This window comes from Mastacembelus armatus, chromosome 21 (assembly GCF_900324485.2).
Source record: "Mastacembelus armatus chromosome 21, fMasArm1.2, whole genome shotgun sequence".
NCBI classification, from domain to species: Eukaryota; Metazoa; Chordata; class Actinopteri; order Synbranchiformes; family Mastacembelidae; genus Mastacembelus; species Mastacembelus armatus.
This window is the reverse complement of record NC_046653.1, coordinates 27529540-27673255: the sequence shown is the minus strand read 5'-3', so window position 1 is coordinate 27673255 and position 143716 is coordinate 27529540. Positions and strand designations below refer to the sequence as shown.

Genomic DNA, 143716 nt, shown 5'->3' with positions numbered 1-143716 from the left:
CACCTCCCAGTCCTTCGAAGCTCTCACAGTTCGTATTCACGGTCACACACAACCCTTTTTGGTTACCATCTATCGCCCACTAAAACCCAACCCGAAATTCCTGGACGAACTGTCAGACCTCCTAGCTAACGTAATTCTTCTAGGCGATTTCAATATCCACTTTGACAATCCCAACAACTCCACAACAAAGAACTTCATTTCCTGTCTGGACAGCTTTGGGCTCCAACAATACGTCACCTCCTCCACACATTCTTATGGTCACATCCTTGACTTAGTTTGCTGTTCTGGCGTCTCAGCTCGGTCATGTTCTACCCTCGACACCTTCTTTTCTGATCACAAACTAGTCTGTTTTAACTCCACACTACTTCTCTTTAAAACCCACCTCTCCTGTACCATCACTTTCCGCAACATAAAGAACATCGACTTCTCCTCCTTCACAGCTGCACTTAATAATCTTCCATGTATTAATCATTCTCCCTCCCTCCCCGACATGTTATGCAATTTTAACAGTGAGTTACATAATCTTCTAGACACCTTCGCCCCACTCAAAACTAGATCTGTCTCCATTACGCACTCTGCTCTATGGTACACACCCGAACTCCCCCACCTCAAAACCCAAGCCCGCTGCCTTGAACGTCTCTCCAAAAAAAACGGTTTATCCGTCCACAAGGACTCATATCTAAACCACATGCTGAAATATAAGCAAACCATTATTCAAAGAAAAACTGCCTACTACACCTCACTCATTGTATCTGCCTCCAGTTCCATGCGTTCTCTTTTTTCCACTGTCAAAAATCTATTGCTTCCTCCCGATACTCTCCTCTCCTGCACACCCTCCACCACCTTGTACAATAACGTCATGGATTTCTTCTCATTGAAAATTGAAAACATACATCAGCAACATCCCCCCATCTGCGATACTGCGAGTCTGCCATCACTGTTCCCTACCCTGTCCACCCATATCTTCACTGCTTTCTAGTTTTATCACCCCACCCAGTACTGTTATCTCTTCGTTGATCATCAATTCTAAACCTTCTACTTGTAAACTCGACCCCCAGAATTCTGCTGCCCGGATCATTACCAGAACTCCATCTTCACACCATATCACCCCTGTTCTCAAACAACTTCACTGGCTCCCCGTGTCCTTCCGTATAAATTATAAAATCCTCCTTCTCACCTAGAAAGCCCTTCACCATACATCACTGATCACCTACATATCTATTCTCCGCCTTTTATACTCCGCTCCTCCAGTTCCATTCTCCTCTGCACCCCCACGACTCGCCTGTCCACCATGGGTTCTAGATCCTTCAGCCACACTGCACCTTGCCTTTGGAACGTTCTCCCTTATGGCATCCGGTTGTCTCCAGATTTATCAACTTAAAACCTACCTGTTCCACCTAGCATTCCCCACCTAACTTTCTCAACCTCTGATCCGTTGACCATTAGCCTGCAATGTTCTTTACCCTCTGCTTGTTATTTTATTGTCGCTCTGTCTTTGTCATTTCTGTTTTTAGTCTATTTTACACAGTATATCGACCACTTCTGAAAGTGAAAGTGAAAGTGACTTAACTGGCCAATTATGGTGACCCATACTTGGAATTTGTGCTCTGCATTTAACCCATTCCCAAGTGCACACACACAGCAAGTGAACACACACACACACACACACCGTACACACACACCTGGGGCAGTGGGGGTCCGGTGCCTTGCTCAAGGGTCTCACCTCAGTCGTGGTATTGAAGGTGGACAGGGCGCTGGCTGTTTGCTCCGTGCCACCGACAATTTTCTGCCGGACCTGAGACTCTTCTTCTTCTACTTCTTCTTCTCCTTTCGGCTGCTCCCTTCAGGGGTCGCCACAGCCAATCATCTGCCTCCATTTAACCCTATCCTCTGTATCCTCCTCACCAACACCAACTACCCTCATGTCCTCCTTCACTACATCCAAGACCCTCCTCTTTGGTCTTCCTCTAGGCCTCCTTCCTGGCAGCTCTAACCTCAGCATCCTTTTACCAATGTATTCACTGTCCCTCCTCTGAACATGTCCAAACCATCTCAATCTGGCTTCCCTGGCTTTTTCTCCAAAACATCTAACATGAGCTGTCCCTCTGATGTCCTCATTCCTGATCCTATCCATCCTCGTCACTCCCAGAGAGAACCTCAACATCTTCAGCTCTGCTACCTGCAGCTCTGCCTCCTGTCTTTGTCTCAGTGCCACTGTCTCTAAACCAGACAACATTGCTGGTCTCACCACCGTCTTGTCCACCTTTCCTTTCATTCTCGCTGACACTCTTTTGTCACACATCACACCTGACACTTTCCTCCACCTGTTCCAACCTGCTTGCACACGTCTCTTCACTTCTTTTCCACACTCTCTGTTGCTCTGGACTGTTGACACCTAGGTCCTTAAAATTCTCCACCTTCTTCACCTCTACTCCCTGTAACCTCACTGTTCTACGTGAGTCCCTCTCATTTACACACATGTACTCTGTTTTACTGTGGCTAACCTTCATTTCTCTCCTTTCCAGAGCAAACCTCCACCTCTCTAGATTTTCCTCCACCTTCCTCCACCTCTCACTACAGATGACAATGTCATCTGCAAACATCATGGTCCACGGAGATTCCTGTCTAACCTCCTCTGTCAGCCTGTCCATCACCACAGCAAACAAAGCCGATCCTTGGTGCAGTCCTACCTCCACCTTGAGCTCCTCTGTCACCCCTACAGCAAACCTTGACTTGAACCTGCAATTTTCAGGTTACACGTCCGACTCCCTATCCATTAGGCCACGACTGCCCGGACCTTTACACCGATTGCTTTTATGCTTTTGTCGCTCTGCTAATTGTTGTTTTTATTGTTTTTTAATGCATTTTAATGTATTTCATGCAGTATGTTTTGTGTTGTTTTTACTTCCCTGTAAGGTGACCTTGAGACTTTTTAAGGCACCATGAAATAAAATGTATTATTATTATTATTATAATTATTAATAGTCTGTTGCTAATCCTTAAAGGAGCTATACAGAGCACACAACACAACTAACCTTGTGCTCTCTCTCTCTCCCCTAGTTTGTGCTCTCTCCCTCTCTCTCTGTTCTCTCTCTCTGTACCTTCTGCAGGTGTCCCTGGTCCTGGAGCTGTATATCACTGATGTGCAGTTACTGGTCCCACCAACCTGCAGTGTCTATTTGTTGTTTATTGTTGCTGTTCTTTTCTTTGGCACTATACAAATAAAACTGAATTGAATTGAATTGAATAGATAACTTCACATGGATAACTGAGAATTTTCAGACAGTTGATTGACAGTTTATTTGAATTAAATACAAAGGACAGTGTGTGTGAGTGAAGACATTATTACCATTTGTTGTGTTGTACCAGAGGTGATCAGATATGATGAGGTTTCCATAACATCAATAACTCGAGTGTTTCCATGAAGGAAACAAACTAAATCAGGAAAATGAGTAAAAGCCAGTAGAAATAAAAATATTCCAGGTGGTGACATTGGCAGGAAAGTGACACATTTTATTCCAACACATTTTAACTGAGACACTGAGCTACATGATCCATAGATTTATTCTAATGAGGAATATGGTGAACATGGAAACAAGCACTGATCTGGTTACACTTTATTCTCAACCTGTTGAAGACACAGCTCCTGTCTCTCACAGCTCTGACTAACTAACTCACTGAAACTGAACTAACTAGTCAGAGGAAAGACCACCTACCACCTAGCTCTGAATAATTGACTAACTTTACAAGACAACCAAGATTCCCTCTCTGTCTGTCTGCTTCTGTCTTTCAGGACTTCCTGTAGTTGACGGACAGCCTCCTTGTTGTGTGCACACTGCAGTAATCCTGGCACAGTCTCATGGTAGAGAACATGAACAGCTGAGATGATGTTTGGAAACCTGTCAGTCCGTATCATCCCACAGGTGGAGTAGTCTGGGTCTCTGGTGTGATGCATCAGCACCAGAATGACTTTATCATCAGCTGTTGACAACAGGACAAAGCAGAGGAAGGTGAGTCAGAGCAAAGTGAGGAACACAGAGAACGACGACACTGTTCCTTAGAAAAGTCTTTAAAGAGACAGAGTCAGTTTGTGTTTCCCAGTGAACGACTGGTTCTGTCTGTACTGGAGGAAACGACTGCACATTATCATCTAAGGTTGTGTCTGATGAGACCCAGCTCTGAGGCTGCTCAGGGTCAGAGTCTCACAGCTGGGACCCTGAGCCAGCAGCTTCCAGCATCGCTCAGTAACACACACTGACACAGGTACAGTGTGGACACACCTGTGCTCCTTCATACGTCCTCACTCAGACCTACACAGAGATGGGACGTCACTGTCCCTGAAGGTCAAAGGCCAAGAAAATGTAACAGTGAACAATGTGAGTGTGTCTGTGTGTTACCTGGAACCTCAGTCATGGCTGCTTCCACATCTGAACCAGAACGAGAGACGATTGGACAGAAAAGAATAATGACGTCACATCCAGGCTGGTTTGTCTCCTCCACCTGAAGCTTCTTACTCTGTTTCACTTGGTCCATCAGAACTTTATGAGAACTAAAGGTTTCCCCTGTACAGACTGTGTGGACCTTAACTGGACATTATTCATCCAATAAAACAGAAAACAGGTCAAACAGGAAGATGGAATCACTGTGGCAGATTTACATCAGAAGACACTCACCCACATTAGGGAAATAAGGCCTCTTGTGCCCTGATATTAACCCTCTGGGGTCGACGAACGCGCCGGCGCGTTTTGACGCATCTTTTTCTGATAAAGCAGAAACAAACTTAAATTACTCAATTCTGATCGTACAGATAAAAGAAGTATATCATTCAAATCTGTAAAGGGTCTAGTTTTAGTGGTATACCATCATAATAACAACAAAACGTTGTGCTTTTTTTAAATAAAGAAAGCCGACAGGGTGCGCTCTCGGACTTTTCTGTCTCTGCCATTTCTCTTCACAGACGCGTAAATAAAACAACCAGAATCTCAGCGAATACTTGGCTCATAAAAATAAGAATCATATGGCTAGAAAGCTTGAAATGTTTTCTTTTAAATGAAACAATTCAAGTCAAAAACAAACCATCACTTTTTATTTAATCCGTATGAACGTAAGGAGAAGTCCGTTTTTTCCTGTCTCACCTCATTACAGGTAATGCGGTCCCGCCTTGTACACTGTTCACTGTTCACATGTAAATAATCTCAGGTGAACCAGGTAAATATGTGCACGCCCCCGAGAAATGACACAAAATATCAAACTTCATCATAGAATTTACTCACTTTTTCTGCGCGTTTGGATGATGGTGCGTTACACACGTGAAGCGGCGCTCCTTACATTCCACACAGAGACAAATAGTTTAGCTTGTCCTCAGAGTAAAAACACTGATTTTAACTCAAATGAGGATCGTTTGGCTCCTCATTGTGTTGTATTGTGCTGCACTAATCCGTCCCATCTACATTGACTGAAAGGCTCATTATGCGCAAGATGACATTCACAGCACTCTGAAGTAAACACTTTAGCCTACAACATGCTGGTCTCCAAAGTCTTGTGAACCAATGTTCTGTTTGTGTTTTATGGTCTTATTTCAGTGAGTAAAAATTGTAGTTTTTCACTAACCATGCATAAACACTTTTTTCTCAAAAACACAATCATGTATAAACTTGAAGCTCACATATTATTGTAGCCAATTTTGTGCTGATTACAGTGTTATCAGACTTTAGACATTAATATGTTTAAAAGACACTGAAAAAAGCACAAATGTCAGGACATGTCAAAATTTGTCCAGGCCCCCAAAACCCCCTCAGACCCCAGAGAGTTAAACAGAGAACAGTGTTAGATATCTAATGCAATAACCTACATCCATACACGTATTTATTATTTTCCACTGGAGCACATTGAGATGGAAGAATGAAACACAGCAGCCTGAACAGTCTGACCAAAAACCTTTAAAGTGACTCAGTAGAGATGAAGAGTCGTGTGTTTCGTCAGCAGTGAACTTACCTGCACCAGACGTTGTCACGACTTTTGTCAAATAGTCATAGAATTCCTTGATGTTCTTCTCACTGGAGCAGCGATGATGGTTCTCCAGCAAAGTTTCAGCAGCTACAGAGAAAGAACCAAACCATGTGACCTTCTGGTGAAAACAGTTCAAAGTTCTCTGACATGTTCTCTTTAGAACCAAATGTGGATTAAAATTCAAAAAGGGGAATAATCACTGGAGTATTTGTATTTACCTTTGTAAAGCTCAGGATCAACATTAAAGGCCTTCAGTCTCTGCAGGTGTTTGTCCATTTCTGACGTCTGAAACATAAAACACACACACACATTCGTGTTCTGTCACAGTTGATGGATTTAGTTGTGTCTCCTCACTTTGCAGCATTTCCCTTTAAATGAGTCCCCACAGTCCACAGGGCTTCTCATTGTGCTGTTCATCTAAAAACCACATGCTGGGACTTGGGACCTCAGTCCTATGAGGTCAGGGGCAGCTCTGACACACGTTACAGCAGGTTAACTCACCTGTGGGCCTGGTTCACTGTGGACACCCATGGTCTGATCCTGGTCTGCACCAGAGGAGGAGGAGGGTCCACCTGGGAGACAGAGGTGGTGTCAGACAATCACATGTGACCAATCATCACATTTATCACACAGACAGTTTGTGCTGCAGCAAATTTATATATTCAGGATTTTAATATGTGACATATTTGGGACATGGGGGTCATGTGGAAGGTTTAAACCCAAAATCCACTTCCTGGTTTTTCTCTCTACTTTAGCTCAGGCTTCACATCTACACTGTAAAAGTGTCCATGTAGTCCAGGAAACTATATCCATACACGTATTTATTATTTTCCACTGGAGCACATTGAGCTGGAAGAATGAAACACAGCAGCCTGAACAGTCTGACCAAAAACCCTTTAAAGTGACTCAGTAGAGTCATACGACTGTTTCTCCACTTCTGCATTTTGAATCAAACTAGACTTGACACTTCATAGAAATACAGTAGCTGATAACAGTTTGTACATACTTGAAGGTTCAGGTGGACCAACAGAAGACTCCTGATGGTTCTGGTCCAGCTCTGACGTCTGAAAGTAGAAACATAAAGACGTGTTAATGTTGCAGTGACAGCTCAAAGAGGCAGCAGTGGTGAAACAGCAGTGAACATGTAGTGAATATAAACATGTACTGAAGGTAAATGTGCTTATCATGTCTGGTATGAATGATCAATATCATAAACCAGCTGCATAATTTCAGGGCATACATACACATACATATGATTTACACAGGGGACACAGAGGGAGAACTGAGCAGAGAGACTAGATGAATTAACCAGTTAAACCAGTATAAGGGTATAAAAACAGGTGGTTTGCAGTGGTGGAGAAAACATTTTAAAATCAATTTATGTTCTGGGTTTGTTGTCAGACAAGGAACCCGTGACTGTGCTGGTTGTCTCACATTGATCTCAGTTGGTCTCCATAGTTACCCAGAGCCTCCTCCTAAACTGTGTTTAGACCTCAGACTCAAACCCAGAACACAAATTGATATCAAAACTTCTTTTTCACCCCTGCAAACCACACACTGTTATAGTGTTGTAATGTTTGAAACAGTAATTGCATGTGTGTACCATGGAAACAGTTGAACAACTCTTTAACAGACATCAGGGACTGGCATCATTGATGTTATTTCACACAGTGAACTCGTCACTGAATCTGGAAACTCTCACTCAGATTAGAGACTGATTTCCTGCATTGCCCATTAATTGACTGGTTGATCCACAATCAAAGGATCTGGTGCCCTGAAATTATGCAGATGTTTTATGATATTCATCATTCATAAACCAGACATGATAAGCACATTCACCTTCAATACATGTTTATATTCGCTACTAACATGATAGCAGGTTAGCCTCTCTGAGCTAACGGGGCAACTGCAGGTGGTCATGTGACCCTGCAGGTCATCGTGGTCACATGATTACAACAAGTCACGATTATTGCAGATATCTGATAACCTTTGTCTGATGACTAGTCACCAAGTCCAGTAATGGTCCACAGTGTTACAGTGTCCATGAAGTGAATGTTGGAGCTGGTCTCCTTTGTGTTCTGTCACAGTTGATGGATTTAGTTGTGTCTCCTCATGTTGCAGCATTTCCCTTTAAATGAGTCCCCACAGTCCACAGGGCTTCTCATTGTGCTGTTCATCTAAAAACCACATGCTGGGACTTGGGACCTCAGTCCTATGAGGTCAGGGGCAGCTCTGACACATGTTACAGCAGGTAACTCACCTGTGGGCCTGGTTCGCTGTGGGCACCCATGGTCTGACTTTGGTCTGCACCAGAGGAGGAGGAGGGTCCACCTGGGAGACAGAGGTGGTGTTAGACAATCACATGTGACCAATCATCACATTTATCACACAGACAGTTTGTGCTGCAGGAAGCTCATGTGTGAAATATTTGGGGGATGGACTTTGACCCAAACTGTCTCTGTTCTCTGAGGTCAGGCCTGAGGATTCACACTGTGATGACATCATGTTTAGCAGTGAAATAGAAATGGATGTTTTTTTAGACATACTAAAACATAAACCTTTTAATTATCGAATGTTATTAATGACACAGACACATTATATTACAGCAGTGAAGCCTGTGAGCTAACTCAGGCAGACAGACGTTCTCTATTGGCTGCAACATAAAGACAACCCAGGGACTGACAGGACAGTGTGTTCCTTCACTGAGCTGGATCCTGCAGCCTCTGCTGAAACTCTAAACCTGATCAACCTCAGGAGGTCTGAGCAGAGAAATGTGTGATTTCTGAGCAGACTGATGGATGTTTATTTGCAGTGGACAGAAGAAATGATCTTCTGCTCTACAGTGGATCCCACTGGATCCAAACATGTTTCATGTCTGAGTTATGACCCAAATTTCTCTGTTTCACTCTGTCACTACCACATGTGGAACATAGAAGACAGGAACAATGATCAGGATCTTACCAGGTTTAGATTCTTCTCCTCCCATATCTGTAAGATAGAACACACAGAGAACATGTGGACACACGTGACACCTTCATTTATGTGAGAGAACCAGAAAAACAAAGACTTACTTTGCCAGGGCAGGTGGTTCACAGGTCCATGTGCTGCACCATGTGATCAGGACAGACAGAACAGACAGTGTTTGTAGGAATCAGCCATGAATCAGCATGAAAACCAACAGAGACATATACACAAACAGCAGGACACACTGCACAAGTGTGGAGATCAAATCCATTTTCTGTGGCTTTTCTTCTGAAACAGTGGAAATGAAACCAGCTTTAACTTCTGTCTGAATGTTAACGCCATCAAAGCTCATCTCTACAGGAAACAGGACATTTGTCCATCAGCCACTTCCTGTAGTGAAGACTGATGTGTCATTCAGTTCCATCTGCAGTCTCTTTATTACATTATCGTGGAACAAGCCTGTAGTTTGGATCGTGGAGCCTTTTTCCAGAGAAAAGTCAACTGTCCTGTTACAGCAGCTACAATGACTGAGCCTCAACACAAACCAATCACATCTAATCAATATGATGATCAATATGATCACAGTGGTTATTGACCTGTAGCCATCTACACACACAGCATCATGTTCCATCTGAGGATAAAGCTGAGAGCAGACAGGACACAGAGTTCCTACCTTTAGTGTAGAGACGCTGCAGCAGAGACCAGCTTCAGCTTCTGGGGCTGGAACAGACCAAGTGGCTCCTTTATAGAGACACTTTAGTTTTTCTTTCACTTTTATCAAAGGTGGGATTTGTAAGGGAACAGGTTTAACAGGTGACATTCCAGTGTCATGTATTTCTCACACACACACACACACACACACACACACACACACACACACACACACACACACACTCAAATAGATATATGTTTTTAAATTATCTTTACTGTTATGCACTGCTCACAATATGTCCTGTTGCTTTACACATACAAAAGCCAGCAGAACCAGTATTTTAATTCTTGCTCCTTGAAAAACATTCAAGTGATAGCAGTTGTGTGGTATTAATAAACTAATACTGTGAATAATTTCTTGGAATTTTACATTTTTTGTTTTTAAATAGCCAATAGACCACTTCACTCTCAGAGTGCAGGTCTACTTGTGGTTCCCAATGTTTCCAAAAGCAGAATGGGAGGCAGAGCCTTTAGCTATCAAGCTCCTCTCCTGTGGAACCAGCTCCCAGTCTGGGTTCAGGAGGCAGACACTCTCTGTACTTTTAAGGCTGGACTTAAAGGCAAGGCAAGGTAAGTTTATTTATGTAGCACAATTCATACACAGAGTAATTCAAAGTGCTTTACAGAAATAAAAGACAGGTTAAAATACATAAGCAAGAATAAAAATAAAAGCCATGCCACCACTTTGTCACCATATTTGCCCCTTATGATATCGACTATCGGACCACGCTGACCCATATTTGTGGGTCCCCTACTTTCAGTTTGTCCCATCCCTGATGGACTAAAAGTACCTCAACACAGACTATTTGCGGAGACGATCCCGTGTCCCGGACTCTTACGTCTACGATCATGTAGACAACAGCCTGAGGTTCCACAGCCCTTATTTAAGTCTATATGTGTTTAGACCCATATTCTAAGGATAACACTAAAGCGCCTGGGTTCCTAACCCCTGAGTCCCTGACCCCTTTGTCTTTAGATTGAAGGTTCCCAACCTAATCAACTTAGAGTACTGGCTGTGAGTCCGATTGTCTCCCTGAACTGGACAAAAATAGTGACAAAACAGTTTTTAACAATAAATAAAAAAATTATAATAAAAAGTTATCAATTAAAAATTAATATTAGAGGAAACTGAGTGCAGATAGATCGGTTTGGATAAAACACTGTCAGGGCTAGTCTGGTCATATGTTATAGGCCACACTAAAAAGAAAGGTTTTTAGCTTGGACTTAAACATTGCCAGAGATGAGGCCTGTCTAACATCATCAGGAAGACTATTCCAGGTTTTAGCTGCATAGAACTGAAACGCTGCTTCTCCCTGTTTAGTCCTGACTCTGGGCACGAGCAAAAGGCCTGTCCCTGATGTTCTCAGAGTTCAAGATGGTTCATATGGCATCAACATGTCAGAGATGTAATGTGGTGCTGAGCCATGAAGAGACTTATACACAAGCAGGGCTGTTTTGAAATCTATTCTCTGAGAGACAGGAAGCCAGTGCAGAGACCTGAGAACAGGAGTGATGTGGTTGTACTTCATGGTTCTAGCCAGGACCCGAGCAGCAGCGTTCTGAATGTACTGTAGCTGCCTTACAGCTCTTTTTGAGAGCCCCGTGAACAGGCTGTTACAGTAATCTAACCTGCTAGAGATAAATGTATGGATGAGTCTTTCCAAGTCTGGTTTAGACATGATCCCTTTGATTCTGGCAATGTTTTTGAGATGGTAAAATGCTGACGATGTTATCGATTTAATGTGGCTGTTTAAACCTTCCTCTTTGACAAAGCGTATAGTTAGGGCTGGCTTCAGTTAACCCTGAACCATCCCTTAGTTATGCTGCTATAGGCCTAGACTATATAGCCAGCACTCTCTCCACCCTCAGTACTATGACTGAGGTGAGACCCTTGAGCAAAGCACTGAACCCCCCTGAACTGCTCTGGGTGTGTGTTCACTGTTGTGTGTGCACTTTGGATGGGTTAAATGCAGAGCACAAATTCTGAATATGGGTCACCCTACATGGCCACAAGTCAGTTCACATTAAAAAGAATGAATCTATGATGTGATAAGAAAATATTCTGCCTAAAAACATACTTCAATTCAATTCAGTTTTATTTGTATAGCACCAAATCACAATACAAATCATCTCAAGGCACTTTACAAAAACTAAAACTAAAAACCCAACAAATCCCTTATGAGCAGCACTTGGAGACAGTGGAGAGGAAAAACTCCCTTTAATGGAAGAAAAAACCTCCAGCAGAACCGGGCTCAGTTTGGGCGGCCATCTGCCTCGACCGGTTGGGGTGAGTGGATAGAGCAGAGAGAAAAGAACAGCAACAATAAACAACAAATAGACACTGCAGGTTGGTGGGGCCAGTAACTGCACATCAGCGATATACAGCTCCAGGACCAGGGACACCTGCAGAAGGTACAGAGAGAGAGAGAGAGAGAGGGAGGGAGAGAGCACAAACTAGGGGAGAGAGAGAGCACAAGGTTAGTAACATTCAATGGTGGAATATACATGAGGTGGGAGGAGAGAAGAGAGGGGAGGGGAAGGGAAAGGGGGGGGTTAGGGTAGGGGAGCTCAGTGCACCGATGGTCCTCGGGCAGTCTAGGCCTATAGCAGCATAACTAAGGGATGGTTCAGGGTTGCCTGAAGCCAGCCCTAACTATATGCTTTGTCAAAGAGGAAGGTTTTAAGTCTAGCCTTAAAAGTACAGAGAGTGTCTGCCTCCTGAACCCAGGCTGAGAGCTGGTTCCACAGGAGAGGAGCTTGATAACTAAAGGCTCTGCCTCCCATTCTGCTTTTGAGAACTCTGGGAACCACAAGTAGACCTACACTCTGAGAGTGAAGTGGTCTATTGGGTTAATACAGTACTATGAGGTCTTTAAGGTATGAAGGAGCTTGATCATGAAGGGATTTGTATGTGAGGAGAAGGATTTTAAATTCTATTCTGTATTTTACAGGGAGCCAATGAAGAGAAGCTAATATAGGAGAAATATGATCTCTCTTGCTAGTTCCTGTCAGGACTCTGGCTGCAGCATTCTGGATTAACTGGAATTTTTATGGAGATATTGGGACATCCAGATAGTAATGAGATACAGTAATCTAGCCTTGAGGTAACAAATGCATGGACTAATTTTTCTGCATCATTTTGAGACAGGATGTTCCTAATTTTGGAAATGTCTGAGTTTAAAAGTAGAAAGTTACTGGTCATCCAAGGCCTTTATGTCAGTTAGACAGGCTTGAAGTCTGGTTAACTGGTTTGTGTTAACAGGTTTCATAGATAGATACAACTGAGTGTCATCTGCATAGCAGTGGTAATTAATAGAGTGCTTCCTAATGACATAGCCTAAAGGAAGCATGTACAGGGTGAACAGAATCGGTCCTAGCACAGAGCCTTGTGGAACTACATAACTAACTTTTGTTCGTGTGGAAGGTTCATCATGGACATGAACAAACTGGAATCTGTCCGATAAATAAGACTGGAACCATTTTAATGCTGTTCCTCTGATACCAGTCACATGCTCCAGTCTCTGTAATAAGATGTTGTGGTCAATGGTGTCGAATGCAGCACTAAGGTCTAGGACAGGGGTATTCAACTAAAATTTAACGAGGTCCAGTTAGAGAAAATTTCTTGAATCAAAGGTCCGGAAGATCATAATGTCAAACTAGTTAGTGTGATATGTATTTAAGTAGCCTAGTAGTTTTATCAACATCTGCATGTAATCAATACCTGACTGTCAAATCAAATGAATTCAGTACAATTCAGTAGTACAATATTTATTGTCATGTAACATACAACTGAACATATATGTATGGCTGTAGATATGTATAATGTTCTCTCATTAACTAAGTACTCTCTCTTTCTCTGTCCCACTTTACAGTTTCTCTCCCTGTTTTCTACATGTATCTCTCTCTTTCTTTTTCTTTGTACTGTCTCTTCATGTGTAACTTGCCTCTAGCTCTGTTTACACTGTAGAGTCGTAATGTTTACCGCCTGGGATGCACAGACTTGATTGGCTGAGTGGTATCACGTGGGATGGCTCAACTCGCATGCAATTGGTTTGTGCATTTCCACTACCGTAAAGTCTAAAAAAGCTGTACCAGTGGAAATAAATGCGCCCCGTTAGGTTTTAAATCACAATCTTCTGTTTTGGCTGTATTTCCGGGTCCGTACGGGGCGACTTCTGGGTCCGCACCCGGACCGTGGTCCACCTGTTAGTGACCTATGGTCTAGGAGGACAAGTATAGAAACAAGTCCATTATCTGTGGCTAAGAGAAGATCATTGGTGACTTTTAACAGTGCTGTTTCTGTACTATGATGTGCTCTAAATCCTGATTGAAAATCTTCAAATAGTTCATTCCTGTGTAAGTGGTCTGATAGCTGCTTAGCAACAGCTTTTTCTAGGATTTTAGAAATAAAAGGCAGGTTGGATATTGGTCTATAATTAGCCAAGACTCCTGGATCAAGACTAGGCTTTTTGAGTAAAGGTTTGATTACTGCAGTCTTAAAGGCCTGTGGTACGTAGCCTGATACTAGAGATAAATTTACCAAGTCCAATAAAGATGAGTTCATTAATGGCAGGGTGTCTTTAAGCAGTCTAGTCGGGATGGGGTCTAAGAGAGACATTGATGATTTCGATGAAGCAACTACTGATGTATAGAAATTCTGAGAGATCTATGGGAGAGAAGCAGTCTAAACATAACTGAGGCCTTATAGATGATTCAAGAGCTACTGTAGTAGAAGATTCATTTATTGCAGGTATAGGAAGCATCTGCTGAATTTTATCTCAAATAGTTGTGATTTTATTTGTAAACAAACTCATAAATTCATCACTGCTGAGAGCTAAGGGAACACTGGGCTCAACAGAGCTGTGACTTTTTGTCAGCCCAGCAGTTTCCTGACAGGCAGAAACCATGAAAAAAGTCTAGGTCAAGTCTTGGATGTTTTTAGACTTTTTATGTTTATTCCAGCTCGTTCTTTTTTCCTGTGATTGAGCTAATAATGGACCATCTAATGTTGTTATTGAACTCTCTGCACTAACATGGAGGCCAAATTCTTCCCATAGAGGTTTGTCTGTTTTGTGTCCAAAAACCCATAAAAGACAAAGTCCCAGTAACAGTCGATGACCATGAGAAGGACTATGCCTCCATCAGCTGATTGTAATGGCAGTGTGTGTTGGAAGTGTGTTCACTAACATTGTGATGGAAACAGGTTCAGTGGAATGGGGGACATGCCCCAGCAGGAAGGATTATGGCTGAATAAGGGTTAATGAGGCTCCAGCTCCACCTGCCTCATAACAGGACCAGAGCCAGGAGCTCATTGAGACTGTGCTCAGACTGCCAGTGTCAACACAGTGATGTTTAGCAGGTACGATGTTACCATGCCGGTTAGGACTAACCACAGAGGACAGCTGCTCATGATGACGTCACCAGTCACTAGTTTTACAGGCCCTCTGGGCAGCTCACACCAGACGGTCTTTGGACTCAGCTAGACCAGCTGCCTCTGGATTCAGTCTCCATGCTCAACACACAAACACCACACTGCTCTCAGCTCCTCCTGTCGTCTTCAGAAAGAAAGGGACTAAACCCCTTCTCCTCTAAGGTTTGGTTCTCCTGTCTCATGCTTCAGGAGGCTGTGGACTCACACAACAGAGCCAAGAAGAAATCAGGTCAAACAGCAGGAATCAGACAGTGCAGCTGAGACCAGAGCAGGAAAACCTGATCTGGGCAGTGGAGACGATGCTGAGAATGTCCCATTTAGACAGTCAGTCCTGCAGGTACAGTGTAGTCAGAGGAAGTATCAGAGCCCTCAGTATAATAGAAGGTGTAGTAGTAGTAGTAATGATACTAGTGTTAGTAGTAGTAACACTAGAAGTAGTAGTAGTAGTAGTAGTAGTAGTGGTAATGTAGTAGTGATACTAGTAGTAACAGTAGTAGTAGTGGTAGTACCTGTAGTAGTAGCATCTGAATCACATTTGTCTCACGGCGCTGGTTGGATTTAGCTCCTGTTTGATTTCCTGACGTCTGTGTGTTAATGAGAAGATCACAGTCCTGTTTTATTTTGGACACACTGTGTCTGAAGGTCACTGTGATAAGGACTGTGGTCCAACATCCTGTGAAAATGCAGTTCTAATTATTTTCTTGAGCTCCACCCAAACAGCCAGTGGGGACAAGTCACCAAGGAGAGTCACCAACCAACGGGCTGAGAGCCTCCTGGGTTTACATCTGACCTGTGGCTGAACAGGGGAGGGGACAATGGTGGATTTATGGTTTGTCTGACAGAGTCTGAGTCAGAAGCTGCCAGGGCTGCAGCTCCTCCTCCTCCTCTCTGATGATGGAGACCCAGGACGCAGCAGAGCTCTGCTTTCCACAGCTCCTCAACTCCTCCTGCAGGAAGCCGAAGCTCGGCCAGTCTGGATCTGTCCTCGTGCATTCCCTGTTCTTCATCTCTGTGCTGACCGTGGCTCTGAACCTGCTCGTCATCATCTCAGTCTCCCACTTCAGGCACAGACAAACTTCAGTCTCATGTTTAGAGTCTGATCAATGTTCGTCTTTGCAATTACAATAAAACTCAATAGTTCTCTGTATTTTAATGTTTCTTCTACTGGGCTGAGAAGGAGAAAATATTCCAGGTGGTGACTTTGGCAGGAAAGTGACACATTTTATTCCAACACATTTTAACTGAGACACTGAGCTACATGATCCATAGATTTATTCTAATGAAGAATATGGTGAACATGGAAACAAGCAATAACTCACTGATCTGGTTACACTTTATTCTGAACCTGTGGAAGACACAGCTCCTGTCTCTCACAGCTCTGACTAACTCACTGAACTAACTAGTCCAGAAGAAAGACCACATTGACCCAGATTTACTCTCTAACTGTTTCTGTCTTTCAGGACTTCCTGTAGTTGACGGACAGCCTCCTTGTTGTGTGCACACTGCAGTAATCCTGGCACAGTCTCATGGTAGAGAACATGAACAGCTGAGATGATGTTTGGAAACCTGTCAGTCCATATCATCCCACAGGTGGAGTAGTCTGGGTCTCTGGTGTGATGCATCAGCACCAGAATGACTTTTCCATCAGCTGTTGACAACAGGACAAAGCAGAGGAAGGTGAGTCAGAGCAAAGTGAGGAACACAGAGAACGACGACACTGTTCCTTAGAAAAGTCTTTAAAGAGACAGAGTCAGTTTGTGTTTCCCAGTGAACGACTGGTTCTGTCTGTACTGGAGGAAACGACTGCACATTATCATCTAAGGTTGTGTCTGATGAGACCCAGCTCTGAGGCTGCTCAGGGTCAGAGTCTCACAGCTGGGACCCTGAGCCAGCAGCTTCCAGCATCGCTCAGTAACACACACTGACACAGGTACAGTGTGGACACACCTGTGCTCCTTCATACGTCCTCACTCAGACCTACACAGAGATGGGACGTCACTGTCCCTGAAGGTCAAAGGCCAAGAAAATGTAACAGTGAACAATGTGAGTGTGTCTGTGTGTTACCTGGAACCTCAGTCATGGCTGCTTCCACATCTGAACCAGCACAAGAGACGATTGGACAGAAAAGAATAATGACGTCACATCCAGGCTGGTTTGTCTCCTTCATCTGAAGCTTCTTATTCTGTTTCACTTGGTCCATCAGAACTTTATGAGAACCAAAGGTTTCCCCTGTACAGACTGTGTGGACCTTAACTGGACCTTATTCATCCAATAAAACAGAAAACAGGTCAAACAGGAAGATGGAATCACTGTGGCAGATTTACATCAGAAGACACTCACTCACCCACATTAGGGAAATAAGGCCTCTTGTGCCCTGATATAAAACAGAGAACAGTGTTAGATATCTAATGCAATAACCTACATCCATACACGTATTTATTATTTTCCACTGGAGCACATTGAGATGGAAGAATGAAACACAGCAGCCTGAACAGTCTGACCAAAAACCCTTTAAAGTGACTCAGTAGAGTCATACGACTGTTTCTCCACTTCTGCATTTTGAATCAAACTAGACTTGACACTTCATAGAAATACAGTAGCTGATAACAGTTTGTACATACTTGAAGGTTCAGGTGGACCAACAGAAGACTCCTGATGGTTCTGGTCCAGCTCTGACGTCTGAAAGTAGAAACATAAAGACGTGTTAATGTTGCAGTGACAGCTCAAAGAGGCAGCAGTGGTGAAACAGCAGTGAACATGTAGTGAATATAAACATGTACTGAAGGTAAATGTGCTTATCATGTCTGGTATGAATGATCAATATCATAAACCAGCTGCATAATTTCAGGGCATACATACACATACATATGATTTACACAGGGGACACAGAGGGAGAACTGAGCAGAGAGACTAGATGAATTAACCAGTTAAACCAGTATAAGGGTATAAAAACAGGTGGTTTGCAGTGGTGGAGAAAACATTTTAAAATCAATTTATGTTCTGGGTTTGTTGTCAGACAAGGAACCCGTGACTGTGCTGGTTGTCTCACATTGATCTCAGTTGGTCTCCATAGTTACCCAGAGCCTCCTCCTAAACTGTGTTTAGACCTCAGACTCAAACCCAGAACACAAATTGATATCAAAACTTCTTTTTCACCCCTGCAAACCACACACTGTTATAGTGTTGTAATGTTTGAAACAGTAATTGCATGTGTGTACCATGGAAACAGTTGAACAACTCTTTAACAGACATCAGGGACTGGCATCATTGATGTTATTTCACACAGTGAACTCGTCACTGAATCTGGAAACTCTCACTCAGATTAGAGACTGATTTCCTGCATTGCCCATTAATTGACTGGTTGATCCACAATCAAAGGATCTGGTGCCCTGAAATTATGCAGATGTTTTATGATATTCATCATTCATAAACCAGACATGATAAGCACATTCACCTTCAATACATGTTTATATTCGCTACTAACATGATAGCAGGTTAGCCTCTCTGAGCTAACGGGGCAACTGCAGGTGGTCATGTGACCCTGCAGGTCATCGTGGTCACATGATTACAACAAGTCACGATTATTGCAGATATCTGATAACCTTTGTCTGATGACTAGTCACCAAGTCCAGTAATGGTCCACAGTGTTACAGTGTCCATGAAGTGAATGTTGGAGCTGGTCTCCTTTGTGTTCTGTCACAGTTGATGGATTTAGTTGTGTCTCCTCATGTTGCAGCATTTCCCTTTAAATGAGTCCCCACAGTCCACAGGGCTTCTCATTGTGCTGTTCATCTAAAAACCACATGCTGGGAGTTGGGACCTCAGTCCTATGAGGTCAGGGGCAGCTCTGACACACGTTACAGCAGGTAACTCACCTGTGGGCCTGGTTCGCTGTGGGCACCCATGGTCTGACTTTGGTCTGCACCAGAGGTGGAGGAGGGTCCACCTGGGAGACAGAGGTGGTGTCAGACAATCACATGTGACCAATCATCACATTTATCACACAGACAGTTTGTGCTGAAGGAAGCTCATGTGTGAAATATTTGGGGGATGGACTTTGACCCAAACTGTCTCTGTTCTCTGAGGTCAGGCCTGAGGATTCACACTGTGATGACATGTTTAGCAGTGTTCTGACAGAAATACAGTTTGAACATACATGTGGATGAAACTAAGTCTTTATGAGGATGTTTGGGATGGGCAATGTTCATAACCATATTTTTATGTGTCCATGAGAAGAAAGTTCCCTTCAGAGGAGGTCTGGTTACATGATGAACATGTGGTTGATTTTAATTTGTACTGACCCACTGGCTACGCCAAGGGAGACATGGATAAGACACATATAGTATAGATGTTAGTGTCCAAAAATAGCCAGATGGATGTGTGGGTTTTCTCCAGGTTCTCCGGTTTCCTCCCACAGTCCAAACACATGTATGTCAGGTTGATTGGTGACTCTAAATTGCCCATAGGAGTGAGTGTGAGTGTGTGAGGTTGTTTGTCTCTATGTGGCCCTGTGATGGACTGGTGACCTGTCCAGGGTGGACCCCTGCCTTTCACACAAAGAGAGCTGGGATAGGCTCCAGAAGATCCCTGGGACCCTGGTTAGGACTAAGGGGGTATAGATGATATGTGGATGGATCTTGTTAATTCTAGACCTGCATCAATTAGCAACTGACCCTATTTCAACACATAGAGGATGCAGCAGATGTAGTGTTTCCTGTTAGAAATCAGTGACTGATAACTAGAGCCTGATATAAACAACTGTGATTTTACATAAATAACCTGGTTATTCAAAGGTTATTCAGCAACAGTTCAAATAACTGAAAACATTTTGCATCACAAAGCTACAGTCAGTTGTTCATCAGGAGCAAAACTGAAACAACTGAACTTATCCCTTAATGTATCTGCAGCATGTTTCTAAGTTCAAAATGAAGCATGTGATTTCTAATGTAAGAATAAAATACTCACACGCCACATCAGGGTCATCAGGCTTGGAGTAATCGTCAGTAACCAGGGAAGAGTTTCTGTAGTGGTAGATGCTCCCTCCTTTGTGTTGGTCATTTGCAATGGCTGCAACAAGGAAACACATTCTCTTGTTGCTCTTCTGAGCTTTAACAAGCTCATTGAAAACTTTGGCTTTTTCCCTTATCTTGGTCGTCACTTCATCTGAGAAGTACCACTGGTCATGGTTTGTTGTCTTGACCCCCTTAGGACTTGGTACTTTAAGTTGATCCATGTAGTCATCCAGTTCCTGAAGGAAGGGGTCAGCAGTTTCCAGGGAGGTGAAGACAAAGCAGAAAACTTCCTCTACACTTGGATCAAGAATCTTTTTGTCCAGTTCAGACTGATTTGGGACGATCTTCACTCCCTCCATCATCTTTACACAGGAGCTGATGATGTTGATCTCTCTCTCTACAGAATCCATCCACCTGCTGAGGTTTTCCTGACTGAAAGGTGAACTCTCTCTGTCGTCAAAGACTCTTCTTAGCAGTGCTCTCATCTTCATCACCTGCTCTGATCTTGGGAAGTTTCTTTGCTATCTTCTCTTGGACTATTGCTGTGTAGTACTTACACAGGTTTTGGAACCGCTTTACCTTTTTTTGAGTCTGTGGGAAACTGTTGACGACTGTGTCCTCCAGACAATCATTGCATCTTATTTCTAGCTCCTTAACATCTTCCAGAACATCTTGAGCCTTCCTCACCAGTCCAACACTGATCCCACTCATCACCTTGGCAGCATTTGGATCCAGGTTCTTCAGTGGCAGCATCCAGACCTTCAGTGGAACAGTACACTCACGTGATTGTCCCAGGAGCTGTGGGAGTTGCTGGTAGGTCTTCACTGCTTCTACAAATGTTGTGGGGTTGCTGTCCAGAATGAAATCTCCATAGAATTTGCAGGAAAATGTATCAGTCAGAGCTTTTTCTTCATCAGTCAGCTTCACGCTGGCTTTCCCCTCAATGCTAAATGATGGGATCTTCTTTATCACAGCTTCCATGCTGCCCTGGACATCCTGAATACTACTGTTGTCCAACTTCTCACTGTCAAATACAAAGAAAGCATTTGCCCCATACAGGATACCGGTGACCACATGTGTGGCTACGCCCTTAATGTTATTTATTGGATTAGTGTTTCTCTCTACATGAGGAACCATGGACAGCTCTTTAAAGGAGGTGGTGGCATTGTACTGAGATGTCACCCTGCTCTGGTTGTGAAATTTCTTCTTATCATTCAGATACTTGGCAGATCCTCCAACTTCAATCAGTCCAGCAAAAAAACTGAGTTTCAGGGAAGCATCAACATCCAGCAGGAAGGACTTTTCTTCCATGGAGTCAGATGCAGAGACTTTAAACTCACTGCCATGATGATTCTGCTCCACTGTGTTCTTCTGTATAGTTTTATCATCCCACAGAGAGACACCTTTAAACATGACATGCACACATTGGTTAAAAAGAAAAACACTTCCATCAAACCATCGCTAGTGTAAATATTCAAGTTAAGGTTATGACAGAAGAAAACAGGGTACAATAATTTCAGTGGGATTTATTGAACAAGAAATCTGGGGAAGGTTTTCTGCCATTCACTTCACACTTTGGCACACAACTACACATCCCTGTACAAGAATGTGTCACTACCTGCCGGCTCTTCCTGTTTCTGGACTCTTATTGTGTTGGGTTTCTGTACTTTGGTTTGTCTTGTTGCTTATGTTCCTGTCATTGGATTGTCTTCCTTACCTGGAACTTTCTGGACTCTATGCTTTGACTTTCAGCAGCCTTGAAGAAGACTGTTGGAGCTATTCTTTGTTCTTTCTGGACCCCCTCATGAGAGTAGTGAACATCTTACAGCTCACTGTGATTCTCATGTTGTGCAAATAAACTTCTAAAGACAATCGGTGATCAGTTCTGTTTATTTTGCCCAAACACAGTTATTATTATCATTAATATTATTATTATTACGGGTTATTGTGACAGTCTCATATTTTAACCAGGTGATTAAAGTTGAAGTGTGTCCTCTCTTACCTACCCTCCTTTTGCACACCCAAATTAAACCAGCTGTTGTACTGAGATTTTAAGGGTTATATTGATGAGCTTGGTGTCATTGGAAAGGAAACACTTTCATGTTTATTGTGACTTTTATATATTCTGGATCACTGCTACACCACAATAAAGGATGCATACCACGCCGTCCTCAGAGCAGCTTTAGGACTCTCTGACCACTGTCTGGTCCACCTCATATCAACATACAGGCAAAAGCTCAAATCTGCTAAGCCTGTAGTGAGAACTGTTAAGAGATGGACCAGGGAAACAGAGCAGGGGCTACAAGCCTGCTTTGAATGCACTGACTGGAGTGTTTTTGAAGCTGCTGCCACAAACCTGGACGAACTCACAGACTCTGTTACATCTTACATCAGTTTCTGTGAGGATATGTGCATTGCCACCCGAACTTTTTTAACATATAACGACGACAAACCGTGGTTCTCTGGAAAACCCGGACAGTTTGTCAAGCCAAAGGAGATGCCTACAGAAGTGGAGATCATGTCTTGTACAATCAGGCCAGGAACACACCTAATAAGGAAATTAGAGCAGCTAAGAGGAGCTACGCCAAAAACCTGGAAAACCAGTTTTCAGCTAACGACTCTGCTTCAGTGTGGAGAGGCTTGAGGACAATTACCAACTATCATGCATCATCCCCCTCCTCAATGGGCAATCAAACGCTGGTGAACGATCTGAATGAGTTTTATTGCAGATTTGAATCACCCCCCACCCTCTCTGATTGTCCTCCAGAGCAACCATTAACACCTCCAACCATCAACCCCCTCTCCCCCGCTCCGATACTTCAGACCAGTGTGGATGATGTGTGTCGGCTCTTCAGGAAGCAGAAGAGAAGGAAAGCACCAGGACCAGATGGGGTTTCACCAGCATGCCTCAGAACCTGTGCTGACCAGCCGGCTCTCATCTTCTCTTGATCTTCAACAGATCATTGGAGCTGTGTGAAGTCCCTGCATGCTTCAAATGCTCCACCATTATCCCCATCCCCAAGAAGCCAAAAATCACAGGACTCAATGACTACAGACTGGAGGCTCTGACTTCTGTGGTCATGAAGTCCTTTGAGAGACTGGTGTTGGCCCACCTGAAGAACATCACTGGACCCTTCCTGGACCCCCTGCAGTTTGCCTACCGATCCAATCGGTCCGTGGATGATGCAGTCAATATGGGGCTGCACTACATCCTGCAACATCTGGACAAACCAGGGACTTATGTGAGGATTGTGTTTGTGGACTTCAGCTTGGCATTCAACACCATCATCCCATCACTCCTCCAGAATAAACTCTCCCAGCTCTCCGTTCCTGACTCTACCTGTCAGTGGATTACAGGCTTCCTGACGGATAGGCAACAGCTAGTGAGGATGGGGAAATTTACTTCTGGCTCTTGCGTCACCAGCACCGGCTGTGTGTTCTCTCCCCACTGCTCTTCTCCGTCTACACAAACGACTGCACCTCCCATGACTCCTCTGTGAAACTCCTGAAGTTTGCTGATGCCACCACCATTGTGTCACCCCCCCCCCCCCCCCCCCCCCCCCGTACCAAAACAAATTCAAAACACCAAAACACACACACACACACACACGGCAATAAAGCTCATCTTTCTATAGGTTGGGCCCACAGGTGGGCCTGGGTAGGCATGTTAAATTTGTAAAGTCAAATCTGTATTTTGGTTGTTCGATTGATTAATAACTTCCTATAAACAGACTTTGAGTGGCCACTTTATCTGAATTGTAATGTAATAATCAGTCACATTTTACCTGGAACGATTTCATCTCTCCTTGCATCATAGAGCATCCCCAGGGTGAAAGGTCGCCCCAGAGCTGCCACCACTTTCATGTTATCTGAAGCCATGTCTCCTCTCTGAATGACAACAGGTTCAACAGGTTCAACAGGTACTAGGAAGGTCTATATATATATATAGACATAATGCAGGAACATAACACAGCAGAATAAAGAGAAAACTGAATATCATGAAGTATTGTTACAGTTTATTATTATTATCATTAGTAGTAGCATTAACCTTTATCTTTACTGAATTTATTGCTTTAGTTTAAAGTGTATCTGTGAGTTCATGTCATGCAGTGAAAAACATGCTGAGCTGTCTGTTGTTAATGCCATTTATAAAAATATCAATTATGAGTATTACTCTTATCAATGGAAGCAGCAATACATGAAGTACCATGAGTAGAAAACATGTTTGTTCGTTGAACTGGACCTCTGTTAGTTCACAGCTGGTCTTTGTTGAACCAAACACCTGGACTGACTGAAGGAAATCAGGTACTTTTAACAAATACTTAAAGACTATAAACATCAGAGCCTGACTGTTTTTGACAATGTGGTTCAGAACATCTTGTCAAACCAGCAGAATCAATCTGATTCCTATACTCCAAACATGGCCCTTCCCCCCAGTCTGGAAACTATCACTGGACTAGACTCACTATTGGGGACAGTCATAAATTGCATTGTAAGGTTCATTATTGTTGAGATTCTCTTTGACTGAAAATGATAAAACCTTTTCTTATCATTGTCCAAATATTATCTTTATCAAAGTCAACACAGCTACCAAACTTTTATTTCTGTGGAAATTCTGTGAGAGACGACTGTCACATCATGATCTGAACACCAGAGTGTTGACTGTACCCAAAGGTGACACTTTGTCAGTTCAGTCCGTTTTCTCTCTGTTCGAGTCTCAGGGCGTCTGGTCCCCTCTCCTCTTCTTGCTTTCACTTTTATTTTAACTTTCTTGTTTTTGTCTCTTCTTTTGAAATTGGAGCCAAACATTTTTATTTTATTTTATTATAAGACACTAAAGTCCATTTTTGATGTTTTTGACAATTAGGACTTTACACTGTATCAGTGCTGCACATCACCCTCAGCTGCTAAAACCACCTGCTGCTGTACCAGCCTGTCAAGCTCAGAGACGTTCATGTTAGCTGGATTTATTTTGGTTAAAAATTCATCACAATATCAACATAAACTTTTCTCCCAAAGACAGCTTTAATTAGTGAGTTAGTTTTGATATGAATGAATGTCATTTCTGCAGTTATTAAATGAGCCTCCATTCACCTGCTGGATCATATTTTATGACATTTCATGTTGCAGGAACTTAATGTTGTTGCTCTGACTTTCCCATTTCTGTTTTTTCTCCACACAAATACTGAACTGGGTTTGGTCAGAGACTAGTAGAGTCTCACTACTTGAGTTTTGGTTCAGTGAAGTTGATTCTGTTTGTCTTTATGGTAAGGAAGACAAGCATCTTTACCTCTTTTATTTCCAGCACTGGCACCAGTTCTCTGTGTCCTCGTTTGTCTTTGCCCAGTTTGTCCTCTCCTGGTAACGTCGTGTCGGCGAATGTGCAGGAAAGTCTCCTGGTAGTCAAACTGAAACTTCCAGTCTGACGCTAAGTGAAGTTTCAGGTTGATTTATATCTAATTTAAGATCCGCCCTTCTGATGCCTTCACTGACATCACTCTCAAAACTGGTTTAACCAGGGGCCTAAACAGCTCCAGGGTACTCCAGGACTGGAGACCAGCTTAGTCCTGACAGTCTGGTGGTATAAATGAAAAGGATTCATCCAGCCAATCATCTTTCATCCTAAAACCACACCAGCACCTGGCCTGAACATACCAGTAAGAACAGCAGCCTCCACCTGAACATAAGAGACGGAAAATCGAGTGATTAAAGATTCGTCATCTGTTCTGAGTCAGTGGTGGTTTGTAAAATGTGGAAATGTTAAATGCCATTATGAAATAAAACACTGACAAGTTGAAGAAAGTTACCCTCCACTGTCCGAGGCAAGGACACACAAAATAAATAAGTTCAGATATAAGTATGATGGATCCACTAGAATCCACTCCCAGTCCCTCACAGCTCAACAACAAATGTTCACTGGATTTTCAGGAAAACATAAAAAGCCTTTTACAAAAGCAGAACGCATGAATGCACTGAAACCCTGTGGACACTTGTTCTCATTAGAACCAACATCTGCAAACACCAACAGCTATAACAACTGGAGATTGAAGACATACAACATAAATGCTATGGCAAGGGGGGGCCAGGACAAGAGGTCAGGGGTCAAACAATACCATCCCCACCTGAGATTGGGTTCCAAGCTCCAATAAAAACAAGCTCCCACACACTCAACACAAGAGCAGCTGACCTGAGATTGAAGATCATGAGTAAACTGGACTCCTGGATTACCAAGACCAAGTGAAGTACCCTCTAAAAGTCTACTAGAAGATGTGAATGTAGCATTAAAAACAATCCCCAAGATAAACATCACCATCATCAGGACTGATCCGAAAAGGGGATCCCAAAAGGGATCAGTCCCATCCAACTACTGCACAACATGGAAGCTCCTGTCAGGCATCATAGCGGCTGGGTAAGGAATGAACACCAGCAACGACAGCACACAAGCACAGGGAGAACATGCAAGCTCCACACAGAAAGGCCCCTGCTGGGTTTCAAACCAGGAACCTGTTGCTGTGAGGCAACAGTGCTAACCACTAAACAAGTCAGGAAGTTGGGGCTGAGCTGATTCTGAGTTTCCATCAGAGACTAGAGCCTAGATGTTAGGTTTGGTACGGTGCTTGGTGAGAAGCTCTGAGAACCTAAAGTCTGTGGGCCTGCTGCTGAAACCGCTGGCCAAACCACACTCTGTAATTTAATAATGGACCTAACGTGACACACTGTGCTCATTACTGCTGACAGCAGCCTGAGAACCACAGCTCTGCAGAGGGAACATGTGTTTGCTGCTTCTAATCAGTGCCACAAGGTTCAACTGGAGAAATGAGGAAATTCTCTGTGTTAATGTTTGGAAATTGATGCGTCAACGTCCTGAAAGTGATGGCAGGAGCAATTAGAGTCACATGATGAGGTCATCTCGTCTCAGATTAACATCATCATCGTCATCATCATCATCATCACTGGGGCGAAGAAACAAAGACTTAAATATATGAAGCACTGGATGAGCTGAGTCCTTTATGATCAGTCATCTGGGATTATTTGATAATGGACTGGACTGCTCCTGTCAGACCACGACAAACAACCACCACAGGTTCTGTTCGGTTCCTTCTGTTTCTTACTCAGACACGTGAGTTTTTTCCTGAACTGATTTTTGTTCATTTTCAGTTATTGATGGTGTTTATTGACTTTTTCTTTGGAAAGCTGCTACAACCGTGACACGATGAGGCAAAGGAAGAATCATCTTTGGTTTAAGTCCAGGACTTTATCTGCATTAGGAGCAAATTCAAATAGCAGGGCAGCCGAACCACCATGGGGCCTGGTTAGGGTCCAGTGACACACTGACCAGAACCAGCAGGAACCTACATGTGCTCCTCAGACACTCAGACACACACACACACACAGACACACACAGACATACACACACACACAGACAGTTAAGGTGGACCTGTGACATTTGACTAACACCTTTATTTAAGTAGGAAATAACAAAAACTGGTCCAACGTTAAAGAAGAACGATACAAAATCACATCATCATGAGTTCAGCTTTAACTTTGAAAACCAGGCTGATGGTTAAGAACATCCTGCAGTCGTGTCCGTCAGCATCATCAAATACATTAAGCAGAGTCAAAGACTTTTCTCCTGTTGCTCATATCATCCTTTATAAATCACGTCTACTCTCCTTATTCCTTCAGTGTTCAGGACTCAGTCCTTCCTCCACCTGCAGTCGGTCGGATTATTCCAGACCTGCAGTGCAGTTTCTGTCCAAACATGTCTGGCAGTAAGAAAGAAACACGAGCTCGTCTTCAGTCTGTTGTGTTTCCACACCAGTTCTGAATCTGAGGACCAACTTAAGTGAAGTGACCTCAGCCGGAGAAAGGAACCAGAGGCTGTTCACATGTGGACTCTCAGTGTGGGCTGTGGCTATGAGCTGGGGAAGGGCGACCAAGGTGGTGTCCTGTGATATGGTTTTGAATTTATCATGTCATCTATAGAATAATAAACTGAACCAATGAACTGTGTGTTTGTGCATGAAGACAGATGTCAAACCTTCAGAGTTTGTGTCCAAACCTCATCACTCGGGTTTGTTCAGCCACTGAGACTATTCTGTGTCATGTGGTCCCACCCTGCCCCAGGAGTAAACAAGACCTAATCAAGTAAACAAGATGTAAACACGATATAAACCCCTGTCCAGGTGATGTCCACAGTGTCCGGCTGTTGGCCTTTCTGTGTGGAGTCTGCACATTTTTGGTTTTTCTCCTCCCACAGTCCAAACACATGCAGGTCAGGATGGTTGTTGGGCTCCTGTACGTCACAGACGTGGCTGCTGAGAAACTGACACTGTGGACGTTGATAATAAAAGAAGGATGAGATTTAGTTTCATGTCACGGAGCATCAGCTTTGGTACTTTTCCTTTGTGCTGACTGTTCTGCTGCTTCAGGCTGCAGTCCACCAGTGTCTGTGCAGCGAAGACCACGAGAAACCAGCCAGTACTTCAGTTCTCCATTACTTCACCTGGACCCATGTCAGGAAGTGACCCGTGGGTCAGGACTTCCTCCTTCCTGAGGTCTGAACAGTGAGAAACTCACACATACAAGGAGAATTTCCACCACACGACTTTTCTAGTTTCCAGTGCCTGAACTGGGATGGAAGAACACACACACACACACACACACACACACACACACCACAAGTCTGCCTCTGTTCTCGCTGCTGTGTTTTCTCAGCATGTGTGTGTGTTCTCCCAGTGTCACGCTGAACCCAGACTGTCAAACCCGCAGAACTTCCAGCGTTTCTCCAGCGTTGCACCAACGCCGCTCAGCTCCTGCCTGAACATGCTGGGCAGACGCACCATGAGGCGCTCCAGGTCCGCCGCCGACACCTGCCAGAGAACAGCCAATCAGAGTGAGGACACGCAGAAGGAGAACAGCCAATCAGAGTATTTTGTTTCGAGCAACAAACAAACAATAACTAATAATCAATAAACAATTCCCCTTCATCAAAGCTCTGTCTAACACAGCTAAAGTTCCATTATCATTAAATATCATTCAACATGCCTGTTAAACATTAGCCTGTTAGCATTAGCTCAAAGGACCACAGGTGTCCAGATCAACGGGTCAACACAGGCCTGGAGTCTTTACCTTGGAGTCCAACCTCTGTATGTACGACCACAGATACTCCAGGTTGGCTCCGAATGGGTGGACGTGCAGGAAGGTGGATATGATGCCTGCAGAGAAGAAGAGAGGTCATCAGGTCATGGTGAGACATTTTAGTTTGGGCAGCAGCAGAGAGACAGGTTTGCAAGGAGAACAGGCCAAATCAGAGTAAAACAGGGGAAGTCACTAAGACACACACACACACTGATCAGTGTGTGTCTGTATTTTTAATCTGAGAGGAAAAGCCTGAAAACCTTGTACTAAATAGGTAACAACGTAAAATATTCCTGAATGTAAAATTATTGATGGGCAGGGCAGGAAAAGTTGTGATAAAACAGCAGCATCAGAAACAGACCTGGGTTGGTGTGTCGAGGTCATTCAGCGCCCCCTTGTGGACAAAAGTGGAAACAGCCTGTGCTTGTTTTTCCCTGCTTGGGATTAAATCTGTCTGTGGAGGCGCTGCAGGGCCTCAGTTTGTCTGCAGCACATCTGCACATTTATTATGTTTAAGTGTTTGCATAACGACCTTCTTCACATCGACACAGGAAACTAACATGAAACTAAGAGAATTTTCAGAATTTTCATCAGCTCCTCTTCTGCTGTGGATTCATGGCTCACATTTTGTTTCTGAACTTAGTAAATGATTGAATTGTCTTCACACAGTTTTGATTTAACACACAAAGTGAACCTCAGTGCTTTAACACACCAACAGACAGAGAGAGAGCTGAGCTCCAGTGGGCAGCCAGTCTGCTTCCTCATGAGCTGCTGCACAATCACCAAATGGACGGGCGGCCTCATAAAAACGCTGGCCAGAGCAGAAACGCTCCTGAGTTGATTAGTTCTGAGGGGTCCTGCAGTGGCAGGCACTCATGCAGATGGAGGGGTGGGGGTGGGAAACAGAGTGGCGTCCCCTGGAGGACCCGGCACAGCCAATATTTATTTCCCTGATTTATGTGGCGAAACGCTGGCAATTCCAGACAGACCTAATTCAATTCCTTCCACCAGGCCTGCTCACGTGGAACTGTGCCACCAGAGGACTGTGGACTGTAGTGTGTGTGTGTGTGTGTGTGTGTTCGTGTGCACGCTCTTAAAAAGGAAGTTTAATTTCCAGCTTGCAGTAAGGAGACTCCAGCTGCATCAAAGCGATCAGATGAAATAAAGTCAGCACACACGATGTGTACAGGAGGCCTGGTGCTGGTTCAGATCCTTTACTGAAGTCAAACAGCAGCAGGAGAAAGATCCTGCACTGATGTTCCAGACTCATATAACCATAGTTAGACGTTAATGAAGTGCTGATTGACCTGATGCTGAGACGTTCACCTGGAGTCTCATCTCACTGTCTGTAAGTTCAGCTTCAGGTCTTTGTGTTGACTCTTTGCTGCTGTGGTAAAGTTTCTATAAAGACAAATTCGATACAAAGAGAGTTTCATTTATGAATCTTATTGTGACAGTGCAGCTTGTATCAGTGTTGACCCATCACTGTCTCCTCTGCAGCAGCAGCAGCAGCAGCAGCAGCAGCAGCAGCAGCAGAGGAGGAGGAGGAGGAGGAGGAGGAGGAGGAGGACAGAGCGCTGAGCCTCCTCTCTCCTTCATATCTGGATTTTCTTGGTGCCACTAATGGAGACAAATGAGCTGCTGTTTCTCCTGCTGCAGACAAAACAGCAGCCTCAGAACAAAACAGATCGCTCTGTGCTGTTCTCACAGAAGCTGCTGAGATAACGTCAGCCCAGCTGCTGCTGGTCCTGGGCTGTTTGGGGGTTCGGTCTGCTCCTCTAGTTCTGGGTCAGAGTCGGACCAGCAGACGTCAGAAAGAGGTTTAGACCTGTGTGGACATGTCGGCAGTAACATGGGCCGAACAGGTTATGTGTTGTTCTGCACCTCGTTCTGTGTGGGGGTGTTCTCCAGCTATAATGATCTGCTAGTGAACAGTGAGAACCTGCTATGCAGGAAGCACAGAGGCATCAATCCAGACCAGGGACCACAGTCTGTTTTAGTCTGAGCTGTCCCTGGTTTGTTCTGTCCTCAGATGACGTGTGGTCCTGACTGACTCGTTAGCTGCTGCCAAACGTTTCTGTCCTTACAGACTAAAAACTTTTCACTGCTGAGACTCTTCTGTTCCTCCTGAGCCAGAGCTCATATTTACCCAGCAGCACAGCCTCTTTCTCTGACGCCACCCCTCCTCTCATGATGGCCTCACTCCGCCGCTCCCTGCTGACGTACAGGGAAGGAACACACCCGTTCATCCCCTGTCCACACACACACACACACACACACACACACACACACACACACACACACACGGTTGAGTTGTACGTTCTGTCTACTTAAGAATTTACAGTAACAATGATCCATGTTCACATGTTCTGAGTCCTGCTGCTCACACAGAAATACTGCAGTACTCAAACCTAAATACATACACTGTACATACTGTATGTGAGTGTAAACCACCTTGACACCTTTACTACTACCACAGTACTACAGTACTACAGTACTACACGTATGGACTCAGAGCTGAAGGACAGACGCAGGAACTGACTCCTTGAATTTAGTTTCATACACAACAGACTTGGAGAGAACATCAGGGATAAATGTTCTTCATGATCTACAAATCAAAGACCTGAACAGATGCTCCAAGAAAGAGCAGCATTAGATGTAGAAACCTCTTCTTCTTCTTTATCCTACAGGAAGAGCAGACTCTGGACGTCTCTGCCTGGAGCTTTTTAAAACCTGCAGCAGCTACAGTTGAACCTTGTCAGTTCTGTTACAGTCAGCAGTTCTGTGTGAAAGTCAGAGAAGAATAATTTGTTTCAGTCTCACCTTTTCATGCAGCTCCCCGTTGGTTCCCTCCACAGCCTCCCCCTTACTGCTCAGCAGCTGAACACAGAGACGACACGTGGTCAACACGGCAGCATCACCGTCTGCAGCACATTATTCCTGTCCCACGTGGACCCTGGCACTCACCTTGTCTCGAAGGCTGAGCACCTCCCCCTCCAGGTAGCGATGCTCCTCTCGGGCCTGCTCCAGCTCAGCTTCTTTACTCGTCAGCTTCTCCTGCAGGCTCAGGAGTTGCTGCAGCACCAACACAGACGAGCAGGATCTTATTAAACCAGCAGTCAGAGGTGTTTCACTTTGTTCACATGAAATAAACATCGACTCCATCTTTGGATGCAACAGCGCACGTCTGGTGTTGACTCAGTTTAAAATGAAATCAGAGAAAATGGGGGAAAGAATGAACGTAATGTGTGTTTGTGTTTACTTTGTGTTCGTATCTGTGAGCTGAGCTGACAGCGAGCCATGGTCTATCATGACGCTGAGTCGTTTATCGTGTGTGTTCCCGGTTTTCATCGTTTTACTGTGATGAACAGAGGAAACATGGAGTTTCAGTAAAGCGGCTCGGCTGCACCGAGGGAACAAAAACAGCAGCAGCTGACGAACGAGAAGCGACATGAGTCCAAGTAAGTAACACATCAACAACAAGCCAGCAGCACAACCACTGTGTGTGTGTGTGTGTGTGTGTGTGTGTGTGTGTGGGCGATGTGTCTCGTTCTATCAGTGTCGTCACTGTGATGGAGAAAGACAGGAAGTCCAGTCAAATCAGGCCGCATGCTCTAACAAAGTTTCTGGGCCGCTGTATGAAATAAGTGGAGCTAGGGATTGTGGGTAAGGAGCGACAAACTCTGCTGCTGTTTTTGTTTGAGAAAAGTAAAGTTTCTGTCTGATGGGATCAGTGTGTGTGTTGTCAGGTGTGTGTGTGTGTGGCTGGAAACATGAGTCCACACACTGACAGGAAGGTGAAAACGCTCCACACGTGTCTCCATGTGGACACAGGAAACGTGTTGCGGTAACCACAGAAATTGCGTTCCTGTTTTCAGCACACCTGCACACACCTGTCCCTGCCTCTGCACCCTGACGGCTGGAAACCAGAGCCGTGATCGTGACGGGCCCTGGACCTACGGTACCTGCTGCATGCTGTGCATGCTCTGCTGCAGCAGCTGGATCTGAGCCTCGGGGCCGTGTGTGTGCGTCTGTGAGTGCGTGTGGTCGTCGTCCGCACGGCCGACTTTGCTCTGCTCCTTCCTCAGAAGATCCACCTCGTTCCTGTAGGCGTCCAGCTGCCAACGCAGGGAGTCGTTCTCCTCCTTCAGGGAGGCCTGAGTCTGGTCACACACTCCTGCAGGAGAGGGAGGAAACAAGGAAAAGTTTAGTTTTCTTCTGATTATTTTCTGCACTAAGTCCAAAAACTGTGAGCTCGGCTTCATTTCCTTTGAATCAGGCCTGAAAACCTTTGGCCTTGTATGAAATTAGAGTTTGTGTCTCAGCAGCTGCACTGAGACGTTTGTGTTAAATCATCACATCTGTTGTAGATGATTTTTATCTCCTGTTCATCTAAATGATCTTGTATCTTGCTGCCTGTCGTTAGAGCTGCGGTGCCTCGACCACACGATCCCAAAGAACAGAGTGCATTCTGGGTGCTGCACCCAGTGCATTCTGGGTGCTGCAGAAACCAGCAGAGCAGCAGCTGCACAGGCAGAAAACATCCTGTTCTGAATGTGACGTGTAAAAGCCAACAGGTTCAAGTCAAAGTCAGGAAACCAGTTTCCAACTGTTTGCTGAACATGTGCTTTGATACCGATGCTGGACTTTCATACCGTTTTCCTCAGTGCAAATCTTCTTACAGGGATTTTCATCGGACTCGTCATCGGACATCTCCATCTCCTCCTCTCGTCGGATGCCCATGATCTCCTCGCTGTGAGCGTTTCTCAGCTCCTGAAACATCAGAACCAGCAGTGACAGCCGATCTCAGCACCAGCACAGCCGCCCTAACATCTGCCCACCTGACTCCACTGCCCAGTCAGCTCACTCTGTTAGTTTCACATTAGAACAAATCTGCCCTGTTTAACGCACAGCAGCTGGAGAACTTTTGTGTCTAACTGGAACCAGTTTATTCCCTACATTAGTGCAGCTGTCAGGAAGACTGGGAGCTGTGGTGTCACTCAACAGGTGAGCAGCCACTGATGCTCAGTGTTAATGTCTCTGGACTGTGGTCACGGTTTAAATGTCTGTCGCTGGGAAACAGGAACCCACCAGCCTCCTCCTCCCTCCGTCTGTGGACCGGAACCACCCGGATCCAACCTTGGCTCCTGTCATAACCAGTGCAACCACCAGAGGGCGCTGCCTCCTGACGGTACACTGGTTTTACAGGACATAAAATGAGAACTGGTTAATTTAGCAGGTTTCAACTAAAGATTCAGTTTGTTCCTGATTATTTAGAGGATTCATCCATTAATCATTTGTGTCTGACCCAAAGATAAAAACTTCAGATAAACAGCAAATTAAGAAAATTTGGCACTTTGGGATAAAAACTGATGTAATAATTATTTAATTAGAAAAACAGCTGCCAGTTAATTTGCTAATTGATTGTTTCATTGAAGCTGTAGGTTTTTGGAAGAGTCAGGACGTCTGTGTGCTCTGACGAACTGAAGAGCATCACTGGTCCTGATTCCACAGAGATCCTGACATGACACTTACCACAGACACTAACCATTAGAGCTGGGCCCCACAGGCTCTCTGCTAATTACTGTCTCTTACCTGCTGTGACCAAACACCTACAACTCTGAGAAGATTCAGGTGAAGCTTCACTGACACGTTGATAGAAAATACAAATCAAACAAATAAGTCAAATACTGTAATAACATATTTCCTCTTGATGTAAACAGACCAACACTCAGTACATTTAACAGTGTGACCTGTATATGAACATTATTCATATTCATTATTATTCATTATTCTGTATTTAGCAGGTAGAAGCAGCATTTAACCATTTAAAGACTGATTTCTATAAAAGACTATGATGTAGCTGCCAACACATCGAAGGATCTAGTCACATGTAACATGTAGGAAGAATCTAAGTACATTTACAAGTACAAGTCTTCAAATTAGAAGTATATCAGGTAGTTAACGTCACCTACCCAGCGGTATATAAAGTACTTCAAATTAGAAGTATATAAGGTAGTTAACGTCAGCTAACCAGCAGTATATAAAGTACTTCAAATTAGAAGTATATAAGGTAGTTAACATCAGCTACCCAGCAGTATATAAAGTACTTCAAATTAGAAGTATATAAGGTAGTTGACGTCATCTACCCAGCAGTATATAAAGTACTTCAAATTAGAAGTATATAAGGTAGTTGACGTCAGCTACCCAGCAGTATATAAAGTACTTCAAATTAGAAGTATATAAGGTAGTTAACGTCACCTACCCAGCGGTATGTAAAGTACTTCAAATTAGAAGTATAAGGTAGTTAACGTCAGCTACCCGCGGTATATAAAGTACTTCAAATTAGAAGTATATAAGGTAGTGAACGTCAGCTACCCGCGGTATATAAAGTACTTCAATTAGAAGTATATAAGGTAGTTAACGTCAGCTACCCAGCGGTATATAAAGTACCTTCAAATTAGAAGTATATAAGGTAGTTAACGTCAGCTACCCAGCGGTATGTAAAGTACTTCAAATTAGAAGTATATAAGGTAGTTAACATCAGCTACCCAGCAGTATATAAAGTACTTCAAATTAGAAGTATATAAGGTAGTTAACGTCAGCTACCCAGCGGTATATAAAGTACTTCAAATTAGAAGTACATAAGGTAGTCAACGTCAGCTACCCAGCGGTATATAAAGTACTTCAAATTAGAAGTATATAAGGTAGTTAACGTCAGCTACCCAGCAGTATATAAAGTACTTCAAATTAGAAGTATATCAGGTAGTTAACGTCACCTACCCAGCGGTATATAAAGTACTTCAAATTAGAAGTATATAAGGTAGTTAACATCAGCTACCCAGCAGTATACAAAGTACTTCAAATTAGAAGTATATAAGGTAGTTAACGTCAGCTACCCAGCGATATATAAAGTACTTCAAATTAGAAGTATATAAGGTAGTTAACGTCAGCTACCCGGCGGCATATAAAGTACTTCAAATTAGAAGTATATCAGGTAGTTAACGTCAGCTACCCGGCGGTATATAAAGTACTTCAAATTAGAAGTATATAAGGTAGTTGACGTCAGCTACCCAGCAGTATATAAAGTACTTCAAATTAGAAGTATATAAGGTAGTTAACGTCAGCTACCCAGCGGTATGTAAAGTACTTCAAATTAGAAGTATATAAGGTAGTTAACGTCAGCTACCCAGCGGTATATAAAGTACTTCAAATTAGAAGTATATAAGGTAGTTAACGTCAGCTACCCAGCGGTATATAAAGTACTTCAAATTAGAAGTATATAAGGTAGTTAACGTCAGCTACCCAGCAGTATATAAAGTACTTCAAATTAGAAGTATATAAGGTAGTTGACGTCAGCTACCCAGCGGTATATAAAGTACTTCAAATTAGAAGTATATAAGGTAGTTAACGTCAGCTACCCAGCGGTATGTAAAGCACTTCAAATTAGAAGTATATAAGGTAGTTAACGTCAGCTACGCAGCGGTATATAAAGTACTTCAAATTAGAAGTATATAAGGTAGTTAACGTCAGCTACCCAGCGGTATATAAAGTACTTCAAATTAGAAGTATATAAGGTAGTTAACGTCATCTACCCAGCGGTATATAAAGTACTTCAAATTAGAAAGTATATAAGGTAGTTAACGTCAGCTACCCAGCAGTATATAAAGTACTTCAAATTAGAAGTATATAAGGTAGTTAACATCAGCTCCATCAGATCCATTCATGGGAAATGGGACATTCTGTACAATGAGTACTTTTACTTTGGATACTTCAAGTACATTTGGATGATGGTACTTTTGGACTTTTACTGCAGTAACATTTGGTTGCAGGACTTTTACTTGGAAGTGAGGATGTTCACTCTGTGGTATTTCTACTGTTACTGCAGTAAAGTATATGAGTACTTCTTGTACCACTGACAATAACCAGCTCAGAGGTGGAGGCTGCAGTAGAAACAGAGAATAAATGAAAACACAGTAAAATAAATATATCAAATACTTTCCACAGAACAAACAGTGAACATGGATCCTGGATGGAACTTAGATCTGTTTGCAGTTACATTCTACCACCATGTCATTACTATGTTCAATAGTATTATATATATGTAGTATTACTATGTATTTCTGATCTGCTGCTTCTAAATGCTGAATGTGCAGCACCATGTGTGAAGGTCTGAGCTCTGGATCCTCCTGACGTCTCATGTTCTGTAGATCTGACTCTGGATCAGTCACTGATCAGAGACTGAACCCTGGAAATCAGCAGCAACTCAAAGCTTCCAACAGGCGACAGATCATGTGGACTGCAGAGAAACAGACACTCAAAGGCTTTGACTGACTGACTGACTGACTGTGTCTGTGTATGTCTTACTGACTGACTGACTGACTGTCTGACTGCCTGTGTGTCAGACTGACTGACTGTCAGACTGACTGTGTCTGACTGACTGACTGTGTGTCAGACTGACTGACTGTCTGACTGACTGTGTCTGACTGACTGACTGTGTGTCAGACTGACTGACTGTCAGACTGACTGTGTCTGTCTGACTGTGTCTGACTGACTGTGTCTGACTGACTGACTGTGTGTCAGACTGACTGACTGTCAGACTGACTGTGTCTGTCTGACTGACTGTGTCTGACTGACTGTGTCTGACTGACTGACTGTGTGTCAGACTGACTGACTGTCTGACTGACTGTGTCTGTCTGTCTGACTGACTGTCTGTCTGACTGACTGACTGTGTCTGACTGTGTCTGACTGTCTGACTGACTGTGTGTCTGTCTGTCTGACTGACTGACTGACTGTCTGACTGACTGTCTGACTGACTGACTGACTGTCTGACTGACTGACTGTCTGACTGACTGTGTCTGACTGACTGTGTCTGTCTGACTGACTGTGTGTCTGACTGACTGACTGACTGTCTGACTGACTGTCTGACTGACTGACTGTGTCTGACTGACTGACTGACTGACTGACTGACTGTGTGTCTGACTGACTGACTGACTGACTGTGTGTCTGACTGACTGACTGACTGACTGACTGTCTGACTGACTGACTGTGTGTCTGACTGACTGACTGACTGTGTGTCTGACTGACTGACTGTGTCTGACTGACTGACTGTCTGACTGACTGTCTGACTGACTGACTGACTGTGTCTGACTGACTGACTGTGTGTCTGACTGACTGACTGACTGACAGGGTGTCTGACTGACTGACTGACTGACTGTGTGTCTGACTGACTGACTGTGTGTCTGATTGACTGTGTGTCTGACTGACTGTGCGTCTGACTGACTGACTGACTGTGTCTGACTGACTGACTGACTGACTGTGTGTCTGACTGACTGACTGACTGTGTGTCTGACTGACTGTGTCTGACTGACTGACTGTCTGACTGACTGACTGACTGTGTCTGACTGACTGACTGACTGACTGTGTGTCTGTCTGTCTGACTGACTGACTGTGTCTGACTGACTGACTGACTGACTGACTGTCTGACTGACTGTCTGACTGACTGACTGTGTGTCTGACTGTGTGTCTGACTGACTGACTGACTGTCTGACTGACTGTGTGTCTGACTGTGTGTCTGACTGACTGACTGACTGTCTGACTGACTGACTGACTGTGTCTGACTAACTGACTGACTGACTGACTGACTGACTGACTGACTGACTGACTGTGTGTCTGACTGACTGACTGACTAACTGACTGACTGACTGACTGACTGACTGACTGACTGACTGACTGACTGACTGACTGACTGACTGACTGACTGACTGACTGACTGACTGACTGACTGACTGACTGACTGACTGACTGACTGAGTGTGTGTTGGGGTAGAACAGTAGAAGGTACCAACCTCACACTGCTTGCGCCAAATGTCAATGTTCTTGCGCTGAGCTTTTGAGAAATGGTCCCATGCCTTTTGCCTGGTGGAGGCGGTGAAAACGGCGGTGATCTGCTCGACTTCGGGGTGAACAGGGAGGAGGAGGAGGAGGAGGAGGAGGAAGGGCAGGGGGCAGAGGGGGGATCAAGACAAGACAAGCCGTTTATGTAGCGCTGACTGAGGCTGTTGCAGCAGGAGAGAGCGTGGACACACACTGACCACAGGCTGGCTGCACCTGGCCTTCATGTTAAAGGAACAGTTCACTCCAAAAGACAAACCAGGCTCCATGAAGGTTCTGGTGGCGGCAATAAAAGCTGGGAGAACTGAGGGTTCCACAAACTGTGTCAGACTGAAACAACAGACGCACTGATGGTCGTCTGACTGTTTGTGGAGTGAAGTGCTCCCTGAACAGAGTCCCAGAGCTCTGACTGACACTTTGATCTGTTGAACAATTAGAGAAAATATTATTTTATGTATAATGGTGATATGATACGTGTGTAAACGCCACCAGCCATGTGACTGAGTCATGTGATGAGCAGGCCTCTCTCCTGGCCGCTGCTCTGTACTTACATCACCTGCAGCTTCACTTCCTTGTTGGTTTCTAGGCTCAAAGTCAGTAACACAGCCAACGTTTGATTTGTGCCACAGGCACAGCACGGTGCTGTACTCACCGTCGGCAGGACCTGGACTCCACCGGCACACCGACTGACCTTAGCCCAGTTATTCTCACTGATCGGGTTCAATCGGCGTCATGTGATGGTTTGATATTAAACCAACAGTGAGAATTATCATGCAGCTTTGTGCAGCTCTGACTTTCAGTACTCATCAAGTCCTCATTTAGCTTTTGGAGTCACATGCAGGTATCAGAACCCGGGATACACCCTGGTCCTGGCTTAGAGAAACCTGATCAGACTAACATACTGAGACAGGCCAGGGCCTCAGACAGAAGTTGGATTCTCTTATACTTACTGTGTTATTCCCTCCTCCATTATTCACTGCAAACCATGAACACTCCTCTGAACTCAGGTTAGTTTATTTTACTATTCAGCTTCCTCTTTTAAAGATCTGCCTCAAACTCTCAATCCTACATATCTTTGTTTTGAGGTCCAGCTGAAGAGCTCTGTGCCGTCAGCTTTGTTTTTAACACGACCAAATCTCTAAAACACTATCTAATATCTAAAATATCACCTTATAAAAACCAGAAGACAGAGCAAAAAGGGACCAGACCCAGAGCTAAAACTGAGGGAACACTAGACTGACTCAGCAGGTGGACACAGACACCACTATAATACTGTGTAATACTAAGAATTACTGTGTATAACTGTGTAATACTGTATAATGCTGTATAATGCACTATAATAGTATATAATGCTATATGCTACTCTGTATCACTATATAACACTGTAAAATACCGTATATCCTTGTGTAATACAGTAAAATACTATATAATACACAGTATAATACTGTATAATGCAGTATAACACACAGTATAATACTGTATAATGCAATATGACACAGTATAATACTGTATAATGCAGTATAACACACAGTATAATACTGTATAATGCAGTATAATACTGTATAATGCAATATAACACAGTATAATACTGTATAATGCAGTATAATGCTATATGCTACTCTATATCACTATATAACACTGTAAAATACTGTATATCTTTGTATAATACTGTATAATGCAGTATAATACGATGTATCAATAATCAGTAAATTCAGTTTGAAAAGTAAAAATGGCAGCGAATGATGTTTCCTGCCTGAGAAAAGGTCAGAGCGCTGCCTCTGAAACCTTCGTGCCACTGACCTCATCACCAGCTCACAGCGAGCTGAGGATGATGGAGCTGATGCTGAGACGGATGGGGGAGTGTTGTCATGGAGACGGGGCCGAGATCCTTGCAGAGTAAATGACTTGCATCGAGACGGGCTTTAAAATGGATGCGGTGAAAATGGCTTCATGGTCCGCAGCTCAGTAAAGTGCGACTGCAGCACTCACACACAGCACATTTATTAATCTGCTATTAGAGTTTCAACAAAATATTCATTTTACACCAGATTCAGATCTAAGATATAAAACACCAGCCCGGTCAAATCCAGCTGAACCAATGGTGAAACATAGAGCTGCTTATTAGGAACCCCTGTGTCAGACCCAGTCGGTTTATGAGGAACCCTTGTGTCGGACCCTGTTGGTTTATTAGGAACCCCTGTGTCAGACCCAGTCGGTTTATGAGGAACCCTTGTGTCGGAACCCGTCGGTTTATTAGGGACCCCTGTGTCAGACCCTGTTGGTTTATTAGGAACCCCTGTGTCGGACCCGGTCGGTTTATTAGGAACCCCTGTGTCGGACCCCGTCGGTTTATTAGGAACCCCTGTGTCGGACCCCGTCGGTTTATAAGGACCCCCTGGGTCGGACCCCGTCGGTTTATTAGGAACCCCTGTGTCGGACCCCGTCGGTTTATTAGGAACCCCTGTCTCAGACCCCGTCGGTTTATTAGGAACCCCTGTCTCGGACCCCGTCGGTTTATTAGAAACCCTTGTGTCAGACCCAGTCTGAGGTGGTTAGCTTAGTTTAGCTTAGACTAGAAACAGGTGGACCAGCCTGGTTCTGTGTGGTTGTTGTCAAAGAGTCAGCTGGATGTGACCTTGCTATCAGATTTCTGAACTCTGAATTTGGTTTTGTTTATTTTTTCAGTCTTTGTTCTACTCAGTGATGCAGCACGACAAGACACACAAGAATCTGCTTGTGTGAACATGAAGTCACGAGTCGAACTTACCTAAAAAAATTGCTGGGTCACGGCTGCGACAGCGAAGCCCTTCCTGGAAATGTGTGTTAATGCAGGTAAAGAGTAATGAAGGCTCCTTACACTGTGTTAATATGGACAGCAGGGCGTTCTTGAAGGCCTCTTTGGCTCGCTCCATCTCCTCCTCGTGCTGAGCCTTCTCACTCATCAGTCTCCGGACGTGGCTGTTTGCCGACTGGATCATGGAGTAGAAGTGATTGGCGGTGCGGCGGTTGACTTCGCCCCGGTCGATCCAGGTGAACAGCACTGCCGTGGCCTCGCTGAACTTATGGTCATCTGAGGAAAGAAGTGGAAGACATGTGACATACTGACCCTAAACCCCAAACTGGAACCACCTAGAGTGGGGATTTGTGCCAATATAAACCAATATAAAACGAGCACATGAAGAGCTGTGTTAGACAATACCTGCTTTTACACCGCAAAGTCCAAAGTATGAGCCTGTGTACAGTTAAAGGAATTGCTTAACTACAACTCCCAAGGTGCATTGCAGCAAAAAACTTCCAATCACTAAGCTTCACATTCTGTCAGGTCTGCTGATAGAGGCCTCCAAAGACTGTGACACTGTTTGACTGTGAGGCCTCGATCCCAGACGGACAGAGAGACTTTATGTCATCGCCGTCACACAGATTCACCTACAGGAAACAGGAAGCAGGAAACCATCAATACACATGACCAAGTTACTGATCAAAGCTTTCCTTCTTCCCCTGACTCCAAGAGAGATCTGCAGAACGTGGCAGCAACATTAACGGAGCAGGAAGAGCAAAGAAAGAAACCTGAAAACATTTCCAACATTAAAACAGCTGAATCCATCCCATCCGTCCGTGATCTCAGCCATGGTTTCCTGCAGCGTCGCAGTGATGGCGGCTGAGGCGAAGGATGTGAGAGCTGCTTCATGGGACCTTTAACATTCAGTCAGGCTAAACAAACAACAGAGCAGCCAAATCCTCCTCTGGGGCGTTCGCCGTTCACGCCTCTGTGAATCACGCCACAGCCACTGAGCACAAAAAGCATTTTTGATTTTCAACTTTTCAACTAAAACTGCGAGCCGCACTCGGTCCCAGTCATAAAGACTAGCTGAGTCTCTGCGGGCCCCCAACGAGTGCGTTCTCCTCCATTTGAATAATAATTGAGCGGTGCCATGGAGCCGCAGACGGCGGCAGAACAGAGTGAATTAGAAGCATTTAATGAGCTCAATACCCGCTGCAACACAACCTGTAAGAAGACACTTGGCCGTGCTCTGATAAAGCCCCATTCACACAGAGAGCAGATTACAGTCACATTACAGCGAGCACAATGAAGCTCTGCTGAACAGGGACGACGAAGCAATAATGGAAATTTATTTCCCCTGCTGTTCGAGGTGAAGAATGAACTCAAAAAGGTTATTCAGAGAGAAAACATGTTTGTTTATGTTGGCTATTATGGGATGGAAGGGGAAAGAGCAGAGAGGCTGAGCTGTGGAAACAGAGAAACAAACAGTGACAAGCTGCAGGATCCCAGTGGATCTTCTCTGGATTATCATTGGAGCATTAGCACTGAAGCCGCTAACACAGTGACTTGTGCTACAGGCTGCAGTGTAGTTCACTCAAACATTGAACAACCAAACTAAAGTCCAGCTCTCTGCTCCCATGCAGCCAATCACATCCGTGCAGAAACCACTTGACATGCACATTGTCCAGGCTCTGTGCTGAGCAACTTCATGACACCGACCAAGCGTTTTCCCCTAAATGAGGCAGTTTGTCTCTAAGAGGAGAGAAACACAGCGATGCAGACTGTGGTGGCTGATTCCACCAGGTGACGGTGATGGTGAGGGCCGATCTGTGCCGTCAACTCCACAGGCCGACGCTGCCTCAGTCTCTGCTCTCACGCAGTTTCAAAATAAATGGAAAAACATTAAATGAAGAAGAGCTGCCAGGCAGCATAAAACCCAGAGCACAGGCTGTAAATGTTCAGCAGCACATGGCCTCATTCTCACCTCTAGAAGCCAAGGTCCTGGTTTTGGACTCAATGTGCTATTGAATATAATGTTTGTTGCCACTCCTGTGTTATGGTCACTTGTCTCATGGCTCCTCTGGACCTGGAGCAGAGCTCGAAAACAGTAAAATGACTGTGGATCTAGTGAATCTACTTCATGAGACAGGACAGTGAGCAGTGACTACACAGGTGCAGCCAGACGACAGTTCCCATGGAAATGTTCCTGCACACTGTGGTGATGTGTTGCCCAGCAACAGGTCACTGTGATGAAACGACCCGGACGCACAGGCAGCCATCGGTGTAACACATCTGACCCACAGCCACGTGTTACCACGTGTCCTGCACTGAAGCATTTTGCTGCTTTAAGATACGTTTCTTTAACTTCCTATTTAACTGGTGTCCAGTGGACCTGGAACCACAAATCTTCAAAAAGTTTTAGGCTGAAAAATGAAACACAGCGAGCACGAGGTGCTGGAAACTGCACTAAACTGTGACGGTGGTTTCGTCACTGAGGACTAAGAGCCTGAAGACAAGAGACCAGGAGGATGTTCAGTCAGAGATAAGAATCAGCCTCAGCAGGAGGAGGAGGAGGAGAAATGACCTTCACTCTCCTCCACATCAACATCCGTCATCACTGGCTCCACACTCATCCACACCTTTCCACTTCACTCCCACGTTCTGACAGACCTTCCCTCCTTATCACAGATATTAGACTGTTGTCCACAATTATGAGAAAAGGCCAGTTATTGTGGTTAAAACTGAAAAGTGGAGGAAGATTATTGTTAAAATTCATTTCAGTGGTCACATGGTCCATTTCATCTGCCCCTGTGTTTGTCCTTCAGCAGTGAGTCCTCACCTGTCACTGAGTACTGTGTGTCTGTGGTGTGTCTGTGGTGTGTCTGTGTGCGCCTCCTGCCTGCTTTACTAGCACAGGATCACACCTGAACCCTGATCCGGGAGTTTCCATCAGTCCTTTGGTTGTGTTGCTGCTCTGTATGAATCACACTGCAAAAACTGCAGCAGGACAATAACGTGTGTGTGTCTATAAATCACACTGCAGCTTTTCAGACTGTTCACTGCTGCTAAGGATCAATATCTGTGCAGGTTTCTAAATGATTCATTTGTACTTGTTATGACCCAGCAGGAGCTTACACACACACACACACACACACACACACACACACACACACACACACACACACACACAGTGACCTCTACAGAAGCTGTACATGAGTTTCCACTGATGTGTTTCAGTCCCTCTGCCTGTATTATTTTTCCTCAGCACAGGGACCAGACTGGACCAGACTGGACTGGGCTGGACTTAGCAGCAAATGTTCCATGGTCTGTTTGCCCCTTTAAAATAAAACCAGACTTTGTGTCCGCTCACCTTTCAGTCTCTCTGCCAGCAGCGCCGCCTCATGTTCAGAGTAGTGCACTATGGGGGGAGGGGACGGTGGCCGCAGCCGATCTTCATGGATCTTGCGGCGGTGTCTCTCCTCTCTGGCCAATAAGCGCTGTTTGCACTCCCATTCATACAGGTCGTCTCTGGCCTGGGCAAAGTCCACGTGGATCCTCCCCGAGTCCTTTTTATCGGTGCTGGATCCAATACGCATCCGATAACCTGCAGGGGGAGGAAAAGCACACTGTTTTCTTTTCACGTCATCACAGTGTCTCAGTAAAGCAGCAGAACTGACAGTGATCAGCTGCTGTTTGCAGTGGACCCATGGGTGCACAGACAACTGTCCCTGGATCCCTGTGACACTGAAGGAAACTCTATGAAGCTCTGCAGCCTCTGATTTATGGAGCTTTATTGTGGAGGGACACACCAACATGTGCTTCATGTGATGTGACTGAGGTTAATTTCACACAGCAGACAGCTGACAACATGGACGGTGTGTGGGGCTGCCCACCTGACAGGTAAATGGCCTTGTCCACCATGAACTCCTCACTGAAGCGGATGTGGCAGAAGTTCTTCTTGCTCTTGCGGACGGCGGTGATCTCCCCGCACTGGTCGAACACCTCCCTGATGATTTCCTCTGTGGCGTTCTCCGGCAAACCTCCCACAAACACCGTCTTACAGCCGGGTGGGCGTTCCCGTGTGGATGGAGGGGGTAAGTCTGAAGATCAATGATCACAGTGATTAGCGTCTCAGTGTGAGATGCCTTAGTGCAGTAAGGACAGTGTGTGTTGGTCTACAGCTGCCTTTGCTAGAGCTGTATGATCATTTCCTCTGACCTTCTGTTGGCAGCCCTAACCCTGTACATAAAGACGAGCTTTGGGAAGTACCTTTACTTTCTGCCTGCAGACATCACCTCACCGTCATGTCATCATGTCCCTCCTCCCCCAGTGCTCCAAGTGAAGTCAAACCAGGTTCTGAAGACCCACTGAATCCCTGACTGGCTCTAACAGAAGCCCCCAGCTGATGGCTCAGAGTGTGTGTGTGTGTGTGTGTGTGTGCGCTGGGATCTTACTGGGGTTCTGCGGGAACAGAGTGCAGCTCTTGCAATGGATGATCTCCTTGATGACCGGCATGTCAGGGGGCACAGGCGGGGGAGGAACCAGGCTGATGCCCGCCATCATGGGGTTGATGGGTGCGATGAGGCCCAGCCCGGTGTCGAACCTCTGGATGCACAGAGAGTCTGTAAGACACAACCACACATCGATGTCATCACAGTGTGACCAGACTGGATCTGACTGCTGAGTGTGGGAAACATTTCCTAAAGCCCAAACCCTCCATCTTCGTTAGACAGAATATCTCTAGCACAGCAGACAGAAAAGAGAGGACGAGGACAGGACTGGATTAATGGGAAGCAAAAAGGAAAAGAGGCTAAAGAAGGAAAAAACACAAGAGGAAGGAGAAAATGTGTGTTGTCAGGACAGAGAGAGAGTGAGGAGGAGAGGAGAAGATAAACAACAGGAGGACAGAGGCGACAGCAGCAATGTTTCAACTGTCAGGGGAAAATAAAGCAGGGTGGTGCTGCGTCGCGTGGTCCTATCTCCAACACTGCAATAACAACAGGAGGGACAGAGCATCTGCTGCCCACGCCGCCACAGCAGCAGGGAGAGCAGTGATTCAGATTCCAGGCGAGGGAAGCTGTCACACAGGGACAGGACCAACGTCCCTTCTGGAAATGAAACAGAAATAAATGTTTCTGTTGCTGCTCAAAGCAACGGGCAGTGATCGAATGCTCCGCAGACTCAGTGTGAAAGCTTCAGCTGAAACAATCATCAGCACACAGGAAGTCCCCTCTGTTTGGGATAAAGAGAAGAGGAAGCCTTCATGACTGATAACAGCCAATAATGTCTGACTGGACGGGCAGGAAGACACTGCCAAAATAAAAGCTCCACTGAGGCTCATTTCTTTAACATTTACTGTGGACAGTTGTCTTCTGCATTGGCCTGAAGTGGCCCCCACTCTGTATGTGTTGCTCTGCACTGATTAAAGACATTGGGTTTGGGGGGGCTGTTATCTAATGTTGGCCTGGGTATGTGCTTCCTGTGAAATCTTCCTAAACAAACGCAGCTTTTGAAGATAAACGGTTTTTACGCAGCTTTTCTTCGGTCAGCACAATCCAAATAATTCCTAAGACATTCACTTCCTGCCAGCATCGCCGTGCTGCCGGCTAAGGAGCTGTAAAACACTTCCTGCACACAGTTTGGTTTGGCTGAAAGGAAAAAGCCACACAGCCTCTGTATTAGTGATGAAAGAGAAACCCTGATCCTCCAGAAACCTGAGGATGCATTCACAGACCCTTCAGGTCTCAGGAAAACTCATTAAAGTGTTGTCTGAGATAACCCTGACAGGTAAATTACACGTCCCGGTGCCACACATTCATCATAATCACACAGAGCTGCTGGTGCTCGCAGCTTTTTCTCCCAGAGCCAAAGTGATGCGAGCCAGGCTCATTTCTCTGGCTCCGAGCGCTGCGGCGGCTGCCAGGGGCAGGAACCGAGGAAAAATGTGGAGAAGAAATAAAAGGCACACACAGGGAGGAGAAAAATGAAGAGCAGAGAAAAGCAGGATTTCTGCCTTGAGCTCTGATTATTTTATGCTTCAGTCTCGCTGGGAAACATCTGGCAGTAATTTCCCTGAAGGTGAGATCTGGTCTGTCACACCCAGAATCCTACAGCGAGTACTGACCCAGTCCACCAACAGCGTCTGGTTTTCACCGGGGCTGTTTTCTAGTGAAGGCTCGAAGAGCAGGGGTCCATTTTATTACAGTACAGTTTATTTGTGTCTTTCTAATATGAGCTGGAGCTATTGAGACTGAAGGACAAAGGTTTCAGGTTTCCAGCTTCTCAAACATGATGATTTGCCTTGTTCTTACTTTGCTGGAGCGTTGGACTGTTGGTGCGACAGAGCTAGCACAGACAGGGACGCAGTATTTCCTGTCTCACACAGAACAATCAATAAATCAAGAAGATTATTGTCGCTGCACGTCAACAGTGACAACAGTGCAAAGCTGCTGTAAAGATCTAAACGTGTGCATTTATGTGTTGACAACTTAAAGGACATGTTCAAGTTTGTACTTCTATAATTTTATTAACACAATAACTTTGTTGTGAAGTCAAACCCTGTATTGACATATATTAGCATTCATGGCTAAAGAAGAAAAGGATAAGAGCTTTTGTTCTTGACAGAGACTAAACCCACAATCAGCTAAACCACATTCACTCTTTGCTAAGTGGAAACATGTTTCCCTCGTCCTCGTTTCTTTCAGCGAATGTTTCCAAACGTAATGTAAAGAGGGAGGAGAGCTGCAGCTGTTTCCAGAGGTGGAGTCATCATTTGAATATTTCTGCTCCCGTCCAGAGGAATTAGGTTGTTGCTGTGTGTCCGTCCTTTCTACAGCTTCTCTCAGTTAAATCCATGCATTCAATTATTCTGGGCTTAACACAAAAACACCACAAATCTCCCACATGCTCATTTCATAAACCCCCACAATGCAGCGCTACACAACGACAAAGCCCGAGCCGTTATACAGTCGGAGAAACAGACACGCTCAGACAAATCCCTGTGTCACACTGAAACAATTTACACACACACACACACACACACACACACACACACACACACACACACACACACACACACACACGGGCTGGTCTGGGTGTAGCAAGTCCACACACTGACCCAAGTATTGACTGTATTTCATCCTCTGCAGTACACAGTCCCTGTCACTCCCAGAGTGATATAAGTACCATGATGTAATATCATTACTGCATTACCATCACCCTGGTACTACTATCACTGCTGTATCGCCTGCTGCCATTGCTCAACCTTCTGTTAACCACAAGTACCACTGCTACTGAAGTATTGCCCATTCTTTTACTGCTACTACTGTCACTACAATTACTGTGACTACTACTACAATTCTAATACTGACAGTACTACAACACCTGGCTCCTACTGCTGCTGCAGTTTCTACTGTTACTGCTATTGTTAGTATTAACCCTTCTTCTTTTTCTGTTAGTGCTACTGCATACTGTACTTCTATTAAAGTACTTTTACTAAAGTAGAGTATGCAGTAATGCAGTACAAACAATCCACATAGTCCAAAACACAAGAACCTAATAAATATAATCCAACAACTGAACCCGAGTGCCTTAATAACTGATTTTATCTGAATGACTGAGCTGTTTGTCTGAGGGACTTCATCAAGAGTCTGATCACTAAAAGCAGCTGCTGTCAGACCTGAGCTCAGAGCGGCAGCACAGTGACAGCGTCTCATCTAAATTCAGCAGGAGGCGTCGACAGACGAAGCGTGATGCTGCAGGTCACACAAACGACATCAGCCGTCTTTCTACTTCATTTTGTTGTAGTACCTCAGCTACAGATTTCTAGTTTTTCTACCAAATATTTGTACTTTGTATGACTTTGGTGACATGAACAGAACAAAACTAAAGCTCTTTTTAAAACTATAAATCACAGTTGGCTTAGACAGCAGCTGGCCTTTTTAGTCCATATATTCCTTTTCACTGTCAAAACCTGCTGCCTACATTACCCACAATGCACCTGTCCCACTGACAGCTGGGTGATTTTACAGCACAATGCAGTGCTGCCGACACACACTGAGAACATCAGTGTGCTTCTCCTTTAAGTCCTGACAGATGTGATGGATTATATAAGCTGGAACACACCCTCCATTCCTCTGTACACATGATCCATTTTGCATTTGGTACAATAAGAGCTCAGAGAGAGGGTACCTGAAACCAGCTGCTGCCCGCTGATGCCCACAGGTACGATGCCCAGGTTGTTCATGGCTGTGGTCCAGGCTCCATGATCAGTGACGGGGACCCTCAGGTGGTTCTGCTCAGCACCTAGACTGCCTACACCGTCAGCTGCTACACCAGAGAGCAGCAGACACACAGACGTTAGTGCAGAATCTGAGGTTATTGACCCATGTCAGCTGGAGACAGACTTTAAACTGGAGGTCGTCTTATATTTGAGGACAGTTAGAGATTTGTTTAGAGAGTATCAATGTGCCACTGAGTTTATATGCTCTTATTAATTATGAAACCTGCCCTTGCTTTTTTTTTGTAAATGTGAACAAACTGTAGATGCCGACCTCCACACACCAGGGGGCGCTGCAGCCAGAGGCTAATGATGGCTCATCCACCTTAACATGCAGCAGTTTCTGAAAGCTGCAACTGGTTTTAAATAGATTCATGAGGAATGGGAACATGTTTCTAACCAAACCTTGACCCTCTTTAAAAGTTTGTGAGAGACAAGACCTCACATTCATGAAGAGGGTCTGTTTATAACCACAGTCCTCTACAGTCAGGCCTAGATCACCATTTTCAAAGCGCAGTAATGACTGTGATTTACCACTGGCCATAGCAGGTGGTCTCCTCTGGGCAGTCCTCTCATCAGATCCTTGCTCTGGCTCTCGGAGCGATGGCAGGGTGGGCGAACACTCGGGCTCATCCAGTCCCAGCGACAATCACCGTCCTGTGGAAGAAAAGGCAAAGTTAGAGTTAAGATGACGGCACAGTCAGAGAGGAAATTCTTGAGAGCAGTGATGATTCATGGGCTGATGCAAAACCCAAGAAATCTTTACATAATTAAGAAGCAAAGCCACAAAGTCCCGGCTGACTTCCCAACAGGGAGAGCTGCTTCAAACACACACACACACACACTGCAGCTTCTAATCTGTGAAAACACACCAAACTGCTCGTAGCTCCACACACACATTAATATGCAGACACAGACAGGCAGCAGGACCTTTATGTTGCTGTTAGGGGGCTGGCATCTCACTCATTAGCAGCTACCCACCCCTGCGCTGTGCCGAGCTGTCGAAGCCACATGGAAAGCATCAGAGGAGCAAACTGTCAGCGCTCAGTGCCTCCGAACAAATCCCTCATTCCTGTGTGACAGCCGCACTTCAGCTGCAGCCACATCGATAATTAGCCGAGGTCACGCAGGGGAACTGTACTGTTGTTGTTGTTGGCTTGAGACTCTGTGTCCACTGATTTCTTCATAATTCATGTTATTTTAATCCAAATCTAGTTTCTTTTACTGGATGGACACAGATGGGATCACAAGGACCAATTCCTACAGATCTCAGCATGGGACCAGAGACCCAGCAGGGGTCAGAGCAGAGTGTTTGTGCATGGACTGACACCAGGAAACCAGTGGAGCCTCAACACATCCCACTTTGACTGAGACCCAAAGACATCAGTGACTTTTCAGAAGCGACCGCACAGCAAGTCACACAGTCCATAGATGTCCAGTAAACCCCACATGTCCAATCCAAACAGACTCAGCCAATCAGAGACAACCAATCAGACACAGCCAATCAGAGACAACCAACAAGGCACAGCCAATCAGAGACAACCAAACAGACACAGCCAATCAGAGACAACCAAACAGACACAGCCAATCAGAGACAACCAATCAGACACAGCCAATCAGAGACAACCAATCAGACACAGCCAATCAGACACAGCCAATTAGAGACAACCAATCAGAGACAACCAAACAGACTCAGCCAATCAGAGACAACCAATCAGAGACAACCAATCAGACACAGCCAATTAGAGACAACCAATCAGACACAGCCAATCAGAGTCAGCCAATCAGACACAGCCAATCAGAGACGACCAATCAGAGACAACCAACAAGGCTTAGCCAATCAGAGACAACCAAACAGACTCAGCCAATCAGAGACAACCAATCAGACACAGCCAATTAGAGACAACCAATCAGACTCACCCAATCAGAGACAACCAAACAGACTCAGCCAATCAGAGACAACCAATCAGACACAGCCAATTAGAGACAACCAATCACACACAGCCAATTAGAGACAACCAATCACACACAGCCAATTAGAGACAACCAAACAGACTCAGCCAATCAGAGACAACCAATCAGACACAGCCAATTAGAGACAACCAAACAGACACAGCCAATCAGAGACAACCAAACAGACTCAGCCAATCAGAGACAACCAATCAGACACAGCCAATTAGAGACAACCAATCAGACACAGCCAATCAGAGACAACCAAACAGACACAGCCAATCAGAGACAACCAAACAGACACAGCCAATCAGAGACAACCAATCAGACACAGCCAATCAGAGACAACCAATCAGACACAGCCAATCAGAGACAACCAATCAGACACAGCCAATCAGAGACAACCAATCAGAGACAACCAATCAGACACAGCCAATTAGAGACAACCAATCAGACACAGCCAATTAGAGACAACCAATTAGAGACAACCAAACAGACACAGCCAGTCAGACTCAGCCAATCAGAGACAACCAATCAGACACAGCCAATCAGACTCAGCCTGCAGCACCAAAGATTTACATTTACCGAGATGCACTGTCACAATCTTTAGAACACCCCCTTAACCCAAACCCAGGTCTCAGCCCTTAAACAGACCCCTGAAGAAGCACAAAGTGTCCTCAGAAAGACAGAAGAAGCGGCTCACACACATTCCTCCTGCAGGCAGGATTAGGTCCTGATGATATGGAGGGGGATTGTGGAGGAAGCACAGGCTTATGACGAGTTGAGGAGGCTGCTTCTTCGCTCCACTCTGCAGCATCGCACAAGATTCAGGAGTTTATTTTAAGAACGATTTATCTTTCAGTCAAAGCGTTCCGTTAGTAGCAGGCTCTGTGCTGCATGGACTGACAGGAAAACTACTTGCAGACATTCATGTCTATGGAGGCAGGTTGCATTCATAAAATAATTCATGTTAATTCAGACATCTTGTGTCTTCCATATATCATCATTAGCAGAAACTGAAACACTGCAGAATTTAAAATCATCAGTCTTTCCTGTTTATTCAGTTCACTCCCATGTAAACACACACAGGCCTGTGGTCACTATACAGATATAAGGGGCCGATAATTAAAGGAGGTAGAGCCACAGCTGGACAGTGACGATTGCGTTCTGTGTATTTTCTTGGTTACACTGCTATAGATGAGTCTTTGTTATGATTGTTCTTTTCTCATAATTATAAGTCAAAAAATGAAGCTCAGTGAACTAAAATGAAAACAGCAGCAGAATTTGGCTGACACACAGGAGTCAGGCTGATCTGAGGCTGACGTATGACACACACTCTTTGTCCAGAAACAAATCCTGGGTTTAATGGGCCCCAGCAGTGTAAACAGAGCTGAACACCTGGAGCTGTGGACTGAAGCAGTAACTGTGGTTGTTCAGCTGATTACTTGTTCAGATCCTTCCGATCTTGTGGTTTTTGCTGAACCTTCCATGTGGTGAGAGTGTATTTGTGGATGTAATGTACCGTCACAGACATGAAGGCTGGCTGCCTCTCCTCAGCCCCCAGCAGTTCCTCCCACCGGCACAAACTCTTCTTATTGAACACATTCCTGCATCCTTGTTCAGGTGATGGGTTCAGCTGTCGTCACTGTGGGAGGAAGGATTCACATCCTCAGCTCTTCATTTGTCCAACTCTTTGGGTCCTGACATTCACACCATCATCTCAACTGAAACTGAAGTCTTGGTCCAAAACCGCAGGTCACCATCCGAGTCCCATCCAGAGACTGACAGCAGGGACTGAATGTGGTGTCCTGTCTGCGCTCCATCTCTACGTTCTGCTGAGTCGACTGGACGATGCGTTTCTGCTCATTTTCACTCACCATGAAATATTCACAGCTGAATGCATGTCCTGTTTATTATTCATGAGCTCACTTGACATCACTGAATCATTCACAGAGACACACGTTTTGATATTTGCTTACTATGAAATGCTTCGCTGGACAAAAACACTGATGCCCAGTGAGTGATGCACACAGACACACACAGGCCTGTCCACTGCAGTCAGACCCACAGACCACCTCTGTCATGTTAGTGCTGCTGGTAAGGAAGGAACTAAGTCAGGAAATTTGTCATATTTGTTTTTATTCCTTTCTAACAGGAATTTCTTTTGTTCTGTGGTCATTTACTTTCTGTGAAGCTTTCGAAACTTTGAAAAGTGCTCGATAAATGAACATTACGAGCTGGTGAACATAGTGGAACATTTAGCAGCTAAAGAGCCAGAGATTTCGCTTAGGAGGTGGTGGAGACCAAACCCAGAGCTCAAAGTGCGGGAACACTGGGCTGAGATCCATCAGGTGGAATCAGACACTGGTCCACATTGATCATAATAGAAAACTGTTTGCAAACGAATCTGAAATCTTCATTATCCAGTCGATCAGTGCCGAGTGACGGAGTAAGAAGCATCTTGCCCGCAGTGAAAATCGGTCTCATCAGCAGCTGAGTGGTCGACACATGTTCACAATCAGAATATTTTATTTTTAAATAAAACAAACCCATAAATCACAAATCAGTATCAGTTTTAGCTTCCACACAGCGTTCCAGTTCTTTTCAGTTCAGCTTTGGGATGTTCCACAAATTCCATCTGCATTAAAAATGTTGACGATGAAAATCTGTAAGCATTCAGGCTTCAAAGACAGTTTCCAAGCACGTCCTGCCTTCAGCAGACTGATAAATGATCACAGATCCTCACAGGCTGGCTCAGGGAGCTGAAGCTTCCTGGAAAAAGGCTGAAATAACTGAAACTGTCTGACTTCATGACGAGTCCACAGACACTCAGTGAGCAGTCCTGTACCTACAGCAGCAGGTCACACGCTTTGACCGACTGTGTCTGTGGAGGTGAATTCAAATGACTTCCTGTTATTTCGTTCCCATTGACAGCGTCTGAAATGACAGGTGGTCATCATGTGGCTGAATAAAGCTCTTACTGCTTATTACTACAGGGCTGCCACATACAGACACAGTCCTCAGATATCAGCACAGTTGTAAAACGACTCACATGACGACCTGTGGCATGAGGTTCTGACAATCTGACACTGGTACACTGACACCACTTTTCATTTTGTAGTTGATCTTTGTAAATATCTTTGGTGTTTATTGTGTTTAATGTCACAGGGCTGCGTTCAGACCAAATCCAGCTGCTAATGACCAGTTACAGGCCAAACAATCATTATTCCCTGATGAGCAGACTTATGTGTATCTGGAGACATGGCAGTGCAGCCAGTAACAGATATCAGTGCAGACTGGAAGGACCAAAGCACCAACAGCACCACCCTGCAGCCACGGGGCTCCCAGGGGGAAACCAGTGATGGTGGATCCATCCTCGGCTCATCTGTTACTCATCAGGATCAGAGTTATTGCTCTGTATGAATATGTATGACAGTATGCTGTACACAGCAGCTCGCTCTGTACCTACAGATACACACACAGACACTATGTCGTTCAGCTTCAGTTCACTTATTCTGAAGCTTTAGGATCAGAGTTTCCTGTGCGGCTGAACTCTCCACACGCCTCAGCTGCCGACGTCCTGCTGCTCCACACTCATAACACACATTATACAGGCATCGCAGCAGCTCCCCAGTCCAAGACCAGGCCTCATGTCATCACCGTGGCCACTAGTGCAGAAATGTGAAACAGGACAGTTTGTCTCCTTCTGATGCTTCACACCTAAAGACTAAACACAACACATTTTTATACAGTTTGCTTCCTCTCGTCTTTCGTACGCTTCATTGCGGCTGGTTACCATGGCGACTAACTGATGCAAGCCAAACAAGCGCTGAGGAAAATGCTGTGAATCTCCATGTTAGTGTTTGCTGTGCAGGTCTACACACACATCCTGCACACACTCTCACTGATGTCACACTGGAATTATTTGCAAAATGGCCGCAGCAGCAGAAAACCTCCTGCATGTCGCTGTGGTTTCCTCGCCCTGTGCTCCTCAGTGTATTCAGCGGAGAGCACACACTCTAATCTATGCAGGGCCTGCCATTTCCAGTGTGAGTGGGACTCCTCTTTACCCTTCAGCTGAGAGACAGGGTCACGGCCCAGATATCAGTCAGCGCTCGCTGCAGCAAATTACTTCTAATAAAGCCTTTAGAAAGGCACTATTAACCAGAGAGACGTAGAGAGAGAGATGGGCTCCTGCCATGGCATCAAATCCAATCAACTCCAATCAAATCAAAGCATCCAGAGACACAGGCCAGCCCAGACCCCATAATGATCCCTCAAAGAAGCGGAGCATTTCCATTCAAACAGCCATCAGCACAGGAACAGCTGAATCCAAACATGCTGGCAGCTGTTCACAGACACAGACCACAGCTGCTTCCACTGCTGCCTGCTCTCTGTTTCAACAGCCAGCAACCACAGGACCAGGCAGAAAACCCACAATATCTGACGTTAACCATCGGTCACCCAGCTCTGAAAATGGGATCAATTGTTGCTTTTCTCTTTCATGTCATGTGGTTTGACTTGATCTTATCAAGCACCAGAACAGATCTTTCATAATAAAAGTCTAAAAGTGAGGCTCAAAGGATATGAGTTTCTCCTTTCGAAGTAGACTTTTAATGTGAAAATCTGCAGGAAGTGTTAACTGCAGAAGTAATGAAAAAACTTCTGCTACATGATTCCCTCCTCAGCTCTAATGTTAACGTTAACCAGCCTTTACATTTTGCTAGTGGCACACAGGCTCAGGCTCCTGTAGCCTCCTCAGCATTCTCTCACATTTCAGTTTCGTCAGTGTCTCCTTTTCCTCCACAGGCATCATCCCTTCATCAGGTTACAGTCCTGAAGCAGCACTCGGAACCAGTCGGGGCCTAAAATTAGCCGTGAGAAGCTGCATCACAGGTCAGTCCGACGCAGAGGCAGCTCCACAAGCCTGCAGCCAAGGCCTTTACTGTGGTAACACCTGTCTCCGTCATGTGGCCCCGGCCTTCCACAGGAAATCCAGGTGTAGATCATAGTGTGGTTGTTCATGTTTTATCAAATCACTTCTCAGGGTTCTCCTCGAAAAGGTCTGGACTGGCCATCAGCAGCAGCTCCACCAGCTCAACATTAAAATATTTCAGATTCAGCACAAGCGATGAGATAATGGCAGCTCCATCACTCAGCCTGTTAGACGAAGGTGAGCAGAGGCAGCTAATGCACAGCTGGTGTCAGTGTGGGAGAGCGCTTCATGCAGCTCAGTTACACTGCTGCTGCTCTTTAGTCTCAGAATCAATCCACCATGAATTGCTTAAAATTCAAGCAATGCTATTAGTGCGGCTGCTGCTCGTGTTTCGAATCCATTTAATCCACTTAAGGCCTGAGAGGCAGTTTGGGGGGGAAGGGGGGCGGAGCAGTCTCCAGTCTGTGCAAAGACAAACCAGGGAACCAGCAGCAGCCTGGTGTGCGTGACCTGCCCATCTCACAGTGATGCTGCCCTGCTGCTTCAGTGAAACTAACTGGTCTGATCCTGGTCCAGAAACCTGCCACCGATGAACAAAGTAGGATGTGCTGGAGCCACAATGTGTTGTGTTCAACAGTGAACAGGAACACAGAGCCGAGTCGTTGGCTCCAAGTGACAAGTGGCCACAGCTATTTACTGCGACAGGCTGCAGCTTGTTAGAGGTGGGAAAGACTGGCAGCCAACAAATCACTGCTGCAGTGAGTTGCACATGATGAAGTGAGGATTAACCTCAGTACAGTAAAACACACACATCAAGGCAGACACCTCATTAACACAATGAGAACAAAGGACTGTTATAGCAAACGATGTCACACATTTATGTTCCTCAACGCAGGTTTTTTAAGAAAGTGGAAGGCTCATGCTTGATTCAGAGGGAGCCCTTGATTTGGTTTTACACTGACTCGCTTCCTGTGCAGCGTCACACACTCAAACCTGCTCTGATAGGACATGCTTGCGTCAGGACGAGGGTGTGTTTGATGCTCATGATGAGGCAGCGCTCGGCTCAGTTGCCTCTGACACTGATCCTTTCCACCTGCGACACGACGCGGCTTCATTACCTTCTGACTGGCACGTTGATTAAAAGACTGGGCACCAGTTCATTCCAGTAGGATCAGCACAGTCCGCTGCAGGAGGTGGAATCGTGACGGGCTCATGCTGCTGGACTCTGAACTGCAGAGTTGCACCAATGACAGTTCTGACCTGAGCCCCAAGGCCAAGCTGCAGGAAGCATTGCTGCCATGTTTCTTTCAGCTCCAGGACCTGCTGCACAAACACACACTGGTGACAAATCCAGGTGTGCTGCTGTATCCATGACAACCCTGACAGACAGGTGGAAAACAAAAACTGGCCATTAGCAACTAAGCTAAGCTAACGGGTTACAGAATATGATACAATGAAAAACAACAATATAGTAAAAATCTTTAGGATGAGAATATACACAGTGACGTCAGCACAGACACACACTGAGAAACCACAGGAACCTTTAATAACACACACACACACACACACACACACACGTCCAAGGCAGCAAATTCTAAATGTCACAGATCTGTGTGTGTGTGTTAGTGATACTGCGTGTGGGTGTGTGTGTGTTTGTTAGTGATACTGCGTGTGGATGTGTGTGTGTGTGTGTGTTAGTGATACTGTGTGTGTGTGTGTGTGTGTGTGTGTGTGTGTGGCAGAGCCTCCAGCAGGCGACACGGCTGAGTCACACAGGATGACCAGATGGTGAGGGAGGGAGGGAGCAGGGGGAGGAGACGGGGGGAGGCGCAGGCCTTGGTATGCAGCATTCTTCTTCCCCCTGCTCTGCATTTTAAACACCGTCCTGTCTGTCGATCACAGCGCGGCTCTGCAGGACCAATTAGCATCACACACAGCAAACGCATCGCGTCTATGAATATTTACCTGGCAGACACAGAAATTCACATTTTCATTTTCATTTAACGAATGAACACTCAGAGGACTCACAGTCGTGGTCGGATGTGGTTCAACGTGACGTCAGGTAGATGCTGCACATGTGCCATATTTCTGCAGTTTACGTCGACAGGCACAACCAAAGATAAAACCAGCAATTCAGCAAAAGCCAGTTGTGGGAGCGGTGAAATAATTTTCTTAAAGCAACAACAATTTTAAAAACACACAGTCAAAATGTGCTGGTTTTTCCTGGTGTGTGCACCTTCACTGTGGAGCCAGGTGTGATGTGTCTGTGTGAAGGTGACTGATAATTATTCACTGTAGCAGCCAAACCAAACAGACAGGCAGCATTTCCACCCCCACTCAGCCCGGGGACCGACTCTGGGCCACTGAGCTGCCTGGTTTATTTACCAAGAAGAAATCTGTGAACCACAGCAGGAACTGAGATCATTATTATCTGTTATCTGCTAATTATTTTCTTGATTAATCAATTAAATGTTTGCTCTTTGGAACGACAGAAAATAGTAAGAAGATATTTTTATCACAATTTCTCTGCGCCCAAAAACATTCATCACATCTAACGTGTACAGCACAAACACACACTTCTGTATGTGCACGTGTCAACAAACAAGGAGCACAGGAGGAGCACAGGAGGAGCAGAAGAAGAAGAGGGGAGGTAGTGGGGAACTGTGTGTGTATGTGTGTGTGTGTGTGTGTGTGTGTGTGTTCTAGCCAGGCTAAATGGGCTGATTGACAGAAGCAGCGGGCTGAGGCGCTCCCGTCTGTTCCCATCGTCTCTAATTACAATCAAGGAAAAGCAGAAGTGGCAGAACTCATCAGTTCCTCCTGAACGCCGTCTGAGCCCAGAGCGAGGCCTCCTGTCACTCAGGCCGGTCAGTGTTCGGCAGCACAGACCGGAAACCACCTGAGGACCGTCACTCTGTGAAGTACTGAAGTACATTTTCATGTACTTGTACTTCAGTATGTTATTGTCATGCTACTGTAAACTTGCACTTTGTACTACATCCTGCATTAACACAAACCCAGCTGGAATCATTCGCTGACTAATCAATAGGTTTCGTTGACACAAACTCAATTATTCCCATTTTGATCATTTCCAGAAAAAATGTTCCATCGTTTCAGATTCTCAGATGTGACAGTTTGCTGATGTTTGAATGATCTGTCACTTCTAACTCATTTATGATTATTTACAAACCAATCGATCGATCCAGAACCTGAGAACCGATTACTCCATAATGTGAACACAATCACCTGCTGCAGCTTTATAGAAGAACAGAAAACAGGAACATGCTGTGATCTGATCCTGATATTTTCTGAAACAACTCCTTCCAGTGTGGATCTGTGTACTTCCTCCACCACTGTAAACATCTGCACAACACGAGCTGCTATTGGCCCCGTCAACAATATCGGTGTAAACACAGTGAGGACATCTGCCGTGTTCGCAGCTCGGAATCAAATCCTGCTTTAACATGCTGCGCCCAATCACTGCGACAAATAACATCCAGACGACGGCGAGGAGCAGATGACAGGGGACGTCCTCCCACCGAAGGAGCCTGTCGAGCTCTGCAACACGCACACACACACACACACACACACACACTGTCTACGCAGACACACACACCATCTGCTGCTCCGCTCAGCCACTTCCAACCCTCTGCTCACTGACCACCCTGCTCTGACATTTGCTGCAGAACCGCGTGCTGCTCAGACCAGCCCGGGTTCCACAGCTACCCCACACTGTGCAGGTTAAGGATTTCACTGAGGCTGAGGCGTCTGCCCAGTAAAAACAGTGAGCAGGTACCACAGCAGCTCACAAGCTCAGAGAAACCAAACTCCTCTGCACCGTGTTTGTGAGGACCCTCGCTGACTCACTGTGACCTCAACCATCCAAACATCAGCCCCGTGGGAGAAGTGACTCACAGACGAGGTGAAGCTGCTGCAGCTTCCATCCGACCCTGAACGCTGCACTGGTCTCTCTGCACGGTTTGCTTTGGATTGGCAGTAAACGCAGCACATTATATTCTGGGGGCAGACACATATATGTTGCATACATGACATATTCATGTCCATGCTTCTTATTCTAAATGTATTCAAATGGAAGATACAAGGGGGGACCCTGAGACCACAGACCTGGTGTTTTCTAACTCTTTTACATCTGATTCGACCTGAACCTAACACCAGGTGTGAACTGCCCTTTGGAAGTGGGAGGAGCAACCATGTCCTCACAACAATGGTATTGACTATACCATACCACCAATCACAGAAAGACATGAAGCCACACACAGAAAAGTTCCTGCTGTGCAGGACTTTCGACGGGGCAGCTTCCAGAGACCTGATGAGAGAATCCATCTTCCCACACCACAATGATCAATTAAAGTAGTGACTCTGAGAGTCTGTGTCAGGCTCTGGGTCTCTGTGACGGAACAATGTGGGTGTAGAGAAACAGGACACAACCCTCTTCACTCTGTATCTTCCTGCAGCTACAACAAAACCAGCAGAATAAACTGGAAAAGTGAGAAATGTAAAATGCTCCATCACTGCAGCAGGGGGCCTTTCTTATCCCAACACCAACTCACTTCAGGAGCATTTGTGGAGTGTGAACACACTGAGAAACAACAATGTGCAGCTATTCTGCTGCTGCACTGACGGAACCACACACACATCAGGGCCGACACAGCCACACGTTTATTTACTTCAAACACACTTCAAACACACTTTTACTTTTCAAGCTACACTCACCGGGTCCTCACAGAGATAGGAGAAGAGGCACACGAGGCCAGTGGGATCTTTAATGGAAGCACTGATGCACAGAGACATTTGTTCAAGCAGCATCTTCTCCTCATCTGATTCACAGGCCTGGGGGAAGGGGGGGTCATAGAGGCTTTGGGAGCTGCTGGTGCGTGACTATTGTCACACTGTATCTGTTCACACCTCAGCTCTGGGTGAACGTACACAGGCCGTACTGTGACTATCAAAGAGATGGGAGGTGAAAGGCTTATTAAGAAATGATCAGTTTACTGTATCATAACAAGCTGGTATTCATCAGGGATAATACTACAGTACTACAGTACTACAATACTACAGTACTACACACGCCTGTTAGAGCTGAAAGAGAACAGCCACATTATTCAGGTTCAACAACCAGCTGCTTTACTCTGAGTCCGTCCTGCTTTTTGTGAAAAGGCAATAAATCCTGTTTATTTAGCTGAGCAAAGGAAAGTGCAGGCGTCATTTCTAAACCTGTGTTTTCCTGTTTTACACTGTCCAGACACAATGACTCCAACAGGAGGGAAAATAATCTGCTGATAGACCGATGATAAAATGTTTCATCATTACTTTTACAGCTGCAGCTCTGAAACAGCTGGTTCCTGAGAATCAAACAGGAGGACCTGCACATGTCACTGTTCTCATGTTATGTATTAGTATCTTGTTACTTTAGATGTGAGGATTTGGTGCTTTCTCTCGTAGATCAAAAGTATTCGGGCTTCTGGCTGTCAAACCAGTTTATTAAAATATCACCTTCGGCCGTTTTACAGTCCCTGTGTTTACTGACCCCTGCAGCATCTGACACAGCATAAACACAGGAGTCAGAGACATCCTGGGTCGAGATGCTGTCGTCGGCTGCATCACCTGGACAAGTGAATCGGTGGCACCCCACAGAAAATGACCAGTGCAACCCTGTGGTCCACAGTTCGGCTGCTCCAGTAGCTCAGTGTGGACCAGGAGCTGCTGCACTAACTCATGACGAACAGGAGGTCAGGCAGCAACGTGCTGCTGTAGCTCCACTCTCAGCAGTAACATCGTGTCTCGGCCACGAAGGACATTTTTCCAAAGGCAAGACACATGTCCCCAAACCCAATGGTTTGCTAACATGCTGGATGCTCTTCTGCATGACCACATTCACGGATCTGACGCTGAGATTAAGTATTAAACAGGCTGCGGGATGGAGGACTGAAGCTGCAGACCTACCTCACAGTCAGTGTTCACAGGACAGGACAGAGGACAGAGGATAGGGGATAGGGGACAGGGGACAGGGGACAGAGGATATAGGACAGAGGACAGAGGACAGGGGATAGGGGATAGGGGACAGGGGACAGGGGACAGAGGATATAGGACAGAGGACAGGGGATAGGGGATAGGGGACAGGGGACAGAGGATATAGGACAGAGGACAGGGGATAGGGGACAGGGGACAGAGGACAGATGATAGGGGATAGGGGACAGGGGACAGAGGATATAGGACAGAGGACAGGGGACAGGGGACATAGGACAGAGGACAGAGGCTGCAGCACAGGCCTCAGTGCGTCGAGGACATTCAGAGGACACCCCAAGGTTGAACCACACACAGCAGTAAATTATCTTCCTGCTCTGCTGGATGTAAACCAACCTGTCTGCTAAGTCAAAGACTTTTATCTCAGACTTTTGTTAGTAATGCAAAGCTGTCTGCAGTTCTAGCAGCGAGATGAGAACATGGTGATCAGTATATAATCATCATAACGTGACTCGTGTTTTTATGCTTCTGCTCAGCTCAAAATCACCTGGTTGTTGTCAAAGTGACTTGACCAATGAGACGTGTTTGCTCTGGGATACTTCAGTTCTGATCAAACCTTCTGTTTGTGTGTAAATGACAATAAGGTCGTAACATCAGCAACAGATAAAGGGACAGACTGTCGGAGACCGTCAGCAGCTCAGTTCAGGTTGAGCTCAGGTTTTCTGACAGATCACCATGGCAACAGATGCTGCACGACTAAAACCGCCCAGCAGTTGTCCATCCTACAGGAGCCTGACACGGACAATAGACAAAGAGCGATAGATGTTTGTGTAGATCATCAGATGGTTCTGCCGTTCCAGACCTGACCTGAACACGGAGTCCTGACAGTGTCCATGGTTTCACTCTGCAGACCCGTATAACCTGAGCAGGCTGTGGTGAGGAACAATCCACACTAGGACACGTTTCCTCCTCCTGCAGCCAGAACAGACATCACTGACACTTTTTACCTGCATCATGTTCGCAATAATTTGTCCCTCATCAGACGAGAAACAAAACTGCTCCTGCTGAGCAGTGAACACATTAATATTTGGAAATGATCACATCTGCAGGTCGGACTAACAGGCTGCTGCTTCAGACTGAACCTGTAATTTTCCACTGACATGAGCCCAGAGCATCGACCTGTTTTTCCTCAGCACAGGCAGGACAACCTGTCAGATTTTCCCTCCTCTGGATGGCGAGCAGCGCCCGGTCTAGACATGAACTCACCAACCACAGCACGAGCCAGGCAGGCAGACCGGGCCACTCTGATTATTAGTGGAATATTAGAGTCCGTCTGAAGGCAGCCCTCTGCCAGTGTCATCCCTGTGAAATGTTTTCATGAAGCACAAAGCTCGGCCTCTGCCCAGTCACAGTTCGCTCTAACAGCCTCTGCACTCTCCTCCAATTCTGTTTTTCTCGCCTCTCCTTCTGTTTTTCTGCTGCTCTCTCCTTTGTCTCGCTCTTTTCTCTCCTCCCTCCCCACCAGTCACAGTGATGAAGTGGCCAGCGAGCAGCCGTCTCTGCCCATAATCACCGCGGTAACTCAAGGCAGCGCCCGGGCACCGGCAACACACCATCCATCACCGCCTGCACCGCCGCAGGAAACGGATATATCAAGATGTAAATTCTGGCCCTGCTGCTCCCTGGGCTCCGAAGATGGGGGAGGAGAGGAGAGGGGTCGACATTTACAGGGGGGACTGGGGAAACAAGGGAGGAGAAGGAGTAACGAGGAGTAATACAGCAGAGGAGGAGGGAAACAGGATGATGACAGCAGCGTTAATCCATCCTAATCCAGCCTCATTGCTCTCTATCAGTACTCCTGTACACACAGTACACACACCTGTACACGCTGTACATGTCGTACAGGAGGAGAAGAAATACTCAGAATATACTTACTTACTTTAAGTACCATTACAGAACTATATCTATGGCAGGGTACATAATACTACATCAGTTTGTTAATGAACTATTTCTCATTAAGAAACCTCATGTACACACTCACTGTAGTACAGAGTACTACATCTCCCTCTGAAGTACACCCAGCACCTAGCTTAGCATTAGCCTCTTAGCATTAGCATCTTAGCATCAGCCTGGGTAGTTGCACACACATTCATTTCACCTGAGGGAACACCAGCCAACACCACACACACACACACACACAGACAGTAACAGACACACACACACTGTAACACACACACACACACACACACACACACACAGACAGTAACAGACACACACACAGTAACAGACAGACACACACACGCACACACAGACACACACACACACAGACACACACACACACACACACACACACACACACACACACACAGACACACACACGCACACACACGCACACACACACACACACACAATGTAAGGCCCAGGCACTGGGATCTGCTGTTACCTGCAGGAAGTCCAAATGAGGACCAGCCCACTTCATAGACTGAGCAGTGAATGAGGTGGAGGCTGAACAGTTACTGCTTAGAGTCCAGCCCAGTGAACAGGACACTGTGTCAGAGCCATATGGCAAAGAGTCCGCAGCCAAACCAAGGCAACCCAGACCGGAATGAACCAGTCCACTGAGCACACAACCCTCAGTAGAAGAGCTGTAAAATCAGTGTATCGTCCAACGCGCTGAACATATTTTGAAGGTGCAGCAGGAAGTGCTTTTAGCAGGTCACAGGATTTAGTCCTCAGAGAGAAGGACACTCTCAGCTCAGTGACTGAGGTTTCAATAATGATACTGGAGATGAAGCATGCTGCTGTTCTCCGTCGACTTGGTCCCAGAGCTGAAGCCAGTCTGTCCCTGTTCATGTATAGTGAGTTAGTCTGCAAACAGGAAACCTGTGCACGGACCACATGACCAACACTTTGGCCCCTGTGGTTCACACATTCATGCTCCCCTCAGGATGAACTGTAAAAACCATCAGCACTTTGTGTTTTCATACCACGTGCACTTTGTGGTGAAACCAATAACGAGGCTAAAGGAGGGTGGGACCAGATTTACAGGTTTTGGTTCATGTGGAATAACTTCAGGTGTTTATTTTGAGTAAACTCACTGTTAAGTACAGCTGAATGCTAAAACAAGCCCCGACTGCACACACAGTAAACAGACAGTGAGAAAATGACACTGTTTACCTGAATCACTGCAAACTCACCTGAACAACAGGTGAGCTGTTAACCTTCCCTGTCTTCCTTTAGTTTCCTTCTCCTGGTCTCCCGTGTGTCTGCTTTTATCTCCTTGTTTTCCTGCTCTCATTATCGTCCCAGCGCTCAACAAACTGATCTGTTATGCAAATGACTGAATAAATCTGCATTTCACTGAGCCGGAGCCTCTCGGTGCCACAGTCTGATGGGAAAAAGAGATGATTTCACTTTTCTACATCATCTCACCAAGGCTGAATCCATTAAAAGCATACGAGCAGATTATCTGACCTATTTAGTGTCATCAAAGAATCAGCAGAGAGAAGCTACACTATGAACTGAGGATCCAACACGGCAGGTCTGTGTTGGTCTGTTACCATAGTTTGATAAGTAATGACGTCGATCAATAATGTTAGAAATGTTCAGAACGTGTTGGGCAGCAGAAGAGGATTTACATGCAGCCGCCTCCTGATCCGACACCTTTACAGTCACTGGATTTACGCTGCTGTACGACAACCTCATAACAACACAGTGAGACACACACCTGCTGAGATGTTCGCCCTGTTTCTGTTGGTGCAGACGCTTCAGCCAAGCCTTATTCGTCACACACACATAAGCTGTGTGTTTCTGCGTGTGCTGTGTTTGTGTTGATCAATCACCGGCGTGCTGAGCAGCAGGGTGAGCGAGGAGGGCCTGGTGGCGGCGGCTGGGCTCATGTACCCACGTCCCACCTACTGGCACCATCCGTGTTGCAGCGAGGCCTCGTATAAATCACCGTTAATGACAGAGGGATGAGGAGCGGCGGTGGGGGGGGGGGGGCCTGACTGAAGATGCTGCTCAGAGAATTTCACCTGTGAGCAAAGACACTGGACAGAAACTCTGTTCTGCTTCAGCTCCGTGTGGTTTGAACGTCTGTAACTCTTTAATACCGATGTGTGTGATGTTTGCTCTGATGTATCAAACAGCTTTGATTATTGATTCATTGAGGAACGCTGCTTAGAGCAGGTTCTGTCCAGGGGCAAAGGTGCAGGTGAATAAAGGAGACAACCTGTGTAGTTTCATGATTAATGAGAAAAAGTCCAAGCTTGAGGCCCAAACACAGACAACAGCCCCGTCCTCATGAAGCAGCATTTCAAATCCTCTGTTTACTGGTTTACTGGCAGGCTGCTTCTTCTTCACTGTCTTTGTTGGCACATTTCTGAACATCGTGGCAGATTATCGCCACCTACAGACCAAGTTTAGAGTATTTCTTCATGAGCATTAGGGTCTGGACAGTCCACAACCCTCGAATCAGACGAGGAAAAGGGGAGACAGTTAGACTTTAAACACATAAGATGATTCAGCTCGCACAGGCCTGCTTGTGTTGCAAGCATCAGTGGAAAATAGCTGCCATCAGGATTTTGCTGCAGCACAATGGAAACAGGCAGAGTGTGGGATTTGATGTGACGTGCACAGAGAAGCTGGTTTGATTTGTAAGGGCCGATCCAGGCGTCTGCTGTTTTCACTTTCCCTCTCACAAGCTGACGCCAAACGATTATTGACCGGCTTTGACTGACCCGTCGACGAGACGAACGGCTGAGTCATCTGAGACCGTTGGTGCCGTCTGCTCCGTTCACTGCACAGCAGAGTCGCTTTCTACATAATGAGGAAGAAACACGTGTGGCAGCAGGGACAGTGACAGAAACCAGCACAACCTGCAGCTCCAGCTCTGAACACAACTGAACATCAGCACCTCCATGATGGATGCTGGATGACAGGGGTTCCTAATAAAGTGACCACTGGGTCAGTAAAGTCTGGTGTGGACGATTCAAACTGAGGAGGTTTACAGCGACACAGAAAAAAACAAAAAACAAAAACACACTGTAATTGTTTGTGGCCGGTCTGTAAAAATAACCAATGATTATTTTCAGCATCCAAACAGCTGATATTGATCGCCGATTATTTGTTTGGAGATTAAAACCAAGAGATGCTAAAAAACTGCACATGTTCCAAAGAGAGAGGCCGGTAACAGCAGCTGTGGAGCTTGAATGCTGTAGGAAATGAACATCACTAATTACATGATTAGCTAAGCAGGTACTGCAGGTCTGGGGAGGTTTGGCCCTGGGAGGTTAATCCAGTCACGGCCGACACACATGGTCACATAAAGCCCCGTCACATCTGTGCAGCTGCAGTTCAACCACACACGCTCCTGTAGGTCGACGCTCACAGGTCTGTACTGGAGAGATCTGGATTTTCGGACTGTGTGGGACCATGTTTCACCAAAACCCGCATCTGCGACCGCATTTGAAGTAATCAAAGCGTCTGTTGTGATGATGGAGACACTGACTGTGGATGACTGGAGTGCTGGCTGCTCTGAGCTCTGCTGAGCCCTAACCCTCCGCAGAGGGGGACTGTGTGTCCTGTGCTGAATGACAGTGAATGCGGCATTGACGTTAATCATGTCCAATTACAGCCCACGCACATAATTCATATAGACAAGTATAGAAAAATATCACCTTCAGACGTTTGACTCAAATTGAATTGTGAAATAAGCCATCATACACCGCAGCTGATTATCCCTGCGTGCTCCAATGGATATTTCCGAATGAGAACAAAGAGATTTCACAGCAGCTCCATCACCACCTCCACCCCCTCACACACACACACAACACCGAGTCCACAGGCAGCGTTCCCATAGGACGTCCTCCCTCCAATAAAGAGGATTATAGATTCTGCTCTGTGCACCCAAGTGTTTCCAATGAAATAACGGCCTCCTCCTGCATAGGTCATTAAAATTTAAACCATCCCCCTTTCAGCTGAATATCACTGTCCTGCTCTGCATGCATTAGAGTCTGTGTGTGGAAAATAACCCTGCCACGCTCTGTGTGTGTGTGTGTGTGTGTGTGTGTGTGTGTGTGTGTGTGTGCATTGCCATGGTGTGAGAAAATTAGAAAGGGAGATAAGAGGATGCGTGAGTGAAAATGTGTTTCTATCCTGTGTGGCCCTGCAGGCTCGTCAGCTACACACACACACACACACACACACACACACACACACACACACACACACACACACACACACACACACACACACACACACACACACACACACACACACACACACACACACACTGGAAGCAGCGACATGAATGTCAAATCTGCATTTGTCTCCCAGCTCCAGGTGGAGACAAGAAACACATATTTGTGTTGAGGCAGCAGCTCGACAACGCTGCGGGAAAACACACCCACACATTCTCACACACGCCCACAAATGATGGGAAGCAGCTTTTATATGTGCTACACAAAGACAAAGGGCTGAGCAGCAAGAATTAAACCAGCACATCGTCACGGTTAACAATGCACAATAATAATAAAGCTGTTATTCTTCTAAATGAAAAAATGCGTCATTTGCCCCAGAGCCCAGACCTGAGTCATGTTTGTCAGATATCATCCCGTCACCTACAGCTACAGTATCACCGTCAGCACCAAATATGGGAAATCTGAGATGAATACGTGTCAAACGCTCCAACACCTTTCTACTTTGTTTGCATGTGAGTGCACCAGGTTTATGTTAAAGATTAATTAAATGGATTTTTACACATTTTCTGTCACCACCAAAAATCTCCCACTCTGAGCTGTTCCTGATGTGACTGTATGTCAGTCAAACTGCTGCTGAGGCATCAGCAGTTTGAGCTGCTACCTGAAACCACGTAATGATGTAAGAGTCCTGGGTGGACTCTGAGCAGGAAAACAGAGAACTGCCAAACTACACATAAATAAATCTATTCCCATCTCTAGTGAGGATCTCTGAAAACACTATTATGGACAGTTCAGACTTTACCTTTAAAATGGCTGAGCTGTGTTCGGGTTTCAGCGGCTAACGGGCCTCGGAGCAGCTGAACCCCAGCTGTGGCTCGGCTTGCGTCTTTGGACCAATCCAGCTCTGTGCTCATTCAGCTGCAGTTTGAACAGACTCCAGCAGCACGTCTCAGGTTAATAGGGTCACAGGTAACGGACTGAGGCTGCTGCCAAGTTTTTCCTCACCGCTCAGCTCGACCAGTCGACACAGCTGAGTCCCAATCTGCTCCGCAGCCACGTGGATTAAACTGCCAGCAGTTATTCACTTCTATCGATCTGATGTTATTTCAATTTAGATCTGACTGGATCTCACATCAGCACAACTGTCACGTCTTATCAGGCGGTGAGACGCTGCTTCAAGAATAAAAGATGAAACATTGGTGGACAGAGAGAGAGAGGGAGGGAAGACAGACGGACGGACGGACGGACAGACAGTTTTCTGCTGATTCGCTGTAAATCTCTAGTTTTCTTTGTTGGTGGTGAAATCACTGAAACTGAGAAGATGAAAACTTGTGCTGAGGCCTGGGTCCAAACACCTGAGCTGTGAAGGACTGTTGGTCAATCCAATTAGAAACCACACACACACACACACACACACACAAAACAAGAGAGCTGGTCCTCTGCTGTTGCTAAGCAACCTGATAACTCAAAGACTTGTGGGAAAAGTGAAGGTGCAGTGACAGGGTCTTGTAGAAAACACGTCTCCTCTCCTTTTCTTCACCAGCAGCTGATCTGAAAGTTCACAAGCACAAACTGTTTCACTGAGTTTTACTGAGCAACATCTGGGCTGCAGATGTTTGGTGGTGTTTTTGTTCTCCCACAGTCTGATTGACCAGCAGTGACTGACAGCTCTCTCCACACAGAAGATATATCTGCAGACACTGGACCTGTTTTAGTTTTACTGCTGTGACTCTAAGATGCAACAGTATTAACTCATTTACTTCCTGCTTCACATATTTTCCTCCTTTATTTGAATTTAGCTGTTTAGTTTAGTAATTAGAGGGAAGAACCACCTGCTCGGGACCTTTGGGTTGTTAGGGGACGTGTGGTCCACATGTTCCTCTTTGTGGCTGAAAGCAACACACAAAGCAGCAGTGACGTGCTCTGACGTCCTGCAGGTCACACACACATCCAGACACGCTGAACCTCGAGGTGCACTATATGCAGGCACATGTGTGACCCTGAACAGTGTGAGTGGGTTCGAAAATGAAAACCACATTCCTTCCCCCAATGAAGCAATGGGAACGGGAGAAAGTGCAGACCTCAGCGATACATGAGACTCTGTGGTTTCACTTGTGTTGACGTTTCTATTTTTCTCTCCTCTGCAGATCAGTGGGAGCAGATTCATGGGAAGTGGAAGCAAAAACCACTGAGCTCTAAGCAAAACTTGCAAAACTGAAACTTCCAGAGCAGGACATTAACTTTTCCTTCGTCCACAACACGTCTAGTCTCTGCAGCACTGACCAGCTGCTACTGTTTTTATTACGAGCCCTGGACTTCTGCACACTACTCATCAATCTATAGATTGATTGATGAACTCAGTCCAGATCAAATCGGTCTGGCGGACTCCCCCGGTGGACTCCAGTCAGGTTCTGGACACATCTCAGGAAAATGAAAGCAAACAGGAATCAGCCCAGTTTGGACCTGAAGATTTCTGGAAATGACAGGTTTCATTTTCTGACTTTTAATATCTTTTGAAGAACAGGCTTCACTCTGTCATTATGTGTGTGTGCAAAAGTGCTAATCCGATGTATCTCAAACTGCATGCACAGTGTGCAGCAAGTGAAGGAGCTGCTGTGTGTGTGGAATAAAAGAGTGAGTGCTGCCTCTGGATCCTCTATGCTCTACATAGCACAGACAGAAGGCTCAGACTGGAGGCCAAACACTCTCTAGCCTTTGTGCTGTGTCCGTCCCTCCCTGCAGCTGCCTCCCTCCTCAGTGAAGCCTGAGAGTGGAGCTCTGATGTCTCCACGCTGCAACACTTCCACAGAAACATGCATCTTTAATGTGCTGAGTCCAACAACACAAACAGGTCTCCAGGTTTGTTCCTAGTTTTTAAACTGGGTGTTTCCAGGCTCAGTTCCCAGGAAAAGACTCCAGTGTGACACCTTCACTGTGGAACAGCCCATGTCATTAAAGTAAAAGCTGCACTTTTCAGGACAGGCTCCATTAGTTTTCAGGTCGCATGAGGAGATGCAAATTCCGGCTCAGCGGAAAAGATCCGACAACTCCACCCCAGCTTGCCTTCCATTGGCTGCTGTTGCCCAGAGACAAAGAAACAAACAGAGAAACCATCCAGAGAGCTGTCAAACGCCACAAACACACAGAGGCTGGCATTGCTGTGCTGCCTCCGCACGGTGTGTTCAGGTGCACGTGTAAAATCCCACATAACAAAACAAGTGCAGACGTTCTGTCACAAGACGCACTGAATCACATGACGAGCAAAAAAAAACTACAACTCATTTAAAGCTGATGCGTTTCTGTTGTTTTTATTTAGTATTTAAATGTGTAGTATAGTTTTTACTTCTCCCTGTGTACAGGTAGAATGGGGTTAGGGTTACAGCAGTTACCATGGTTACATGCTCTGCTGGATTCAGGCACATGTGGACTACAACCTGGGAAATGAGGGAATATGATGCTGCTGCATTATTTCTACCATGACGGACCATCGCTGCACAAACAAACTCACAGCCTGAAGTGTGGAGAATGAAAAACTAATGAGTGACACCAGGGGAGCTGAGACTGCTGAATTGTGGGAGGTGTAGTGTGGTGTGAGATGTGGCTGCAGGGGACAGGAAGCCGTCCAGCAGCATTTATCTGAGAAGCCATCAGAGCAGAAGACGCTCTCAGCAGCCATTACTGTCACAGCACACACACTCTCACATGAGCCCAGAACGAAACAGAGAAACTGCAGCTCTCTGCAGCGGGGGGGGGGGTACTCGCTGCTTGACCGTCTCTCTGAGAGCGTCCACGTGAAGTCACATCTGGAAATATCATTTTCAGAAACTGTGTCTTTCATAAACAACGTCCACAGCGTGTAAATCTGGAAACTGTGTAGGAAAAATGGAGCCTCCACTAAAGCCTGAGAGTGATAAGCAGCTCTGGACGTGAAGATGCGTTTATGTGTCTCACTCTGCACTGAGCTCTGTACTAAACCAGCTGGAAACACTGACGTGTATCTGCTGCTTCTGTCTATTCGGAGCGACACGAGATACAGAATCACCTCCATGTAAACGAACCACCTGCTCCACAAATCACACCCAGACTGAACATTCCCAAAGATTCACAGCAGGACAGTAGGAAGCTGTTCATGACACTAAGCTCTCCCACGTTAGACAAGACGGGTGGGGGGACACCACAGAAGAAGACACTGGGTGGTCAGGCAGAAGAAATATTAAAGGCAAGTGCATCAGAAGAGATTTTGTGGAGTGAGAAGAGCAGATTACAAACAGTGTGATCGAGTTGGCGACACAGTGTTTTCCAGTCACAGAGACAAGTGCAGGACCAGCGAACCTTCACAGGCTCTGGATTCCACATCTGCCGGCTGCTGTTTTCTCCCCCAGCACGAGAAGCGAGACACGGCCCGGTCGATCTCCCCGCGGTGCTGAACCCCAGGGTGAGGCCGGGGCTGGCACAGAGTCAGCAGAGAGCAGAGCAGCTGCAGTGTGTTCATCAGGCCGAGCAGCAGACACACAGGCTGTATGTTGCTGTCTGTGTAATGGAGGGTTTTGGCATGCCGCAGCAGCTTGTTCCTTCTATTGTTCCCGCTGTTGGACGATGTAATGATTCGTCTTCTTTGTCCAGAGCAGTCTGCTCTTTAATAACAGCTCATCCCTCACTGTCCTGGAAGGTCCTGTGGTTGTCGTACTGATGGGAGCCCAGGGAGGAGGCTGTGCAGCAAAGACGCAGTGTGAGCTGACAGGGAGAGGTGCACACAGGTGGCACTTTACACCACTCTGAGTCATACTTCACTTAAGTCTGAACACAGACATGAAACATATTTTTAGATTCAGTCTGATGTAAACGTTATAAGGGTCTCATTATCTCTGGTGTCCCTCCACAATAAAGCTCCATAAATCCAGAATTTCACTGAGAATCCTGCTGTTTTTAAGTTTCCTTCAGTGTCACACTGATCCAGGGACAGTTGTCTGTGCACCCATGGGTCCACTGCAAACAGCAGCTGATCACTGTCAGTTCTGCTGCTGGTGCTGATGCCTTAGCGACATTATACCCATTTTATAGTGTTTGTTCATTACAATCATTTTCTTTTTTTCAAAGAATATCTAGTATTTAACAGTTTTTAACAATCTATAAACATCTGATCACCCGATCCCTGAACTAAGCACCTTCCAAACCGTGGACACAACAACACAAAGGGCTGCTCAGTGTGCTGGGACTGTCTGAAGACCACGAACTGAAGGAAATCTAGTCCTTAGGATCTTTGTGTGCATGTGGGTCACACATATCCAGACAGCACCTTGTTCCCAGAGAGAGGACAATGACACTGCACCCTGTTCCATAACCTGCATTCGCACCACCCAGCAACAGCATATTTACACTGCAAACTGTAGGTTTTCTGGAGCCATAGAGCAGTGTACTGAGAAAAAACTGTATTTTTATCTCAAATAATAAATCATTAGCAGCAGGTCATTTACGCTGAGAGGCCTCAGTGTTCTCAGTCAGACTGAACTGAATATGGTGCAGAGCAGCAGTGAAGTAGAAGCTGTCGACAGTGAGGAAGTGCACTCAGGAAATGTGAGACGACTAATTCAGACCAGATCTCACACGTCAGTGCAGCTGCATAACACTGTGGAGGCAAAGACACAGAGCGGCAGCAGCCACAAATCACCTGCACGTTAAAAATACCAAACGCTGCAAAAACAGGGGCTTTACCGACTGTTGATGTTGATGTCGGGCTCAAGGCTCCTGTGTTTGTGCCTCTCCTACACAACTACAGAATCCCACCTTACGCAGGCAGAACCTCCCGTCCAGCAGCAGCACTAACAGTAATGGATGCATTTCTGCAGCTGCACTGTGCATGTGCATTAAGGCGAATGGTGTGTGTGTGTGTGTGCTCACAGCACAGTAGCATCATGAGGCCGTGCACTTCCAGCTGTATTTAACACACCGTGCTGTTGAACACAGGATTAGGGCTGGAGCTGTTCTGTACACTTCATACAGTGAAGAGAGTGGAAATGTTCCTGCAGCTGCAGGGAGTCCGCTTCAACATGGACTGGATTGAAATGAGGGAGTCTCAGTGACAGGCCACAGGCTAATGACTGCACCAGATCTCTTGCCTCATAAGAGTGAAAAGAAAAGCAGGGAAGGAAATATCACTTCCCCAGACCTGACATGTGCACATGATTCGATTCTCTCCGCACATTTAGAAACAAAGATCTGAGAGAAGAGCAACTGCTGGAAGACCTGGAGCACGAAAGGCCCGTTCACAGTCATCTATCACCTCAGGAGGCAGTCTGAGATCCAGGCAGGAGCCCCCACCCCCTCCAGCTGACTTCACATTAGGTCATATTTTCAGGACCACAGTCTGACGTCGTTTTTGCTGCAGTGGAGCACAGAAGCTGATCTTTAGCCGTCAGGGGCTGGAGCTTGTTATGGAGCTGCCTGGATGTGTTATGTTGTGGCCCAGGGTGTACCTGTGCAAGGTGTGTCTGTACTGCAGCCTTATCAATGTGTGACTGTTCTTGGTGTAAATGTAACGTAAATGTGTTGTGGACAGTTGTTCTCTGGGGAACCTGATGAAACTTTACATCATTCATGAAGAAGAGCAGTGATGTCTACACACACGTCTGCTACACACCAACATCTCCTGACTCCAGCGTGTGAGGATTTATGGACGGTCTCTGGTTTTTCTGTTCACTGAATCTCTGAGCGTTGGACGTTCGCTGCCTTGACACAGATCAGTCTGGGCCCTTTCTGCTTTATTTACTGCCAGTTAGGTAAAAAACACAGAAAGTGTTTACTTCTTTTCTGTCTCGACACATTATCAGTCAAACGTTCCATCGATGATGAAAGTTAGCTGCAGCTCGACAGAATCATGCACAGTTGCCTCACACAGGAAGTAAATCACACACACACACACACGTCAGAAAGCACTTCAGTAAAGCGGCTCCTCTCCCTGTGGCTGCATCACTGATGGTACAGCCCTTTGATGTGCTGCTCTGTGTGTGTGTGTGTGTGTGTGTGTGTGTGTGTGTGTGTGTGTGTGTGTGTGTGAGGGTGTGTGTGTGTGTGTGTGTGTCCTCACAGCAGTGAAATGACTGGTCTGAGAACTGATCAGTGGATCTGCAGATAAACCGGTTCTCTCTGGACTTCAGTCCAAGTCATCGTGTCTGAAGTGTAACAATAAGCCACTGGCCAAACCCTGAAAACCCTGAGAGAAAAGGAAATGTGGAAAAGAAAAGAAAGTCCTAAAATGAGGCTGCAAAAGGGAAAAAGGTGTATCGACTATTTTAAGACGTTAAATCACAGCAGAGAAAAGCAGAAAGTGTCAGAGGAGAAGGAGACAGAACCTGAGGACCTGAGGCGAGACGGGGGTGAGGACAGTGAATTCACAGAGATCAGATGTTGCTGCAGGTTAAACTGACCTGACACGTTCAGCGTTGACTGACAACCCATGATGCACCACTGGCCTGCATTTCTAAACTCTATATAAAGTTGGTGTCACTGTCTCATAAACAACCATCATAGCTCTGCTTTTCAGTCCTATTGTCTACAGGACACACGTCTCTTCAATTCAATGAACAGCTTCAGGTTTTTCATAACGGAACCAGGACTTTTAATTCCACCTGACCAGAAAACACACCTTAGTGGTCCTGACAGCAGGAGCTGGAGGTCAGGGTCGGTCCCCACAGTGTGATGAAAAAGTGGTGTATAATTCCAACCAAATGCCCCCCTGCATCTGAAAATACCAGCACAATTATCCACAGTGGTCCCCATTGAGCACTGCTGCATGGGGTCAATTAATGGTTGTGAGGTGGCCTGGCAGAGTCTGCACACGGCATGAAGAGAATGGATAATCCCATTAGAGAAGCTAACAGGCTGCTTCCCCACACAGAGCGATGAGATGCTGGAAACATAATGACTCCAGGAGAAGGCTGAGGACCTTTTCAGAGGGCAACAACTGCTTGGCCACACCGGACTATGGGAGACCTGGAGGACACTGCAGCCCTCAGACCTTACCAGCCTGACACACCCAGATTGTGCTGCAGCATCACAGTGAGTTCCAGGTCAGCGTTTAGGGTTCAGGTTCCCTGGTTCTGTAAAAACTCACTGTCCATTACCTGCTCAGCAGCAAACAGCAGACAGACACAGTCAGAGACCAGCTGGGTCAGAACATAGTGGAGCATTTAGCAGCTAAAGACCCAGAGGCTTCCCTCAGGAGGTGGTGGAGACCAAACCCAGAGCTTAAACGGAGGGAACACAGGGCTGAGACCCATCAGGTGGACTCAGACACTGGTCAACAAAACTGTTTCTGCCATGCAGACAATGTGACCAATTGATAAACAGACGTCAACAACTAGAGACATGGGCTTCTGACGGTCTTTGTACCTTTAAGGTAAAGTAACTAAAAGCTGTTTGTTGTCATTCAGACTTACTAAGTTCCCTGGACGCCTGTCACCTGCCATTGAACAGCAGAAAAAACATGTCTGCACTGATGTGAGGAGGGAGACCAGAGGACTGACAGCACATCCCTGTAATAAACAGCAGGACAGCATGAGAGCTGCAGTAAAAGCCTGACTAAGTGCAGCCCAGAGGAAAGTGCTCAGGCTGTGTTTGGTCCACGGAGGCAGCGCTCGGATCTCATCGTCCTTGTTCTGCTAAAACCTGATTAATATTTGACTTCACAGATTAAAGCAAGTGTTTGTTGTCGTGTGTTGCTGCCGTCACGCTCGGCTCCTCTCCATGGTGCAGAGGACGTCGCCCAGGTGACGTTACCTGGAGCATCGTGTTTATGCTGCTGGTGCTGAGCAGAGCGGCTGCCAGAGGGCAGGCCCATGTTGGGATTCAGGCTGCAGATTTTAAGCTTTTCTCCATTTGTTCTGTTGGACACTGACTTCAGTGGTTTATCTGTCACATACAACACAAGCTCAACACGTGTAGTCATGGGTGACTATTCACTGATTAAATAACCCACGGTGCTGACTAGCACTGTTCTGTCTGTGGGCTGATGGAAGGTTTTCTGCCACTTTTTTTTATTTATTTTTTTTACACGACTGTCGTCATGACCTGATTCTACAAAACAGTGATTTTTCTAAATCTTTGTGCTGTGGCCTCCGTGAAGCCTCTGGGTTTCCTCTCAGTACGAGATTCAAACACTTCAGCTTTATTATTCCAAATCATTTGACTGGGAGACCTTGATGAGTAACAAACGTTTCTTTATTCTGCAGCTGCTCCTGGAGAAACCTTCAGTTACAGCTAAATGTGGAGCACAGAGGGTTTCTCAGTTTACTGAACAAACACGCAGTCAGTGCTGTTTCTGATTGTTGGTCCCTTAGCCCTGGTCCCTGTCACATCCAGGACCACAATGGAAATAAGGCTCAGCGCTCCTCACAGTCTCTGCTCAAACCATCAGATTCATCCCTTCACTTCATGGAGTCTCCATGTGCAGCAGCTGCAGCAGGTCAATAACGACAAGCACGGGTGGATGTCAAGGACGCCTCTCCTCCAACCCCCCAGCCTCCCAGCCCCAGCAGGTACATCAAACACATGAAGTCACAAACCAGACACAATCACCTGCATCAGGAGCAGAAGACACCTTTCACTGGATTTTCCAGAAACACAGGTAGAAACACAGGTAGAAACAGCCCCCCCCCCCCCCCCCCCAATTCACTCCCTCTGGCTCCTGAGGAACCTCTCACTTCAGAGCTCTGTGCTTCTCCTGTGGCACTTTAGTGCAACCTGGACCCCCAGCCTTGGTGCCGCTGGTACACTCATGCCTTCTTTCTGGCTCCACTTAAAACAACCCGCTCACTGCATCAGACACACGCACGGACTTCAGGAGACTGAAGCTGAGATCCAGCTCAGCCCTGTTTTCTCTGAGTGCGGACAGGAGCGTGCCATCAGCTCCGACACATTTCCACACACAGCGCTCAGATCTCGGCACCGACCGGAGTCTTCTTACCGGTTCTCACGGCGGGGGATCCGGCACACGCTCCGCGGTCTGGCCCTTAAGAAATCCCTGCGCAGGTGAAGCTGGACACCGTCCTCTCAGGCGCTCCGCCGCATCTCTGCGAGCTCACACCGCCGCTGCCTCCGGTAGGACGGATCCCGGGGGCGCGCCGCCGACACAGCGCCGTGCACGACGTCAGGGTCTGATCCGAACCGGTGCAGCCTGGGCCAGCGGAGAAAGGGGGATGGTAGGACCGGGTAATGACATTAAATAATCAGCTGCTGCAATGATGATCCGTCGGTATTCCGCTCAGGTGTGAGGTCTGACAGAAACCGCCGCGGCCACGGACCCATCAGGTCTGTAGTTATCAACTGAGGCGTCAAGCTGCTGGACCTCAGGACTGGAAATACAAAAACCTGTCACGCTCAGTTTCAATAAAAAAAACTCAAAAACATCCGCAAGAGAACCTGCTGCGTCTTTTCTTCTGTCCTCCTCACGAATAATGGGACGACCCCCAACAGGGGCCCGACCCCCAGGTTGGGAAACACTGGACTAAAGTGACGAGGTAAATTACGGCAGAGGGGCTGATCCTCATCAATCAGAGAGTAAAATCATTTTTCAGAGTCTCTGTGGGCTGAACAAACACAGGACACAACCATTTGCAGCCTTATTGTCAAGGACCGGGCCCCCGGCTCCTGTGGTGTCATCATAACCTTTGAACCGGTTTCCAGCCTCTCTGCTAAGCTAACAGCTGCTGTGGACTGAAGAGGGGCATCAACCTGAACACACTCTCAGAGAAAGAGCAAATAAACAAGAAGTCATTTCCCCCAAATGTCTCCAGGCTCCTCAGTGTCTGACTGTCACTTCTGTCATTTCAGGCTGGAATAAGTGAGACAGAGTCCCAGCAGAGAATAAATCCAGGCTAATAATAAATTCCTGAGCAGCAGGCGCACACTGTAACCTTGGCAGCAGAGACGACTCAGAGCCCCGGTCCCAGAGGACGACCGGGCCAGAAACAGGAACAGCTCCTGCTGCTGCACACGTCATAGGACACATGGGCTGCTCTACATGAGGGAGGGAAGCACCCTGGACCACTGGAGGTGGATTCTGAGTCCAGAATATATGACTTGAGCCTCAGATGTTGATGAGCATCATGAAGCTGATGGAGCAGGTGGTTCCTGCTGACAGGTCCTGGATATCTGCTGCTCTCTGCTGGTGCTTTGGAGCAAAGACAGTAGCTGCAGCTCATCACTGCTGTGTGTGTGTGTGGACACGGAGCAGGGTCTTTATAAAGCTCAGAGCTGATGGACCTCACTTAGACCGTCTCAGAAACGACCACTGGTTGATAATCCATTTAGCTCTAAGTAGTTTTCAGTACTTGCATGATGTAGTACAGAGAGTATCAGTATCAGTTCAGTTTATTAAACGATGATGAAATCAGATGTTCCTGAAATATTCAGTTTAAAATGGTATGAAGTACTGGTGTAGTACCAAGTACTGGTGCTTGGTAGTTACTCTGCTGTTTCCTGCAGAATTTTACAAGTACTCACCACTTCCTGTACACATGCAGTCACGTACTACTGTGCAGCTTCAGACTCGCCTGCTGCTGCTCGATCCTAACCCGTCTGCCAGGAGGAACCAGGAGGAACCAGGAACCCGGAGCCGAGGTCCAACGTGACTCAGCCGCTCAGCTGGACCACGAAAGACCTTCCTGCTGTGTGTGTGTCTACACAGCAACATAATGAAAACCACAATAAAACACACAATAAATACAGACGAGAGTTTGTGAACCAGAGCTGCACTTTCAGTACCGGAAAGTAACCAAGTACTTTTGCTCAAACATAGTACTTATGTGTAAACATGAAGTATTTCCATGTCATGGCTCTGTATAGTTTTACTACACTTCAGTGGTGATGTGATGACATCATAATGATGTTCCCAGCATTCAATGCTCTGACCTCCCAAAAACACCGGGCCCAGGTCATGCTTTACCTGTCTGAGAGTTCACATGACCCAGGTACCTGACTAATCCAGGCTCAGAGAAAAGTCCAAAACCTGAAAATACACACGCACCAAACTCCATTCAGAAATCTACCATTTTAAGGGCAGCATGAGCAGAACCATCACCAAGCTGCACCAAGCATCAATCAATGCAATGTTACTATGGATCCCCAGTCCAGACCTGGATCCACCAATTTAATGAACCAGTTCCAAAACTGCAGAAACGGTTTACGGATGTAAAGACAGGGGGAGACAAACCGAACCAAACTCCATTCGTGAATCTGCTAATTTAATGACAAACCGAGGTCACTCAGTGTTTAGATGCTTATTAAGTCTCAGGGGTGTGCTGAGTCCAGCTGGACCCAGAGGAGCCGGTTCAGGCTACGAGTCTGAAGGGGTCAGACACGAGCTTAACCTAGACCCTGTCCAGAGCTGCGCTCGTTCCTGTGGTGTCCCGGCTCAGACCTCAGACCCGCTGCCTCTGCTGCCACAGTCCGGACGACAGGCGTTTCCACTGTGGGCGGAGCTTCGATGCAGGAAGTCCCGACTCGTCTGTAGTTTTTCTCTAAATCCCGGCCGAAGACGCAGACCGGGACCTGTCCGCACGAAACCACGTCTACACCGAACTGTGGCCTTTGCTGAGAGCGGTAAAATCCTGGACAGGGTGCGATGAGTCCGGTCCTGTTGCTGGATCTGGTCCACGGCTGCTGTCCGACCTGCGCCGGCTCTTCTCTGCCGGACGTACCCGGGTCAGACGTGCATGTGTTCCTGCTGTGCGGGAAACAGTACCGAGCGGAAAACGGCTTGGCAGACGCGTTCCTGAACTCGAGCAGGAGCGTGCAGGTCCTGGACTTCGGATCCACCGCGGAAAGTCTTTATCGGCTTAAACAGGCAGTGGACCAGCTGGACCTGAGCTCGGTCACGGTCGTCACGACCCCGCAGGGTCAGAAGGCGCTGGCTCCGTACCTGCAGCAGCTGTTTACGGACGTTTACACCTTCGACTACAAGATCCTAACCTGTCCGTGCTGCACAGGCTCCGCCCACACGGACTCACCTGGTCCAGGAGTCCGCGAGGAAGTGTCGGCGTTGGTGCAGCAGCTGCCCGGCCTGAGGGGAGAGGTCACAGTGCTGAGGTCAAACCTGATCCCAGGTCCGTTTCTATGGAAACAGTAAACTCTGGTAGAGTTCGGTTTCTGACTGACAGAACCACGCTGAAGTCCACTCACACAAACCCAAACCAAACTCCGTTCATTTATCTACCAATTTAATGTTAATGTGAGAAGACACTAAGTCAGTCTGTCAATAGATGAGTCCATCAGTACTTGGTTTCTGTGTGTGAGCTGTTGACAGGGTGTTTTTGTTAATCTGCCCTACCCTCAGGCAGCTGTCCTGGTTCGAGTTTGAGTTTCATTTCCTGACAGCCCAGGAACCGTTAAATTAATTGATTTTTGAATGGACATTGGTGTGACTGTAATCTTTTCCCTCCCTGTCCTTTAGACTGTTTCGGTCATGGCTTCAGTACACGTACAGGTGGCGTGTCCTACATCCCCACCCTGTCCTCCATGAATCTGTTCAACAGCAGCAAGCGGAGGGACCCTGAGGTCGTGGTGATGGAGAACAGACGCAGACTGGCCCTACATGCCGGGTTCCACCCTAAGCCACTACGTCTGGTCAAGGTACCGAGCTGTGTTTACCTGAGTCAGTCTGTAGAAAACAGGACCTGAGGGGATTGTGGGTTTTCTCTGCCGGTCCTGTCCCGTCACATGTGTACGTAACTCAGAGCTGATTGGACCCCCTTCCTGCAGGTGAACCATGCCAGTGATGTCTGGGTTATGGGGGAAGCCGAGCCAGAGAACTACGACGGCATAGTGACCAATCAGCCGGGGGTTGTTCTGGCAGCACCAGGAGCCGACTGCATGCCACTGCTCTTTGCTGATCCAGTATCAAAGGTCATTGGAGCCGCACATGCAGGTAAATGGACAGACCCTCCCCTGGCCAGGTGTACCGCCCAGCCTCAGGTGTGGTCACAGGTAAACCGAGTGCTGAAGCAGGTACTAGGTTCAAACCAACACAGGATTTTTACCATACACGCTGAAGATTTCCGTTTTCCCTGATTCCGTTCTACCTGCACTCAGGCTGGAGAGGGACCCTGATGGGGGTTGCCATGGCAATAGTGAAGGCCATGGTCACAGGATTCGGTTGCCAGGTGAGCAACATCGTGGTGGCGGTGGGGCCGTCGGTGGGGGCGTGTTGCTTCACCCTGGAGAAAGAACAGGCCCTGGACTTCAGCAGTATCCACCCAGACTGTGTCCCTGATCCAGAGTCATCCAGACCCCACGTCAACATCCGCCTTGCCAACAGGTACGAACCCAGCGAACACTTCACTTTGGACTTCCTGTTCAGGTGGAAGAGTCTCAATTACTCGTTTTTATTTACTGTCAGCTCCACATTATATTTTTTAGCCTGAATTTATTCACATGTCATCAAAGCGTCTCATTAAGCAGAACTGACATTGATCAGCTGCTGTTTGCAGTGGACCCATGGGTGCACAGACAACTGTCCCTGGATCCCTGTGACACTGAAGGAAACTAAAAACTGCAGGATTCTCAGTGAAGTTCTGCAGCCTCTGTTTCCTCAGTAAATTAAATGTCTTTACAAAGGACAGCAGGGTTACAGTATTCCTTAGAACGTGGACTTCACACTGAATCTCAAAGATCCTGTTTGAGAGCCTGTTCCGGTGGATCATTAAGCCACATGTGATCTTACTCTACTGTGCTGCTGACCATGTGAAACCTGTCCCTGCCCAGATTGCTCCTGCAGAAAGGCGGGATCCTGCCTGAACACATCCACGATGACACGGTGACAGACCAGCCAAGTGTGACGCTCTGCACCTCCTGCCACCCTGAACTCTTCTTCTCCCACGTCAGAGACGGGGCCAACTTCGGCGTTCAGCTGGGCTTCCTGTGGATCAGAGACTGTTGAGAACAGGTCCACCCTGCAGGACCAAGTCACAGTCTCAGGTCTTCATGGATGGACTATGAGACAGTGGACCCCAGACTGATAGGCCACAAGAGTTTGTCTTTGTAATCACTTGTTTCTTGATAGTTTTGCATCTTTGGATAATTTTTAAATTGTTTTTTGTTCATGCCTGCTCGGCCATGTGCATCTTCGAACAGAGCTCAGACAATAAACTTTAACGGTCACTTCACGAAGAGGATCTGACCCAGGGACCACCCAAGTCCTCAGGCTCCTGCTCCTGCCAGTAGAAAGGCTGGGGACAGTCAAACCTCAGGTCCTCCATTAGAGCTGTTCTGTAATCAAGAGTCTATTAAAGTCAAAGATTTAATCCAACCTGTCTGTGAGTAATGACAGTTACACCTGTTCAGCTTGTTGCAGTTTCTATTTTCTGTTCCACGGTGTAAAAGGATGTTCATGCAAATGTCAAATCAATTTGAAATGCATAGTTAAAGTTTCGGCTGAGTGGATTTTATTTCACAGAGTCATTAAGACCAGCAGCTGCTGTTAATGTGTCTGGAACAAGCAGCTGCTGTGGCTTTATCCAGTTCTACCTGAAATTCTGCTGAGCAATGTCCAGCCTCCATCTGGGATCTGAGCCGGTCCAAGACACCGACGTTCATTGTCACATCTGAGATTAAAAACTAAGAGACAAATTCTGTTCCTGCCCTAATCTGAACTTTACTTTAACTTCCTGTTACTTTTTCCACAGTCACATTTCTATTATTAAACCAAGACTAGTTAAAGGCCACGGACACGAAGGAACAGATGGAAACTGTAAAGGAATAAAAACTGGATTATCTACAGAGCAGCCACAGGGAAACGTGCCTTAACATGCAGCTTCATCTTCACCGATCAGCAAACAGCCGAGCAACAGCTGGAACACTTGGTCTGACACCGAGTTTATTGTTGAACCTGTTGTAAACGGGACAAAGGACGGACGTCTGCAGGATCCAGACTGCGTCTATTTGGAGTCGTCTTAAAAAGCAGCCCTTTCTATAAAAACTGATAACAGAGGAACGTGAAAATATTTCCACTGAAGCTTTTCAGATTTTATTTCAAACTAAATTGTCAGAATCCAGATTCATGTAGTCAGACCAAGTGAAACTTAAAACCATAACAACCTGTTTTTGTGCAGTGCTGAACTTCCTGTTGCTTTTTCACAGAATCAAGCTGCAGGACAGAGCGGCCTCAGTGCACCTCAGTTGCCCGTTTTATTTGTTCAAATGCATTATGTTGTCACGCTCACTCTCAGGTACGTCAGCATTTATTCATCTCGACTGTTTCCATTCGTTCCCTTGCTCAGACAGGAGCCAACAGCTTATCACAGCCTGTGATGTGGTTTATTCACACTGTGAAAACGTCCGGGCTGTGACGGGGACACGGCCTTGAAGTTGACATTTCAGTCTGATGGTGGGGACACAGCTGAAAACTTTAACCCCTGAATTATGACACCTGAAGAGAGACGCAGAACATCTGGGTTCGTCCTCTGAGAAACATGATTTCTGCCAGTTTTTGGATTCTGCTTGTGGATTAAAGTGTTGACTGGGCGGTGTTGCACTATAAAAATCATAAAATCACTTCCTGGGTCAGTTTCCATGTAAATCTGGACACAGAGTTAAACAACTGAGCTCAACATACAAAATCACATCAGAGCATTTTGGAACTTTGTTCTGATGATGCTGTTACACCCACATGAGATTCTGGTTAAAGTGACAGGAAATCCACAGCTGCTGTGAACCTTTTCTGACATTTTCTATAAAGAGACAAGAAACATTTTCCCTGCAAAGGTACCATCATGCAAGCAACGAACAACACTCGCACTTTTTCCTTCATACACTGAGATCTGCAATGACACTACACTGACACCAGACTCCACTGGTCCTACAGCTGAGCCGACAGACAGTAAAGAGCTGAACGAACCTCAGCTATATGAAGAAGCAGTAATGCAGCGCTGAGCTCCTCCTCCAGGATAGAAAAAAAAAACTGCAAAGAAACATTTTAAATACTACATGTGTTTGTAATAAAACAGTCCTAACATGTTTTAATTATACACTTTTTAACCCTAAGCACCATTGGGCCCTGCCAGGGCTTCTCTTGGTGCAGTTTCCTGGAGACCAGTGATTGTCAGCAGGTGGACAAAGAATTCAGGTGATTCTTTAAAGTAAAAGTACAGATGCTGCACAGCAAACAGACTCCAGTACATCTCTGACTGCAGCCCCCATCAGCTAAAGTCACTAATCCATGAGCAGCAACATGAAACACTTTGTACTCAGCCAAAGATCATTTGTGAGGACAGAAGCTTCACTCTGTAGCATTGTTGGACCACCAGAGTGCAGTGTGTTTCTGTTGGTCCAACAGAATGAGACATCTTGCCCTTAAAGGATCTCATCACATCAGTTTCAGGAGTCACGGTGCTGTTAACATCACATCAGTTATTTTAGTTTATAAAGAAACCAGTTCTGAATCAGGACCTTCAGGCTTCAGATATCGATTTATCATCTACAGCTGGTTTTTCTGTGTCAGAGACTTAGTCAGGGTGCCCAGGACATGTCCAGTGTGCACATACATTCAAATACAACTTAAAAAGTCCATGTAGAGGGAGGACACAGGAAATATGACTGGTTGTAGGAAACTTACAGGAGCTTATCAAGTAACTGGGGCCATAAAGCTGCTCTGTACTTTTGGATTTTTAAATGATGTCCAGTCCCCGCTGCTGAGCTTCGACAGACTCATCCTACGTGTCTTTGTTAATGTGGCATGAAATCTGCTCAGAGCAAAGTCACTGATGAATGTAAAGTGGAGAGTGTCACCCCGGCCTGCCTCTGAAAACAGGAAAGGTTCATTCATATTTACGCTACAGATGTTCTGGACAAAAGATGCTTCAAAATTTAAACCGTTACCTCCTTCTGCCCACAGTGGTCCCAGAACTACAATGATCCTTATGCTGTTTCGTTCATAAGAAGAAGATCACTCTTTCAGCTCAAAAGTATGATAAAAATTTGCTTGAAAGCTGCCAAGTTATAAACACACAGGATTTAAAATATCTAACCTACTTCAGTCTGAGCACAAAAACATCTGTGAGCACAACAGCATAAAGGAAATGAGGAAGCAGGATGATCCTGAGTTGAGCTGTGAATTCTGGGAGGAAACCAGAGTGAACCCACCACGAGTGAAAAGACAAAGTGTCCAGTCTGGAATGATTGGGTTTCTTGTTAAAAACCAGAGGCCCCAGAAAATACAGTGTTTGCTGCAGTGGACTGACACCTGAATGAAGATCCCTGACAGTGGAGACACAGTCCCAATGCAATGAACCGAGGAATGGAGAAACCAGGAATGAAAGAGGTCCTGAGGAGAAAAACGCAAACAACAACACAGGAAGGAAGAATGAAGAGTAAAAGGGAGAAAAAAGCCCGAGACATCTGAAATCAAATGGTGGGCAAAGAGACGAAACATCTGCAGCCTGGACACTCAGGGATGAGCGTGAGTGTGCAGGCCAGTAAAATGCCCAGCTGCCCTGTTAGTTCATGTGGAGTATCAGCTGCAGTGGCAGAGCAGCAGTCCGGCCACCAGGGGGAGCAGGTTGAGCAGGAGCAGCCACAGAGTGATGGCCAGACCTGGAGAACTGGAGCACGGGTCTGAAATAAAAACAACAGACCCATGTACACATCAGATCTGTCTCCATTCTTCTGGTCCAATAAGTTTTATTTGCAGATTTAAAAAGGTTTTTAAAAAACTAACTAACACTGGGACAAACCTGTGACATTCACTGTTTTATCTCTGCTCATCCAGCAATGTTCAGGTTTGTTCTGGTCCAGCAGAGCTCAGGTGTTTGAGACTATCTTACCCAGAAAACCAGCCAATCTAAATCCTGTCCAGCCTGAAAACCTTCACTGCCTCTGCCTGCACACAGCAGCTCTGGTCATTAAATAAACTGGGATAAAACTTCGCTTTATCATTGTTTATTTGGCATCAGACCGTGACACTGATGAAGACCAACTTTAAACAAGACACTGTCCCAGTCACAGTGAGATAAAGATACGAGACGAACAGGACTGACACTGACCAATGGGGTTGCTCCTGGAGGTGTTGATGGGCGGGAGCTGGTCGGGGGGAGGGCAGTCGTCACAGAAGTCTGTGCAGGCGGGGCAGATCAGGACGCCGTTATAAACCCAGTCGCTGACTCGAACGCTGACACTGAGCAGCTGACCTTTACGGCCACAGAGGAAGGAGCGATCCTGGACGTAGACCGTCAGGCCCTGAGCCGAGCACGACACCTGCAGCACAGACATCAACATGAAACTCAGATACTGTGGCCACCACCTAGAGAAACAGGCCTTTACCAGTCAGTGCTCAGAAACTGCAGTTTACTGACAGCACCTTGTAGCAGCCGGAGCCCCAATCAGGGTACGTCATCTTTCTGGTGCACTGCTCCATCACGAAGGCCGACTTCTGGTACAGACACACTGAGTCCGGCCCATAATGCTCCGCTCCATAGTTCCTCCACCAGTCTGAGCACAAAGACGCACACAGCTTCTGATCAGCAGTCTGGGCACAGCGTTTCAATAACAGCAGGGGGCAGTATGAGCAGTACCTGGCTGGTTCTCAGACACTCTGCAGTACGAGTTTCTCTGATATTCTCCACTGAGGTGCCAGCTGAACTCCTGGCTGAAGGGACAGTAGTCAGCGATCTCCACAGCGCCGCCGAAGAAGGACAGCTGATCAGCAGCCACGTCTGGGATGCGCTCAAAATACTGACACACAGAAACACAGTAGGCTCAGTATTGACGAGCACAGACAAACTAATGTGGCCCAGACACCTCAAACAACTGCATCTTAAAAAGAGACAGAATACAGTCCTCTGCAATTTACTGTAACCAAATACAACACAGGCAAACACATATTCACAGCGTAACTCAATAACTCATCTGTTTTTAAAGCACTTTGAGCTGCACCTTTGCAAGGAAAGTGAAAACCATATGAAAAACTATTATGAAATACAGAACCACAAAGCTGCTGACAGCTCAGAACGATTTGACCTCGACTTGATGACAGATTTTACTGCAGGTATGAACCAGAAAATATTTTATTCCATCAAAACTCCTGGTCTGTAGCTCAGTAAGACCCATGTACCTGTGTCATGTATGTACCTGGTACTCCAGCGGCAGCTCCTGTGGGTATTTCTGCAGGTTGCAGACAGCCACAGCCAGCTGGTCCTGTCTGCAGGTCAGCTGCAGCGGAGAGGCTCGCACTGTGTCGCAGTATGGAGTCACAGCGTGTCGCCTGTCACCGCACAAACACATTGTTTATTTCTTAGAGGTTTACAAACAAGCAGGTAAATCTGATCTTTAATGTCACAAAAATGTAGAAAACCATATGATGCGCAGAATAATCATCAGCGTCCTACACAAAGAAAAAAGCTACCACCTTTAACCAAGTTAAGGCAACATCCCAGTGATGAACGTGAGCAGTGTCTGATCTGGTGCCGACAGACTGTGAACACTGCTTGGGATCAGGGAGACTAAAAACTGAAAACACTTCGTGAGGAAGGACTGTGACTGTGACCTCTGTCTCTGACGGTCCATCCAGAACTTGCAGCTCTTCATGACAAAGTCACAGCCGAGGCCTCGGCCCCAGTCCAGCCTCTGAGCCAGGCTGTAGTTGGCTCGGTACCAGCCGCTGTCCTCCATGATGGCCAGCGTCAGCCGAGAAAACACCCTGTTCTGGGTGTGGGAGCCGGTCATCGCCTCATTCTGAGGAACACAAAGAAAAGGATGGAAACAAGGAGAAATGCGAGCTATCGTCACACAGACGGTGTGTTGTTTACCTCCAGCAGCCTCTTCTCCCAGTGGTTCAGCTCGGTTCCAGTCCCTCCCTGGTTCTCCAGCTCCATTCCCTCCAGAATGGGACAATTGAAATGTCTCCTCGCCTCCTCCTGCAACCAGAGAGAACACAACTGACAAGAACTGCAACAGCAACCAAACCAATGACCCCCATCAATGTGCTTCTTACCACAACACGAGGGGTCACAAGGACATGGACATGGTGTCGGACCATCAGTCCTCCTCTGATGTCCCACAGCCTGCTGACCCTCCTGATCACGGCCTCGCTCCACTGGTACAGACCCAGACTGAAACAGACACACAGGTACAACATAAGTGTTTCCTTTTAAGCTTTGACATGTAAACTCTGCAACCGGTGAACAGTTTCCTGTAGCTGCCATGTTGAGCTTACAAAAAGTGTATTCACCTCTCGTTGAAGGCGGGCAGGCCGCTGGCGAAGCGAGGAGTCAGAGGTTTGCCGTCATCATCGTGGTAGAAGGCGAACAGTCCAGCTGAAAACCCCTGGTGGACAAACAGCACAGGGTGCGGCTTCAGTGCCCTCATTTCCACCCAGAGAAACCACCCACACACACCCTGACTGGAATTTCACTGCACTTTGTCTCCAACGACCATATACAGAATTAAACGTCATGGTCACGTTTGGATATGTTGCTCCAGAGCGAGTTTAAAACTATTTCTGCCTGCAGTTTAATCATCTGCGAAGTTTAACAGATTGACAGAACAGCACTAAAGAAACAGGGCAGGCCACAAGTGTATAAACAAATAACAAATTCACTTTTAAAGAAAAACCAGCGGTTCAGGTCAAGTTTAGCTTTAAAGCTTCTAGCAGAACAAAAACCCAGAACGACCAGGCAGACAGTCTTTTTAACACCTTCTCTGACACTGAAGTACTAACAGGCAAGGTCACAGCTGCAGATAAGAGCAGTGATGGTTTAGACGCTTCTTCGTTCCAAATGTAAGAACCTGCTCATGTGACAAAAGCTGACAGGAACCTTCAAGGTGCATAGACTTCACAGATCATCACATTTACACAGAGCAGCCATCCCATGTGAGCCAACTCGGCTTCATCGGACGGTTCCAGCCAAGCACCTCAGTCAGAAAGTTTCCATTTAAGAAGAGGAGCAGAGTTTTATAGAAGAATAACAGAAAAACACTGCACTCACCAGAGCGTGGATGATCTCGTGTTTGACAGTGGAGAGCATCCCTTCAAACTCCTGAGGCTGAGAGGAGATCATAGCAGGACACAGGTTGGCGTAGCCGGCTATAGGTCTGAAAACACACACAGAGCCACACACAGACAGAGTGGGAATCAGAGTCATTTACAAAAGACCTCCCCCAAATACGTCACATAATTAGACTTTTATGCAGATGATACACAATCATCCACTGATTAGCCCTGACATTATGAGCACTGACAGTAAATAGTAAAAAAACTGCAGCGTCAGGATCTGATGGACAGACCAGGGCCAAACTGTGATGGCTGAATGACTGGGTCAGAGCAGCTCCCAGACTACAAGGAAGGACAAAGTGAACTGAGCAGCTCACTTCTAGATTTTATTCACCCTCTTCAAAACATCTGAATGACTGACTCCTGTAGCTTCCTTGCTGTATAATGTGTAAAGTGCTCCAGTTTAATAAGCACAAAGCCAAGGTTTCTAAGTACGATCAGTTTTTAAATCACTGATGTCTGAACCTTTACTGCTGATGAGAAACACGTCTCGGGCAGTAAGTCAGGTCACGAACAGCACGAGAAGCTCCAGGAGTTTACTGAGGAGTGATGCTCACTGATAAGTCACTGGTCAGCTGCTGTCATTCATTTGTTTCTGCTGTCAGACACCTCAATGAGCATAAACAGGTCACTGATGCAGTTTATGAAAGCTGAGATGTTGCTGCCCAGGAAAACTCTGACTTAAGTGCCGTTATTTTACTGTATATACATGTACTGAAGCAACAGCAGAAGCTGAGAGTGTAACTGCTTGTTAAACCATCTTATAACTATGTTAATAAAAACGCTATAACATTTATTTTGAAGATTTCTTCTTGTTGTTATTGCTGCGTGTTTTTTACACACCTGTCCAACTCTGCCTCCAGCTGGCAGTACGCAGCGTAGGCCACTATGTTCTCCTGCCCACAGCGCTCTGTGGTGATGCCGCTGACATAGAGCACAAAGTCGGACCCTTCCACTCCGGGGCCATCTGGGGGGCCGGAGGGACCACAAGATTTCCCTGATTCACTGCACACCTTGCATTGCTAGGAGAGATACACCCAAGAAAAGTAAAAGGCTTTAAATCTTTTTTGGAAGATTCCCACAGAAAAATCTGAAAGAAGGGTCCTTTGCAGACCGGACGGAAAACCTTCTGGATGTAACGAAATGTGTTTGGATCGGAGCCTCACGTGTTCTGCTGCAGCACTATATTTAGCTCTGCCCAGTCTCTACAATACAACCATAATGAGATTAACATCCTGACAATGACCTTTAACCTTTCACTCTGCCTTCACCTCCTCCTGTCCATCCCACCACCTGCCTCCTCGTTCTGCCCTTTCTTGTCTTTGCCTTTCACTCAATCTCTCCATTCACTGTTTATTGCATCAACACAGAATGACTAAAAATTAGGGCTGTCAAAGTTAATGCAAGAATAATGAGTTAACACAAATTCCTTTTAATGCCACTAATTTTTTCTGACGGGCAATTAGCACATGCACGTCTGATTATTTACACTCCACAGCAGTTGGCAAGCAGCTCGGCTCGTGCAGGGATTGTGGGTCTGAATGAGCTGTAGCGTTTTTAGATTCACACTCTACCTCTTCTGTCTGCTGAACTGCTTTAACTGGTTTTACCACATTTGGCTGAGGCCTCACTCCCTCTTCTCCCCCAACACTCCCCCCTGTTGCTACTTGTTGGGTTGGACTGTAACTTCTCTGACTTCATGTTTCTTTAGCCACTGTTTAAGCTCCAACATCAGCTCAGAGTTTAACTCGTCACCCAAAACCACCTAATATCATGCCCTGGGTATTTATCTTGTAACATCCATAACGTGCGGCGTTTCCTGACCTGCAGGTGGTGCTGTGGTACGATGACGGGGCCGCACCGTGTGACGTCTGCACAGGCGCCCTGGCAGTAGCGATGAGGGTCATCTCGCTTCCTCAGGTACTGGTTGGTTGCACATTGCCTGAGACGACACATAAAGACACTGTGGTTACGTTAATTCTGCACAGTGATTAGAAAATCTAAGAGCAAACAGAGGATGAAAGCTAAACGCCAGCATCTGACAGAGAGCTCCAGAGCATCACCATCATTTTCAGTATAATGACTGAGGAACCAAGTGACAGCTCAAAATAGTATCCACAGCTGGAGCAGCATGTCAGTATTAATCAAAACCTCTCCTGCTTTCTACCCTGACACCTTCTTACCAGAGAGGCAAAAAAGACTGCAAGTGGTAACGCAAGGAATGCATTACCACTGGTTCTTGCATGAGGCCCAGCGTGCAGCGGATCCTGTAGTGTGATGTACTGTGAAGGGACAAGCCACATCATACCTGCTGAGCAGCACAGGCCCCACCCTGCGCCTTACACTGAAGGCCCTCTGCAGGTAGTCGATGGCTTGAGGAAACAGCTTATCCTGCAGGGGGGACACAGAAACACCATTTCAGCCTGTTTCACCTCTGACTGCACCATGCGTCACTGCTGACTGTGGAGTACATCTGTACATCACTGCAGTTAAACCACTGGAAGTCAACAAAAACAACATCTCACACGTGTGCGTGCAATTTTTCAGCAACTATAACAAAAAGTGCAGATGACGTGAAATTCTCAAGTGTTTCTCACCTTCACCAACCTCCTCTTATCTGCAGGAAGTCTATGGAGAGAGAGAGAGAGGGAGAGCATATCATCTAAAGCACAAAACATCACAGTACAGACAAAAGTCGACTATACAGCGAGTAAGGCTGTAAAGTGTCAGGCTGCAGCTTTTAAGAGGCTTTTACGAGGGTTGTAGAACAGTAGTGAGGTGCTGCTGTGCTTACTGGTCAACGCTGTAGTCGTAGATGATCTTTATCTTCAGCTGAAGGTCGTCAGGAGAGCTTCTTTTACTCAAACGCTCAGGCTTCAAGTGCACGTGGTGGACGACCTGAGTGATGCCCAGAAAAAAACCACAGCTCAGATAAAGTTGTTTGATTTAGTAAATCAAAAGAATACACATCAATATAACGCTAACACACACAGGGAAGATGTAATCAGTTTAAGACACATATGAGCTGAGTGACCGTGCTAAAGATTTAAATCAATGTTTTGCATTAATTTGAAATGATTAAATGATTGAAATGAAATGATCTTGATTAATTGTTTAATTTGAAAGTGTTATGTTTGCTGTTGCTAGGGCAACAAGGACACAAAGACATGAACAAGCAAAGGTTCACTCTGACTCTGATTGTATTAAATATAAATACTGTGTTTTTAATTTAATATAAATACTCTGATTGTAGTTTAACACTCTGACTTTAACATAAATACCGTATTTTTAATTAAATATAAATACTGTGACAGACACACCATGTTATTGATGATTAGCTTAGCCTGTTAGCTAACGATAACTGCAGAGCCGATCTGGTTTAGCTAAAGCGCATACTAAAGGGCTGACATGCTAACATACTAACAGGCTGACATGCTAACATGCTAACAGGCTGACATGCTAACATGCTGACATGCTAACAGGCTGACATGCTAACATGCTAACAGGCTGACATGCTAACAGGCGCTGCTGAAATATTTGACAATTACCGTAAAACAAATAAAAATCCTTTCACTAAAATCGATACCTGCAGCTAATCGATTTAACCGTGTGCGACACGTGCGTGTGGGGCAGGAGTAATAGCACGAACACACGGGCAGCAGCTAGCAGGCTAACCTCAGCGGGAGCCGGGGCTCGGTGTCTGCAGGGCCCGGGGCAGCTCACCACCGCGGCCAGGAGGGACACGGCCAGGGCCGGCCCCAGGAACCAGGGCACGGACGGCTTGCCATCCCCGCTCAGCCTCGGCTCCATCCTCCGAACAGCCCGACGTCAACAGAGCCTCCGCCGGTCCGGTCCCGTCGCCGCTCGTCTCATTCATCGCTTGCGGGCTGACTCAGACCATGACGGACCGAGGCTCGGCGTTAAGCCCGAGGAGGAAGCGGCGGCGGCGGCGGAGAAGAAGCGTCAGCACCGGCCGGTGTTTAACGACCGGTCCTCGGGAGCGCGCACAGATCGTTTAACGTGCCTCGCGCAGTTTTTCTCCGCCCACAGCTGGTTCTGTTTATACGAAACATCTGCCGGTGCCAGATGTTTGTTCCTGCTGCAGCTTTACTCCGTGTTTATTCACATTGAGCCACATTTACAGCGTTTGTCCACTGCACATACTGTAAACAACCAGTCCTTCCAGTTTAACTAGGTCCAAGGACCCAGTACAACCAGTAAAACAGTGTCTTCCTACCAGAAACGTTTACAACTCATTAGGGAAATATGTTTTCTGCCCGAGCCTAAATTTATTTAATTCTTGTGGATAATATTTTAAGGATTAACAGCCCTTCATTCCTTTGTACCATTTTCAGTAACTGTAAAATCCCAGTTGAACCAGTTACACAGTTTACAGATCTCTGGTAAAATGTAAATGATTCATCTAAAACTACACTACTGCATTTTGCTCAATATGGAACACAAGGATAAACATTTAACAGGTTCTGATCTATTCACCAAGTTGACACAAACAATGACATGATGTGCTCTGCGCATCCAGCCCTTCATACATGCAGGATCTCAAAACAATGACGATGTCCAGGCCCCATGTTCCTCAGTCCAGCCGGTCCAGAAAAGCTTCAACTGAACCAACCAGGTCAAACAGAGTCTGTTCATAACGGGGAAATAAGGTGGTCCCTGGTTTAAAATGCAGCACAGACCAGCACAACACACCGACGGACTCACGCTGCCTTCATGCATCAGGTTGATATGGGACAGCTGAAGCTTCCTCTTCATCACATCTTTCCCTGCAACATGTCAGCATCAGTTTTCTGTCAACAGCTGCAAACTAGGAGTCCACAGCATCAACATCCTTCCTGTGGTTGGTCCAATTGTCTCAGTCTGCTGCAACAACTAAACCTCCAGCAGCCTGATATGAGATTTCTTCATTCTGCTCCTCAGATAAAACCTGAATCTGATACCAGCTGGTCTCAGCTCAGCTCCAGGAAACAGCAATTCTGTTTCTGAGCTCACTGTAATTACACCGATGTCACAAAACACAGAGATCACAAAAACACTGATAATGTCCAGGTCCAATGTTCTTCCCTCAGTAATAGAAACATCCCACCTAACAGAGTCCCTGCAGCTTCTGGCTCTGACAGCAAACATGGTCCAACAGCTCTAATTCTGTTCTTGGTTACTTCGACACTGGGGAAAACGTGGGCGGTTCAGCCACAGGATAATGTTCCCATTTAAAAAATTTCCAATAACACTGCAACATGGAGTCATCCTGGACAACGCAAAGCCTGAGCTCACCAGGCCTCGAGTTTTTGTTTGGGAGTGAAACTTGGCAGAGAGACGACCCAGAGACTGAACCCTGAAGTTAAACCAACAGTAGATTTTTATCAGAACTTGGCTGCTGATGATTGACGACACCACAACTACTCTAAAGAACATAACAACATTAAGTAAGTCCTGCTTTGTAGAATCTGATCACATCAACACTTCCCTGGAGAAATAAACAGCTTTAGAACCAATTCATTCAGAGAAATAAGTCCAAACTAAAGCAACATTCGCTGAATTCAAGCCGATGAACGAGCTGCTACATGAAGACCAACCTGAGAATCAACAACCCAAGACCAAGTCCTTATAAAAGCCTGAACAATGTACTGTCAGAAGAATAAATGCTCTTTAGTCAAGAATTATCACAATATCAACCAGCATCAACCAACCATGGACGGACAGAATCGTGAAACCAGGAACTATTAAAATTCTGACTTAGACTGTGTATGTCAATCTGGTAAACTAGTTTTTAGAGCAAGCAGACCCATCGTGGTGTTGAAGAGCAAGTGTTTGTTGGAGGCCAGAATCTACAGTCCTGAGGAAGTCCGAGTCCAGCTGTGCTTTATCGTTACACCTGCAGTTACAAGATCCTTCAAATATTCAGTCCAGCAACAGTTTTTTGTTTGGAACCTTTTACAGAGTGTTGGACTGACAGTAACTTCGTTAAATGCCAGGTTGTCCCTGACCTGGTTTCTTAGCCTGAAGAACAAACATTGTCAGGTTCTGTTCCACCATCCAGCAGTAAACAGGGCCTGGTTTTTGTCTGAGCTTCTCACGTGACACACCTGTAGACCCACCAAGATGTACTAAAAGGATTACACACAGACTATGTCCAAGACCCCACTAACCCAACAACACCAACGCTACTCTTTAACAGATACACAGCTGGTTCTGACAGACTGGGTCCTAGCGGCATTTGGGCAGGGCAGCCAAGAAACACAGATCTGACTATCAGCCAAAGTGGACTAGGCCATGCCGAGGCAGGCATGTTGAACACAGCAGCCTTGTGTCTGGTCAGACCAGACCATAATAATAAAAAGTGTTGATCTAAGGGTTTGTCTCAAAGACACAGACCACCTGTGGTTGGCTCAGCTGGTTAAAAGTTTATGCCTCACATTTATATTCCCTGCACCTACAGCAACCAAGACCTGCTGCTTCAGCTGGTCCCTGCACCTGGACGGCACAAGATTACCTAAAACCTCAGCAGCCCAGGCCTCCACAGGGACACCTGAAAACATCGCTCACCTTTCTGGACCCGTTTCCAGGGTCCTTATGAATACCCACGTTGCTGACCCAATGTCTGAACTCAGTCCAACTTCAGTTTTTGAAGGAGGCAGCTTTTCTCTGAGGCCAAAGGCCCGAAGCTCTGTCCGACATGCGGCCACACCGCGGCCTTGTGTGCGTGTTTGTGCGTCACGCACCTGTAGTAGGCCCAGGTAGCGGGCTGAGGCGCTCATGAATGGACGAGGACTCCTCAAAGTGTCCTATCCTGAAGAAACGCTCGGTGACACAATCTGCGGGTCCGTTGTCATGCACGCGCACCGCGGCGTTCATGTGAATTATAGTGTGACTGCGGGTTCACCTGTTCGCTCATTTCTTCTTTGTTGTGTTAAATGCAGGTAGCTGTTACCTGGAACCAAACCACCGTGTTTGTACCGACGAAGAAGAGAAGCTGCGGTTCGGGCTGTTCGATCCTCCGGCGAACTCACCTGAGCACCTGGCGCTCACACTTTAAAAAAACACGCCCACTCCTTGTTGATGATTGGCTCACTGGTCTTCATAGGTCATTTCCTTTTCCGGCACAATAATCCGGTTATTAAATTCAGAAGAAAATACTACAAACCTTTACAGCAATATCGGATGGGAATAGGAAGTGCAGTAAATTGGTCTAGATAATATAGATCTAGTATCTACTGTAGTACTGGATGGAAATATCTCTAATGTCTCTAAAGGTGATGAAAAATAAATTATTATCTAAGTCCATATTGTTAATAAATATATTAATGGATATATTGTGAAGGGAAAGTGCTGATACATACAGACAGAGTCAGGGAAGACCAGTGCAATGAAATACTAGTTTGTGGCCACTGACATAAGATGATTGTTGTTGTTTTCTGAGTTTGGTTTGACAGGTGAGTTCTTCTTCACTGAGCTGCTGGTTGACGTTGCAGCTGCTCCTCAGGTTGATAAGGGACATTTTCTCTTCTCACCTGCAGTTTTGAATAATTATATGAACCAAAAGACAGAATTGAAAACAAACTTTATTAAACCACATAGGTTAAGACCTTATAGTGGTGGATTCATGCTGGAGTTTTATTCAGAAAAGTATAAGGTAAAGGTTTTTTTTTCATTTTATATTTTAGCAACAAAACATATGATTAGAATTTAAATTGTGTACAGAAACAAATCACCACCGTTCTTTCCTATGTAGAGTCAAATCCAGATATTACTATAATAAATTTAAACAGAAACAAACCCCCTCCGTGGGTTTTCATTCTTAAAGAATAACACCACAACAAAATGGAGACCAGCTCCGAGAAGAGGAAACAGAAGTGAGTTTCTCTGCCAGCAGAACCACGACTTCAGGTCGTTTTCCGTTTGCTTATTTCATCCTTTCTTGTCGTCAGGTGAAAAATCCCAGGAGTCCCGAAGAGAAAATTGAGCTTTGTAAGAATCAGCTGCGTTCACACTGCCAGGGCCTTATTTTTGGACATTAAGCTCTCAGATAATTACACAGGCACAGAAAAGTCTCTGAGTCTTTGGAATGAGCAGGTTTCCTGCATTAACTGGCTGTAAAATGTGAAACTAACAGGGACCATTTTTCTGCATAATGAGCAGCTTTATCTCAAACTTCGTGTCTGATTTTACCTACGTAAAGGTCTGAAAGCTGCTTTTACTGATGCTTCTTGCATTACCATCTAACGTGCATGCTGACATTAGCAATAAACACAGTGTGCAGCTCAGGTGCCGACCTGATGAGGGTCTGGTCAGGGTCAGTAAAGTTCATCTCAGTCCATCCAACAGTTGCTGCCAGTCCCTGTAGTCACACTCTCACCCGGCACATGTTACAGTATCAGTCAAATATTTGACTGTTTATCTTTCAGTCCTTCATGCTGGAGTTGACAGGCATCACAGCAAAGCTCCTTCGGGCAGTGTGAGTGCAGCCACGCCACTGTTCACATCTCAGGACCAGCCTGAACCAGGGAATTACTGGAAACCTCTGCAACGTCCCTCACTGGCTGAGGAACCTGGAGGGAGGAAGTGGAGGAGGGTGAGGAAGCAGCAGCGGAGGAGGAATGACTCTGGTCATTGTCTGGTGAGTCCTTTTCTCTCTGTTCGTCGGGCTCTCTGTTGACGTCTGGACTCAGTTCCTCCTCCAGCTGCAGTGCGTTGAAGCGCTCCACCACACAGTGCGCCGTCAGTCTGGCCTCAGGGTCGTGATCCCAGCACTCCGTGATGGTGGAGCAGAAGACACTCATGCCCTGCAGGACAGGAGGCTGCAGTTAGACCGAACACAAACCAGTGGAGCCTGGAAGGTGATGACTTTCTGACCAAATGTTCTGTGAACCCCAGTCTGGTTTACTTGGTTTAAATGTGTTCATTTATTGCGTTATACTGATCATTTATTAAAGCTTATCACAGCACGTTAGTATTTCCAGGTTTAAAGAGAAAGTCGTGCCTCTGACCTGGTGCTGTGTCCATGCTGAGGGGATGTCGGGCCGTCCTCGGTCTCTCAGGACCAGGTCTCTCATACTGTCCACACAGGGCTGCTCACAAACCTTGGAGCCAAATGCTGGTTCATAGCTCTTCACGTCTGCAGCAGCACACACATGCACACATCACCTTCACATGCTTTTCCATGAAAATAAAGGACAGGAAGACCAGAAAAGCTCCTACCTCCAATGACATGGCAGCGAGAGGCCATCTCCCAGAGGACCAGAGCCATGGAGTACACATCCATCTGTTTGAAGGCTTCCAGGTCCTCCAGGTTTACCCTGGATTCAAGTACCTCAGGAGCCATGTAGCGAGCTGTCCCCACCTGGCGGGATGAGACAGGGCAGAGCAGAACATCATGCAGCAGTTCTGCTTTATGACACCTGCGACTACTCGGTAGCAGCTCATCCTAGTTACCTGGCCACTGTTGGCGTAGTCGTCGACAGTAAGGGAGAGGTCCAGTCTTAGCGCCAGACCAAAGTCGCACAGGGCACACTCTGTCCGGCTCTTTACCACAATGTTACTGCTCTTCAGGTCCCGATGGGCAACCGGCACCTACAGCAGCACAGGCAACCAGCAAGAAGCACAGTGAACAAACTGACTTTGGTGATCCTCTGATTTCACCTGCCTCAAATGTTATCACACCATTAAATGACTGTTATCAGATTTACCTTTGGTACGCCGTTGGGTGTCGTGTCACTGTGGAGATGAGCTAACCCTTTAGCGATGCTGCCTGCCATGGCAACAAGCTCCTCCCAGCTCAGTATGTTTGCTGTGAGGAAGTCCTGCAGGTTCCCAAGGCTGTGATAGTCCAAAACCAGCCAGTACTTTCTGGGAGCCTGCCCAGGCGGACCTCGCTGTTCAGCTGCCAGGAATCGAACCACGTTGTCGTGCTCCAGCTTAGGGTCTGAAAAGATGGTGCACTCGTTCCTCCATGAGGCATATTCTACAGCTGGAAACACCTTCACTGCCACTGTTTCATAACTGTTACCTCCACCCTTCTCGCCCTGCAGCAGGCGTGCCCTCCACACTTCAGCAAAGCGCCCCTTCCCCACCAATACTTCCAGTTTGATAGGTAGTAGTTCAGCCAGTTGGCTCTGCCAGTCACTGATGACATCTCTACTGAAAGGTGGCACCTTGGCACTATATCCCTCCCTTCCAGATCCAGGACCAGTCACACCTCCTCCCCCATCCTCCCCTCGAGCCCCCAGACCCCCACACGGCAGGTCCAAAGCCTGATAGAGCTCTGGGGTGCGTTTGGTGGGCCAGTTGGGGCTTGCAGGAGGGTCTGGTTTATCAGGCTGGTGTGTCCGGTAGAAGTAGAAGGCGGTGATGGCGACTATGGCCACCAGGACCGGAGGAACCAAACTAACCACCACCACCGGGATGATGTCTTTACTCTGCAGCTTAGAGTAACCTGCAGGGAGAGAATACTGACATCCATCATCATCTGTCCATCATCATCTATCAATCATCATCCATCCATCCATCATCTGTCCATCCCTGCCTCCACCCGTCTGCTCACCATTGGCTCCCTTGTTGAAGATGAGTTTGTCGTTGCACTCGTGGTCTCCCTGGCAGCCACACACCATCATGACTCCATCCTCTGCAGGCTGAGGGACCATGTGACACTCTCTAGAGGTGAAGTTCAGCAGCAGGCCTGGGTCTACGCCCTCCAGAGGCAGACTGGGGTGGTGACACATGGTGTGCACTGTCATGGTGTCATTGGTCTTTCTCCTGAAAACACATTTGTCCGAGTAGATGTGTCATCAAACGCTACGTGATGTTTGACTTAACAAAGCAGATCCCTTTCCCCCGAGGGAGTAAAACCTCTAATTCTAATTTTTTCTAAATATCTAGTTCCCTTCAGACTTGTGCTGACGGGAACGTTTCACACTCAGGTGGTGACTTTTATACTAAAGTGACTCTGCTGATTTTTTCAGACGTAACATGTTCAACTGGTGTCAGATGAACTTTAACCTCACAATGTTTTTGAATTTACTGGAAAAAGGACTGGATTTAAAGAAGGTGGAATGCAGCAGACAGTCTGTGGCTGCAGGCCTATAGAGACCTCTGTGTTTTTTCTCTTCTCTTCGTGTCTGTCTTATCTCCCGCAGAAAGCTGGGAGGTTTGGGCCAGATGCCCTGCACAGGAAATGAGAGGGGCACAGCAAGGGGGGACGCAGCGTAACACTGCTATCCAAACAAAAGCACAAATCAGCAGAAACTTTCCAACCCTGAAGGAGACGATGCCAGTGGACTTAGTGAGGGTCTGAGGCTCCAAAGGCTCCTCCTGCTCTCTGATGTGAAAACCTACTGCGTGAGCCTTTCAGATCCAATAAGACAGAGAACAAACAGCAGCACGTTTTTTTCCTGCAACAGTAGTGAGTTGAGAGAAATGACTTCAGGATGTTTTATAATGCTGATCAGCAACACACTGAAGCAGCTTAGCTGTACTGTGGTGTGTCAGCACATGTCACTATTCCTGCATCTCCACAGGACAATAAAGACATGAAAACCGAGACAGACTAGACTGGAAGTCACTACAACAGTGCTGAGTGCAACTTTATTTTGCTATCACACAACTTTCTCATGATTTCACAAGTTTCTTGTGTCTTCTTGCTGCACCACACAGGATCCTTCAGAGTTTGCCTGAAAAAGGATCAAGACCAGCTGGTTGTTTCATTTGCACCAGAAGCAGACTGACGGTTTTCACGTCAGCCAGAATGAACCAAACGTCACAGCTGACATCCACCTTTTAACACCGCTTCTCAAAAAGTAAAGATAAGACCCCCTCTGGGAACCTGTACTGCAGCACTGAACATGGGCCTGTTTTACAAACCCTCCTGCTCCCATGTGGGTAAATGCACTTATTAAATATAAAGCCACAGCCCACTCACCATATGGCGATGCAGATCTCCTCGATGACGGCGCAGAAGGACGACAGGGTGCAGTTACTGATGCAGATGCTGTCCTTACACACCGGAGTGGACACCTCACACCACTTACACAGGTTGAAGCTCAGGTGGCTGAAAGACTGGACGACAACTGGACGACCTGTGGAGAAGGAGAGGCAGGGAAAAGATGAACTGCACCATGGCCTCCTAAAACTGTCCTCCAGAAGAAAAAATCACAAATAAGACTCAGCAGACTGCTATTCACTTCCACATAACACCCACAGTAAGACTCATGACACCCAAGACACCCACAGTGACACCCATGACACCCAAGACACCCACAGTGACACCCAAGACACCCACAGTGACACCCAAGACACCCACAGTGAGACCCATGACACCCAAGACACCCACAGTGAGACCCATGACACCCAAGACACCCACAGTGACACCCAAGACACCCACAGTGAACCCCATGACACCCAAGACACCCACAGTGAAACCCATGACACCCAAGACAGCCACAGTGACACCCAAGACACCCACAGTGACACCCAAGACACCCACAGTGAAACCCATGACACCCAAGACACCCACAGTGAAACCCATGACACCCAAGACACCCACAGTGACACCCAAGACACCCACAGTGAAACCCATGACACCCAAGACACCCACAGTGAGACCCATGACACCCAAGACACCCACAGTGACACCCAAGACACCCACAGTGAGACCCATGACACCCAAGACACCCACAGTGACACCCATGACACCCAAGACACCCACAGTGACACCCAAGACACCCACAGTGACACCCACAGTGAGACCCATGACACCCAAGACACCCACAGTGACACCCAAGACACCCACAGTGAGACCCATGACACCCAAGACACCAACAGTGACACCCATGACACCCAAGACACCCACAGTGACACCCAAGACACCCACAGTGACACCCAAGACACCCACAGTGACACCCATGACACCCAAGACACCCACAGTGACACCCAAGACACCCACAGTGAGACCTAACCTGGGTCTCTGACATGAAGAGTCAGAGGCAGCTCAGCTTCCAGTCTCTGTCACAGTTTAGACCATTACTCAGACCATGTTGGTTGATGCTGGCAAACTGCCTGTTAGTTACTCAAATAAAAGTGTGATAAAACCAAGTGGTCGTGGGTTGGCTGTGGACTGGGAGCTCTGACTCTGCTGTGGAGCAGGGTGTGTCCCTCTGCAGCTCATTAGCCAAAAACGGTTCCATGAAGCTCTCAGAGCAAAGAGCTGCTGCAAACTAACAACACACAGCTGTTTGTATTGTGTGTCTACGTTGCCTGTGTGTGTGTGTGTGTGTGTGTGTGTGTGTGTGTGTGTGTGTGTGTGTGTGAGCCTCTGCCACATCACATGTCCAGTGATCAGATCCTGATGACACAGAAATTAAAGTTCAATCAAAACACACACACATGTACTGGTCCCTCTATAGCTGTGAGGACCCTCTTTGACATAATGCCCCTGCTCTGACCCTGACCTGAACCTGGTTCTAGCCTGAACCCTAAAACTAGGTCTCACGTTCTCAAAGTGATGGCTTCAGACTAAAATGTGTGCACACAAACAGTGCTGGTTTTAATTACTGTAAGTGTTTTTCTTCTCCAGCATTTTCAGTTTTCTTCCTTTGTCTTCATGTCAGATTGAAAGAAACATCTGGAACAACTTCTGCAGCCTGTGTGTTTGTGAACTCTATGGCTACTGTCTTTGTGAGGACCAGTTTGACTTTTAGACCTTGATTGTGACACATTGTCTGGTCCTCCCAGCTTCTGTCCTGGCCTGTCTGAGGGTTCAGACCCGGTTTCAGGGTTCAGGTTAGAAACAGGTTTAGATGAGGGTTAAAGTGAAGGGGCTGGGCGATGAACTAGAGCAATAAGGGTCCTCACAAAGATAGGAGGACATTTATAGTAGCAGTATTTATAAGAGAGACTCTGCATGTGTGTAACAGTTGTGTTTTTGTGTGAAGCTGAGAGTGTGTGTGTGTCTCCAGGAAGAAACTGAAGCCAGAAGCGAGTTGCTTTCTGAGCCAAGTTAGCATCCAGCGCTCCACCCTCAAAGCCTCATGGGAATCCAAGTACTCCATGCTGCTCAGAGGAGGAGGCCCTCCCTATCAGATCTGCCGGTTTATTTTAAACACACACACATGCACACTGATTTATATGTGCACTCTCATGACTTCACGCCTACACACTGACGTTCCGGCTCAGTTTAAAGGAACAGGCACCTCTAAAACCGTGTGATGGTAGTGAGCATGCACACTGTCTCACAGTACACCTGCACATCATCCTGTACCTGAGATGCTTCCGCTCAGCTGATCAGACACACCAGGACTAACAATTCAAACAGTGACGGAAAGTAAGGAGAACAAAGAAACACGGCTGCTGGTCTGACACAGGGGTTCCTAATAAACCGACTCGGTCCGATACAGGGGTTCCTATGTGGAACCTGTGGAACCAGTTCTGTGATGAGTTTGAGTCCCTGTCTGGGAGCACCAGACACAACAGATATTTACTCTGGAGAGAAGTGCAGCACAGCAGTGTGTGTGCATGTGTGTGTGCGTGCATGTGTGTGTGTGTGTGTGTGTGTGTGTGTGTGTGTGCGTGTGATCACCATCACGTCACCTCCCTGCCATCAACAGCACAAATGAAATGCTCACACATACAGAAACAAACAAACTTTCTGTCAGTACCAGCCTCGCTCTTCTCCAGCTTCTTAAGACAGCACCAAACACAGTGTGTGTGTGTGTGTGTGTGTGTGTGTCCGACACACTCGCTCTTTGTTAGATGTGATATAATGAGCCGTCTATTAGTCACAGCCACTGCTCCTCTGTCAGGACGGAAAAACACCAGTTTGACCAGTTCACTCAGGTGTCAGGTCCAGTTCCGACTGGGAGGCCACAGGTTTTTCTTCTGTTGTGTTTTTATCAGTAACAGTCGACAAAGATTCAAAACAGAGACACAACAAGTGACGGCCGATGCAAAATGACTGAAATGACTTTGGTTCATCTTTGAGCTTTCAGGAAGAGACGACCCCCCACACTGGTTACAGGTACTAAACCAGGTCTGGTCCTCATGTCTTTACTGTACCTGCTTCCCTCAGGACAAACCTTGTCTCCACCTAGTACTGATCTTCATAAACCACTGATTCTCAGGATTCACTGGCTCTGAGCTGAATCCCCATCCATGTTTACCACAAACAACTGGAGCTGAGCTCTTGCAACATGAGCCGGGGAATCCAGAAACAGTCAGACCTGCAGCACGAGTCCAGCACTGGTCCCCCAGTTTGTTCCTGTTCTTTACTTTGCAGTAAAACTTTAAAGACTCTTCATGGCTCCTCTTTCTGTTTTCACTGATACTGGAACTGTCACAGCCCCAGGTAGCCCTAGGTAGGTCAAGGTAGCCCCAGGTAGGTCCAGGTGGCCCCAGACAGGTCCAGGTAGCTCCAGGAAGCCCCAGGTAGGTCCAGGAAGCCCCAGCTATGTCCAGGTAGCTCCAGATAGCTCCAGGAAGCACCAGGTAGGTCTGGGTAGCTCAGGTGTGTTATAATATGTCCGTGTACTGTGACATCCAACTGGTCCTCTTACATTAGTGCAGGTTTTTCAGGTGCTTTACCTGGTTCGGACTCTAAATATTCACTTTACACTGTGGGATTACTGCATCTACTTCTAAGTACTACTGCGACCACTGCTTAAAGTGGTCCAGACGACACAAGCCAGGAACAGAAATTACTCCTAACTTCAGTACTTTTACTGTGGTACTTTTACATGAAACTGAGAATAACTGTGTACTTTTACTGCTTATACTTGAATTGCTTTAAGCTGGTAATACTTGTATACAGTAGCCTACTTTTACTGTTGTTGCACACATTTGTAGTTTCATTGCAGTTACTTTAACTAGGCTACTAAATACCATAAATACTAGGTTATAAAACTCACAATACTTGTGTACTTTTACTGGTCACACTTTACATGAAGCTGGTAACACTTACGATAAGAACCTTTGACTGCAGTGTTTCTGCATTGTGGTGCTGGTACTTTTACCCCTCACCCCGGCCCTCCAAACCTCCAGAAACAGCCCCGAGGAGACAAGAGAAAACGCCCGGGGACCGAGCAGCACTCACAGGCCGTCAGCAGGACGAGGGTCCCGGTCCAAAAACTCCAGCACCAAGCCATCCTCCACGTTCAGCCAGAGACGCGCTCGGTCAGTCAGGGTCCGTCGGTCCGTCGGTCCGTCGCTCGATCCTCGGCCTCGGGCTCAGTCTCATGCATGCAGAGGAAGTCCAGATGTTTTTCATCCAGATGTGGTTTAGCTCCGCCCACCACCGCAGCCTCTGCGGCGCTGAGGAAAGTTTGTGTCCCGAGTCTGTGCGCTCAGTGTCGGTGAGCGATCACACCGGTGAAGTACTCGGACCACTTACTGTAGTAGAAATACCACAGTGTAAAATACTCAAGTAAAAGTCCTGCATTCAAAGTATTGATGCAGTAAAAGTCCGAAAGTATACAATACTTATATACTTCTAATTTGAAGTACTTTATATACCGTTGGGTAGCTGACGTCAACTACCTTATGTACTTCCAATTTGAAGTACTTTATATACCGTTGGGTAGCTGACGTTAACTACCTCATATACTTCTAATTTGAAGTACTTTATATACCGTTGGGTAGCTGACGTCAACTACCTTATGTACTTCTAATTTGAAGTACTTTATATACCGCCGGGTAGCTGACGTTAACTACCTTATGTACTTCTAATTTGAAGTACTTTATATACTGCCGGGTAGCTGACGTTAACTACCTTATGTACTTCTAATTTGAAGTACTTTATATACCGTTGGGTAGCTGACGTTAACTACCTCATATACTTCCAATTTGAAGTACTTTATATACCGTTGGGTAGCTGACGTTAACTACCTCATGTACTTCTAATTTGAAGTACTTTATATACCGCCGGGTAGCTGACGTTAACTACCTTATGTACTTCTAATTTGAAGTACTTTATATACCGCCGGGTAGCTGACGTTAACTACCTTATGTACTTCTAATTTGAAGTACTTTATATACCGCCGGGTAGCTGACGTTGACTACCTTATATACTTCTAATTTGAAGTACTTTATATACCGCTGGGTAGCTGACGTTAACTACCTTATGTACTTCCAATTTGAAGTACTTTATATACCGTTGGGTAGCTGACGTTAACTACCTTATGTACTTCTAATTTGAAGTACTTTATATACCGCCGGGTAGCTGACGTTAACTACCTTATGTACTTCTAATTTGAAGTACTTTATATACCGCCGGGTAGCTGACGTTAACTACCTTATGTACTTCTAATTTGAAGTACTTTATATACCGCCGGGTAGCTGACGTTAACTACCTTATGTACTTCTAATTTGAAGTACTTTATATACTCCTGGGTAGCTGACGTCAACTACCTTATATACTTCTAATTTGAAGTACTTTATATACTCCTGGGTAGCTGACGTTAACTACCTTATATACTCCTAATTTGAAGTACTTTATATACCGATGAATAAAGTTGATCATTTATAAACTATAGCTGTTGTTCTATCAGTTCTAACTATAACAGTCCACACTTCTCGCTGCAGTTCATCTGTCCATCTGCCAAAGACCAGAAATGTCAGATAGGAGAAGCTTTTATTCTGAAGGAACTGGGCCGGAAGCTGTGGTGTTGGACTCTGACCCCCCCTCACCAGCGGACCCACATCAGCTGCTCCGTGTCATTGCAGACATGAAGCGGAGGCTCCTGCTGGTCTCAAACTCCACCCTGCACGGCGGCGGGTACCTGGACCACTGTCAGACCCAGATCCAGGACTTTTTCGGAAAGTGAGTTCACTGCAGAGACAGTCCTTGCGAACTCCGTTGAAAAACTGTGTTTCTTAGTGTTTCCACGTCCATTAGGAAGCAAACCCGTCTCTAAGAGCTGACTCAGGACTTCCGCTATGCAGCAGAAGTTTTCTGGTAAAGTCCGGCTTAAAAACAGAAACTTATCATCAAAGTCTCAGTTCAGAAAAACAATCTTCAAGTTTGTAAGGCTCTAGCCCTAAGGTGGAAATGGTCATTATTAAATTCCCAGATTTTTCAATGGAGTTTGGGTAGAACGGCTTTAAATTGTAAGGTGAATAAAAAATGAAAGGTGTCACACTAAACACAAATAAGACGTGATCTAAAAAGCTGCTTGAATTAATTTGGTATTAAAAGTATGAACATGTCTGATAAGACTTGGTTATGGGCTAAAGTTCAGCCCTAAAACACTGAACTGTCTGTGAATATTGTGACTTAAAAAACGAATCTTAAATATGTGAAGTCAAGTTGGAGAAGGTTTGTGTTAAACTGTTAAAATGCCACATTTGTTAAGGGAGTCTGGTGATGAGAGCAGAATAAGGATTTCATTTATCAGAGCAGGTCCTTCTGTTGACTCTGTTTTCTGTGGGGCTCAGAGATGTGAAGAGGGTCCTGTTCGTTCCCTACGCGCTCCATGACAGAGACTCCTACACCAAAACTGCCAGGGACAAGTTCAGGACTCTGGGTAGGTGTGGACAGTGGGGAACTGGTGTGACAGGATCTGGACATTTCCCTGTGAGAAACTGTGATTGAAGGTGTTCGGCTCCTGCAGGTTATAATGTGGACAGTATCCACGAGGCCTCGGACCCCGTGGACGCCGTCAGGAAGGCTGAGGGCATTTTCATAGGTGAGGATTCTTCCTTCTATGCTTTCTTTCCTCATTTCCTGCTGTCTCAGTTTTGTGATGCGTTCACTAACGTGCGTTTCACAGGAGGAGGAAACACTTTCCGGCTGCTGAAGAGTCTTTATGACAACAAGGTGGTGACGGAGATCAGGAGGAGGGTGCTCGAGGTGACACGTGCTTCCAGACTGGTTATTGTGGCTGAGATAAAGGAGCAGCAGTGATAAGACAAAGTGAACTCTTGTCATTTTCTGAGAGTTGTCGTTTCCTCTGTGTCCCCCCAGGACGGGGTCCCCTACATGGGCTCCAGTGCCGGCACCAACGTGGCCACCATCAGCATCAGCACCACCAACGACATGCCCATCGTCTACCCTCCGTCCTTCTCTGCCATCGGCCTCGTTCCCTTCAACATCAACCCGCACTACCTGGACCCTGACCCCAACAGCCGCCACATGGGGGTGAGTCAGAAACCAGGATGTGGGTTCAGTGTCTGTCCTGAGCGTCTATGGAGGACGGCACCCTTTACTTCTTATCTGCACCGTGGTGCTGTGTGCAGATAAGATGCAGTAAAACGAAGCCGTGGTCTTTGTCCTGCTGTTTGAGGATGATGATGATGATGATGATGATGAAACTATACTTTGGGGGGGGGTTACCTGATTGGTCGACTGTTGACTGTGTCGGTGCTTTATGACTCAGATCAAAGACAAACAGGCCTCTAATCTCTGACCAAAGTCTGACTTGAATGTCTTAAACTCAATGAACAGCTGGTTTGGAAACGTGTAATAACAGGATTATAAAAACAGCACATGGATCAGCAGAGTCAGGACCATGATCCGATCCGGTTTGACTGTCGGGGGAAGTGAAAAGTGCAGAGGTCAACAAAGTACAGCACAGTGTCAGCAAAGAGACTCCCAGCTGTTCTCCCTGACAGCCTGAGCCTGACGTTTCCTGCGGTTTGAATCTTTATTGATCGATCGGATCCTCACCAATCACGGTGCGGCTCAGAGGCAAAAAGGAAAACGAAGGCACCCAAAGGTTTCTCACCTGAACAGAAGCTGCTGCCACTGAAGAAGCTGCAGAGGAGCCGGTTTCTGTGAGCGTTCGTCTTTAACCTGCTGTTTCTGCACCACAGGAGACCAGAGAGCAGAGGATCCGTCAGTACCACGAGGAGCCTGATACTCCATGTGTCCTGGTGAGACGCAACCACCGTGCACACAGGTCACACTGCACCTATAGGTGCCAAACTATCTCACCTGGTTCATTTTGTTCCTGTGCTCCAAATAAGGTGCTTAGGAGACACTGACCAGTGTCCCCAGAGTGAGACAGGGCTGGGTCATAATACGTCTGTTGTTCTGAGTTAATACATTTTAGTTCCATCAGAGGAAAATGGCTCAGGCCTGCAGGTTTATACAAAAACAGACGTTTGAATTAACACCAGTTTTCACAGCGTCAGCCATTACAGCACAGGCTGCTCCTCTCAGCCACGAGTCTTCACTGTCGCTTTGTTCAGGGCCTGAAGGAGGGGTCCATGCTGCGGGTGGAGGGACACAGAGCCACGCTGCTGGGAACCACCAAGGCCAGACTCTTCTCCAGGTCAGAACACAGACAACACACCAGTGACACCAGTAACCAGCAGGGGTCACTCCTGGTTTGAGCTGTTGTGTGTTTTAGGGGACAGACCTCGGTGGAGTACGACCCGGGCAGCGACCTGAGCTTCCTGCTGACAGACGCACACTGACCAATCACAGGCTCTGACCCGACCACCACGTGAGACGTCACATCGCGGTTCTGCTCTAATCAGAATAAAGAAGTTAAAGCAAATCAGTGTGTTGGTGGTGAGCTGTATTTTTTTTAAAGAACTAACCACATTCCCATCAGCCTCTGCTGCATTTCGCACATCACAGGCAAGTCTGGGTAAGCTCCTGCAGACGACCAAAGTGCCCAATGAGGCTCCAGGTGTTTTGACTACATCAGCAGTGACGCCAGCTGCCACACTGAGTCACACAGCAGAAAAGCTCCAAAAGCTCAAGCTCCATAAATGTTTTTAAGCTCGACTGAGGTGGAGAAGTTCAGGCATCAATAAGAACAAAATGTGGCAGGTCACCGTAAAACTGATCTGGTGACTTGGAGGTGGAGAGCAGAAAATGAGAAACCTGTGAGGAGCCTGAATAAAACACTGACAAATGTGAACAAATCAGTTTATTTCATGTAAAAGGTGAAATCAGCTCTATATCAAACAGTTAATTTTATCTCTATGTGAAAGAATACATACATCAGAAACAGTCAATATTTCCTCATGGCGGAAAGGAAGAAAAGCAGTGGCATAAAAAAATAACCCAGTTTAAGAAAACACCCTGTGAACACAGCAGAGCCACAGCTGCAGGACTGGACTCGTTCGGCTCAGGACAGTTTCTAGACTCAGACACACACAGACGTTTCTCACTGAGCCTCAGGGAAGAACGTTTTCAGGTTCCTGTGCTAAACCTACTTTCTCCACCAGTTCATTAAAACTTCTATCTCATGTCCAAACCGTTAGAGAATGAGGTCAAGTGTGACTCCAGCCCGGAGACTGTGGGCGAACTGACATCCATAGAAACCCTTTAGAAACAGTCCAAACAGCGCAGCCTCCGATCATCCGCCGATCTGAGACACACAGATACTACTGACCTAAGATCCCCCTGAACGGATCCTCAGTTATTGCCTGCATCAACACAGTTTTCTGCTCAAACCAGAAGAGTTTGTTGATTTCACTGGACAGATTTTAGTATTTCCTGTTTGAATCCTGTGAACGAGGCGAATAAAGGCTGACAAAGGTCAAAATAAAGACTCGGACCTGTAACCCCTGGTATCAGGGTGTAGTACCTGCAGTAGTACCTGCGGTGCCAGTGTCCACCAGTAGTATTAGTGCATCCCTAACGTCTACTGTAAAGTTAAGCATCTCCATGAAATGACGGTTGTGACATTCAGAGGGATAAGAAACAGGAAGCAGTTAAAGAACAAACAACAAAATGTGGTGCTGTTATTATTATTATTATACCGTGATCGTTAACATTAGTTCATGATGCAAACCCAATATGGGCGAATTCATAGCGAAGCTTTTTAGTTCAGGTTTTTGAATCACACACACAAACATAAAGGAGCAACCTGCTTTCAGACTAAACACAGTTTCATTGTCAGCGAAGCTGCCAGGCGCCACTGAAATCAGAGGAAAAGTCACTAGTGTAAAACAACTGCAGAGGAGAACCATAAGTGACCGTTTGTTCAGCCCCGGTTGGGCCCAAACACTGGACCAGTGATAATGGAGGCAAGATCCCAGACAGAAGCAGCTTTTCATTTCCAGCCAGCGACACTTGTTTTGCCGCAGTGACAGCAGGTCTCATGGTTCCCTCTGTGGTTAGACACGCTCTCAGGGAACTCTCAAACGTTTCCAGTGGTTTTTAAAATGACACACCTGTAACAGCCTGGATCATAAACTGAGGGCCACACCAACAGACCCCAGACTGTTGCCTCAACACACCTGGTCTCTACTGTCAGGGGGCTGGTCGGTCTGGTACCAAAAGCTAAATGTGCCTCGTGCTCTGCTTCAACACATCGAACATGCTCTACACTGATTCTCCAACCGCCTACTGGACAAAAAACTGAAATGAGCCAGACCTACTATTATTAATTATCATCACTGCTTGGTAGAAAAAGAGGAAATACTGAGGACGACCCACCAGCATCTCAGAGCAGAATTCTCCACACCAGCTTCCCCACACAACAACATACATATAAAGGAAAATATATTAATGTAAGACTCATCATCCCAAATCAGCATAAACCATCTTTACCTAAAAATACACCTGAATGCAGTTTATCAGCTGCTGCCATTTCACTTATTGCTGACTGATCCTCTTTCATTTCAAACTGTTATTGGCTGGTGATGCTTTTCTCTGCTGCTGTTGTGAGTTTTGATTATTTATTGTTGTTCTTCTTATTATTATTATTGGGTGTGGACTCGCCCACTGTGCTTCAGCACCGATTTATAAATGACTTTAGGACACGACACGACACACTGAGGTTGAATTTATCAGCAGTTCTGGACGTTAAGGGCAACAAGCTCCTATAGCTCATCATGTGCAAATTAAACATCAGGCCCAGTTTCACAAGCCCTGGTCCAGACAAACGGCCTCGTGTTGTTTGTCGTGTCCTTACTGTCTCATCTGCAGATGATCAGCGTTTTACTTGTGAAGCATTTGGAGATTTTGGCCAATATGTTAGAACTTTTCTGCAGCTGTCTTGAGCCTGATGTTCAGGCTGAGCCCACTCTCATGTCTGAGACCGAGACCCTGTACAGACCAGTAGCTGAAGTGTTCCGGAGGCTCTGGTTTGTGTGCAGACGAAACCAAACACAGGACATGTCCATCAGTGCTGGGTGCTGGTTTCACTGTTCCCAGTCTTTATGCTAAGCTAAACTAAGCAGCTGCTGGCTGGGCCACGTGGCCTGTATGAGAGTGGGATCAACCTGCTGTAATAATAATGCCAATACTTGAGGTTTGAGGGTTTCATGTGTGACCAGTGTTTCCAGTTGGGGCTTCTGCTTTAGTACAAACACAACAGGACTAGTAAAACAGTGACAGTGAAATTCTCTAAGCGGCCTCTGTACCCTGAACTTTTCTCTCCTGGACCTCATTCTGCAGTGAGAGAGGGGGCGTCAGTCAGAGTGCGACCTCTAGGCATCAGTGTTGCCGTTCTCCTCCGGCTGCAGCTGCTCCTTCTCAGTGCAGTCCTCCTGTGGGGGGCGCACTCGCTTAAAGAAGCCCAGCTGAAGAAGAGCAGAAGAAGACGAGAGATCAATAACTACAGAAGATCTCTGCTCCAAGTCTGGTTTGGTAGAAAAATAAATCAGTGGGAGTTCAAGCTAAAATCCAGTCTCAGACCCCCCTGGTTCCACTACACGTGTCGGACTCAAAGCAAACAGGAAGCTTTCTGTAAATTCACATGCTTCGCCCTGAAATCCTTGTTTCTGACCTTGTACATGATGAAGATGAGCAGCGCCAGCAGCAGCAGTCCTGCCAGTACAGCCAGAGCCACCACCCAGCCCGGCACCGGCTGAGGAGTGTCGGCCACCCACATCACTGACACACTGACCTGAGAACACACACACACACACACACACACACACACACACACACACACACACACACACACACACACACACACACACACACACAGTTTATTAGGAACCCCTGTGTCGGACTGAGTCAGTCCAAAAGTCCTTTAAAAAAAATCCTCCTTCATGAAGGTGATAGTGTCTAGTGTGTGTTCAGGCTGTTTCACAGCTGTTCATTGACTGGAGGCTGCAGTTTGTGCTGCTGGACTGGACTCTGCTGGACTGAAAAGATGTCTCTGTTATTGTGTCCATTGCGTTTATATGACTGTGACTAGGCCTTTACTCTGTGGAACAAAGTGCGTCAACATGTCGAGCTGCCTAATCTTAGGATGGGAAACAACAGCCACTTAGTCATCAACAGTCAGTAAGAACCGTGTTCTGGAAAAATCTCTTCTGGCCGTAGCTGTGTTTTCTACAGTGTGCTGACTTACTATGGTGCTATTGGACGGAAGCTCCGGCACCAGGTTCTTGTACGGCATCTCAATGACGTTGAAGGAGGCTGTAGACCGAACAATGTAGGAACGGTTCTGATTCTCAGTCTGAAAAGAAGAACAGAGTTACACGTCTGACAAACCTGCCGACAGGTAGCAGCAGGTGGAGCTGGTCTGTTTGTTTTCATAAAAAGTTATGACATAAAGAAGAAGCTTCTAGACATGACTCCCTTTAACTGGGGTCCATGGGACACCCAGAACCCAGAGGACACACGTTAATGCAGGCAGGGCTGCGCTGCAGTGATGTCACACCTGTGCATCACTGCAGCCAGGTGACAGGTTAAACCACAGGAGGACAGCAGGTGCCAAGTTATTTCCCAAAGGACGACTCAGAGAAGAAGTAGATCATCAGTGACCTCTGCAGGTGTAGTGCAGTGTTATCATTTTAACCTGATTTATCATCATCAAGAGCTCTGCTGCAGAAATAAAGTTTTCATAATATCAAGCCCAGCAGGACTCGTCTGTCTGTTTGTTTACCCGGAGGAAGTTGTTGACGTCCAGCCTGGAGTAGATGAAGAGGATGGCGTTCTTCCTCCTCTCCAGACGACCGACCTGACATTTCAGCCACAGACAGTCCGCAGTGACGCAGTCCTACACACACACACACACACACACACACACACACACAGATTAGTTAACATCTAAACACACAAAGCTTGTACCAGAATTACTTTAATGACTTTATATTGTTAGTATTTTACTTATTAGTAGTACAGATACATGTTCAGCATCACTGATGACTCAATGAGCCTGTATCACTTTAACTGCTTCACATAATAAAATGAGTGAGGTGTGTGTGTACCAGTGTCTGCACGTCGCCCAGGGACTGACTCTGTGACTCCAGGTCTCTCTTGCGGATGTGGTTTCGGCTTCGGCCCTCCGTCTCCCGCTCTCTGGGCGGGATACCAGACGTGTTCTTTGCTGGGGACAACGGGTTCTGACACAGACACACACACACACACACACACACACACACACACACACACACACACACACACACACACACACACACACACACACACACACACTCATCGTCATTGCTCCACAGGAACACTCACTGTTTCCTGGGAATGAATAAATTACATTTGATTGAAACACTGAGAAAGGAGCGCTGTGCATGGATGTCTGGTTCTAAGAGATGATCTTTGCATAGGATGCTTCACTCTGCCCTCAGATTGGGGGATCAAGGCTCCAGCCTGCAGGTCTGACAGAGCCCGCAACCATCTGCCTGGGCTGCGGATGTGCAGGTATATGCACATTTCTTACCGAGACGTTGAGCGGGTTGATCTCGATGTCGGTGGTGCAGTTGATGGGACCCTCTGTCTCGTAGCTGGTTATGTAGAGCAGAGAGCCGTTCTTATAATGGTACGGCCACTGGACCTCCAGTGACGCCTTGCTGATCGTACTGGGCCCACTGTTCAGGAGCTGAGAGGGAGGGTGGAGACGGAGAAATGACTTTTGCTCAGTTTATTCAAAGGCTGTAAACAGATGATGTTCTCTGGTGTCGGACTCAGATGACTGACAGACACACTAACCGATGCTTCTGTCATTTAGACTGTGCTTATGGATATAAATGGGTTGGACAAAACAGAGAAACACAATATAGTTCAACTACAGCACCACACTGATCCTACAGCTCAATCTGCAGACAACACCTAAACTGTATCAGTTTCAGGCTGGATGGATTGAAGACGAAGGAGAAGGGCTGAAGTCTCTGAATACAGCCTGAGTCCACGTAGCCACACACACACACACACACACACACACACACACACACACACACACACAGCGAGTGTATGAACGTACCTCGTAGACATGTACTATCTGTGGCCCAATGTCGTCTCCAACCACAGGAGGATTTTTTGGTTTCCAGTTAGCAATGGGAAGCAGCACCTGCCCAGGAGAAGATGAACTGGAGAGGACGGACACGGACACACACGTATATAATAAACTGATTTTTTATGCGATATAAATAATCCAGGGCAGATATAAAGTTGTGTTTTTAGATGTTTATTATACTGTTCTACTGTGACAGGCGTGTGTGTGTGTGTGTGTGTGTGTGTGTGTGTGTCCTACCCTCTGATGGACACTTTGGCGAGGACAGCCAGCTTGGTGATGCTGGACACTCGAGGGCTGGTGTTGTCAAACTGGTTAGAGCTGAAACACAGACAGTGGATCCATCAACCATCTCCAAGTGAAACAGGAAACCAAAACAAAATGAGAACAGAAACAAAGTGAACACACGGAGGTGAAGCTCTGCTGCTACACTTGAAGCAGCCACAGTGTGGTGCTGCTGCAGCTGAAACTATTTCTAAGGGGATTTGTTCTCAGTTAACATCAGATACACGGAGGGACATCACACAGGACACACACGGGACAGTACCTGACTATCTGCAGGTCGAACTTGACTGATGTGTCGTCCTCCGACAGCTGGTGCACGCTGAACCGCAACTCAGCCAGCACCTGGAAGAGATGACAACGGACCAATCAGAGCGCAGCAAAGGACAGGAAATAGCAACAAAGAGTGTTAGTGATTTATTACAGATCACAAAGATTCAGAGCTGCAGGAAACATCACAGACGCTGCTGCTCAGAGACACTTCCCATCAGCACAGTAACTCCCACTCTGCAGCTACTACTCCTACTGTTACAGTAATGTGACAGCGGTCAGTACTGCAGCGATCACTGACCTTGGTTCCTCCTTTCATGGGGTTTCCCAGGTCACACACCACCATCTTGGTCTGGTTCTCTTTCTTGTAAGCACAGGACAACCTGGTGAGGGCCTGTGAAGAACAACACCCATCATTGTACAGTCACAGTCACATCCAGACCACAGACACGGACCTGCGGTTGCTCAGTGTTCGTTTGGAAGGGGAATACTGAAATCCTGGGATTTCCTGAGAAAATCTGGTCTAGTGTCCTGGGAAACACACCTGCAGGAAGTGCAGCATGAGTGCACCTGTGTTTATGTGTGAACTGAAACCAGGACCCCCTCTCTGATCCTCATTAACTGCTGAAGCTACAACACCTTCAAACAATTTGGATTGTTAGTTCGACCAAAACACGGAATCTGAAAAGACCTTTGCATGAAACAAACACAGAAAAGCATCAGTTCTTTAGATTCAATTCTCTTACAGCAGAGAATATTTCTGCTGTAATGATATTTCATGGCCGAGTGAATATCTGCTGATCAAAGAAGCTGTAAATGTGACTGCATGAAACACTAAACAGCAGAGTACGCCTGCTACTCTCACTAGAATTAACCGTTCAGATCTGGGAACTGGACTGACTCTACCTGACTACGGACGACCCCGGTGAAGTCGGCCTGCTGTGGGGGGTAGACGTGGAGCTCGGCCTCATAGGCCCCCTCTCCCTGATTCTCGGCACTGACCTCCAGGGTCAGAGCATTGTCATCTCCGATGTAAATCTGCTCACGGTCGCTGCGATGCAGGAAAGAGAGTGTGAGAAAGAGTGTGACTAATTCAGAAGGTTCATTACCTGCAAAATGGAAACAAACACTGAACATCTCTCACCTCTTCACTGACAACCGCAGGTCAGGTTTACAGATGTTGTCGTCTCCACAGTCCAACAGGATGTGAGCCTGAGGGAAGGAGGTAACTCAATAGTAACAATAACTCAGACATTACTGAACACCGACTTTCACATAATAAAACATGCTAAACTTCAACTCTACGACAGGTGAGGACTCAGAACACACACGAACACACACACAGGTGGTACCTGCTTGGTGACGTTGGACGGGGCCGACATGTCGAGGATGGGCAGCAGTCCGGTTTGGTCAGCAGCCTGCTGGTAGTCCAGGCTGTACTCCATGGCCACGGAGATGGGAGTGATCTTATCCCGGAACTCACGATCATCCTGAGAGAGAGAGAAGTACAGTACAGAGTTAGCTCATCCTGACGAGGCGTGTCCTTTGATAAGTCCCTCTGAAAGACTTATCCTGCAGTTGCTTTGTCAGTGTTTCTCTAAAATCACTTTACATTTGTTGCTGTTTCTTCTTCTTTCCTACTAAAACACGTCACGTCCTCACCCTCAGAAAGACGTGCTGCTCCTCACAGGTCGGGCCTTTGCCGTTGGACACCGTCATGTTCTTGGAGTACTGAAAGGTCCGACTGTGCAGGAAGAGCACGCGCTTGGTCGTATCCTTCTGCTTCAGGCGGTCCAGCATGAGGTCCACACGAAAAGCTGGAGAGAGACGAAACAGAGGGGAGATGACAAATCCAATGAGCACGTGGTCGTGCTGCAGGAAAAGACGGGCACGCAGCAACTGGTGCCGTACTTACTGAGAGTAGCTGGAGCTCCACGGCCACTCGCCTTCAGACAGTACTTCACCTTAAAGCTGGAAAACAGACCAAGTCAGATTTCTATGGCACAGCTGTGTATGATGCCATGTCTCACAGCATCTGTTTTCAGACCCATTGTCCAAGTTTCAGTTGGAATTATCTGTCTAAATATGGATCAATCCTCCTGCAGGTGATCTAAAAGCACCTGGTGTAGATTCATTCACAGTGGAAGCCAAGATCATTATTACTGTTAAACATATTTCACCACATTCATCTTCCAGTCAAACACATATCTGCTGTGTCCTGCACCACGTGGACTGGGATCATTCAGGGCAGAGCGAGACCGAAACTATTAAAGGAAACAGTAAAGCAAAGACAGACAGATGCAGGAGGCCTCACCAGGACACAGCTGTGCTGGTTCCAGGAAGTGTGCAGCTCTTCTCATCGGGGTTGATGATCTGAGGTGTCATGTCTAACGTGGCGTTCACGCTGATCACTGGACGAGCTCTGGCACATGGAGACGGAAACATGAGAAAACATTGTTCCTGACAGTTTTGTCCCAAACCTTCGAGCATCTGTTTGAGTTCTGTGTGTTATAGTAAGGAGGTTAAATGTGACAATCCTTTGGCTGTCACTCACGTAACTGTACCTGCAGCTCAGAAACGATGTCGCTCACCACTCAAACCTCTTTATTCAATTAGAAACATAAAAACTAGTCCTGCTGTTTGTGTGAAAACCAAGTCACAAACAAACAGAACACACCACAACGAATTCATTCAAAGCCAAAGGTCCATAACCCAAATCCTGTTACGATTGGAGCACTGGTCTACTCAGAAAGTGCAGTCAAGTTTGGGATAATCAGGGTTTGTGAGTTTAGAATGACAGTTTTCTTAAGAACTGTGGATACAAAGCCTGTGTGTAAACCTGATGTGCACTCAGGACAGTCCCTGCAGCATTAAAGCATAAACCCACTGGCAGGGGAGCACAGTCCTGTAGAGCAGGGCTTCAATTTGTCCTAATAACGTCTATAAAGTCAGAAGGAGAAAAGTGAACAAACACACCAGCTCTTTGATATCAGAGGTGGCCTCGCTCATTAAGCTGCATACACACACATACAGACACAGCAGGGGTGTATACACACGCACACGCACACACACACACACATACAGACACACACACACACACACACACACACACACACACATACAGACACACCTACCTGTATAAAACAGCTTTGTCTGCTCCAAACACTCCCACTATTAAATCTGTAAGACAGAGGAACATCAGCTATTTTTCAGGCAGCAGTACAGATGTTTAGTGACTCCTGCTGTGCCTGGACATAAATGTGTGTGTGTGTGTGTGTGTGTGTGTGTGTGTGTGTGTGTGTGTGTGTGTGTGCGTGTGTGCGTACCTGGATATCCATTCTGGTCTATGTCAGTATTTCCAGTCATAGAGTATCCAAAGCTAGCAGGCATGTAGCTGGACGCCCACTTTCCCTGCAGGACCTGAGGGAGAAAACGTAGAAAGTGAAACTGAAAGCAGCAACTTTCTAACACGGTTGTTGTCAGAATAAACCACAACACTAAAGTTACACTTTAAGATTCACAGGAACCTGAATCATGCTAACGTCACAACGTGCATGTGGTCTTCAACCAAAGCACTGGACACAGAAAAGTCTTGCCACAGTTCATCCTTTGTTTGTGCTACTTACCTGGGAAGGTGAAGGGTTGGGCCCCTGGGGGCCACCGTTATGGATGTAGACCAAGCCATGGTGGTCGGGGCCTCCATAAGGAGCAGAGATGGCGATATCTGTAGGGGTGAGAACGGAAAGGAAGAAAGGTGATGTGGGTCAGGAGACCCATGTCTGTATGTCTGTATGTCTGTGTGTGTGTGTGTGTGTGTGTGGTGTCTCTTACCGTTGTATCCGTCCATGTCCACGTCGCCCAGCGAGGCAATGGCAGAACCATATCTGGCGTAGGTCTCTGAGCTTTGACCTGTGAGCATCTTTGGTGGCTGGAAGGAAAATCCACCTTGACTGAGATATACCGACACCTGGAGGGCAAACACACTTCTAGTGAATATGCAGATAACAACAACAACAACTACTACTACTACTTTTTCTTTATTTTCAATTTCTTATTTCCACATCCAGCAGTTCCAGGTGACATAAAGTCCAGTGTTCCATGAGTTTGAGCTCTGGGTTTGGTCTCCACCACCTCCTGAAACGTCTGGCTCTTTAGCTGCTAAATGTTCCACTATGTTCACCAGCTGGTCTCTGACTGTGTCTGTCTGCTGTTTGCTGCTCAGCAGGTCATGGACAGTGGATTTTTACAGCTGCTGAGACACTGAGACTCCAACACCAGGGAACCAAAACCCTGAACTCTGAGCTGAGACTCACTATGATCATTATTGTGTGTCTCAGGTGTGTTTGTGTTTCCTACCTGTCCCACCTCCTTCAGTTTTCCATCTGAGCCTCTGTCCATGAACAGAGGAGCTCCCACCAACAGATCGATCAAACTGACAGGAAAAGAAAAAATGAAGATAAATCATTCAACCTCTGATGGATTTAAAGGATCTCTGTTGGTGCTGTCATCACTAACACCTTTGCTTTACATGTCCACTTCTGTATGTGTGTCCTTCAGGCCTGACACACACACACACACAACATAACAGAATTTAGACTCTCCTGTGCAGGCTGAATGTGAGATAGTGAGCGTTGCAGTTTTCAACAAGGTGTGACATTGTCCTGGTTCTTTCTGACTGTGTCCAACCAACTCCAGTCAGATACTGGAAATATATTTTATAATATTTGTTTTAGTTAGTCGAGTGCAGTAATGTGCAGCTGAATGAACTTTAAACTTCTGTGACAGAATGTGACTTTAAATCTTGTTTCTTCCAGAGACCACCAAGGCCTACGGGGCCAGTGCACCATCAGCGTCAGGTTAACAGAGGTTACAGAACTCCTCATGTCCCTCTCAGTTCATTAGACTGGACTAAGAACCTAAGAAAGTCCAAGACAAACCTTAGACTTACCCGTCATTGTTAACATCAGCAGCAGCTACTGAATGTCCAAAGTAGGCAGCCATCTACAACACAGGAGGGTAGAAACTGTAAACACGCTGATTAGTACTTGGCTAAATCTCCGTTACAGTCTCACTACATTGTCAGTGCAGTAAATAAGGAAGGTCAAAAACCACTGCAGGAGTTAGTCTGCTGGTGTTACTCCACATTATCAGTCACATTTTGCAGGAAATCCTGGAGAACAAGTCATTAGGTGTGTTTTTCTAAAACAGAACTTCACAGGACATCGAGGGGCAGCTGGTCATGAGCAGCTTTGTCTCCGGCTGGACTGAGTGCCCCTGTCCGTCTGGAGCCAGTTACGCTGAATGGAAAGTACCAACTGACTCAGACACACAGCCGTGTGACTCAGCCTGACTTCTGACTTTTTACTGCATCTTAATGTTGTTGGGGAAATCCATAAGCCCAGCTACTGATATGTAGGTTTGTGGTGATGACTTTGGTCTGACTACAGAGTTACAGAGCTAGTGTTTTGTAAAAGCCACACCTCAGTGACTAACAAGCAACAGACATGAGGTCAGACATGAGGGAACAGAAGGTTAAAGAGACACTTTTTAAATAGAGAGCAGACAAGCTGCAATGTGAGAAAACAGGAAACAGGAAACAGATAAAGAGATCGCAGGTTCCAAGGTGAGTTATAAAGGATGGACAGAGAGTGAAGAGGAACTCTGTCATTATCTCTAGCAGCTGCTGATGACAGCCCGACTGTTCCTGCGGCCTCCCCCCACCCACATTCAGGAAGTCCTTACAACCCTGAGCGACAACTCAAACTAAAAATCAAGTGTAATCTGTTTCCTGCGCCTTTTCAGGAAACCACTGGTGACTGCAAAACACACAGTGGTGAGATTACAGCTGCTCCTAGCTCCTGAAACACAGCACGTAAAAGATCAACAGATGAACTTTATTCACCCCTGCAGGGAAAGTCATGATGTTGTCTTCAGCATATAATGCTGCACTCTAACATTAGCCCCTGGGTGATGGCCTGTAATGTTACGTATTCACATTTCTGTCCTAACAAAGCCAAACATTAAGTAATTAAACCCAGGTTGTGTTCAAACTGTAGCGTGTTTGTGCTGTTTACTGTGCAGGACTGCAAAATGCTACAAGAATCTTCTGGAATCGTTATTTCAACCAGGTTTCCTCTGCCCCTGGGTCAGTTTCTGCTGGAGTCTCATCAAAATGAATATGGTTGCTGAGTTCTGTGACAGTGCTGGTGTCAGACACAGTCCTGCAGCTCACCTGCTTCCCCGTGAAGTTGACCATGGACTCCATGTTGAGACCGTTGAAGATGCTCACCTGAAACATCAAAACACGACACAGGACATCAGCCGAGCCTCGTGCTTTAAAAGCTCTAAGTCAAAGCGGTGAACACAACTAACAGGAAGCAGTAATCAGTGTCAGGAATTTCCAGCACGTCCCATTTCTGAGTGTGTGTGTGTACAACACTTACATAACCCAGGGCCTTCTCCCCCCGAGGTACTCCAGTCACATAATCTGTGGAGGTGAGAAAGGACAGATGTGTAATCAAACTCAGTTTGGCTTAGATCCCAGGCTGCAGCTTCCAACTAGCAAATACTTTTTTATGTATCACTTATTTGTTTGGCCCAGAAAATGCCACTCAATAAAAAATACCCATAGTAGTTTCCTGCACCCAAAGGTGGGGTCCTTAGTTCTTTTATAAGCCTGCATTTACATTAGACAATGAATACAGCTAATAATCAGAGAAACAGCTGATTCTGAATAAAGATAACTTAAAGTGTTTCAGCCTTCTCAAACCAAAAGGATTCCCATGATGCACCTGTAACAACAAACAGTAAAAGAACCATAGTCTATCTCTGTCCTTACCTTCCTTTCCATCATCATTGAAGTCTCCCACAGTCACAGAGTATCCTGGTGAACACACACACATTCACTACAACATCCACAGAGCCACTTTAGTTTCACTTCACATTTAAAGTTCAACCTCATCTTTGAGAAATGATGAGGTTTGAGAGATGAGAATAACAAATAACCACTGATCACTAGTGGAAATTAAACTGTGATTCTTTTCTAGAAACTCGACTTTACAGCCTTAAAAATCAACAGTGAACAACTAAACCAGACACACAGAGCAAACACATCCAAGACTGAAATGGACACACAGGACTGTGATGAAAGGTGTGTGCGTGTGTGTGTGTGTGTGTGTGTGCGCACCGAGGTAGCTGTCGTCGTACTGGGCGCCGGCCGGCTTGGTGGTGAGCGTGTTGGAATACGAGGTCATGTACTTTTTGTCAAAACGGGCAAAAATCTCAGAGATGTCATCAGAAATCAGCTGACCTGAAGAGACAGGAAGAGAAAATGACAGAACCAGAAGACAATAAGGAGAGAAGAAACACTCAGGACAGACCTGACCAACACACACACAGACACACAGACACACAGACACACACACACACACACACACACACACACACACACACACACACACACACACACACACACAGCTCATTAAACTCTGCAGTCTGGTGTGTTGTTGGATGATTTTAATGCAGGTGTTTAACACTGTGGGTCCCTTTGAAGCCAAAACTGGGACAAACTACCAGATCTAGACTGCTTGAAAAGGGTCTGGATCCAACTGGACTCTGGTATCAGTTCACTGGTCTCAAAACAAACTGACCAACCACAAGATTTTTTGATAGTAGGAAGGTATCCATCCATTCAGGTTCTCAGGGAGCCCTTTTCCTACAATGTTTGTCCTTCACTGAGACGCCCCAGAGGGCACCTGTTCACCTCTGAACAAGAGAAGGATTTCTTCCCATGAAGCTGGCTGGTCTGGATCCAACCTGCTTCTCTTTCAGTCTGGGTCACCGAGGACCAGCTACGCACTCAGTCTCAGTGTGACACTCACCCTGCCAGTAGAAGCTGCCAGGTCCTCCCACCACCACTCTGTTGTTCTTCTGAAACCACACAGACAAACTTTAGGTCAGTAAAGAACAGAGGTGCAGTGGATCAGTGGGGGCACCTCTACCTCTACAACCACACAAAGCAAAGTCTGTCTTAAGTTACCTACCTTGAGGAAGTCAGCACTGAAGCCGGCCTGGCAGAAGCCCTGCCCTTCTGGTGAGATGGCATCTGGACAGAGAACAAAGTGGTGCATTAAATCATATGTTAGAGATCATATGTAACAGAAAGACAGAGGAGATCAACACTTCCAGTCCAGCTTCTCTAATCCAGACATCCAGATAACTTTGGCAGCATTAGAAAATCCAGCATCAATCATTTGATCCTGGACCCGTTTACTGATGTAACACTGTGGTTCCACATCATCTAAATACACATTTAGACCTGTGAACGTTTCTTCCTAGTTAGCACTTGGCAAAAAATAGGCGCCTTCGGACCAGAGGAACCTTTTCAAGAGACTTTGGAGTAAGTTCTCCGTTTGTGTGTGTCCAGACTGCAGAAACTGAGAACTATAACAGTTCTTAGAACGCTGTTCTAGGGGACTACTCTCCGGACCAGGTACTTTTCACTACAATAGGAACCACGAGTGTGTTTTTGTTGATTCTTCAAACAGTAACTTAAGCCAATGCAGCCGGTAACCAGCATCTTTAAAGGTTCATTTTAGGAGCATAAACAACGTGGAGGAAAAAAACTCACAGACCGACGGCAAAGTCCAGGTCAAGTCAAAGCTACATGTCACTAATACATTTTTGCTTGTCCCTAGAACAGTTTGGTCCGAAGGCGCCCTATGGCCTGTTCACAGACAGAGAGAAGAAAAGGACAAACTTGATCTGCAGGGCGAGTACTCGACCACTGTGCCTCCTTTCTTTAGGAAACACGTTCCCACCGGCTCTCGCTCTGAAAGGCCAAAGGTCGACCACTGGTACAGAGGAGCACAGGCCTGAAAACACACACGTGCTCAGTAAATACCCAGAGTGAGGGTCTACTATCAGGACCATCCTGGTCCTCACAGCTTCAGGCCTGTGTGTGGGTGGTTCTTACCAGGATGTGTTCTCCACTGGATCGCACCGAGGCACCGAACCACTGCTTGGATTTAAACTCCATCTGAGCTCCATCTGGGTTCCTCCTGTCATCTGCAAATACACAGGACCAGTCGAGTTATTAATAAAAACCACAGTACAGTTTTCAAATATCAGAAATCGTTAGTGGGAAGAACAGACATTGTAAGTGTATCATTGTAATAACTTCTGTTATTTGTCCAGCTCTATATTCTAAGGAAACACCAAAATATAAAATACATTTACAGTGGGTACGGAAAGTATTCAGACCCCTTTAAATTTTTCACTCTTTGTGTCATTGCAGCCATTTGCCAAAATCAAAAAAGTTCATTTTATTTCTCATTAATGTACACTCAGCACCCCATCTTGACAGAAAAAAACAGAAATGTAGAAATTTTTGCAAATTTATTAAAAAAGAAAAACTGAAATATCACATGGTCATAAGTATTCAGACCCTGTGCTCAGTATTGAGTAGAAGCATCCTTTTGAGCTAGTACAGCCATGAGTCTTCTTGGGAATGATGCAACAAGTTTTTCACACCTGGATTTGGGGATCCTCTGCCATTCTTCCTTGCAGATCCTCTCCAGTTCTGTCAGGTTGGATGGTGAACATTGGTGGACAGCCATTTTCAGGTCTCTCCAGAGATGCTCAATTGGGTTTAGGTCAGGGCTCTGGCTGGACCAGTCAAGAACGGTCACAGAGTTGTTCCGAAGCCACTCCTTTGTTATTTTAGCTGTGTGCTTAGGGTCATTGTCCTGTTGAAAGGTGAACCTTCGGCCCAGTCTGAGGTCCTGAGCACTCGAAGAGGTTTTCTTCCAGGATATCTCTGTACTTGGCCACATTCATCTTTCCTTCAATTGCAACCAGTCGTCCTGTCCCTGCAGCTGAAAAACACCCCCACAACATGATGCTCCCAGCACCATGTTTCACTGTAGGGATTGTATTGGGCAGGTGATGAGCAGTGCCTGGTTTTCTCCACACATACTGCTTAGAATTAACGCCAAAAAGTTCAATCTTGGTCTCATCAGACCAGAGAATCTTATTTCTCATAGTCTGGGAGTCCGTCATGTGTTTTTTTGGCAAACTCTGTGCAGGCTTTCATGTGTCTTGCACTGAGGAAATGCTTCCGTCGGGCCACTCTGCCATAAAGCCCCGACTGGTGGAGGGCTGCAGTGATAGTTGACTTTGTGGAACTTTCTCCCATCTCCCTACTGCATCTCTGGAGCTCAGCCACAGTGATCTTTGGGTTCTTCTTTACCTCTCTCACCAAGGCTCTTCTCCCACGATTGCTCAGTTTGGCTGGACGGCCAGGTCTAGGAAGAGTTCTGGTCGTCCCAAACTTTTTCCATTTGAGGATTATGGAGGCCACTGTGCTCTTAGGAACCTTGAGTGCTGCAGAAATTCTTTTGTAACCTTGGCCAGATCTGTGCCTTGCCACAATTCTGTCTCTGAGCTCCTTGGGCAGTTTTCCTTCGACCTCATGATTCTCATTTGCTCTGACATGCACTGTGAGCTGTAAGGTCTTATATAGACAGGTGTGTGCCTTTCCTAATCAAGTCCAATCAGTTTAATTAAACACAGCTGGACTCCAATGAAGGAGCAGAACCATCTCAAGGAGGATCAGAAGAAATGGACAGCATGTGAGTTAAATATGAGTGTCATTGCAAAGGGTCTGAATACTTATGACCATGTGATATTTCAGTTTTTCTTTTTTAATAAATTTGCAAAAATTTCTACATTTCTGTTTTTTTCTGTCAAGATGGGGTGCTGAGTGTACATCAATGAGAAATAAAATGAACTTTTTTGATTTTGGCAAATGGCTGCAATGACACAAAGAGTGAAAAATTTAAAGGGGTCTGAATACTTTCCGTACCCACTGTATGTACAATGGGATATGAAAACAAAGAAACATGGCAGGAGACAAAATAAAAACTGCAGTGCGATGTAGCTTACACATAAACAAAAGCCTAAAACAGTCCCTGTAGTAGGACACCATGAACCCTTCATCAGTGCAAGTTTAGGCCACACATCAATGATTTGCAATAATGAACTACGTCACTCCAGGGCGTGTATCATTAATCAAAAGTACTTCGTTTCAGGCCACAGTTTTAAGTCCCAGAAAGGAGCAGATACTAGTCCTGGTCTGGGATAACGTTCCAGCCTCCTGACCGCGGACTCACTGAAACAGTCTGGCTCATAACACAGTGGTTGTTTGGCAATAAGTTGGATAATGGATCCCTGAGCTGTAATTATGTTGGTGAAGCCATAATGCTGGTTAGTTACTAGCGAAGCTTGTTTGTGTGCTGATGTCGACAGGATCACACTCACTGAAATCAAGACCTTTACCAGGCACGGTGAAATAAACAAACCGTGGTACTGAGAGTGGTGTCTGGGTGAATATGGAGCGTTGGCTGAGAAATCACAAACATATTAAATTGATTTATATTGATCATGACACGCACACACACATTCTCAGATGAAGCCGCAGCGTTAAAGTGTGATCAGGCCACAGCAGCATGTCCATGTGTGTCAATGCTCAGGCAGTTTGATCTGCTGCTGATGGGTTTGGTGAAAATGAACAGACGTGTAATGAAGCAAACTATTGTTTTATGTTTGTTTGTTTCATTACGGTCTAATCAACATATTTTCTAGAGTATGGAAAAGGTCCATTAAAGTGATTAGAGGGATGTTCTCAAACTGTGTGCAGCTCAGTAAACAGGAAGAACCAAAACATTTCTGAAACAACCAGACACTCACATCTGACTAATGTACATATCTTTGTTTTCCACTCGTGCTGCTACACACTGGCCAACAAAACTGAAATATTTCATCCAGAAATACTTCGAGTACACACATATTTAGATACACAACAGGATGACTCACGCTCCTGAAGGAAAATAAAAACAAGCACGAACAAAAGTTTGTGGTGCGTCACAGTGAGAGGCAGAACAGCACACACACACACACACTCACACACACACACACACACACACACACACACAAAGCTGTATTCCAGTTAATTCTGGTCTCTGGTCTGGTAAAAGTTTGGCTGCCGATCGCATTGCTCAAATCATCAACAAAGACCTCTATTGTAGGACACACACACACATGCACACACGCACACACACGCACACCAAACAGCACCGGTAAACTGCTGCTGCAGCTCCACAGCTGCACAACCTGCCGACTGAAGCTGCTGGAGACAGATTCACCTTTTATGGCCATAACAGGCTGGAACAGCAGAGTGAAGGAATTCAAGTGTTGTTAGAATTAGACTGACTTCACTCTCTGCACACACACACACACACACACACACACACACACACACACACACACACACACACACACTTTGGCGTGTTCTGCCTCTAACCTCAAACATCATACTAATGTTTTCACGCAGCCCCTGGTTGGTTTCTACTCTCCTCTGCCTGGTGCTTCTCCTTTTTAACTCAGAATTTGTGTTCTCATAAAAGAAAAGCTACAGTTTTTATCTGCTGCTAATAAACGTCTGTTGGCAGGAGAGTAAGTCCTGAACCAACAGGTTAGTTATGAAGCCTGTGAGTCATGTCTGTGGCTGAGTGCAGTGACCGGTGCTTCTGAAACCCTCAGGCTCAGTGTTACATTAGGAAATAAACAGCGTGTTGAAATAAGAAGTCTGTACCTGCCCACTGATTACCTGAGTTACAGCTTTATCTCCAGGTAAATACTGTCCACACCCACAGTGACTGAGACATGCTGTGGACCAGCAATAAACCAGCTCTCTTCACTGGTGCCCACTTTATTAGGTACACCTGTACAATCTGACGAGGTCTACTACCAGTGTGCCATAAAGTGCACTTTTAAGACACATGTGAAGAGAAAAATGAGAGGTGTAGGTTTCCACCACAGCCACAATGTTAGTACATTATTTACACAATAACACATGACTGTGTATTTCAGCACTTCCTCTTTTCTTTAAATTACATACACACAGTTATTGAACACAGAAACACAGGACTCCACCAGTTCAATCCATATTTTACCACAGGCCATACCCTGTTTTGTTTTTTTTCTGCCAGCACCCAGTCAGACTGTTGTCACACAGGAAACAGGCAGAGCTGTCAGGGACACGTCAAAAACTGTCAGGAAAAAGATTTCCAGGCAAAAATAGAACATGCGACTGGTTCTTGGCAGATAACGGTTTATCTGTCCACACTTCTTCTCCTAAAGCACATTCATCACTGAATATAGAGCAAAGCTGGAGGTCCAGCTGGTCGGTTGCTTCTACAACTTGACTGGTATTTTTCTTAAGGAACAGTGTGGTAATCATCAGCTACTGTAACACAGATGGCACCAAAGCCTCAGTAAGTACATGTGAGTGCCTGAAGTCAGAAACCTCTGAGGCTCAACACAAGGAAAGACAAAGGTCCTAGTGGAACAGCCCAGACAGAGCAGGCAGTCCACTGCTTCGGGTTTTCAGGAACTATGATTAATTATCTCTGCTGGAAGGACATGTTTGCTTTCTGTTCCTAACAGAGGAACTCCCGTTCACGGTCTGCAGACAAGCCCACACAGCTCCTGCTGCATCACACATTCCTGATGTGTCCTGACAGCATCCGTCACCGACACACTGCTGCCAACTCTGAGAGCTGACACAGCCTGTGATTAGAAACAAAGATCTGTCAGAACATAACCCAAAATAGATCTGACCACATCGGAGTTGATCCCCACACACAACCCTTTGTTTGCACTTTGATCCTTAAGATTAAATCAGGGGTGGCAAATCCACTCCTCCAGGGCCTGATGTTTCCCAACTATCCCTGCCCTACCCAAGGAATTGGTATCTTCCAGCTTCTGATTGGCTAAACACACCTGATCCAGGTAATCAGCAGTAGGTAGGACAGGGACAGTTGGGAAACAAACAGGGCAGTGGCCCTCGAGCAGTGGAATTTCCCAACCCAGGACCCAGAAGTATTACGCTGTGCCATTCACAGTAGTGCAGACCAGGAAGTCTGTTTTCAGCGTCATCACAATATCAACATGTGCAGTAACAAGGAAAATCCTCATTCAGTTTGGATTAAGAGAGACTGCAGGAACAGACTCGATCACATGACACTGGTATCAACTACAGTCTGTCAGGGATATTACAGTATCATGCAGTAACACACAGGAACCATATAGCTAAAGTACTCACATATATACTCGCTAACCAGACCAGCTCCTCGCTAACCAGACCTGCTCCTCGCTAACCAGACCAGCTCCTCGTTAACCAGACCTGCTCCTCGCTAACCAGACCTGCTCCTCGCTAACCAGACCTGCTCCTCGTTAACCAGACCTGCTCCTCGTTAACCAGACCTGCTCCTCGCTAACCAGACCAGCTCCTCGTTAACCAGACCTGCTCCTCGCTAACCAGACCTGCTCCTCGCTAACCAGACCTGCTCCTCGTTAACCAGACCTGCTCCTCGCTAACCAGACCTGCTCCTCGTTAACCAGACCTGCTCCTCGCTAACCAGACCAGCTCCTCGTTAACCAGACCTGCTCCTCGCTAACCAGACCTGCTCCTCGCTAACCAGACCAGCTCCTCGTTAACCAGGCCTGCTCCTCGCTAACCAGACCTGCTCCTCGCTAACCAGGCCTGCTCCTCGCTAACCAGACCAGCTCCTCGTTAACCAGACCTGCTCCTCGCTAACCAGACCTGCTCCTCGTTAACCAGACCTGCTCCTCGCTAACCAGACCTGCTCCTCGTTAACCAGACCTGCTCCTCGCTAACCAGACCTGCTCCTCGTTAACCAGACCTGTTCCTCGCTAACCAGACCAGCTCCTCGTTAACCAGACCTGCTCCTCGCTAACCAGACCTGCTCCTCGCTAACCAGACCTGCTCCTCGTTAACCAGACCTGCTCCTCGCTAACCAGACCTGCTCCTCCTCCTGACAGCACTCTTGTTCCTGTGCAGGCCGACCGTGTCACCTGTTACACCAGACAGGTGTGCACTGAGGCCGAGCCAGAATCAGGATATTTACAGTTAAAAATGTCTGAGACAGTTTCTCTGTGTGGCCACAAAGAGGAACCATGACAGTTTCCCATGACAGACAGACGCATCAGCCGTGACTCCTCAGTTGTATTTTCACACATGATCATGTGGAGCTGCAGAGGGTTAGTGGGTTTATTCACAGGGGCCTCAGGCTGAGGTCACTACAAACAGCTTAACTTTCCTGAGGGTGTCATCACAGCTGCCCGGGACAGATCAATATCAGTTTCTGGTACCTGTGTTGTCAAACTGAAGCTGCTGGCAGGAGGAAGTGCTCCCCCAGGGGCAGCTGAAGACCGCTCCTCTCTCCACAACACTGCTGGAGGACGAAGCGTTGGCCCGGGGAGCTCCAATCAGAACGTCTGACCTGAGGAGACGAGGACATGAAGAAGACAGTGTAGCTGAGTCTGTGTGAAAAGCTCAGTCATATTCGGATGACTTTAACACCAGGATGTCTGCGCTGGATCAGACAGGAACTCTAATCATTTAGTCCTGCACTTCCATAAAACTGGGGGACACATGTAGGTGAAGGCAACAGAACCTCTACCCTAAGACTCCACGATGCTGCTGTGCAACTTTGATCAATACAAATCCTTCATTCGCTCGAATTTACCACTAGACGCCTGAATAACGCAGACACTTCTTGTTCCCGTCCGGTTCCACTAACATCACACACATTCGGAGATATGAAACTAGACTTGGCCAGACTCAGGGATGCTGACAGCTTTCGTCAGCGTTCACAGCAGAACTGCAGGAAGAACAGAAAGTCTTTGTTCACACCCGCTGGGTTCACTTGCAGAGTGGAACAGGATTTATCTTCCCCAGTTGGCTGCAAAGCAAAAAGGCTGTTCAGAGGATTAATATTCTACAGAACGTTAACTGTTTACACTACGGCTACAGAACTACCTCAGATACTTCTACTTTGAAGTACTTTATATACCGCTGGGTAGCTGACGTTAACTACCTTATGTACTTCTAATTTGAAGTACTTTATATACCGCTGGGTATCTGACGTTGACTACCTTATGTACTTCTAATTTGAAGTACTTTATATACCGCTGGGTAGCTGACGTTAACTACCTTATGTACTTCTAATTTGAAGTACTTTATATACCGCTGGGTAGCTGATGTTAACTACCTTATATACTTCTAATTTGAAGTACTTTATATACCGCTGGGTAGCTGACGTTAACTACCTTATATACTTCTAATTTGAAGTACTTTATATACCGCTGGGTAGCTGACGTTAACTACCTTATATACTTCTAATTTGAAGTACTTTATATACTGCTGGGTAGCTGACGTTAACTACCTTATATACTTCTAATTTGAAGTACTTTATATACCGCTGGGTATCTGACGTTAACTGCCTTATGTACTTCTAATTTGAAGTACTTTATATACCGCTGGGTAGCTGACGTTAACCACCTTATGTACTTCTAATTTGAAGTACTTTATATACCGCTGGGTATCTGACGTTGACTACCTTATATACTTCTAATTTGAAGTACTTTATATACCGCTGGGTAGCTGACGTTGACTACCTTATATACTTCTAATTTGAAGTACTTTATATACCGCTGGGTAGCTGACGTTAACCACCTTATGTACTTCTAATTTGAAGTACTTTATATACCGCTGGGTATCTGACGTTAACTACCTTATATACTTCTAATTTGAAGTACTTTATATACCGCTGGGTAGCTGACGTTAACTACCTTATATACTTCTAATTTGAAGTACTTTATATACCGCTGGGTAGCTGACGTTAACTACCTTATATACTTCTAATTTGAAGTACTTTATATACTGCTGGGTATCTTGGGAATTTCCCCCCAGGGATCAATAAAGTTTGATGATCAGTCTGTATTTTGTTGGATCCATCTGATTCTGAAAAGGAACTAAAGTTCTCAGATAAATGTAGAGCAGGAAAAGTACCAGATATTAGATACATGCTGTGCAGTAAAAGTACCATGTATCAGATACGTGTACTACAGTAAAAGTACCAGGTTTGGTCTTACTTCTGGTTGTTGGGGGGCCTGAAGAAGTCCACCGAGAAGCCGAAGTAGCTGCCCTCCGGTCCGGAGAACACGGACGGTTTGTCCACATCCAGGTTGAAGCAGCCGCAGCGGCGGACGTGGACCCAGAACAGGACCAGCAGCCCCAGCGCGGTCCCAGCTCCTGCCATGGCCGAGAGCTCCGCGGGGAACCGAGCAAAACACCGAGGGAGGTTGGGCCGCCGGTTAGCTCTCGACCCCGGCTTGTGTCGCTGTTACAGTCTCAGCCTTCCTAACGGGACCTCCGTCATCAAAGTGATCAGGTTTCGTGTCTCGGATCCAGCCCGGTCCTCGGTGGTGGCTCGTTAGCTCGTTGTAACCGATTAAAGCAGCAGAGCGACGGAGAGAAGCCCAGGGAGAGGCCGACACTGGGACTGGGCGGACTGCGGTCGTCTGTGAAGCTGACCGCAGTCCGCCCAGTCCGCCTCCAGGGCGTCCGGCTGCCCCTTCAAAACAAAAGCCCTGCTCAACAGTGGCTCCAGTGGAGGACACTACTCAGATGACCAAGGGGCCAAAGAAACTTTTACTCAGGTCCTGAGGTTAAGAACAATGATCTGATCATTTATGCGGCTTCGTTTGTCTGATCTATCAAACTCCAATCCAAGTGTGTTCATACAGTCCAGAATCACACCAGGGGCTTTGCAGTCTGCTCAGCATCACACCCTCTCTGTCCTTAGACTGTCAGATGGGTAAGAAAAAACTGGAATGGACAAAAATGAAAGAAATATGAGGAAGGATCCCTTTTTCCTTTAAAAAGGACAGTACAGGACAAATCAACTTCGTAGATTTACCATGTGGACACTCAGGATGACAAAAGTATAGATGGTTTGCCCAGACCAAGGTTGGGAACCATATATGAGTCCAAACCAGCTCCAACACACAGTCTCATCCTTGTGTACGTTTACTGTGATACTTTAACTACACAATAGTGTTAGTACTCTATGTGTGTAGTTTGGTGTGAATGAGGGACCTTTATTGTTCTCGGGGGAACACATGTACCATCCATACAAATATTGTTCATTTAGTTTTTTTAGTAGCAGCTCGCAGTCTGCAGCACCTCATTCAGTTTCTTTAATAAAGGAAATATTCCATACTCTTATTGTGAAGACTGAGTCAATTTCCTGTTCTGTCTGCTTTCTTGTTTGTGAATGTGGATCATCTTGATGAGACAGGAAGTTCATTCCTCCTCCACATCAGACAGGCCTCACCAAAACAAGGAATTTTTAGGAGGGGCTTTTAAAGAATATGTTTACTCATGTTGTCGGTCCTGTGCTGTTCTACAGCTGCATCAGCTCCCATGGGGAATATGGGTCTACTGAAAAAGTCAATATAACAACGAAATTTAGAAAATTAGTAATTAAAACAGTGGAGGTGTTGATATATAGTGCATCAAATCATCCATCCATCATCTATACCCCCTTAGTCCTAACCAGGGTCCCAGGGATCTGCTGGAGCCTATTCCAGCTCTCCTAACCCTAACCCACCGTGCTGCCCGAAAGCAACATATAATGAAGCCAACCCACAAATAGTGAAGGGAAGCGAGTCCTGGTCCAAAGTTATAAAAGGCAGGAGCAGAGGAGGGTCAAGATACAAAAGTTCAAAGGCGAAATTCTAAAGTAGGACAGGTAAGGCCGACCAAACCTTAAAAAACGAGTCCCCAGTCAAGTCCAAAAGCAGGAAAGGCAAGAGCCAAGTGAAGGTCAGTGGTCAGTGATCCAAGTCTGTCAAGTGCTGTTCAGGACAGTCAAGAACCATGTCCTGAAGACTAAATACTATAAGTATAATTTAAGTGCAATTCAGTCAAAACAAACAGGTTCCAGATCAGCCTCAAGAAAAGTAAACACAAAGTCAAGTGCAAGGTGAGAATCAGACCTGACCTTGTTTTAGGTTATTTCCCCTTTAACATGTACAAAAACAGGTAGACACTATAAATATACAGTGTTCTACAGTTTATGTGTATCTACAAGGTCTCTAACATCAGAACAGTTGGTAATGCACACAGTATGTCTTGTCTGTGTACAGAAGCAGCCCAGATGCGGAGCTAGTGACGGAGTGGAGGAGTTTTTGTCTTATTTGGCCATGAGCTGCTCTGAATTACAGCCACAGTGAAGTGTGCACCGAAGAATGTGTGGCAGAACTCCCCTGAGAACCGCAGGAGGGGGAAGGTTGCATGCGTGCAAGAGAAAGAGGGCGGTGTAACGTCCGTATGAGCTGTAGATATCGGATAAGGAAATAGCTTGGTATGATGACGATGTGGGGAAGAAAGGCCGAGAGAACGTGTGTTAGTGTACTTGAGGAGGAGAGAGGGATGGTGTAACTGACGTGGTGTAAGGCACATGCAGATTATGTATCATGTAGAGTCCAGTGAGCCTGGTATGTTAGATGATGAGGCCTGTGATCTGTTTTGGCCCTAGTCCACAAACCCCATCCAGAGACTGACAGCACCAGTTAACGTTTAAATCCAGAACCTGGTTCAGCTTATTGGTCTGTGCCGTAGACCTCCATTGTTGTCCAAATACTATTAAAAAAAACAGCAGGCAGCCACACCGCTGACCCAGCTCACATGGTTCTTCCTCACCAACAATGGGAGGCCCGTCTGTTTCCAAAAACCAGCTCCAGACTCTGAGAATGGCTGAAGTGCCCAGTTGAGCCACAGTACCCTGCTGGAGCTTTGCACCAACCCAAGACCTTTTCTACAGCTACAGAATAGACTCATGTCCACATTAGACTGAGGGTTAGGGTTAGTCCGGCTTTTTTTTGGCCACCTTTGCTCAGTGGGACCAAGTAGTGAACACATCACTAAAACACTGTCGCCGTTTACATTGATATAAAGAACCTTCACCTTTAGGCGTTTGTGTCCACCTGAAAAATCTTTAAAATCTTTCAAGGCCCAGCCATATCAAGAAAGAAGTGTTTAAGACGTACAGTGTTTATAATTTTTATGTTTCTTTTCAATGGAACAGACATTAACAAGGAAATTTGAAACACACACATTGCAGTGAAAAAACCGTCTATGGTGTTTATTCAGATCTGAACTGCACAAACACCCAGGAAGCAGCAGATGGCAGCACAAGGACTAAACTGCTGCTGCTCCATGAACTCTGCTGTATTCAACACAGGATCTGTCACTGGGTTTGTTCTGAGAAGCAGGTTCACACTAAATTAAACCTGGAACATGAACCGGACCGTGACCCAGATTTAAATATACTCAGGGTTTAGTCGTTCAGCCGTGACATACATATCTCAGTAAATCTGACTCATGTACCAGTGTTCAGCTTCTGAAGTGCCTCTTTCTTCATGTTGTTCCACTACTTGTATGAATAATATTAGGACAATAGCAGTTTTACATTCTATGTGCAAAATATGTGCACATTATACATTGTGTTGTTTGTCTGACGTCAAAAGATGAAAATCCAAACCCTGAACCAAGATCATCTCTACAAGCCTTTCAAATGTTAATTGGTGCCACTCGGACTTTTTCATTTAATGAACTTAAGACACAGAAAATCTTTTAAAACATTGTGTGAATACAGAGAATGAAGCCTTCATTAACTTCTCTCTTTGATGAGTCTTACTTATGTACGACAAACAATTTTTCTACATTTACAAATCCAAAAATCACTTTCCTGATCTGAGGCAGATTCAGGCCATAAACTAGAGGGTTCATGGTCGGAGGAATGATCATAAACTCCAGAGATAAAGTAACAGTGACAAAGGAATTGACTTCGTTAACATTATACCGACTCAGTGAATACTCACAGAGTATTGAGATGCAGTAGTTCACAAATGTGACTATGTGGGGCAGGCAGGTTTGTAAAGCCTTTCCTCTGAAGTCAGACGAACTTCTCCTGCAAACAAGCAGAATGCGCAGGTAGGTGTAGAGGACAAAGGACAGGGGGACAAAGATCAATGTTACTGCAAGAAATCGACCTAAAACACTGTTAACAAATGAGTCCACACAGGAGAGTTGAACTACAGACCAACTGGTGCAAAAAACTCTGTGCAGTTTATTTCCACATAACGGCAAATTGGCAGCCTGATAGAAGAAATAGCTGAAAAAACACACAGGGTAGAGCACAACAAACATCAGAAGCAGCAGCACCGTCCTAAATGTCATTTTACTGTGATAGTGTAAAGGCTGACAAATAGCAACAAATCTGTCATAGGCCATGACTGTGAGAAGAGTTAACTCATGTCCTAGGTAGAGTTGAATAATACACATCTGAATGACACAGAACGGACGTGAGATGAAATGAGTGTCGGACAGAAGGTCCATCAGGAACCTGGGGAAGAAGCCGGCCGAGCCGTACAGAGAGTTTAAAGACAGACAGCAGATGAAAATATACATGGGCTGATGCAGAGAGTTCTCCAGGCAGACTGTCAGAATAATGACAACATTAGCAGAGATTATAATCATGTAGATCAACAGACACAGGCTGAAGAACAGATATCTGAGGGGCCCATAGTCTGCAAACACAGTGAACTGAAAATAGGAGGGAGTCAGGCTGTTGTTGCTCTTCATGTCTGATCAACAGCAGAGCTGGAAGAAGACAAGTCAGAGGGATGGACACAGCAGAAGGGGGACAGATTAAAAGAGCTGAACAGAAAGTTACTGAGATTCAAATGTTCTCAAATGACTTTTCTGTCCTTGTGTCAACAACATGAACCTGCAGGCAAATAGCTACATTTACAACTAGTGTTAGAAATCACAGGATAAACACATTTCAAGATGCATTGAAAACATGCACAGATGGAAAAATGTCACATGTAGTAAATGGCCAACCAGCATCACATTCCTCATAAGGAAAGAAAACAGGCTGAGGATCAAAGACAATGATCTGAAATATTAAAACTAACACATATTTCAACAAAACAAACAATATGAGCCTGAATTCATACTCTGATAAACTGGACACTTGGAAAACAGTCAGAATAACATGCACTAAATACACGTTCATGTGAAGTGAGATGTTAGAGGACGAGCAGCATCCTTCCCTGATCTAATCCACACTGAGGCTGTGCTCAACTTTTATCCTGTTACACTCACAACAGTCACATGTCCACACAGGTCCAAAGGGATGGAACCACTGTATGTTCAGCCCCACACACTCACTGTCACTGACAACAAACCCACTTTAATTTTGATCCTGTCTGAAAGCAGATTCCAGTCATTGCATTAAAAATACACAAAGACTTTATGTTTTTATACATTTTCTGTTGCAATAAACAGCAATGGAACTCAGTTCTGTGGGGGTCAGACCATCTTCTGCAGGACCCCTGGTTCTTTATAGGCTTCTTGTTCTGCACAATGAGATCAATCTGACACCTGATGGTGTTATAAGAATCTAAAACATCTAAAGTGCCTACAACTTCTGCGCAGTACTGCATATATATGTGAATGTGCTCTTAACACAAAATACCTTTGAAGCCAACACAACAGGGTGATCATAAACAGATATTTCAGTAGAAATCTTTAGAAGAGAACAATACTCTCAAAATCAGTGGGCAGATACTACACAACAGTGAACTCTCAAAATACTTTTAGACACAATCCGCTGCTGGATAGCAGGTCAAATTAGTTTGGAATATGTCTGTGAAGGTTCTCAGTCGTCCAGCTTCAAGAAGAAGAAGACAATAACTGGATGAGCAGTGAAAGGTTTCGGCCTAAAAACCAGAGGTCCAGCTGCTGTGACTCAGTCTCTAGACGTTTGTTTGGACTTTTCAACATTGGAGCGAATGCTGTGTGACAGAATATATGTGACAGATACAACCTGCAATAATATTCAAACATGGAAGCAATATAAAACATAGAACTACTGGGTTTAATATTAAAAAAAAAGGGTTGGCCCTGCAGCACAAGCTGGTGTCATGTGTTGGTGTGCTGCTGGAGCGAAGAAGGAGAGGTAGGACCCAAATGCAAAACAAAAACCGGAATTTATTTCCTCCTGGGATTACCAGGGCAGGGAAAACACGAAAACACCAAGCCGAAAGAAACGGGAACAGAAAATCACCGAAGGAGACGGAAAAGACTGAGAGACTAAGACTAAGAAAAGACCGAATGAGACGGTCACATACCAAACGAAACATTTGCAATAATAAATGTTCACTCTATCTAACAATAGTCAATTCATCAGCGCTGAACAAAGGAGACAGGGAGGGACACCATTCGGGAGGTCAGGTAGCCAGGCCTGCCGGAGACTGGGAGAGGACCTCAGTGGGGATGCTGTTGTCAGCACGCTGAGGGTCTGGAGACTTGGGCAATGAAGACATGGGCGAAGGGCTAGTCAGACACTCAGGGGAGAAGCCTGCTGGAGACTCAGGGGAAATTCAGATGAAGGGTTGCCTGGAGACTGAGGCAAGGGACTAGCCAGAGACTCAGGACAGAGGCCTGCTGGAGACTCGGGGGAAGGGCTGGCCGGAGACAGAGGCAAAAAGCTTGCCAGAGACGGAAAGGGGACCTCAGCGGGGACGCTGTCGTTGGCGCATTGAGGTTTTGGATGTAGGACTGGGACCTCAGCGGGGACGCTATCATTGGCACACTGTGGCTCAGGAAGCGGTACTGGGATTTGCCTCTTCGGACGGCGAGGCTGCAGGTCCAGAGAGTCTGGCTGCTGCTGTGCTGTGTGCTTGACCTGCTGCTGCACAGGTGGCTCGGGCGGCGAGGAGGCAGCTCACGGCTCAGGCGGCAAGATGGCACTGGGCTCAGGTTGTTGGACCGGAGATGTGGCCACCCCTTTCTGACGCCGTCGGTGGCAACTCTGCAGAACAGTGGACTCTGGCTAACTCTGCAGAACAGTGGACTCTGGCTGGGCATGAGAGGGAGTGAGAGGGGACCCAGGCTGGGAGAGAGAGAGAGAGAGAGGGGACCCAGGTTGGGAACAAAAAGGAGCAAGAGGGGAGTCAGGCTGGGGAAGAGAGGAAAGGGACTCAAGTTGAGGAGGGAGATGAAACAGGAGAGAGGGAGGGAAAAAAAACCTCAGACAGAGAGAGAGGAGGTCGGACTGGGGCGAGTGGCACCAATTAACCTGTAATGAGTTGGCATGTACTGTTGTGTAAGGATTATGTCACATATTGCTTTTCTTTATCTAACTTAGCCTTATGTTTTTTAGGTTAAAAGGAAAAAAAATTCAGGATCAAGCCTGATCTAAAAACTCAGTCCTGTTTGAAAAAACACACAAAAACTTCTTCACTGGACCATGTGACATTTAAGGTGTTATGGCTCCCTCTGATGGTATTTCAGTGCAGTACTCTGTTCTGCTGTATTTACAGTTCTAGCACTAAAACCACAGGTCTGGTGTTGGTTGGATCCAGTGCTTCTTTTGCTGCATAACTAAGCTATTGGTGTTTAGTCAAGGTTCACATGGTGCAAAGACATCCACATCACAGGTCTGTCATGAGAATAAGTAACCAAAATAACACCTCACAGAAAGAGGAAGTTCAATCTGTTACAGCTCAGTCTTATCACCTTTCAGCTAGCTCCAGTTCTGCTATGGCAACTGTCAGAGCTAGGGCTAAGGCTGACGCAGCACAAGCAAGGGCAGCATCTGCTCGCAGGACGATTGAGGTGAAGGTTCAAGTGGCTCAGCTCTCTTGACTAGACTGGAGCCAGGATTGGATCCCAGCTTGTTTGTTCTATTCCCAGCCAACAAGACTATCCACAACAAGCTTCTCAGCGTCTCACCACTGTCTTGTCCACCTTTCCTTTCATTCTCGCTGACACTCTTTTGTCACACATCACACCTGACACTTTCCTCCACCTGTTCCAACCTGCTTGCACACGTCTCTTCACTTCTTTTCCACACTCTCTGTTGCTCTGGACTGTTGACCCTAGGTCCTTAAAATCCTCCACCTTCTTCACCTCTACTCCCTGTAACCTCACCGTTCTACTTGAGTCCCTCTCATTTACACACATATACTCTGTTTTACTGCGGCTCAGCTTCATTTCTCTCCTTTCCAGAGCAAACCTCCACCTCTCTAGATTTTCCTCCACCTGCTCCCTGCTCTCACAGTCCCACCTCCGCCTTGAACTCCTCTGTCACCCCTACAGAATCAGAATCAGAGTGAGAATGAGCTTTATTGCCAAGTGTGTGTGAGCACACACACACAAGGAATTTGTTTAGGTACGGGGGGGTACTCCAGTGCAAACAGACATAAATATAAACGCTACAAAGGATCAAACAGTAAACATAAATGCTACAGAAACAAATGCTACAAAAAAATAAAGAAAAATGCACCGATAACCTGAAGACAGAATGTAAGGGGAACTAATTGGTGTGGAAAGAGCAAAAAGGTGCCAGTGACATAGTGCAGGTGGTAGAAGGGAATGGTAGAGAGCTATGAGTTTAAGAGTTGGATGGCCTGAGGGAAGAAGCTTCCTTTCTGCCGGGCTGTCTTGATGTTTGGAGTTCTGAAGTGCCGGCCAGAGGGTAAGAGCTGGAGGAGGTGGTGGCATCTAGAGTGATTTTCTGAGCTCTTTTTCTCACTCTGGAGGTGAACAGGTCTTGGAGGGTGGGTAGAGGAACACCGATGACCTTCTCAGCAGTCCGAACTGTCCTCTGAAGTCTTTGGATGTCTGATTTAGAGGCGGAGCTAAACCAGACAGTGATGGAGGAGCACAGG

General features: G+C 46.1%; 7 protein-coding genes and 1 pseudogene across 9 annotated transcripts; 2 read left to right on the top strand and 6 right to left on the bottom strand.

Moving 5' to 3' along the window:
* Positions 1-16499: 16499 nt before the first annotated feature.
* Positions 16500-24006, bottom strand: LOC113123562 (neoverrucotoxin subunit alpha-like; annotated as a pseudogene).
* Positions 24007-25756: 1750 nt separating this feature from the next.
* Positions 25757-79652, bottom strand: enox1 (ecto-NOX disulfide-thiol exchanger 1). 3 transcript variants are annotated; one of them, XR_003294995.2, is made up of 16 exons: positions 79254-79652; positions 50756-50878; positions 50134-50271; positions 46398-46565; positions 45837-46043; positions 45314-45547; positions 41929-42231; positions 39116-39222; positions 33924-34041; positions 33234-33445; positions 32236-32343; positions 32092-32148; positions 31418-31520; positions 29260-29345; positions 28807-29000; positions 25757-25804 (listed from the first exon to the last, which is right to left on the bottom strand). XR_003294995.2 is itself a non-coding variant. In XM_026296531.2 (15 exons), the coding sequence occupies exons 2-15, from the start codon at positions 50763-50765 to the stop codon at positions 28869-28871; spliced, it is 1983 nt and encodes a 660-aa protein (XP_026152316.1). In that variant the 5' UTR covers positions 50766-50878; positions 79254-79652; the 3' UTR covers positions 27691-28868. The 3 variants fall into 3 exon arrangements, 2 of the variants coding, with proteins under 2 accessions (XP_026152316.1, XP_026152317.1); XM_026296531.2 differs by lacking the exon at positions 25757-25804 and having other exon boundaries at positions 27691-29000; XM_026296532.2 differs by lacking the exon at positions 25757-25804 and having other exon boundaries at positions 27691-29000; positions 42019-42231.
* Positions 79653-81785: 2133 nt separating this feature from the next.
* Positions 81786-84593, top strand: lacc1 (laccase (multicopper oxidoreductase) domain containing 1). The gene is made up of 5 exons (XM_026295816.1): positions 81786-82392; positions 82740-82918; positions 83048-83213; positions 83378-83603; positions 84050-84593. The coding sequence occupies exons 1-5, from the start codon at positions 81912-81914 to the stop codon at positions 84222-84224; spliced, it is 1227 nt and encodes a 408-aa protein (XP_026151601.1). The 5' UTR covers positions 81786-81911; the 3' UTR covers positions 84225-84593.
* A 1663-nt stretch (positions 84594-86256) lies between these two features.
* Positions 86257-95348, bottom strand: lmln (leishmanolysin-like (metallopeptidase M8 family)). Its single transcript, XM_026295814.1, has 16 exons — positions 95004-95348; positions 94123-94226; positions 93926-93956; positions 93637-93719; positions 93153-93270; positions 92172-92350; positions 91264-91369; positions 90507-90601; positions 90270-90387; positions 90085-90192; positions 89823-90010; positions 89408-89540; positions 88852-89011; positions 88638-88768; positions 88324-88534; positions 86257-87895 (listed from the first exon to the last, which is right to left on the bottom strand). Exons 1-16 carry the CDS (start codon positions 95136-95138, stop codon positions 87795-87797), a joined length of 2001 nt encoding a protein of 666 aa, XP_026151599.1. The 5' UTR covers positions 95139-95348; the 3' UTR covers positions 86257-87794.
* Positions 95349-98955: 3607 nt separating this feature from the next.
* Positions 98956-107682, bottom strand: tgfbr2l (transforming growth factor beta receptor-like). The gene is made up of 8 exons (XM_026294637.1): positions 107428-107682; positions 103264-103420; positions 101890-102101; positions 101036-101781; positions 100782-100919; positions 100548-100689; positions 100337-100464; positions 98956-100132 (listed from the first exon to the last, which is right to left on the bottom strand). The coding sequence occupies exons 1-8, from the start codon at positions 107477-107479 to the stop codon at positions 99827-99829; spliced, it is 1881 nt and encodes a 626-aa protein (XP_026150422.1). The 5' UTR covers positions 107480-107682; the 3' UTR covers positions 98956-99826.
* A 1326-nt stretch (positions 107683-109008) lies between these two features.
* On the top strand, positions 109009-111835 carry LOC113123553 (alpha-aspartyl dipeptidase). The gene is made up of 8 exons (XM_026295729.1): positions 109009-109152; positions 109767-109855; positions 109943-110017; positions 110102-110181; positions 110296-110469; positions 111144-111203; positions 111522-111604; positions 111683-111835. Exons 1-8 carry the CDS (start codon positions 109058-109060, stop codon positions 111747-111749), a joined length of 723 nt encoding a protein of 240 aa, XP_026151514.1. The 5' UTR covers positions 109009-109057; the 3' UTR covers positions 111750-111835.
* Positions 111836-112195: 360 nt separating this feature from the next.
* On the bottom strand, positions 112196-135491 carry itgav (integrin, alpha V). The gene is made up of 32 exons (XM_026295214.1): positions 135062-135491; positions 133277-133407; positions 127017-127108; positions 126801-126915; positions 126085-126146; positions 125923-125971; positions 125229-125351; positions 124881-124925; positions 124486-124529; positions 124275-124331; positions 122991-123043; positions 122399-122474; positions 121874-122009; positions 121669-121766; positions 121369-121462; positions 121177-121222; positions 120357-120464; positions 119958-120013; positions 119705-119859; positions 119395-119532; positions 119187-119254; positions 118949-119093; positions 118344-118436; positions 118038-118117; positions 117731-117811; positions 117461-117566; positions 116921-117079; positions 116457-116591; positions 116132-116245; positions 115595-115702; positions 115022-115141; positions 112196-114815 (listed from the first exon to the last, which is right to left on the bottom strand). The coding sequence occupies exons 1-32, from the start codon at positions 135226-135228 to the stop codon at positions 114723-114725; spliced, it is 3147 nt and encodes a 1048-aa protein (XP_026150999.1). The 5' UTR covers positions 135229-135491; the 3' UTR covers positions 112196-114722.
* Positions 135492-138668: 3177 nt separating this feature from the next.
* Positions 138669-139825, bottom strand: LOC113123229 (putative gustatory receptor clone PTE03). Its single transcript, XM_026295048.1, has one exon. It carries the CDS (start codon positions 139617-139619, stop codon positions 138669-138671), a length of 951 nt encoding a protein of 316 aa, XP_026150833.1. The 5' UTR covers positions 139620-139825.
* Positions 139826-143716: the final 3891 nt, after the last annotated feature.

Coding starts and splice junctions, on each gene's coding strand:
- enox1 (XM_026296531.2), bottom strand. Junction 32,149..32,235: donor TGCTCAGCCTTCGAGACAAG/GTGAGTGCCAGG, acceptor CTCTGTGTTCAG/CTGCTGAGCAGTAAGGGGGA. Junction 29,001..29,259: donor TACAGAGGTTGGACTCCAAG/GTAAAGACTCCA, acceptor GTTCTCTGGCAG/GTGTCGGCGGCGGACCTGGA.
- lacc1 (XM_026295816.1), top strand. CDS start 81,912: ATGAGTCCGGTCCTGTTGCTGGATCTGGTCCACGGCTGCTGTCCGACC. Junction 82,393..82,739: donor GAGGTCAAACCTGATCCCAG/GTCCGTTTCTAT, acceptor CCTGTCCTTTAG/ACTGTTTCGGTCATGGCTTC. Junction 83,604..84,049: donor AACATCCGCCTTGCCAACAG/GTACGAACCCAG, acceptor GTCCCTGCCCAG/ATTGCTCCTGCAGAAAGGCG.
- lmln (XM_026295814.1), bottom strand. CDS start 95,138: ATGGAGCCGAGGCTGAGCGGGGATGGCAAGCCGTCCGTGCCCTGGTTC. Junction 93,271..93,636: donor GGGCCTGTGCTGCTCAGCAG/GTATGATGTGGC, acceptor GTGTCGTCTCAG/GCAATGTGCAACCAACCAGT. Junction 90,011..90,084: donor GGGAGAAGAGGCTGCTGGAG/GTAAACAACACA, acceptor TGTGTTCCTCAG/AATGAGGCGATGACCGGCTC.
- tgfbr2l (XM_026294637.1), bottom strand. CDS start 107,479: ATGGCTTGGTGCTGGAGTTTTTGGACCGGGACCCTCGTCCTGCTGACG. Junction 100,690..100,781: donor ACTACGCCAACAGTGGCCAG/GTAACTAGGATG, acceptor TCATCCCGCCAG/GTGGGGACAGCTCGCTACAT. Junction 100,133..100,336: donor CAGCATGGACACAGCACCAG/GTCAGAGGCACG, acceptor CCTGTCCTGCAG/GGCATGAGTGTCTTCTGCTC.
- LOC113123553 (XM_026295729.1), top strand. CDS start 109,058: ATGAAGCGGAGGCTCCTGCTGGTCTCAAACTCCACCCTGCACGGCGGC. Junction 109,153..109,766: donor ATCCAGGACTTTTTCGGAAA/GTGAGTTCACTG, acceptor TGTGGGGCTCAG/AGATGTGAAGAGGGTCCTGT. Junction 110,018..110,101: donor GGCTGAGGGCATTTTCATAG/GTGAGGATTCTT, acceptor TGCGTTTCACAG/GAGGAGGAAACACTTTCCGG.
- itgav (XM_026295214.1), bottom strand. CDS start 135,228: ATGGCAGGAGCTGGGACCGCGCTGGGGCTGCTGGTCCTGTTCTGGGTC. Junction 122,010..122,398: donor AACTGAAGGAGGTGGGACAG/GTAGGAAACACA, acceptor TTTGCCCTCCAG/GTGTCGGTATATCTCAGTCA. Junction 119,860..119,957: donor TGGAGCTCCAGCTACTCTCA/GTAAGTACGGCA, acceptor GTCTCTCTCCAG/CTTTTCGTGTGGACCTCATG.
- LOC113123229 (XM_026295048.1), bottom strand. CDS start 139,619: ATGAAGAGCAACAACAGCCTGACTCCCTCCTATTTTCAGTTCACTGTG.